Source organism: Pyrus communis, chromosome 15, assembly GCF_041283825.1.
Source record: "Pyrus communis isolate YQ-2024b chromosome 15, ASM4128382v1, whole genome shotgun sequence".
Taxonomy (NCBI): Eukaryota; Viridiplantae; Streptophyta; class Magnoliopsida; order Rosales; family Rosaceae; genus Pyrus; species Pyrus communis.
Window position 1 is genome coordinate 40,042,576 of NC_142579.1, and position 121,819 is coordinate 40,164,394.

A 121,819-nucleotide genomic window follows, 5' to 3' on the forward strand; every position below is an offset into this window, starting at 1 on the left:
ATCTCAACTTTGGCAGTGACATTTCTATTTATATTCACCAATATATCTTCTCTTCCTGTCATGTGGTTACTATAGCCACTGTCAACATACCAAATATCTTCACCTTGCTTCATAGCAGCTGCCATACAAACATAGAACATGGTTGGATTGTTCTCCATTTGACTGACATAGTTTGCCTGTTGAGTAGCTTTCTTGGACCTACAATCCTTGGCAAAATGCCCTGGCCTATCACAGTTATGACATCTTGGTTTCCCCTTGAACCAACACTCTCCAAAATGTAATTTGTCACAGTGTTTGCAAGGGTTATTGGCTCCATCAGAAGATCTAACAAATTTCTCTTGCTGGTGCACAGGTCTATTATCCCACTTCTTACCCTTTGTCTTCCAATTCTTTGTGGGTTTGAAGTTTTGATTAGCATTGTAATTGTTCTTCTTGTGGGCTATACTTAAACTAGCAAAAGCTTTCTCAGCACTGTTTTAAGAATGCCTCTCAATTCTCTGTTCATACCCTTTTAAAGTAGCACCTACATCTTGCACATCAACTATCTCCAAATCCCTAGTATTTTCAATCACTGCTACAATACTATCATAAGATTTAGGGAGGCTAATTTATAACTTCTGCACGATTCTTTGATTTCCAAGATCTTCACCATAACTTTTCATTTACGTAATAAGATCAAATAATCACACAAGATACACAGAGAACGTTTCATGCTCACTCATCCGAGTATATTCAAAATCACGCCTTAAACTTTGAAGTTTCACAGATCTCACCTATTTGACACCAATGAATTCTTGCTTCAATACATCCCAAGCCTGATTTGCCGTCTCTAGTATGGCGATCCTAGGGAAAATTTCATCTGACACAGCTCTTTGAATGATGCCGAGAGCCTTAGTATCTTTAACTATGGTTTCATTTAGGAGCTTAAGCTCAGTTGCAGTGAGCTCTTCCTCTCTCTTCGTCGAAGAACTGTAACCCTTCTCAACCATATCCCACAGATCGTGAGATCTGAATACGGTCTTCATCTTTATCTGCCAGAAATCAAAGTTTTCTCCATTGAAAACCGGTGCCCGAAGATTAGCACTACTCGATCTAGCCATATTAGACTTGTTATCGAGTAACCCATAAATTTTCAGAGTTTTCTTTGGTCGTAGCAACACCCAATTCTCCTCTGAGTTCCATCGCTATCAACCACGTCATAGTTTCACGCCCAGATCAAGATCGAACCTGGCTTTGAGGCCATATTAGTGTTTGATTTCTAGATTGAATTTCTTCAACGAAAATAATGAATGCAGAAATGTACAGAGAGAAGAAGATTAGAAAACCATGAAAGTTTCAAGGTTCATTGGATTCCATTCTCATCGAGCAAGGAATTCGGAGAGTGTATATTTTCTGTTAGAGAAGTGAACAACACACTCACTTTCTCACATCATTACAAATCAATCACAACCATCCATTCTTAAGCCATCATATAAGATGCTTACACATGTCATGAGTTATGACTCATTACAATCTAATCTAGATGCCATATGGAATATGATCCAAAGGCTCACATTACATCTTACAACTTGCATATAATAAAACCAATATAGCAAATACATTTATACACCAACACTCCCTTCTAAATGTTTTGCTGATTTCACTCCGAGTGCAGCTCATAAATATTCAAACGATCCTTAGGAAGAGCCTTGGTAAAAATGTCTGCCAATTGTTCCTCTGTTCAGTAGTTCAACTCAATGGTGCCATCCTGAATAGCATCCCTTATGAAGTGATATCTCCCATTGATATGCCTTGTTTTCTGATGGAACACTGGGTTCTTGGACATGGCTATGGCAAAAATGTTGTCACATAACAAAAGTATAACCTCCACTTGTTCCTCTCCAAAATCAGATAACACAAACCTCAACCACATTGCTTGTGCTGAGCTTCTGCGGCGCTTACAAATTTCGTACTCACTCCACCGTCCAACACACAGAAGACAAAACTTCTATTTTCCATCGCCTTCACAAAATTCGTCACGTTAAAATTTCCCGGAAAATCTTCACACGATTCCCGAGAAAATCCCCAAAACCAACCACACGGCTCTCTCGAGCAAGGCATCCAAATCTACACGACGGAGTTCATCGACTGAGTGCCCGAGCGACGTTCCTCCGGCCAAGAGACGCCCTGTCCATGCTGGTACTGCAACTTTGCCGAATTTCTCGTACTGTGAGCATTTCTGATTCGATTAATCAGTTTCATTGATTCGATTGTGATTCAAAAGTATCTATAGGTATGTGCTTCACCATGGTTTTTTTCTTTCTCAACCGGATGCTGTTCTTGTAGAAACCTTTGTGGTACCTCACCGAATGCTATATATTCAGTAAATTTGTAGCTAAACTCTGTCCAAAGAATCATATCGTCATGTAGATTTGATGCTAGGTCATGGTACTTTTAGACGCACAAAGACATTTCATGACCAAAGTGCATAGAAAAGTTATGGCCTACTCAAAAGCTCGAGCAGTTCAACAGTTAGTAAAGTTGAATTTCAACTTTGGTTTTGGGTTTGCAGGCGATAGATATTTAAAGCCATGCATCATTCCAGAACCAGAAGTGATGTCTATTCCCCGAACAAAAGACGACGAATGCCTAATATTAGCGAGTGATGGTTTATGGGACGTTATGTCAAATGAAGAAGTGTGTGACCTTGCTCGGAGACGAATACTCCTCTGGCACAAGAAGAATGGTGCTGATGGACTTCCGCTGGAAAGAGGCCAAGGAATTGATCCCGCTACCCAGGCAGCTGCGGAGTTTCTTTCGAACCGTGCGCTTCTCAAAGGAAGTAAGGACAACATAACTGTGATTGTGGTGGATCTGAAAGCTCAAAGGAAGTTTAAAAGCAAAACGTGATCAGTTCCTTCATCTCCCATTTGATCCGTAGCTGTATGATATAAAAACTTCCGTATGATCTGATATATCGTGTTGCCCGTATGTTTTTCACCCGGGCTTCATTGCTCAATCCGAACCGCACGCAGTCTGTATGTACCATGGAACATTTGCTATACACTGCCGAGCGCTGTGGCTCTGTAAATCTTGCCAGCTTTGTACTAGGAAAATGGTGGCAGTGTAATGCTTTTGACATTGTATTCATTATGCCTCCGAGTTCCAAAAAAATTGCTCAGCGAGGTATTTGCTTAATATATTTTTTCAATCTTAGTGCTTATGGAATTACTAAATCTGGAATTTGCTTGCCACTTGTAATGATTTTGCTTGAACAAAAATAGATTTTCACGAGTTAAATCTCAAAAGTTCACTTGTGGAAAACTTTGAATTTACTCGCCCGTAAAGCTCAAGTTTTCTCCCGACAAAAGTTGTATGTCCTTCACCTTTTTTATTTTGATTTTTTTTTTTTTTTTGAAGAGTTAAATCTCAAACATTCACTTGTGAGGAAAAAAAAAAGTGTAGATGAGCAAAGTTATGTTTTTTTTTCCATTCATTTCCCAATTTGATTTTTTCAAAGAGAAGGTAGTGCGAAAATCACTTTTTAAATAAAAATAGAAGCAGAAAGGAACATAATAACTTGATGTGATCGTAACATATATTAAAGAAAACTTGGTACTTTTATTATTTGTCTCTTTATTCTTTGTCTAGGCAAATTCAAGTAACATAAACTTTGGAAATCCAGTCTTCTTTCAAAACAGAAGCCAAACATGGAACCCTAGTATTTCCTGTATGCCAACTCCGTCACAACGTCAGCAAGGTTTTTCTCGCTCTGGATGCTCTGAACCCACTTGGCGTTAATCTGTACCCGCTCAATGCTCTGCTTCAAGGTTCTGGTTATCGCCGGGTTGGGGTGGGCTTTGAAGAACTCCTCTATTTCCTTAACCTTGTCAAACGAAGCAAACTGCAGAGGAAGGTACAAGGAAATGACAAGGCATTAGAAACATTGCTCATGTAATTTCAAATCTACGATACGCAACAAAAAATCTCGAGGATAAGAACGGAAGTTTCTAGAGTACGAAAAAACGAACCGGCGAAACAACTGCACTGACAAAGCGAGTAATTAGAAATCCAGACCCCCAGGTCTTCGAGATGTGCTCCCAGTTCTCCTGTGTTTCGGGACAATCCAAATAGCAAATGAATCATGGTAACAAAAGTGGGAAAAGAAAAATAAAATGCACGAATGTGTGCATTTTGTAGTATGCTGATTAAAAACCAGTGCTTGAGAGTTACCTTCAACCACGTCCAAGCTGTTTCCCGTCCTTTACTGCTAACAGCAAGTCCAAAGACAGCATCCTGACTGCGAACCTACGTAGACGGGTATTAAAGTCAGTATATCATCTAGCTTTAAGACACTCTAAATTATTGCTGGTTTGTAAAACTTCAACCTCCAATTAAGAGACAAAAAATCAAAATACCTCAGGAGTCAATATAAAGTTGAGAACTTCCAATGTAATATTGGGATCAGGACAAGATGCTAAAGAACCTACAGGCACATAAACATCGATTAGCACAACAATCCAACAGGCTAACATTTCAGGATTATTTTACTAATTACATATATTTACTTAGAATGCGCGTTTTCTCCTGGCTTAAATCACTCTCTCTGTAGAGTCTAAGAAGAGATTCATAGCTTGATCGGTTAGATACGCTTGCCCTTTGCATTACAGCCACATATACTGCCTGCAACAATAGTCCATGATGAACATCAATGAAGAAACGAAAAGGTTAAATATGTATGTGTAATTAATGATTTACATCAAAGCAACCTTTCTAATGTCAGGGGGAAGGAGGGGCGTGTTTCTGTCTTCTAAAAAGGCATGAAAACGCCTAGTTGCTTCATCTAATGTCAGGTCATGTCCAAACACAGCAAGCGCATTCAAAATATCTCCTCTCAACATTGCATCTAAATGGCTTTCACCGGGTTTGGGCTGCCAACCAAGCTTCCTGCAAAGAAATTCCAACATAAATAATAAAACTTGAACAAAATTAAAGAAAAAGAAAATAGCAAATCTTGCAGATACAGATAGTTTAATCTAGCTCCGCACTTCAGTTGTTTAAAAGAGAACAATCTTACTCAGCAGAATACTGGAAAAGGCCAATAAAGAATTGATTAATGTGATCCAGTAGTCCGGGTACAGCATCAGCCGCAATTCTTGCGAGCTTATAACTTACCTGTAAAAAGTGAGGACCAGAATCAGGCCAAGGTCACAAATGCAGTAACATAAGCGCAATGTATAAACACAATGCAGGGGTGATCGTTACAGTAATCAAATTTGACAGCACGATATAGTCAAGTTCCTCTCTGTAAGCGCTCAACAAGGTAAGCAATGAAGCAAAAGACTGCTTGCGAGCCATTGATAGGGCAAACGAATCATCCAAAATGCCTGTGAAAGCAAAAATATTAACGAAAGCTTTCACTATCAAAGAGATAAACAAGCACGTGTATGAAATGATGATTACCAAATCTGTCAGTTTCAGACAATTGTTTCTTTTCTATAGCGTTTTTAAGTGCAACTGCAAGTTCGTCCTCATATTTCACTCTGTAAAAACCAGTCTGATCCACATTCACTTTTATCCAACTGCATATTGCATTGTCCTTGTTGCCTCCACATCCAGCCTTTCCTACTGAGCAACCCAGAAATTCCTTTATGTCAAGAGTTTCAGACTTCGCTTGCAGTAGGAAATTCTTGCGTACATCATATGAGCCACAGGATAATGTGATCGGCACAATCCATTGCCCATCGCCTTGGGAACCGCTTGAGTAGAATTGTGTCTGCCACAGATTAATTTATTTATTAGATCATTGATTAGGTCATTGTTCATGCCATAGATAATCAAACAACTTTGAAAGAAGCAAACATAAGAAAACCTGATCAAACTCCAATTTCTGATCTTTGACTTTGACAGAAATAACGGGGTAACCTTTTTGCTGTGTCCATGAATTCATTAGCTTGTTTACAGGTTCACCAGATCCCTCCTCAAGGGCAGCCCACAAATCTTCTGTCTTTGCATTTGAGTAAGCATGTTTTTTTATATATGAAGCAAGTGACCGCTGGATGCATTAAAAAGTAGCAGGAAATTAACTCTGTAATCTTTTTATATCATAGAAAATAAGATAGTTGATCCTTCAACCCTCAAGCACACTCGCTGACAAATCAAAGGACCTACCTGGAAAACTTCAGCACCTAGATAGCTTTGTAGCATCCGAATAACAGAAGCACCTTTTCTATAACTTATCGCATCAAATATTTCATCAACCTCAGCAGCATGATTGATCTCCACCTGGCCAAAAGGAAAAACATTAAAGCATAATATACCAGAAATACATATTTATATATACTAATACCCTCCAATGAGTAACGCCTTGAAAACTATTGTGGCGATATTACTATTTAAAGCCTTCTATGCAGATGATCCAGATTTGATGCCAGGATACAGCAAACTTTAGGACAGAATTAAAATGAAACCCATGAAAGACCAAGTCCCCAAAGAAGTACCTCAATGGGGTGAGATTCTTCAAGCCCATCCAGCTTAAGACCATCAGTAAGTTCATCAAGAAACTGAGTCCATATTTTCCACTCTGGGAACAAGCTATCAGTAGCCAAATAGCTCACCTAATGACATTAAAATACTTATAAGTACAATGGCATGGAAAATAACAAGTATAACAATGACAAGAACTACGATGTGATACCCATGTTGCAAATCCCTCATTCAGCCATAAATGTGTCCACCATTCCATTGTTACAAGATTGCCAAACCACTGGTGTGCCAATTCATGTGCCACGACAGTCGCGACCTTTTACCAAAACCAAATAAAGTGATTAAACATATCATTGGGTGCAAAAATTATACATCCCTACCATATCAAACCAAGATAACTCGGAAAGCTAAGGTGACATTCAGGATGCGCATGTTACCCTTTGCTTGTTGACAGCTGCAGAATGTTGTTCATCAAAAAGCAAAGCTGTTTCTCGGTATGTAACTAAACCATAGTTCTCCATGGCACCAGCAGAGAAATCAGGTATTGCGACCATATCCAATTTGGGCAAAGGGTATGGCACAGCAAAGTAGCTGCAGAACTTGTTGTCAATGATTATATATTGAATAATGCACCATAAGTGCGGAAGGGGGAAATCTAGAGAAACTGCCAATTTTTGTTGATAACATGCATCAAGTGTATATGCCAATTTGAATATGAATGATCAGTAACTTTTGAACATACTCTTTGTACAATTCAAGTGTCTTGACAGCAACGTGCAAAGCAAATTTCCCTTGGTCTGCCTTACCAACTTGACAATATACCCGCACCTTGACCCCTGCAACGACATTAAAATGTGACATCATTAAGAAAAGGGTTGTACAGTTGTACTGACATACACATGTAAACTAGGGATATTGTATAGGAGTTTACCATCAGAAGTATGATCTTCAACATAATCAAACAATCCGACAACAACGGCCACCAAATATGTAGACATAATTGGTGTTTCCACATATGAAACTGTCTTCAGATGTCCGTTAACTTTTTCTTCTTCAGTCGGCATGTTGGAAAGGGCTACTAGTTCCGACGGAACACCATCAAGTGTAATCTTGAATGTAGCCTGCCAACCAAATAGCCAGTAAGCCATAAACTCTAGATTTGAAAATTTTTAACCAGAACGGGAAGATTGATTTCTCATCTATACTACCATCATAAACAACAGATCTCTTTTTTCCTAGTTTCAAAAATACATTCAGAACTACGCATATCCAGAATGATGTGAACAAAATCACTTGATAATGATGAAAATCAACATCTTAAGTCAACTGTGTGCGAGAGAGAGAGAGAGAGAGAGAGAGAGAGAGAGAGTAACCTTGCAAGCAGGTTCATCCCAACATGGAAAGCACCGCCTGGCATCAACCGGTTCAAACTGTGTAACTGCCATATTTTTCTTCTCACCGTTCTGCTCATATGTACTTCACAAAACAAATCAAATTTTAGACATATCTATACCATTGATATCTTATAATATCGAAAAAACAAACGACGATGGACTGCCTAAAAATTTTGGCATTCCAAAATTACCTTCTATAGAACCCCTTCATCTTGTCATTCAAAATTCCCTCAAACTCAATAGCCAAAACTCCATACCCAATCCGAAGCATCTCTCCAAACTCCAAAACCAAAATCCCATCCTCTTCGAACGTCTCAGCTTTCGAAGGCTTGAACACCTGCTCAAACGTTCATTTACTCATTCAGTAAATATCTGACCAGCCAAACAAGGCAGTAAAGTTGACAATTTTACAATCATTCTATGAATTGCAATCTGTTCACTTGCTCACAATTCACAAATCAGAAACAGAGCAGTAATTAAACCAAAATTAAAAATAATTAACGATTGATTAAGTTGCTTTAGATTTCCTAAACGAGTATTAATGAACAGATCAACCTAAAAACAATGAAATTTCATCAGCCAAACTCCTCAACTCTACTTTTTTGTAGTTCTACAATTTTTGAAAAGAAAATGCGCATCGATCAGAGATTACCTTGGACGAGCCTCCGTGAGTGAAAGAGACGGAACCGGCGTTGACGGTGAGCTCGGCGGCATTGAGGACGACGAATTTCGTATCGGCGACGATATCGAGGTCGATGGCGACGGAGCCGCCGAATTTGCAGGCGGCGAGGTCAGGCTTCAGCTTCACGTCGTAACGTTTCGGTACGGCGAATTTCGGAAGCCGGGGCTGGCCTTTGAACTGCTCCATAGCAAGCGACGACGAGTGTGATACTTGCGTGGGGTGAGGTTGTTTCCGAGTTCAGATTTCGAATGCGTGCGAGTGGGATTCATCAGTTCTCACGACTTTATAACGTGTAACGTACGGGTCTTTTCTGACAAATTTTACACGTGGACTTTTTTATTTTATTTTCTTGTGCATCGCCACCATCCACATTTCGAACAACGAGAAATCATATATTTAAATTATATATGGCAAAGATAATGCTAGCTAGGGACCAAAATTTTAAATTACAAAACGTGGATATTAATGACTAAAGTATTACTTAAATGCTTAATTAACGAGTTTATTTTCTATTAGTAACACATTATATAATTTGTAAATATGATATGAATAGATGGTCTCTTTAACATTTTATTTGAGAGAAATTTATCATGTATTTAAGTAAGTACTCCACGTGTCATAAAACATATAGGAGGACACTCAAAATATATCATTTCCATCACTTGTATTGTAACATGTGAAGCATTTGTTGAAAACCCAATATATTGAAAAATCTCTCCACATCTTGGTTGAGACTTCGTTTTTAATTTTTTTTAATTTTTTTACAATATGATCCACAATTAATTTTTTTAATTTTTTTACAATATGATCCACAATTAATTTTTTTAATTTTTTTACAATATGATCCACAATTAATTTAGGACGGATTACATTTTACACTTCTCAAATTTGAGACAATTTTTAAGGTGAGATATGATATTTTTAATTTTTTTTTTTACATAGCACTTCTAAAGTTTTGAAATGTATTAATTCACACTTTTTGCCTCTTTTAATACCTATCATACATTAAATTGATGAGTTTTTTTTTTTTTTGTTGGCTTTGTCATGGAAATACAGCTTACACGTTAGTTTATATAAGAATTTCAAGCCCACCACATCAAAAATTACATAAACAATTAACAATAAACTCGACCAAAATATAAATTGATACAATTTTAATACTGATGGAAAAAAAAAATTATGGCTCATTTTGAAATCACCTCCAACCTCGATATTGGTGGTGAATTGTTGTTAGCCCATTAAATTAAGTATGTTGAGGGGCATCTTGTTAATTCCTTTGTCTAAGGTATCAAACTGATAACATTGCTCTATATTTGGGAAACAAAAGGAACTCTAAGGAAATAGTGGGGGAATAATTACGTCCGGATTTAATTTCTGATATTCTTTTTTAGGATAGTCTTAATACTTAATTTGGTGCGGTACGCTCCTTTTCTTTTAGATCGGGTTGAAATTTCCGACAAATTTTTTATCGAAACTCTTTGTTAGCACTCTATCCCCTTTCTTTGGACGTGTTCTACCTAATTAATGAATACCGTACTTATTTTAGAGTAATGTTATTTATACCATGTTTTTATATCACATTTCTATACCATCTTAGGTGACATCTGATGTGGACAGCCACATCATTTGAAAAATTTGCAAAAGCCAAGGAAATGAAGGAGAAAGACTCCTCGTATACCACAATCATCATTTAATTAACTAGTTTTTTTTCTTAATTATTAGTTTATTAAATAATGAACTAAATTAAAAAAAATATGATTAATTCAAATGATGTGGTTGTCCACATCAAATACCACCTAAGTGGTATGAAAGTGTGGTACAAAAACATAGTATGAATAACATTACTAAAATAAAAAAGAAAAATTTGTTACTGACTTTAAAATTTTAATTGTGCACAAAACTTTTCATTATGTGGGGTACACAATTAAATTTGAAATTGGATAGTGTTATCCACATATCCATTTTATGACTGCAGCTCTGTTGTCCTCAAAATTTGTGTCTTTTGTGTGTCTCTTCTCTAATTCCTTAACACGTGTCTTTCAATTTTTCAACACTGTTAATTTCTATTATTTTGCATTAAAAAAGTAGAGTTGTCGAAAATCCTTTGGCCACCCAGCACAACACATATCATGCAATTAAAGAAGAGACATAGGGGGAGACACGAAATTTGGGGACAACAAACATGGACTTTGGTTAGTTTTCTGTTAGGGTTTTGTGTGATCAACCAGCAAACTGTTTGATAATTTGAAGGGTTTACACTTTTACAATCCCTCAGCAGTCACATTATAGAACAACAAATACGATCTTGATTTCCTTTTGACATTGCTGAACCGGTGACTGCTGTTACAATGTTAAGATGAAGGAAGCATTATTGAACAACGAAGATGCACTCGATTTTCCATCGGCATTGCCTCGTGTTAGAGCAGAGTTTTGATTGCTTCATTTCTTCTTGAATAGGAAATGAACAACCATCCATTCTTCTCCGTTGTTGTACCCGAAGAGTTCCGCAACGGAAATGAAGAATGTTCGCCAATATACCGTCCATTTCACGGCTGAATCCTTGCCGTAAGTTGACTCCATGATCGGTTTTATGGAAGCCATGTTCCGATCCATTCTTTTGAGCCACTCTTCACTGCAACGCAAAAGGGTTTTCATTTTTCGGTCATAGAGTCCTGTTTTTGGTTACAAAAGAGGTTAGAGATTTCGAACATAAGCACCTTGTTTGGGCGTAGTGCTTCCCGTTGACGAGCCAATGATTCACAAAGGAAACATCATCCTGCACAAAAATCATCACCAAGAACAATCCTTCCTTAATACAATAACGTTATGAAGCGTTCGTAGTAAGATCATCGACGAGGGAATGATTGAATTCACAGTTTTTAAGTTAAGGGATCACCTGGAAATAAAGTAGCAGATTTGCTGAGGGCATTGTACCCCCGCTGAAGAAGTACCTAGTAATCCAGTCATCTTCACTTTTATCCTACATCAGATTCAGGCATGAGAGTTATACATGTAACGCGGACGAGGTGCTATTAAGCAGAAAAAATATTCGTAAGGTTCACCTCAAAGTGGTAAGCAAATGCTTTATGGCAGAAATGATGAACAAACAGAAGGCCGTCGTCTTTCATCCACCCGGATATCTTCTTCAGAAGATCCTTATAGTTCTTCATATGCTGTCAACGCCAAAACCAATTCTTCAACCAAATACATGCCTACAAACATCATAATCTACTGCATCACACAGCACGGAAAAAGCTTTTACCTCAAACATTTCAATCGAAAATATTCGGTCAAAGGAAGCCTCCATTTCAAACGTGCTGATATCTCCGACGATGATCTCCACATTCTGCAGCTGAAGATTCCTACAAACAGGAAACAAAATAAACTAGCAGCACATAGTCTAGCAACTCAATCTGGTAAACAATTAATCATTTACGCGCACCGGCATTGTTCTTCTATAAAAGCTTTTTGTGTCGTTGAGTTGCAGATCCCGGTAACCTTGCAGTTGTTATATTTCTGCGCAATGTACAAAGACAAAGATCCCCAGCCACACCCAACGTCAAGAACAGTGTGACCATCTTTTATCTGTGACCTTTCACAGTAGAGCTCCAACGTTGCTTTCTCAGCATCCTCCAATGTGCTTGACTCATCATTGAAGTAGCAACAACTGCACTAACCCTTATCAATATCAGACAATCTCCCAAAATTAATGGAACTAAAATAGAAAGAAAAATGATAAGATGCGAGGATAGAACTGGTTACAAACTTTTAATCTAAGATATAATAATGCACACTAAACAAACAATAGACTATATGTGAAGCTCGGTTTGTGGTTTTTTTATTTTTTTTATTTTTATTGTGTGCTTACATCGGAAGGAATCGAACCCTGACCTATTCAAATCCTGACCTGTTGAACCCTGGCTCCAACCGTTGTATAATATGCATTGCCATTTAAGTGGTTTAGATCCAAATATTGTTTGTTTAAAAGAAAAAGAAAAATAAAAGTGGCTTGGATCGATCCGTTCAATTGTGTTGGATTCTTCAACGCACATCCCACTCTTAAATCCATCAATGTATGTTATACAATATTATGTAATGTACTTTTTTTATATATTTGTAACCAGTTTTATTTGTGCATATTTCCGACCATAAAAAACCCCTAAAATACCTATATTTTAGATTTTTCCCAAGCACCATCTTGAAAAAAGATGTGGGAACTTCATAGTGTTGAGCTTTTGGATCATCAGTCCTTATGGCTATGGGCATCTCCTTCAAAGCTGCATAAATTTTACCAAACTTTTACTTAATGACGTCATAATTTCCAAAATAACATCCAAAACAGCTAACAATTGGTACAAATTTGAGACTACAGAGCGGAGGAAGTGTTACGTTACATTGCACGAATTGAAGGAGGTCGGACAGCTGGAGCTCGGAGGAAGGCCTGTAACCGGACCGGAGACGGCTCGCCAAGAGCAGCCGTGTCAGCCGCCTCACGACGGCGTCCGGCAGCAGATTCCGCTCCAGCGAAGCCAGCGCGAACCGTACGGTAGCATCGTACGGTGCTTGCATTACTCTGTTCATTTCTCCACCGTCTAGCTCTGCTACTCGCTCGCTCACTGCATGTGATCTTGTCTCTGCTGCTACTGGATAAGACTAGGCGGGGGTTCTGACACGGTCGTCACCATTGTTGACTGTGGGCCTGAGCCATTGTTCCATGGGCCTGATGTAAGGAGTAGAAGTCCAACGTTTGAGCCCATTTGTGTTCACCATCACGGGCCCGAGTCCCGACCCATCGTTAGAGTCTTAAAAGCACAATGACGATTATAACCTCGTAAAGCTGGAACGACTCCAACCTACTCACTCCACCGTCCAACCCACAGAAGACAAAACTTTTATTTTCCATCGCCTTTACAAAATTCGTCACGTTAAATTTACCCGGAAAATCCCCAAAACCAACCACACGACTCTCTCGAGCAAGGCATCCAAATCTACACGACGGAGTTCATCGACTGAGTGCCCGAGCGACGTTCCTCCGGCCAAGAGACGCCCTGTCCATGCTGGTACTGCAACTTTGCTGAATTTCTCGTACTATGAGCATTTCTGATTCGATTAATCAGTTTCATTGATTCGATTGTGATTCAAAAGTATCTGTAGGATTTTAGAGAAGGGTTGAATTATTTACAAGTTTCCATGGTGGGTTTGGTTGGATATGGAGTAATTAGATTAACTTGTATGCAAAGATAGGATATGATGTCGCAGAAAACTGAGAGTAAGAAAGATTACAGTGGTGGGAACTCTAACAGTGGCCAATTGTTGCGTGACATTGAAGAAATAAGCAAAGCCCTTTACTTGCATAAATCCCCACCAAATGTTTTGCTTTCCCCTTCTGATGGAAGATCCAAATCTGCCGGGAAAACCCGTTTTTCGGATTCAAACCCGAGATTGGTTAGGGGAGATTTGTTGCACAAGGACAAGAAATCATCTTCGGTGTGGAATTGGAAGAGGCCCTTGAAGGCTCTCAGTCATATGGGGAATCGGAAATTTAGTTGTTGTTTTTACCTTCATGTGCATTCGGTTGAGGGGTTGCCTGTGAGTTTTAATAATCTTAGTGTATGTGTGCATTGGAAGAGGAAGGGTGAGGCGCTGCAGACTCGGTCTTCGAAGGTTGTGGAGGGCGTAGCTGAGTTTGATGAAACCTTGATGCATAGGTGTTCTGTGTATGGAAGTAGAAATGGCGCTAACCATTCAGTTAAGTATGAGGATAAGCTTTCGTTGATTTACGTTTCTTTGAGTGGGGCGCTAGGGCTTGACATTGGGAACCACTGGGTTGATCTTACGAGGCTGTTACCACTTACTTTTGAGGAGCTGGAGGGGGGGAAATGTTATGGTAAATGGACAACAAGCTTTAACCTTTCAGGCAAGGCTAGAGGGGCTAATCTAAATGTTAGTTTAGGATTTTCGGTGATGCAGCATAAGTTAGTTAGTGTGAGGGATAATCCAAATGTTCCTGAGCTTACGAACACGAGGCCAAGAGGGTCAAGTTCGTTGGATGGTGGAGCTACGATGCTTCAGCGAGTTGGGAGTGTGCCAAGTAATGTAACCCCCAGGCCTGCCTTCTCATCTCAGTCTCTTGATTTGAAGATTTGTCGCGAAGCATTGCTGAATGGAGGGTTGGAGCTCTCCAAGTCAATTAATTTCTTATGTCAGACACTTGATGAGACCAGGTTGAGTAGTGTAACAGAGTCAGATTGTGAACATGTGCCACCAATTGAACCTAAGACTGATATAGACTTTTCGTTTGCTAAAGGAATTGAAGAGTGTGAAGATGATGATACTGAATTTACCATTGTAGAAGTGGGGACAGAAATGTCTGAGAAGGAAGAGTTGCAATCTGATGAAGTTCCTGGTCATGCTAATGATGAGTCAGCAGTTGAAATCATTTATTTGGATGAGATCATTAACGATTATGATATGGACCTCGAGGAGAAGACTATGGTTATTCCAAAGGAAGTCCATGATAGTTATGTGGACCAGGTTGTGGTGGATGACAGCAAACATGAACAAGATAGCGTATGCATCAAGGGATCGGCCATGGATGAGGTGGAGTCTGCAACTCATATTCAATTGATTTCAGAATCAGTAGATTTGGATCATCCATTTTCTTCAGGAGAGTTTCTTGAGGAAAGAAACCACAAGGAGCTTAAGTCGACTTACAAAGCAAGTAAGACAGGTGAAAAATCATTTAGCTTGGATGATGTTACTGAATCCGTGTCAAGTGATTTCCTAAGCATCCTTGGAATGGATTGTAGCATGAGTTCTGATAGTGATGCCGAGTCTCCTAGAGAACGTCTTTTAAGAGAGTTTGAAAAAGAGTCTCTGGGTTCAGGAAACTTATTTTTTGATTTTGATTGGACGGAAGAGCAGCCCGAAATTGGATCCTGTGTTTCACCAGGTTCTGATTCTGGAGATTGTTATGAGAATTCTGATTTGTTGTTGATTATTGAAGCCGCTGAAGAAGAGCACAAGAAAGAAAGTGAGCTATTATGGAGAAGGAAGGCCAAAATTCTTGAAGGCTTGGAGACTGAAGCTTTGATGCGAGAATGGGGATTAAATGAAAAGGACTTTCGGAATTCTCCTCGTACCTTCTCTGGTGGATTTGGTAGTCCAATTGAGCTCCCCCTTGAAGAGCCACTCTTACCTCCACTCGGAGAAGGCTTTGGTTCTTATGTTCGGTTGAAGGGTGGAGGCATTTTGCAGTCTATGAATCCTTCACTTTTCAGAAATGCTAAAAATGGTGGGAACTTGGTCATTCAAATTTCTAATCCCGTTGTTATACCAGCAGTAATGGGTTATGATGTTATCGAGATAATGCAGCATCTGGCATTGGTTGGAGATATGCTGCATGAGTGGGTGAATAAACTAACACCTTTGGAAGATATTACGGGGAAGACAATACAACAAGTAGCTTGGGAGGCAGCAGCCCCAGCGCCAAACATAGTGGGGTCTGAAAGGTTGTGAGCACAACAAGTACATTTATTTCTGAACTATTGTGATTTGAAACATTTCTCTATTTGTTGGCTTACTTCTCGTTTTTGTTTCAGGTTTGAGCAGATTTTATATGGCGGGAGGCAGGATGAAGGATGTCCTTCTAGTTGGAGTTGTAATAACCTGAGTTCCGCCGAATTGGGAGGTAGGGAGATGGGGTCAGACTATGTATCTCTAGAATATCTTGCTCCTTTGGCTATGAGAAAAATTGAAGCTTTCTCACTGGAAGGGTTAAGAATCCAGTCCCGCATGTCAAGTGGAGAGGCACCTTCAAGTATATATGCTGAGTCTGGAGGTTTGCAACTGTGCGGTTTTGGAGATTGTGTTGATGATGCTAAGGGATTATTGGCTCTCTCTTTATCACTGGACGAATGGTTGAGGCTAGATGCTACAATCATTAATAATGAAGGTCACAGCAGAGATCGAATGACGAAAATCCTTGCTGCCCATCATGCCAAGTACACAGATTTGATCGATGGAAATTTGACACAAGATACGAACTGCAGTGATTTATCTGGCCGGAAGTGTGGACTTTTGGGGGACAACCTCACAATTGCTCTCATGGTGCAGCTTAGAGATCCCTTTCGAAACTATGAACCAGTGGGCGTTCCAATGCTTGCTCTAATTCAAGTGGAGAGAGCTTTAGCCAATTTAAAGCCAGAAGTGTCAAGTGTGCTGTTAAACGATAGCAAAGAGAACGAACTCGATGAGCCAGTGTTTGAGGAGTATGGCGACAAGATTAAAGGGGAGACCAATGAAGGAGATGAAGGATGGAACCCTCAGTTTAAAATCATCAACGTCCACCTGTCAGGAGTGGATACCGCACCAGGCAAGAGGCTGCTCTGGGGCACCACAACGCAACTGCAGTCTGGCTCCCGATGGTTGCTTGGCACTGGCATGGGTAAGACGACTAGTTTTCCACTTTCAAACTCGAAAGCCCTTGTAAGATCATCCACACTGGTTTCAGCAAAGAAGCATAGAGATTTTTTGTGGAGCATTTCCTCTCATTTCCAAGGAACGGAATATACCTGGAAAGATTCGATTGCTCCACACGTTCGAAACCCGAATGTTATATTTCCGAATGAAAGCATCAAACCACACGTAAACATGTAATATGTATATGTGCTTTCCTAGTACAGATTCTTTTGTTTGTAGAGTGAGAATAGAGATGTTAAGCGGGCCATTTTGCGTACAGGTTTTTATGTGATTGATAGATTCTCTTGTATTATACTTCAAATCTGAAACTTCTTGCTTTCGTTTCTTTGTTCATTGAATAAATGCTGCTGTTGATATTTTGATGAGTTTTTCTTTATACAAGCGATATTTTACTTTTAACTAATCTTAATTGAGAGCGGAATCCCAACTTAGGATTACGCCCCCGTGTGCCGTTGACTGTTGGTTTGGTTTGGAGAAACTTAAATGCTACGGAATGGAGCCTGTTTTGAGTGATTACAGGAAACATTTAATTGACATCTGCTTTCTTGATGTCCATGACACAACTCAGGACAGGATGTCTGCTATTTATTAAAAGAAAGACTATGGATATGATGTCTTTCACATTAAAAGAAAGACTATTGATATGATATCTTGATGTCTATGACACAATTCAGGACAAGATGTCTGCTCTTTATTAAAAGAAAAACTATTGATATGATGTCTTTCACATTAAAAGCTAACGCGTCAATACCAAAATGTGTTACATGTTACAGATACAAAATCCGTCAATTGAGAAAGGATGGATATTTTGCACAAGAAATTTATAGCCATAACTTTAGTACATATTGGCTCCATGAAACATATGGCAGTCTTTGTTCACTCCACTAGGTGAACAAACATTTGGGAAAAAAAAAAAAAAAAAAAAAAAAAACTTTTTGTGCCTAAAGTGTTATTGAATTACAAGTCCCATTACTTAAGGCGTTGTCAACCAAATAGACTGCATCTAACATCCTGAGAAGTCTCATCCCTTCAAAACTCTAAAAATGCCAAAAAATTAGAGGCCTGGATGGTTATGGACACCCTCATAAGTTGTAATTACAAACCTTGGATCCTCTCTGTCTCTTTCAACTCTCTTTTTCACAAGGCACCCTTCAACTGAACACTTGTAGTAATTCCTGCAATCAAATATACCATTATCAGATCAAATACGTCTAAACATCGCTAAAAGTTATATCTAAATCGCATATGTAGGTTAGACAAGTTAACCAGAGCAGTGTACTCGCCGTCTTACATGTGAGTTTGAATCCCTTCCAATAGATTAGGGTAGTTAAGATTATTGTTTGTAACTTCGTAAAAGGAAAGGAACACATTTGTACATGATTCGGTTAATTATACTTTTACTCTATTTGTTTTCTTCTACCTTGGATGAGGGCTGTTTTTCACCACCTTTTTACCATACTTCCTCCACTTGAACCCGTCATCCAATATTTCAACCTCTGATTTTGTTTTGAATGCAACTCTCTCTCTAGTTTCCTGCCTCTCCCGGCTGCTTCCACTCTCTCCTCCTAACACACACACACATAAAATAAATAAATAGTTAAAAAAAAAAAAAAAAAACAAGAAATACAATTGGAGCTAGAATGCATTAGAACAAATATATGTATGTGAGTGTGTGGATAATTGTTTATATGCTTACTGCTAGTAGACCCTCCAGGTTGGCTGCTCCCTGCACCAGACTCATCAGCTTCATTTGCTTGAAAACCCGAATTCTGGACAGATAACTCCGAAGCCACGGAACTCGGATCTCCATCGAGCCACTCGCCGATCATCAAGAATTCCGAAAACTCAAAATTCGAGTTGTCGGAAAAGTCATTAGTCTCAGGTGACTCTGCTGACCTGAAGTTGCCACCAGACATTTAGTTACCAAAAAGTATGACCAAACTGAACGTTGAGCATGACCTAAATATATGATCTCTCTCCCTGGTTCGAAAAGGAGGAGCAGGAGGTTTCATTGTGACCTTCCTTTGCAATGAAAGGAAGCTTCAAAGCTGATGCTAAGTAGGAGTGCCACATAGACAATGACAGATATTTATTAATTTGAAACCGAAAATTCGATGATGATTTGAAGTATTTTATTTGAACCGTATTTTTAATCATAATTTTTTTTTATTATTGTATATTTGACTAACGTTATAACTGTTTAAAAACACAAGACTATAGAACACTTCCGAAATATACTAAAAATAAAAAATACTTGAAATAAAATCCAGAAGAAAGATGCAGTGAGGACTGTATAGTGTGTGGAACATGCCAAAGGAGGACTTGGGGGAAGACTTCGTAACTTGAAGGGTCCCGTGTTTAGACCAATCCCAATCCTTCACACTTGAGAAAAATAAATAATAAATAAGAATAATCAATGAATAATATTAATACAAGTCAATTGTGATGGTGACTTGATGCATTCAGTGCACCACATACGAGATTATGAGACTAAGTCATCGAGCTAAGGTCATTAAGTACCATCCTTATGTTGGAGGGAGAGTTATTTTGTTTAGACGCTCGAATAAGGTACCTTACATAAGAAACTTATAGATAGAGAATATAGGTACTTTATGTGTGTGGTTGAATAATTACGTGGTCGAACAAATGCTTATGTATAAAGTAATTTTACTGCTACAAAGCATTTTTGATTATCTGAAAACTCAAAAGTACAAGGGTTATTTAATATTTCATGTTACATGTCCCACAACTATATAACCAATTAACACAACATATCATGCACATGAAAATGAGCTCAATGTTTGGCATGTTATGTTCCACTTGTTTCATTTAATTTCGCAGTCGTACTAAAATGTGAAAAGCGTTAACCCTGTCCTTACGTTGGCGTTGCACATACTGTTGCTTCTGTGATTTGAAGTGCACATGGGCTCCGTACAACCTAAAAAGAATGAAGCAAGAACTTGACCAGATGAAAAAGCTTGACCAAATGTACTGCTGTAATTGGTCCTGCCTTACCGATCGTTTCTCGGGACCGGAGGATATAATCTGTAGTGGATGCGGTTGAAATAAGAGGGTACTTTTTTGTCTAGATCCAGACGACCACATATTTTGGTCGTCCAAATTTAAAAATTTACCCCCTTACAAGGTATAAGTAAATTTCCTAAATCTTTCTTCTGTACATTAATGTATGGCGCACGTCGCACCTTATACAATATTTTAAGAGAGAAGTGTGAACTCGTCACATCTGACAATAATGTCAACAAGAATTATGGACCATTTAGTCTCAGTTCATCAAAATTTTGTTCAAAGTTGATGTTAGACAGACATAAAAAATTAGGCAGCCATTTAACGAAAGAATTAACCTAGGAAGTATGTGAGTAACTTCCAGAGGCAATGTCAAAGGGTCCACTGAATAACTGTCATATTATCATGATATCAATATCAAGTTGGGTAGCCAAGCAATAACTTTGAAAGATAAATTCTTTATCTTGTTTTATACAAATTAACCAAAACTTTTGATACCAATTTCTTTCTGAACAAAGTAAATGTTGAGATTTAGCGCAACCAATCACGAAATGAAAAATTAAAAACACGCAATCTTTCTTAGGAAAAAAAAGAAGATAATGATTGTAAAATGACTTTTTCAGAACGCTAATAGTAATTATCTAGCCAATCACTCAAGTCCAACAAACACAACCCTTTTTTTCGAGGAATCATCCTGCAACATCATAGACTGCGGACAGAAAGGTATACACTTCAGAGTTCCCGACAAAATTCGCCCTTCTCCTGTTCTCCAACAGTTTCTGCTATCGTTATGCTCTGCAGTGGGCATCTGCAACAAACTCGTGTGCGTGTGACATATTTGTGCTTCATCTTCGTGCTTCGAGGCGCTCTCCAAATTTCCAGTAGAACCTAGTCTGCTGCTCCGGACAAGCAATGAAAAACCATATCGAATAAGCCGCTTTATGGGAATCAAAGTAAGAAACGATTGTTTGTTAACGGGTAGGTACTAAGCATGTATGAATAAACTTATCTCCCTTGACTGTTACAGACAGTCCGATTTTAAGCTGGTCTTGCTGAAAGTGAGTTTGTTTTATAATCCACGGAGATCCGCTGATTCGGCTATCTTTAGGTAACTGTTTCTCTTTTAGAGCAGCTATAGCAGCTTTATTAACTTAGCAGGATTAATACATAGAGTAATAGATTTTTCATGGACAAACCGGTAGTGCAAGATACATATCAGGTCTGCCGAAACATATAGCAATTTGGAGAAACTGCATATTGGTAATCATTGATGCAGCATCATGGAAACTGAAAACGTACGAACAATTGGTTGTACCTGTTAGTGGCAGAGAAGCAAACACACCCCGTCTCTCGTTTCCACCATCTAACTCTACAAGCAACTGCGACTGTAGACGGTGAGTGAGTTCACTTTATCCACAAATGAACAATATACGATCGAGCGTGTGCCTCGTGTCTTGATGAGCATGAATCGGTTCGAGATTACCTGGTTTACCAGCCGCTCATTAACCCCTCCCCCTTCGTTGTCGCCCCGCTTTGTTGTCAAAGCATCCACCTGCCAATAATTGAGCGGAAAAACACATTAGAAAAGCTACAATTTGAGGGACACTACTTACATGAAAACTATGAAATATCAGACACCCCAGGAGGACAAGACACTCATGTTTACCTGTAAACCTTAAACCCTAAACCTTAAACCCTAAACCCTAAACCATAAGCCATGGCAATGTAATGAGTTCGCCAACATTTTTTCTAGAAACTAAATAAAATACCACAACTAACAAAGAAATCCAATATGAGACATCGATAATGTGAATGAAATTGACTCCCGCCTCATTAGTGACAGCTTTCGCTATGTTTTTCCACATCTTGGAGTCCCACAAGGCTATTTTTGAAGACATATTTCAATATGCCCTCAGATGCGGTGAAACAAAACAATATCTTTTTTAATTGGACGAACACTTGAAATTTTTTTTTTTTAATTCTAATTGTATAACGATACGTGAGAGTTTCGCTCTGTGTCCGACGGGCTGAAAAGTTCTCAAAAATATCATATTTTTGGTCCGTGGGTGTGTAAAAGGACTACCAAGCTCTATTCTATAAATTTTATTACAAAATTGCCCCTACAAGTTTACCCTTTCTAATCAAGCGACGTCGTTTGCAGAAGGGTTACATATGCAGTGGTTTCCTGCCGCCCCTTTCTGTGTGTGCTCAAACCGTGAGCGATGGTGCGCCTAAAGCACAAAGCGGGGCCGCTGCCTGCAGCCGCCGATAAGTCGGAAAACCGGCGTCGTTTAAACATGGAGAGGTCGGCTTACTTCTCCCGGAGAGAGGCTGCGAAGGTATTGAAGCTCGTCCTCCAAGGCGACGCCAAGAAGCGGTCCGTCGGCACCATCAAGTCGCTCGTTTACAGTCCCTCCGTCAGGAACAAGAAAGGCACTTTCGCTTTGGTTTGTCAAACCCTAAAATGTAAGTTTACAACTCTCACCGCATTCAGAAATGCAAAGTGAAGTTATTTTTTATTGGCTTACTTTCTGTTTGGCTGCCGATAAAATTTGATTTTCCTGCTTATTTCAGATCTTCAGATTATCCAAGAGGTCTTGAATGCTGCCGAAGTACTGAATAGCAAGTGGAAGGTATCAAAATGTCTTCTTTTTTATTCATAATAACAAGCAATTTGAACTCTCAGGCACTGAATTGCTTAATTCTGATGTTGCAGAAGCAAGATGAGTTGGTTTACATAGTCACCTACGACATCCTTTTCGGTCAGGTAATATTCGTTATGAACTCGAAACAGCATTTGATTTTCTGCCCCTAATTTTGTGATTGTGGTCAATTTTTGAGGTGAAATGTGAATTAAATTTTTATACAGGTGAGTTCATCCGCAATAGGTGATGCGGAGAAGTATCTCATGCGTCGCCAAGAAGCTCTGCAGTCCGCTCTGGCTCGGCTTTTGGTGAAGAAAAAAGTGAAGAAAGTTGAAGACTTGATAGCTCTTTATGAAATTCCCGGTGTGTGTGATTTTACATGTTTTTAGTTTCATACTGTTATTCCATCTCTTCAATTGTATACTACTATAGTGGAATTGGTAGAAACAGAATGCTTTGCAATGTTCATTTCATAGAATCTAAGGGAAATCTTAAACTGTTAGGATGCGGACTGATGTTACCTTCCGTTCTAACACCATTTTCGTGTTGCAGATATCTCAATACCTCGTCATGTTCGAGTAAATACTCTGAAAATGGATGTTGACACTGCCTTACTTGAATTAAAGAAGCAATTTCAGGTATTTCCTCAAACTTTGTAATTAATGTTTTGTAAGAATGTAATTAAGTTCAAGTGTATGTCGTGTAACACACGTTACAAAATTTAGAGGTAATCTTATGGTGGAATGGGTGAAACATCAGACTAGGCTATCTCTACTGAATTAAACATGTAAAGCCGCAACTTGGGTGTTTGGCAATTGCCGATAACCTAATATCAAGTGAATGCGTTGCAAAGACCAATTTTGAACATTGAGAAAAGAATGTGTTGTGTGTTTTGTTATGCGTTTGTCTTCTTTAGTTTCTTTGCCGTGTTACTGAGACAGTTTTTTTCTTACATAGGTTCAAAAGGATGACCTGGTTCCTCACTTGTTGGTTCTTCCACCGGGTAGTGATCTTCACGATCATCCTCTAATAAAGGATGGAAGTATTTTTATGCAAGTAAGAATTATCTAATATTGTTATTAGTACTTTAAGAATGATCTAATATTGTTATTAGTACTTTCCTCATAAAATTTCAACCAACCTTGACGTTGCCTTTATGTTCTGTTCTTATTTGTTGAAGGATGATGTGGAAAATTGTCTAAATCGTGAAGGATCCATTTATCTTTTATCTGCATGAGTTATGTTTTAACCATTTCTTTAACAGGGAAAGGCAAGCTCTATGGTGGCTGCAGCCCTTGCTCCGAAACCAGGGTGGGAGGTCGGTAAAGTTTGTACATCGCTAATTATTATGAACTTAAGTTGGGTTAATGTTTTGCGTCGGTTGTATTGAGTTTTGGTTTTAAGATTATACAACAGTTTGCGCCAATTAAATATGATTTCCTTTGAAGGTTCTTGATGCATGCTCGGCTCCTGGAAACAAAACTGTGCACCTTGCAGCTCTTATGAGAGGAGAGGGAAAAGTAATAGCATGTGAACTGAATGAAGACAGGGTTAAACGTTTAAAAGAGACTATCAGACTTTCTGGTGCTTCTAGTATCCTTCTGCCTTCATCTTTCCGATTACTTTCTGTTTGTTCTCTTTTCCTTGGAAGTAGTGGAACTACGGCAATCTAACGAGTAATCTGAAATATGATACATCATTATGTTTATGTTTATAACGTTTAGATTATGCCGGTCGCTGATCATATCTTGTGCTATTGTAGCGTTAACTTATTATAATAAGCCATTTGACTTAACCTGGGCTTAGATATTAAGGTTGTGCATGGAGATTTCTTAGACTTAAACCCTGAAGATCCTCAATTTTCCAAGGTTAGAAGACTTAACTTCCAGACCGTCGTTACTTTTCTTCTCCTGGTTGCGAACTCGCATTTTACAATGTTTCAAATACATTCCTTTCATGCTTACAACAAAATTCAATGTTACAGGTCCGGGCCATTCTTTTAGATCCTTCCTGCTCTGGATCTGGGACTGCTTCTGCAAGATTAGATCATTTGCTCCCATCTTCTGCTCCAGGTGCCTTTTAGATAGCTTCTTGTAATTGCTGAATTTTACCCAACTAGATATTTCTATCGGTATATCCAACCAACAAAAAAAAAAAAAAAAAAAAAAAAAATTTACGCTGTCGCAAGATGTGCGTAACTCTTATTCAATATGCAAGGAAGCTTATTTAACGTTCCCAGATCATTAGTCTGCTTGTGCAGAGTTACGAATTGATCGAACATCTATGTTCTTTTAAAATACGTAGGTCAGGGTGCCGATTTTGCCAGCACAGAAAGACTTAACAAGCTCGCTGCCTTTCAGAGAAAAGCTCTGGCTCATGCTTTATCTTGTAAGTTTGTTTCTACTATCAGTTGTTTACCTAAAAATGTGGGGAAAAAAAACGTTTTCTGAATCCCAAAATCGTAGCCAAAACTTGATCCTTTCCATCTGGTAGTCGCTTAGATACCGATATCTACTGCTTGCCTTGTTCATTTCGTTAATAATCCGATTTATTTCAATCATATGAATTGATGTGTACCGCTTTTGCCAGTTCCGGAAGTGGAGAGAGTTGTTTACAGCACATGCTCTGTCAACCAAGTTGAAAACGAAGATGTCGTTAAATCTGTGCTACCACTTGCTGCATCCAATGGTTTCCAACTGGAAACCCCCTTCCCGAAATGGCACCGCCGTGGTCTCCCCGTTATCGAGGGCGGTAAGTAGCATCCTTAAATCTTGACAAAATTTGACAAAATGTTCAGATATTGGCATCTCAATCACTGCCGTTATCTTGCCTTGCAGCCGAATGCTTGATTAGGACCGATCCGAAGGAGGACAAAGAAGGCTTCTTCATCGCTCTGTTTTCCAGGAGCTCCAGCACCCAACAAGAGGCGCCTAATGGAACCGGCAGAGACGCCACCGAAGCCTCGAAGAGGCAGAGAAATTATGCAGTGCCTTATCTCAATCTGTTTAAAACGTGGACACATGCGCAGCGGATGTGGCGTAATAATTCTAGCCACACTCACAGTCAATGTCATTGTTGCTAAAACATTAACTCCTTTTGTTTCAAAAGCTTTTCGTTTAAGCAACTTTTGCTACGATTCTGTTCTTCGTATGATGTCCAATGATTCGATTTTTCGCATAATTTGTTGTCCGATAATTCAATTGTTCGAGTTATTTGTTCCGCAATGCACACTTTTGGCGGATTTTGTGAAAGTCGCCAACAGAAATGGGAAGGATTAACAGAGATTGAAGTAGGCATTAATACATAATATGCTTCATTGATCTGAAAATACAAACATGCTTAGAACACCAAAACACATATAAAACACGTAAACACATTCAGAAAATACAACGAAGCCACAAAATCTATCCGCAAACCATTTTATAATCCGGGCACGATTATTCTCAGAACCCAAATCACAGAAACAGCTCTCTGCAGTCTCAACCAATCTTGACCTCGATTGTCTTGGGCTTCTTCGGCTCCGGTGGCGGCAGCTTCTCAACCGTCACGGTCAGAACCCCATCCTGGCAAACAGCTGAAATCGCATTTACATTCGCATTCTCCGGCAGCACAAACTTCCTCATGAACTTGCCGACCCTCCTCTCCATCCTCACGTACTTAGCCCCTTCCTTCTCCTCCTCCCGCTTCCTCTCGCCGCTGATCAGAAGTACATTGTCGTCTTCCACCTGGACCTTTATGTCTCCGGACTTCAACCCCGGCATGTCCACCACGAAGACGTAGGAGGTAGGGTACTCCTTGACGTCGGCTGGCGTGGCGGCCATCGCCTTGGCGTCGCGGACGTAGGTCCGGGTGGGGGCGTTGAATGACTTCTCGGCGTCGTCGGCGACGTCCATGATGTGCTGCAGTGTGGAGAAGAGTGGGGCATCAAAACCGGGGATTCTGATATCCATTCTTCGCTTCTTGGTGGGTGGAATTTTCGCTTTTCGGAGTTGATTAGCAGGCTTTTGTGAACCCTTGAGTAGGAACTTCTGGTCGCTGTGGGAGGAGGGCGGTGGATCCGTACTTATAGGAGGAGTTGAGAGGGGACGTGGGTTAGCGGGAAGGGAAAAAGGAAGGTTCTGGAGACACGTGGAATGCAGCAGGGGGTTCCAGGAGGTTCCGTTTAATTCTTCTATGAGCGTCTAGAACGGTTTGGAAGGTTTAAAACTTTTACTAGAGGCAGGGCTTCTTTAGTCATTCTCCAGATTTTTTGGGGAAATAAAAAGGACGATACATGGAAAATAGTACTAAATAATAAAGAGAATGGTTGGTGGTGCCACTCCAATATTTTATTTTGCTATCTAAAATTTTTATAAGTAGAAAAATTACACTTGTGAAGGTGTAAAATAAAAATTTTAAAATGCTAATAACAATTCTAATACATAGTAGACATTTAATCGCCACCCAAAGGTATTTTTCGTTTTTTTATGGTTAGAAACTTTAGTGATATTTTTCTAAGTTCAAATTATATAGATAAGAAGAAAAAATTTCTTCCCGTGGTGAGAGCTTTTCTCTCAAGTTGAGAGTTATTCTCATTTTTTGTGTGAGGCGTTCAAAAAAAAAAAAAAAAAAAACCCGATGACACCGGTCCTAGCTTCGCCCGGGAATCGGTTACCGTTTCCTTCTTACTTTCTTTCTCTTTTGTTTTCCTTGCTTCTACTGCTTTGTCTCCCAAATTTATACTTCGATCTATTTTATTCCTCTATATCCAGGGGCATTACTCTTCATGGCTCTTTCTTGCTCTGATCTATTTCCATGCATCCTACTAAGTAGACTTTCGGCGTATCCACCGACTCGGGTGTTTCCAACACCACCACTTTCTCTTTGTTGTATATCAGTTCCAGTAGTGTCGTTCGTGGGTTTCCAAGAGCTTCATACTGATAGTTGGCTTCTCTCGCTTAATTGTCGACTATCCCTAATTTATAGTTGTGCTCATGTAGCAAATCGGGGTTTATATGGCGTCTGTTGAGGCGGTGCTCAGCTGTGGACAAGGAATCAGATGGATTGATTGGCATTGGAATGGTGAAGAAAGTTGTGAAAAGTTGTTGAAGCTTCTGGTTTCAGATGGTTGATGTTAGGTTTGGGCTTAACTGTTTTTGGGCTCATTTTGTATTTTCTAGTGTTTTAGGCCTATTTTTGTTTGTTGATAAGTAGTCTTTGGGCCTTTGGTGTGATGTATGTTTTTTGTTGGTGTTTAATAAAATAAGCTTTTACCAATATATATATGGGGATAAGAAGTTGAGTGAACCTTCATAAATAGTGTAAAAATGATCACTCTAATTGTATTCACCATGACCAGTCCTTTAGTTAATTGTGAGCCAGCGAGGCAAGGCAACTCTAAATTAGGAAAGATTTATCAATGTACCTAAAAGGGTTTGAACACCACATGTTATTATACAAACTAATGTTATAATTTATAAGAACTGAAAAATAATGTGTAGCCGAAGAAAAATGGTGATAGAGATTTCTAAGTTTTATTTGACATAAAGAAGTAGCATATGTATAGTTTCACTAGTACTTGATTTGCAACGCTTAACCAGTACACTTAGGGGGCGTTTGTTGCGCTGGACTATCTCGGACTGGATTAGCTTCAAGGACTAAGCTGGACTGGCTTAGACTAGACTAAACTGGACTAACTTAGTGAATCGTTTGGTGCAGTATTGGACTAAGAAGCTGGATAATAACAAATTATAATATTATATTATTTAATATATAAATTATTAATATTTTATTATGATCTTATCTTTTTCTTCATTTTTTCCTACCATTTCCTCGTTAAAATGGATGAAGTTAGTACCGCCAAAAAATTCATCACCATCCCTGGACCGAGATCTTAGCGTTGAATGCTCGAATCTGTCATGGATTTGAAGAAGCCTGAACAGGCCGAGACTTCCAGGCCATTTTCCAACCACATTCGACCACATTTTGGCCTCGATTCAAGTAAAATCGTAATCTTGTCACTCCCAGCTTCAATTTGGTATATTTTGTATGAAAGTTGATTGTGAAATGGATCTGAAAGAGAGTCGGAAAGTTAATGATTGATCTAGGTGACCGGAGACGACGAGGAGTCTGTCGAGAATGGTCGTTGAGCATGACGAGGACGAGAAAGAGAAGATAGTCTTAGCTAGTCCCATGGTTATTGGGGGGTCTCGCTAAGACCTCTTAGTGAAGGGTTTTGTCCATGCTAGTCCCCTTTAGTCTCATTAATGTTAGTCCCAGCATGGAACAAACACAGTATTGGACTAATAGCTAGTCCAGTCCAGTCCAGTCCAACTTAGTGAGGGCAAACAAACGCCCCCTTATTTCACTAATATATAGTTTCACTCATGATACTCGTATTAAGAGCGCGAGACAGAACGCAACATTCATCATTCGCAAATAACACATGACCACAAAACCATGCACGTATATGACCACAAAATCATTATCAAACAGATATGCGATAATGAGAAGAAATGAAAGGGAGGGACGACAGACAGATGGATGTCGGGTTGGAGGCCGGGATCGACTACTTGTCGGACTGCCTCTCAGGGTGGGCAGTAGTTGTTTATCTATTTAATTCCTTGTTTTATTTTGTTTTGAAGCAATAAAATTGATTCAACTCCAGCTGTATAAACAATGGAACACCTATTTATTCCTTTTTTTTGGTGTTCATTTATTTTTATTTTTTATTTTTTTTTAATTTTGTTTTGAAGCGATAAAATTGATTCAAGTCTAGCTGTATAAATAATGAACACGACCAATACCGCAGATAATATGTATTACCTGTGGTAATATGTGGATCTATAATAAACACATTATGTGGATTTATAAAGTAATTTCAGTGTAATTTCAAATGTAAACACTGAAATTACATTATAGATCCACATATTAAACGACACGACACTAAGCATACAAGCTTTCCTTCCTTTATCTTATTTTTGTGAAAACCCAAAAGGCAAAAACCAAGTGAGGTAGACATGACCAAAGCATACGAAATTACAGACAGAAAACCAGAAGGAACGATGCGTGCATGAATGCATGCAGCTTTATTTACACACACGTACCACGGTACCATCACCACTAGTGAGCAATCACAAACTGATCGTGCAGACCATCAGAGCAAGCGGCTCCGCGGCTTTCCCTTCTTCTCCTTGCCCGCCTTGGCTTCCACCTTGCCCCTCTTGACCACCACCTTGGCGTCTTCCTTTCCATTCTTGACCACACCACCACCTTGGTCCAGATTTTGAGCATTAAAAAAAATAATAATAACGTAAGGGGCCCAGATTTCGATTCCCCACCCCCACTTTGTTTGCCCCACTACCCTGCCGTCTGTTCTTTTCTCCCAAGCTCTGCAAAATTGATAAATCCCTACCCCTTTGCCATTGCAATCTCTCTCTCTCTCTCTCTCTCTCTCTCTCTCTCTCTCTCTCTCTCTCTCTCATTGAAACTGGGCCGCACAATGACTTTGCGAAGATGACCTCCAGGAATCGGGTATGCTTCACTTTGCAAACCCTCAATCCACTTTTCGAATTTATTTCCCTAATTTTCTGTTCCCATTTTTAATTCCATCTACTTGCTTTTCTCCACCCACACTTTGTACTCCCCAGATTCTTCTCTGTTAGAGAAGCATCTCGGTTCTTTAACTCCCAAGACTGCCCTTCTCTTATGAACCCAATTTGTAATTGAGGTTTATGCTTGTAATTGAGGATTTTACTTGTTATTAGGAGAATTTGTTAGAGATGCCCAATCTGTGCTGAAGGAGCCCCATCCCAAAAAATGTACCAATCTATTTTTATTACTTTCAATTTTGGTTTTTGTTTAGTTGCTTTGATTATGTTAATAAATAACAAATTTGGTACATTTTTTGGGTTTAAAATTTTCAGGAGGTTGTTTAGTTTGTTTGTCAATGTGATTGATATGAAACATTACTTGTCTTTGTGGATTTGCAAATGGATACCAGTGAAGATTTTGGAAATGTTGCACAGGGAAATTTGTGTTGGCCACTCTTTGCTTTGTGTTGCCTAATCCTTACAAGTTCAGGGTAAATTGATGAATATCTATATTTTATATGATTGAATGAATATCTTATTGGATTGAGATGTATTGGATGTGTGTTTAATGCGTTATGTGATTGGTTTTTTTTTCTTTTCTTTTTCTTGCAGCTGCTACACCAAAACAAATTAGAGAGTTAATGAAGGTTGATGGGCTTACTAATGATGAAGTCAAAAGCCGTTTGCAGGTTTGTATGTGTGATTATCCATCTGTTTTGAATCATAATTTGGTTGATGTGATTAAAATTTTACACATACATGACAGCAATTGGAAGCCATTTTGCATGCTATTAGTGATGAATTTTTTTTACACATACATGTGATTATCCTCGTTAAATATTTTTTTTAAACATATGTTTACGTATTAAAAAAATGGTACATTTTGAGCTTTTGCAATGGGCATCAAAAAACTCAGGACCGGCCCTGCTCTTGGCCCTCTTGGGCTCTGCCGGAGCCAGCTTCTCCACCCTCACTGTCAGCATGCCGCCTTGAGTCACCACCGAAATGTCTCGAAATTTACATTCTCCGGTGGCACAAACTTCCTCATAAACTTCCCCACCCTCAAATACTTCATCCCACCCTCTCCTCTTTTTCTCGCCTTCTCTCCCCGCTCACCACCAAAACGTTGTCTTCTCCTCTAATTTCATTGGCTTTGATTCCGGGCATGTCTACCACAAACGCGTGCGAGTTTGGATACTCCACCACGTCCGCCGGAGTGGCCGCCATTGCCTTCGCGTCTTGGACATATGCCCGAGACGGGTTCTTGGCGTTTCGGGACTTTTCGGGCTCTTGATCGGCCAAGTCCAGCATGTCTTCCAAGATTGTGAAGAAATTGTTTCCCGCGTTTCTCAAATCCATTTTAACGCAAATTGTGTGAGATTAGCAGAGAATTTATTAGTGTGGAAAATGGAGGATCAGATTGATGTATTTATAGAGTGATTAAGGAATTACAGAGAACATGCAAGAGTTCTAGAGGCTGCAAAGCAAAACGAAACAAGAACATCCCATCGCAACCAGAAGAGCAGCAACTCAAAATTTATCAGTACAATCTTCGTATTCAAATTTCGTCATTGTCTTCGTCGTCTACGTAGAGTGAATCATCTGTTTCTTTCTGCTCCATGTATCCATACTTTCTAAGAAGCCATATGATTACCCGAATCACGTTACCAATGAACACGATCCCCATCAACGCCAGCCATATCAGCACAGAAACTTGTGTCACATAATACAGATAGCTACCCTTTCTCTTATTCGGTGTCATGATGATTAATCCGATAAAATAGGTACCCGTTAGTGCCGTTATTGCAATCCACATGATCACCATCTGAAGCCACATCAATCTCTTCCGCCTCATAGGCAATCCGCTCACCAGCAGTAGAATTATGCTCAATGATGCAAGGAAAGCAATGGTGTTGAAGATCATGAACTGTCCATAATTACGGGGCTCTGTATTTGCCATCACTGACTGCCCGGCTGTGTGCGGACGCTCCACGGCGGTGCCATTGGAGTATTCGAAATAGTCATCCTGCCATACACCGCCTGGCGGGGATAATGCAGCTTGAAACGCCACTGTCGCAATTAGGGAAGTCACAACCATTAACGAGCTTCGTTTCCTTCCCAACCAATCAATGTCCTTCTTCTTAACTATTTCCTTTATACTCATTCTCTTCGACATTAGCGGCTGCATTGAGATCGAGTTGGATACTCGAACTGAATCCATTTCCGGCTCGTACGCAACGGATCGTGACTTGTTGATTCCTGGAGCTGCAGCTTTCTGAAGGCACTGTTTGATTTCCAAATCTCTTAAATCTCTAGTGCTATGAGATAAGACGTCCAATGCAGTGAAACCATTCGCATTCTGGGCTTTTATATCTATCTTTGTATTAGTCAGCAAATATTTTATAACCTGCACAAAATTTCCACACTTTTCATTGAGAATGAAAAAATATGATATCTCAGTCTAAAAACGCATTGCAAAACACACAAGTTAATTTGCATGACTAACTTGGGATTTTACGACAGTACTCCGACCCAATCACGCATTACCAACCACAGCATGCACGAATGGATTGGGATGCTGCCGTAGCATTCCAATTCAGTCATGCATTTCCAAAAACAACACCGCATGATTGGCTTGGGATGCTACGGTAGCATCCCAATTCAGTCACGCAACGCCAAACACACAGCACTGCGTGATTAGCTTTAAATTCCATCATCGTAGCATTCCAGGTACAGGGAAGTTCTTCCTTACAATGTGAGTTAAATGGAATTGAAGTTTTTCTTCACTAATATTCATAGAATTCTTGAAATTTTGAAGTTTTCTTCTTTCAGATAAAAGTCTAATTATTCCCACTGAATTAACTAATTTTGATTTCAAAAGACAAAACTTTATTCCACAAAAATTAAGGAAATATTACCTCTAATTGTTTCTTGGCCACAGCAACATGTAAGACTGTGTTGCCATCGCCATCCCTCCAATTCACAAACTCATCACCTCTCCCAATACAATCCACCAAAACCTTCAACACCTCCAGCCTGTGATGCTTCACACACAAGTGCAGCCCACTCTCGCCTCCCTGAGTCAAAACCCGAGTCGCCGCCGGTATGACTCGGGCCAACTCAGCCACCACCGCAGCTCGCCCCTTGATCACACCCAGATGCAGGGGAGTGAACCCATCGCGATCCCAGACCAAACCCAGATCTGGGTTGACCAGCACCAGACTTTTCACTATCTCCACCGACCCTTTTGCCGCCGCCAGGTGAAGAGGCGAAGAGCCGCGGGAATCTAACTGGGCGGCTAGTTCGGGATTCCGACTCAGTAACTCTTTGGCGAAAGCAGAGTGACCCAGAAGCGAGGCGACGTGTAAGGGGGTGTCGGAGAGAGATGGGGCGGGCTTACTGAGGATTTGAGGGTCTTCTGTGAGGAGTTCGAGGAGGACGTCGACGGAGCCCCGCACGGCGGCTCGATGGAGCTCTTTCTGCATGACCTTCTCTCTCTGTTTTGCTTCTTCTTCTCTCTGTTCCTCTAACAAACTCAGCAACTTCATTTTTAATTTTTGTCTCGCTGATGCTTTGCGTGCGAAATACAAAACGGAGACGGAGGCGAGCAGAAGTTGACGGACGCCGTTAGTTTGGTGGTACCAAAGTGGAGAATAAGATCATGTCCGGATCTTCTTTGTTAAAATTTAGATGATCAATTAATCATGTCAGTTCATTATACATTATGTGATCAGTTTTCGTTAAATAGTATTTATATTCAATTTAAAATTTAAAATAATTTATAATCGTACGATGTACAATGAACAAACATAATTGATTAATCTCTAAATCCTTACAAAGAGGATCCGAGGATGACCCATGTCCCCAAAGAGGGGAGGTCAAACCGTCAAAATTAGTAGCCTAAAAAACGTTACCGTCCAAGTTTTTTTTGGTCGAGAATACCGTCCAAGTAAATATGAGATAATACTTGGATTCCGATCATTTATTTTTTGTTTTGATATTATATTATATTTAAATAATTTATATATATTAAATTCTAATTCTAATTCTGATTAACAACGAATTACTTTTGTTTAAATTTTCTTAATTTTTTTATAGACCTTTCTGCGCCTTCAAGTTGGACCAAGTGAGGCTGAGTAACATGAAACCACACGTGCGAGGGACAAGTAATGGTTTTCATCTAGAAACCTTATGGGAACCATTTGCTTTCTAATTTTCTATTTTCCTTACCGTCTAAACAATTTAGGAATCAACAATTGCATTTGAAAAAGGAAATAAAAAAAAAATCATAAGCTATAGTTCACATTTATCAAATTACTTTGTGAAATTTCGTAAAATCCGTGATACAAGTTTTTTTGTTTTAACAAACAATCTACACTAAAAAATTAAGAGAGTGGGTTGAGCTTAACAATAAACTATCAATAACGCAATTCAAATTCACATTTGATAAGAATTAAACATAAAATCTCTTTTACAAGTGAAGAAGAATTCACTGAACTGTATTTGGCAAACTTGTGATACAACTTGACAAAACAAGGGCCATGGATGTGATTGCCAACCCTAAACCGCTAAAGCTAGATGAAAACCCTACGCGTGAATGGTATTGAACTTTTCTCTCCTTCGTGAGAGATCTTCTATCCTCTCTGTGAGAGTTTGTTTTCACCTGCGTGTGAGGTGGTTGTTGTCACCCTGTGCTTTCTTTTCCTTTTCCAGTTGTTAGTTTCCTGCATTTTTCGCTAATTGTCTCTGATTTGTCTATCTCCCATCTTCCACCTCCATGGTTTTCTTCCTTCCTCTTCCTGCTCTTCCATTTTGGCTCCGGCTTTCCTCGAGCCATATATTTTCAGATTTGTAGCCACAACCTGTCAACGCGTTTTGACGCAATTCTACCGGGAAGTGCATAGAGCTTCGACTCGAATGTTCACACCACCACCTCCCATGGATTTCTCTTCAGTGGCTTTGTTGCCTTCGATGACCTTGCTGCTAGTGGGTCATCTCTCACTAGCTTCCTTTGGTTTGTGGTTGTGGTTCTGAGTTGTGTGGTGCTTTGTGGAGGATGTTGTAGTCATGTTTTCCATCACTTATGTGAAGTTGGTTGGCTAGATCTTTGTAGTTTGTTTGGAGATCAGGTTTTCGGGGATATCTCATAGATGCTTCAATGGCGGCGGTTCTTACAGGATTAAGGTTTGTTGTTTGGTTTGTGGGCTCAAAATCTTTGTCTGGGCTCTGTTTTGGGGGTCCATATCTTATTTTGTGCTTTTATTGTAATTGGACCATTCCTTTGTAATTATATTGTGTTGTTGATAATAATATTACCCTTCTTCCAAAAAAAGAAAAAAAGAGCGGTAACCCTACGTGCAATCAGAACCAAGATTATGCTTGGTACAATTCATATGATGTCAATCAACGGTAGCCTGTCATCCATTGAGAAAAAATATTGCATGTGAATGGTATGTGTAAATTCGCATGCAAGTAATTGAGTTGAACTTGGCTTCTTTGCTTAAATACCAAACATGAGCTGTTGACTCATGTCCACTTTCCAAGTAATTGAGTTGAACTTGTCTTCTCATTTTACTCGGACTCAAAATTAATTAATTAATTTTTTTTATCAATTCTCAAAACTAAAATTTAATTATAAGAATTCCACTATTTCTCTCTTTAATTTGTTGGCATAATTAAAATTAAAATTTGTCAATAAAAAAAGAGAGAGAGAGAGAAGAAATTAGTAGTGATTGTGAATATCCTTCCGGTCTTGACTTGATCATGGACGATGATTTTGAAAAGGGGATCATAACCTCTGGCCCAAGGAAGTTTTCATACAGTGAATTGGCTCACGCCACGAGTGTTTTTTCCAAGGAAGAAAAGCTAGGAGAGGGAGGGTTCGGTGGTGTTTACAAAGGCTTCATACAGGACTTGAACTCATTCGTTGTGGTTAAGAGGATATCGAGAGCGTCAAAACAAGGATTGAAGGAGTACGCGGCAGAAGTGAGGATCATTGGTCGACTTAGGCATCGGAATTTGGTTGAACTCATCGGTTGGTGCCACGAAAAAAAACTGCTACTTGTGTACGAGTTCATGTCCAATGGAAGCTTAGATTCTCATTTGTTCAAGGAAACAAGTTTCTTGAATTGGGAGGTAAGATACAAAATTGCTCAAGGCGTGGCAGCCGGGTTGCAATAGCTTCATCAAGAATGGGAGCAATGTGTGCTGCATAGGGACATTAAATCCAGCAACGTTATGTTGGATTCGAATTTCAACGCGAAACTTGGAGATTTTGGGTTAGCACGACTTGTAGACCATGGAAAGGAACCACAAACTACGGCTTTAGCTGGAACCATGGGATACATGGCTCCTGAATACATTATCTCCGGAAAGGCTAGCAAGGAGTCGGATGTGTATAGCTTCGGAATTGTTGCGTTGGAGATTGCGTGCGGGCGGAAACCTATTGATCATACTCGAGTTAACATGGTGAAGTGGGTTTGGGATCTCTATGGAGAAGATAAAGTTATTGAAGCAGCTGATCCAAAACTCGGTGGAGTTTTCGATAAGAAACAAGTAGAGTGCTTGATGATTGTAGGGCTATGGTGTGCTCATCCAGATTACAGTATGAGGCCTTCAATGCAACAAGTGATGCAAATGTTCACCTTCGAGGTTCCGTTGCCCATTCTCCCGTCAAAGATGCCGGTTGCCACCTATTTTCCTCTTCCAAGATCACTTTCAATGTTGTTCTCTGATATTAATGGTACTGGCTCCGAAGAAGGAGGACAAACTGAAGCGTCATGCCATGGATCTTACAACACTACTACTTCTTCCTCATACATACCTTAGTATTTGTATAACATATTTCACTGTAATATATTTTTGGGTCCTTGAGATATAGACCCTTGAAATTCCTATTTTTCCAATAAAAACTCATCTAAATTTAAACATTCAAATAAAATCCAAATTTCAAATAGACTGCCACTAGACAAATGTATAACCAACTATTACAATACACTTACAACTTATGCCACAAAATCCTAATTTGGTCAATAAATGTTATTACTCATCCTAATTATGATGAGCACTTAAATCCAGATGGATATTTTACCTTTCTTGTATCATATATATTAGCAATATATTTAAATTAATTTACCAAATTAAAAAAAAAAAAAAAAGACATATCTTGTACAGAAAAAAAAAATTTGTTTGAATCATGTAATTATCTACATACAAATTAATTTATCTACTTATAAAATATTATACTAATTTACTTGCATTTTGAATCATGTAATTACCTACATACAAATATTATACTAATTTACCTACATTTAAATCAATTTACGTACTTATAAAATATTATACTAATTAATTAGTTGGAGGCTAGTCAATGGACTTTATTCAAGAAAACAAAAAGAGATGAGTTTTAGTACAGAAAAATATAGTTTCAAAGGGTAATGTCAAATTTTTAATATATTTTTCTACTCTCTCACCACTTAAGCTACCCAGGTCCCTACTGTTTTTTATTTTCTTGTTATTTATTGATGGTTGTGGTTTTGCTTTTCCAAATAATGGTATTTTTTTTAATTAATTTGTATTGGCCAGTACAAATTAAAAGTGACTTTGCTGCCATTTCCCTTTTTTCTTTCTTTTTCTGAAAAAAAGAAAGAAACAGTTTCGCTAAAAATCTCTGTGAGTTTGTGTGAGAGTGTCCAAAGTCCAATATTGTAAAGCGTTTACTTTTGCAGCATTAGCTCCACTTTACCATTCATAAGCAAAAAACTCTACTGTCTGCAGATCGATGAAAAATTACTGAATACAAAAGGTCCCATGTGAGAAGGCTTTGTTGAGAACATCCTACATTAGAGATGAAGCTCTTGCGTTAAAAGATCTTGAGCCTCTAATCCACTTATTGCCAATTTATTTTATATCGGAAACACACGTTGCAAAAAAAACGTAAAAAAATTCTCACATAAAGTGATCGGTTAGAAAGTTGAGTCTTATAAGCTGCTTGAGAGCCTCAGGCTGACTATTTATGTTTTACAAACATGCATAGAAATGCAATACGTACAGTGTACGTACTCTCTCCCTCGCATACAGTGTCCCAAGCTGCTGCGGCTCCCTCAACACATTAACCCTGCCGGCCTCTCTCATGGCAGCGAGGTGAAGAGGGGGTTTCTTCCTTCAAGATCAATTGCGAGGCACATGTCACTACTGACTGTCAACCATCGTTTAACTATTTCAACATCGGCTTTTGCTGCTGCCAAGTGAAGAGGCAACGAACGTTGCGAATTCAACTCGCCTGTTTAATTTGGTCCATATTTCATATGTAATGAAATCAAAGTGTGGATTTGTCAAGATTATCGACTTTCCTAGAGCTTGAAGACATAGTTTGTGCTAAATTCTTCAACGGCAGAGAGTGATTCGGTCGTGAAGGATTCGTTGCAGTGGATGGCACCAGCTCTGGGGAGTCTCTGCATCAATGAAACACAAGTCTTTACAGGTTAATTAATACTTAAGCTATGACAACTGGATGCAATTAAGAACAAATCTCTTCATAATTAGTTTATGTTATCACCTGGAGATTTCGGAATGAAAATCTCATTTCGTAGAAGCACCTGTTAGTACACGATATGTTAAATACTTGCTATGAATGATACGACAATCCATAGCTATAGTTAGGGATGGTTTGGTATGAGATATCGAACCGAAACTAGTATTTCGAATCTCAAACCAAAATTTGTTGGGACAGGAATTTGAAGACCAATCCCAAACCAAATTTTTGAGAATTCCGAAATATTTTCGGGATTTCAGGACAAATCGGGAATCTCAAATTAAAATATGAAATTATGAATTATTCTTCAAATATATAATTCAAGAACATATTCATGAATTAGGAATGTCATTTCATTCATACTACAATTTAATCGAACACTAGCATGTCTGACTGTTTTTATCAGAGTCAAAATTCAAATTAATTAAACGCTTTTGGCAATCTGTTGAGAGACAAAAGAATCAAGCTTTCTGAAATCATCATTCATGATAACAGCAATAATAAAATCCAAATGAATATCAACAGAACATGAAAAATATGCAAGGTGTAGGGCATTCCAGGTTTCAGAGCATGAATTAGAAACTACTAGCATTAATTACAAAAGAATAATATATATGTATAAATATATATATATATATATAATAATAATTAATAATATATATTTTCGGTTTGGTTAGAGATTTTTGGGAATTTTTTTCACCCCTAGCTATAGTAAGAAAAATGACTTACATAAAACAAATTAATTGCCACAATATGTTTTATTGCATGATATTGTACTAATAAATCACGACACCAAGTGATAATGAACTTATTTCATGCAAATTACTCTTCAACACAACTTATATAACATGAGTACACCGTCACGTGTTGTTTCATACCAATAATGCAAAGAACATATGTCTTTATGTTATTAGCATGGGACGCCAAACGATAGTACACACGTGCTATGCAAGTCTTTCTCCTGCAAATCGATACACGAAGAGAAGCTCTACGTGTGGAGAGATCCTGCCATCCAGAACTCGGATGTAATGGGTCATGAGGGTGGTGTGAAAGGAAGTAAGTTCATTACATAAGGTAGTGGTGGGTCTTGACGTTAGGAGTTGGGGTAAGTGTAAAATATTATGTTTGGAGCCACATAGACGAGTGATCTAGATGCTGACCCCAAAATTTCCACCTACGTGTCGGCACTGATGGGCAACTGACTGTAGCATTGATGCCTACCACGATCCCACATATCAACCCATCATTGCATACGGATCAATGTCAAACCTATCCCAACATAAGCCTTGACACAAGTCCAAAACTGGAAGAAACTTTTAATTGTGATGGAAACATAAGTAGTAGTATACCACGTGTTTTAATAATAGTAGGAAATTTTATTTTTAAAGTTATTAACTTTTTAGCATACATATCCCATCATTTATATAATGATATGTGCTGTACAATTTCGTGTACAGATCATATTGAAAAATCTCTCAAAAATCGATTAATATCTTGGAAAGTTCTCGAAATGATAATCGACACGTGTCCGCTTTCTCGATCCGAAAAACCCTCGCTACACTCCATAAATCTTGTCCACTCTCAAGCCTTCGAGTCCCTCTCTCTCCCCTCAATCCTTTTGCTCAATCCACTTCGCTTTCTGTGTTACTCCTCACTCTCTCTCCCTCTTTCTAGATATTTGCAGCTGGGATTCCATCAATCGCCGCCGTCGATTCCGGAGGGATGAAGTCCTGAAGACGATGAAGATGAGCCCCCATGATCTTCTTCCTCTGCTGGTAAGAACCATCACTACCGATTGGGGTTTTTACATGAAGAAATGTTCGACCCATTTATGGTGATCCACGTGCGGTCCCTAATCTGGTTGCGCAAGAGGAAAAAGAACCCTAAAAATCCAGCAAAACCCACATCCCAATTAATCCCATAGCTCTCAAATCACGCTTTAAATTCTTCTTTTTCTTACTAACAGTTCATTTCTTAGCAAAAGTTAACTTGTAAAGTTACAAGATTGTATTTTTACTTCATTTCAAAATCTAAATTACTCTTTTCCTTTGCTGATTGTTATCGGATTTGAGTGTTTCTCGAAAATTTGTCGATATCTTTAGTTGGGTAGGGAAGGATTTGGAAATATTTAGTCGGAAGAGGGGTTTGGATTTTGTATCCTGATCGAATTTTGAAGGTGGCGAAGATGAGCTTGAGCGCGGCCGAGGACGATTCGGCTTCGGAAATTCACATCCCAGCTGATATAGATTGGCATATGCTGGACAAGTCCAAGTTTTTCTTTCTGGGTGCTGCTTTGTTTTCTGGTGTATCAGGTGCTCTGTATCCAATTGTAGTGTTAAAAACCCGTCAACAAGTGTCACCCACTCAGATTTCTTGCTTGAAGATGTCTTGTGCTATCATGCGCTACGAAGGTCCTAAGGGGTTTTACAGAGGTTTTGGGACCTCTCTGATGGGAACAATTCCGGCTCGAGCGCTTTACATGACGGCGCTTGAAGTTACCAAGAGCAATGTTGGGACTGTGACTGTTAGATTAGGATTTTCGGATACTACAGCTATGGCAATAGCGAATGCTGCTGCAGGGTTGAGCTCAGCCATGGCGGCCCAATTAGTTTGGACCCCGATCGATGTTGTGAGCCAGAGACTCATGGTTCAGGGCTGCACCAGCAGCACCAGACACATCCTCCCCAATGTGAGTTCTTATAAGTACAGAAATGGCCTTGATGCTTTTAGGAAAATTTTACATGCCGATGGATTGAGAGGATTGTACAGGGGATTTGGGATTGCGTCACTGACTTATGCACCTTCAAATGCGGTTTGGTGGGCTTCTTACTCTGTTGCACACAGACTAATTTGGGATGGTTACGGTTGCTATATGTGTAAGAAAGATGAGAGTGGCTCAGGCAACGGGTCTAATTTGCGGCCTGATTGCAAAGCAATGCTGGCAGTGCAGGCGTTCAGTGCAGGCATGGCAAGTGGGTTTTCTGCTCTGATTACCATGCCGCTGGATACTGTCAAGACGCGCTTGCAAGTTCTGGATGCAGAAGAAAACGGGCAAAGAAGACCGCTGACAATAATGCAGACGGTGAGAAATCTGGTGAGGGAAGGAGGGTTTGCTGCTTGTTACAGGGGGCTAGGGCCTAGGTGGGCTTCAGTGGCAATGTCTTCCACAACCATGGTTACTACCTATGAGTTTCTCAAAAGAATGTCTACCAAGAATCAATAGAGCTGCCATTTCAAATCCTTCTTGCCTTGATTAGGTTATATTGGCATGCCTACTGCCATATCTGGTAATGTAACTTTGTACGTAGTGTAGAAGGTTTCTTTCATTTGTTTTGCCCCTTTGTGCAAGTAGTTTCATTCCGCTCTAACGATATGGCATTAGTAGATTGGTAACACTGCGTGTCGGTCGTTGAGACTTGTTATAGTAAGTCCAATGTGAAGGGGATGAACAGCAGAATCGGAAAGAAGTGAAGTTTTCATTTATGATTAGGGCTAAGTTTTGGATTATATGCTTGCAATCATCTAGTGGTATCTCTTTGTCATGTTGATTGAAAAAATCTGTTGATGTAAGACACTTCTGGAACTACCTTAGTATTATTGTGGGTAAGCCCACTATCCAGAAATAACAAATGTAGGTGGAAATCTTGTGCAAAACTTGATGGGTGGAGTTGGTGGGTGGTTCGGCCGTAGCCCCTCTCATAAGTTAAAAAAGAGAATATTTTCGCTCACTGTCCTGATCATCTATAATACATACATGAACTTCAGGCTCAACGAACATTTATTATGTTGCGTGATGAGTGGTTTGGATTCGATTTGACTCGTCACATTGTCATTTCGCAAAGCTTTCTTAATGCTACGTGAATTTTCGGCTCAACAGACACTTCATTATGTAAGTAATTTGAATACAAGGGGATAGATATGTTTTGGTTTAAATGTCTGGCTGCCAGTTGGCCAAGCATGTTTAATGAAAATGTGTACTTCTAGCTTAATGAATGCTTTATTAGGTCGCGTGATGAATAATTTAAAAGAAAAATTAATGAAAAGGTTTTTAAAACTTTAAGTTTTAACGATAAAGACAAAATAAATGGTTAAGTAAATAGTATCGGGATTGATTTTTTTAGTATAAAAATATGATTTTTTTGTTAAAATTAACAGTACCAAAATATTTTCGTTAAAATTTCCTAATTTAAATGAGTGACAATATGAATTTTGTAATCAGCTTCATCAGATGAGTTCAACAAACTTGCAATAAAACAAAAACAAAAAAAGAGGAGGCGGTAACGGTGTGGAAAGGCCATGACAGCATATGCGTCCGGTGTGGAACAGCCTTTTTGTTTTTAAATGGAACCCAAACTCCAAAACGAGTTGCGAATCCGGTGCAATGCAAATAACCATGGACCATCAAATCTTGGACGTTTTCTCAAATTTCTATGGACCATCAGAGGACGGAGTGGGTCTCACGTGCTCTGTCCCTATATTCTCTTTCGTTTCTTTCCCTGTCTTATCCTCAATGTGACACCCTCCCTCACAGCTGAGTGTCTTGTCCTCAATGTGACATTTCAAATCTCTTCCATATTATCGGATTAAATAATTTAAATCTTTGAAATTTTAATCAATAGTAAAAAATTATTATAATTTTTAAAGGGTCAATACAAATGAGCCGTTGGAAAAAAATTTCAAAGGCCTGGATCATTTGATCCGGTGATCTTAGTGAAAAAGATCCATAGATAATTTCTTTCCTCTCTTTCCTGTGACAGTCTGGCCCTGAAATGTCTATTGAAAAGATTTATATAACACGGATATACTGATAATGAGACTCTTTGGGTCACGGGTTGATAATGTAATGTAATATGTAAGTTTTTTACATAAGTAAAGTACAAAAAATTACCTCAATTATTGATGTCACGACATTTTCATACCTCATTTTTAAAATTGACAATGTCATACCTCATCTTTAGAATTTGGTTCAATGTTATACCTTCAGTTACTTGACCGTTTACTTTTCAGTTAAATGATGACGTAGTTTGATCCAGATCCCATTTTCTATTAAAAAAATAAAATATTATTAAAAACTAAAAAAAAATTAATAATTTTTAAATATTAAAAGAAAAGTAAAAAATAATAATAATAAAATCCCACTTTCCTCCTCCTTCTTCCTCCTTCTTTGCGGATTCAGTTTTTTATTTTTTTCTTTTCCTTCTTCCTTCTTCTCCTCCTCCTCCTTTTGCAGATTCGGGTTTTTTTTTTTTTTTTTTTTTCTTCTTCTTCTTCTTCTTCCTCCTTCTTCCTCCTCCTCCTTCTTCCTCCTTCTTTTGCACATTCGGGATTTTTGTTTTTTTTCTTCTTCCTCCTTCTCCTTCTTCCTCCTCCTTCTTCTTCTGGGTTGCAGATTCGAGTTTTTTTTTTTTTTTTCTTCTTCTTCCTCTTCTTCCTCCTTGGGATGCAGATTCGGTTTTTTTTTTTTTTTTCTTCGTCTTCTTCCTCCTTGTTTTCTTCTTCTTCTTCTTCTTCTTCTTCTTCTTCTTCTTGTTGGGATGCAGATTCGGTTTTTTTTTTTTTTTTTTTCCCTTCTTCTTCCTCCTTTTTTTCTGGGTTGCAGGAAGGGGAATGGAAGGAAGAAGAAGATGAAAATGGGGGAGAAGAGAGAGAAGAGGGAGGTGGGGGAGGGTACAAACAGAAGATTTTGTTTTTTTTTTTTGAACTTTTCTTTATTATTTTAATATTTAAAAATTATTAAATGATTTTTTTTTAGTTTTTAATAATATTTATTAATTTTTAATAGAAAATGGGATCCGGATCAAGTAACGAAAGTATAATATTGGATCAAATTCTAATGATAAGGTATGACATTATCAATTTTAAAAGATCAAGTATAAAAATATTGTGATACGAATAGTTAAGATAATTTTTTGTACTTTAGCCTTTTTACATTTAATATTGCACTATTTGCTCGAGACACCAAAGTGATAATGTACATGCTTCATATCATCGTTAAGAGTAACAGTGTTTAATATAATACATATGACACACGAACTCAAGTCTGAACCGTTAGATCAACATAACTTTTTATAATCAGTGAATTTCCGAAGACATGGGGCCCCGCAACGAAAAAGGACCAAGTATTTAGCACATACGCTTTATTATTGTCTTTGAAATCAAACACCATTTTGGGCTTGGGCAGGGCCAATTCATTACCTATACAGAGACTGGACATTAAGCCCTGATTCAACAAAGCGCTTCTAACAGAAGCGCTTTCATTATACTTCGAAATTTTCACTTCATATCCCAAAGAGGCCTTTGATTCCAGTTCGACGCACAAGGGCAATGAAGAAAAAACAGATTCGCCTCTTTAACACCCCTCAACTAAGCGTTTTGCGCCTCTCAGAATCGAAGTTCAGAGACAAATAGGACACAATCTGATGAAAATCGAAATGTGAAATAGACACGCGAACTTTATAAACACTGGACTACATTCACGCAGACAGATAACAAGTCCCACACTCACAGGGAGGAAAACGTTTCCGACCCAAGTTTAAATATCCTAACTTCAATTGAAATAAATAGCAGACTTGCAACCTACACAACATATAAAGATCCGAGATAAAATTTCCTAAAGTTACAAGCTTGAGACCGAGAGAAAACCTGACCTAGATAATTAGCAGTCAACCACGAGAATTCGTATGCACAGAAAAACCATCAATGTTTGGCTCTCTTGTTGCTGCAAGATGGGCATTTGTACTGCTTAATATGCTCGGCTCTTGCTGGCGTGATCTTGACACACTTACCGTGGAACCACTTCTCGCAGATATCGCAGCAAATCCAAAACTCATCAGCTGCGTAGTTCTCTCCACAGGCCCCACACAGTGTCTCCCCATGCTCATCCTCATCCTCTTCTTCATCTTCCACACCTTCTTCCTCGTCCTCCTCCGCGTCCTTTGATTGCAATGCCTTTGAATGCCTGGGTTGAGGCTCAGAACCTCGCTGCATTTGCCAACCGAATATGAAATAAGTTACAAAGTAGCCACGTTGTTCAGAAACCAAAAACTAATGTATTCATCTTCCACTCTGATGTTGGAACGGCATCACAATATTTACAGAAATTTCAGAGTTAATTTTTCCATTGTAAATATGTTATGAATATACCAAAGTTTCAACATGGGCACAACTATAAAAATATAAGCAGAAACATCAAACAATCCAGAAACTAGCAATCAATCCTTTTCCAAACCTTAGAGTTTGACTTAGATCTGTTGCTGCCATGATTTGAATTTGATGACTTCTCCTTCACTTGTTTCTTGGCTGTCCCTGTCACAACCTCGAATATTGTTGGAAGTTCATTTATCATATTAAAAAGGCGTTTCCTGCAATGTACATACCAACATCGTATTGGTAAGTGAATTCAAGATCGCTAATATGACAAGGCTGCCACACAAAACTAGAAGAGGTCACAAGAAAATGAGATTTAGATTGTAGTCAGCACTCCAAACCACCACATGAAGGCAATGGTACATAAGTACAATCTCACAAAGGAAATACAAAATTCCTCTTTTCTGGCGATGCTCTTTATTAATAGGCCACGTAACCTTATGCATAAAAAATTTAAGTAAAAGAATCCAGAAAAGGTAACCGAAAAAAGAATCCAAAATCCAAACACCTTCAACTACATTCCTAATAAATATGTCAGAAGAAAATAACACAACTATCAACTATGGCACGATCACCTTCTACATCTTCCAAAAAGAACAGAATCAATCATTTAAAACAGCTGTGAACAGTCGTCAAGGAAGTAGGCCACAAAGTATCAAATGTACTACAGCTCAACCCAAAACTTAAGATTAGGCCATTGGAGTTTTCCTGAAAAGAAGAATTACACAGCAAACACACACATGGGCGTGTGCACATATATTGGAACATAAAAAGTTTTAAAACAGATAACGTAATGTCAGGACGGTGATTTTGCCCTGACTTGACTTCTTGGGAATAAAGAAAGAATTTCAAATGCCCATACGCAGGAACTTGGCCTGACCTAAAAACAAGTGATACGTCAACTCTGAACCCACAATTCGAATTCACTGAATCATACAGAATCAAACCACGCATTTATCATATGGTACAAAGAAGCATACCTATCAGCCTTATCAAATCCAAACCTAGCACCAAAATAAAATGCCACTGCAAGCAACCATGCGTCACTGTGGACAGCAACCAAGGATAACCAGTCCTTTTCTTGCATCCCATCTCTCGCAAAGTTGATACCAAGCGCTGGCTCCGGAAGCTCTGGGGGAACCTCCTCCGCAGGCAAATTAACCTCCCACTGCTCGCTTGGAAATCCATAAAGGCAAAGATTTTCCTTCTCTGTCATTAAAGATGTTTAAGGTAACGTTCAGGCTTTAGAATTAACCGCTACAGAAGCTTTCAACAGTTGTATTCTCATTTTTCATCAATTTTTTTAACAAAAGAACCCAAAACCCCCCACTTCAACCCATCTGCCTTGAGAAACATTGATTTTGTCCTTGAGGTGGGAATTCAAACTACTTCTGTCAATACCCGATCAAACCGCGACAATTCAATTCAACTTTTGAAAGTTGAATTAGACGTATAAACACAACTAAATTCATTGCTCTAATAATTTTCAAAAGAAAAAAGAATTTACTTTTTGAGTTTTTATAGACTCAATTGATACTGCATTATTGAAAAATAAAAAAAGAGCAACCCCACTCAACAAGGCTCCCCACTTTGCGAGCCAGCATCGGGAGAATGCAAATAAATTTACCAACAATAAAAAAACCGAAAACTGAATGCTAATAAAAGTGAAAATTCACTACCAGTACAAAATTCATGAAGTAAACTGTAAAGGGAAACAACTTAAGTTAAAAATTAGATTATTTAATGATTTATTTTCTTAAATTACTAAAAAATCCTCTCTTTCACACACGTGTCAAATACACCAGAAATTACTAAACAAAAACCCTAATTCAGTTCCTTCAGGAAAAAAAAGCCCATTCTGTCAAATAACCAAACAGCACCTGCACTAAAATTAAACAATTAAAAAAAAACAGAAATAAAATCAAGGAAAAAACGCTAACCAGGGTCACACTGCTGAAAAAAGTCTTCCACCTCTGCAACCACATAAAATAAGAAAATTTAATATTTCATCGAATTTCCATAGATTTTGAAGCAAGAGCACAGAGTTGAAGAAAAAAATTGGAGCGAAAAGGTTACCGGTGGTGAGAGCTTTAATCATGCCGGCCCTCCGCCCTTTGAAGTCTCTGAAGACCTCCTCCACCGTGCGCGGGTTGTACGGAGCACCGCCGTCCATGTCTTCACAATTGCAGAGAGGGGGAAAAAAAGAGGAGGGAAAGGTTGGGAAATATTTTGACCTCTGACTCTGAGTCTGAGAGGAGAGAGAGGAGGGAGGAGAGAGAGAGAGAGAGAGAGAGAGAGTGGGCGTGTGGGAGACAGAGAGAGATGGGACGGATTTGAATCGGAACGAAATGGATTAATAAAGCGAATTTGATAAAGGGGGAAGAGTCCGTGAGGCTGACGAACTAACAGGCCCAAAATATTTTCAAAAATAAAAATAAAAATAAAAAATCGAAATTTTCAGATTGTTGTGGGTCCCCGATAGACTCCGACTCGACAGGGCTTTTCGGCAAATTTGGTTTTGACAGATTTCAGGGAGTAAATTGTAATTTACATAAATCAAATTTATTCCTTGTCATGTAGAGTTTAAATCAAATTTATTCCTTGTCATGTAGAGTTTCAACTTAATTAAAGTGACAGTCTAACTTTATGACGTAATACCATGTTGTGAAAATTTTACACTTGACGAGTCTACAAATTTCGGAATCTCTTCCGTCAAATCCTACCAATCAATAAATTCGGACTATTAAAATTTGATCCAAATATTAAAATTATTATAACTTTTAAATGACCTCCTATTTTTAACCGTTTGATCAAATTTCAAGGATACAGATTTGTTGATTAATAAGATTTGGTGGAAAGGATCCGGAGATCCCTTTCCATCAATTTTGATCAAATAGAAATTGATTAATATTTCATAAATATTTCCGTAGCAATTTGAATTTATTTTATACAATTAGTATGAGCTATGACATATTGACATGAAAGCCGATGGGAAACCCATTTGCCTCCTTCCCCGACTGGAGAACAACATTGATTTTGATCAAGAAAATTTGGCTTCTGCTTCACTACGCAATTCGTCAGACAATCGATTCGTCCCTGATCTGAAAACAAAACAAAACGCGTGTTTGAGCTTCACGTCGAAGAGTTTACTTCTTCATGATTCCCATCATACTCATCAAAACCTAGTTACCAAATAAAAGATCCTTGAACCTGCATTACTGTTGTTTCACGATCAAGTAACCTCCATTCTTTCCCTACACACAGACAAATGTTCAACTAGCACCCTTCTGTACCTATCTGCATCAGGCGCATCTCTTACGCTTGTCATCAAATATCGTCTTACCCTCAACTGCCATCCCTTTTTCCTTGACCAAAACCGAAAAGCTCTCCAAACTGAAAATGTAATTGTTCCACAGAAAGTCTGCATTGCCATATTCACGTTGTCATCCTTGCAGTAACTCTTTATTATGCAACCGTGGAGGGGGTATCAAGCTCGCGACCATTCAAAAGCATGTCGCGAACAAGCTTTTCAACTTCCACCATGAATCAGAGCATTGTAAGTAAACAGATCAAGATCACAACCCTACTTCTCTATTTCATTCATACACTTGATCGCCTCATCTAACTCGCCTTTCTTACAATACCCCATCAATCAAAGTTGAATACGTTATTGGGTAGACAATCCTTACTTTCCCTCATCCGACTCAAAACTCGCCTCGCACTATCAAAATCACCTGTCTTACAAAACCCATGAATCATAGTATTGTAATTAATCACATTTGGCTCGCAGGTCATTTCATTAAACAGTTTCTGAGCATTCTTCATTTCACCCATTTTACAAAATCCATGAATCAGAGCATTGTAAGTAACTTGATTGGGCTCACATCCCTGCTTCTCCATTTCACTCATACACCTCATCGCCTCCTCCAACTTGCCCTTCTTACAATACCCATCAATCAAAGTTGTATAAGTTACCGTATTGGGCAAACAATCCTTGCTCTCCCTCATCCGACTCAAAACTCGCCTCGCCCTATCCAAATCACCCGTCTTACAGAAACCATGAATCAGAGCACTGTAAGTAACTTGATTGGGCTCACATCCCTGCTTCTCCATTTCACTCATGCACTTCATCGCCTCCTCCAACTCGCCTTTCTTACAATACCCGTCAATCAAAGTTGTATAAGTTACCGTATTGGGCAAACAATCCTTGCTCTCCCTCATCTGACTCAAAACTCGCCTCGCCCTATCCAAATCACCCGTCTTACAGAAACCATGAATCATGGTATTGTAAGTAACTTGATTGGGCTCACATCCCTGCTTCTCCATTTCACTCATGCACTTCATCGCCTCCTCCAACTCGCCTTTCTTACAATACCCGTCAATCAAAGTTGTATAAGTTACCGTATTGGGCAAACAATCCTTGCTCTCCCTCATCCGACTCAAAACTCGCCTCGCCCTATCCAAATCACCCGTCTTACAGAAAACATAAATTAAAGAACTGTAAGTAAATAGATCAGGCTCACAATCCTGCTTCTCCATTTCATTCATACACTTGATCGCCTCCTCCAACTCGCCTTTCTTACAATACCCATCAATCAAAATTGAATATGTTACTGTATTGGGCAAACAATCCTTTTTCTCCCTCATCTGACAAAACACTTTCCTTGCACTATCAAGATCACCTTTTTTACAAAATCCAAGAATCATGGTATTGTAAGTAATCACATCTGGCTCACAAATCATTTTATCAAACACTTTCCTTGCACTATCAAGATCACCCTTTTTACAAAATCTATGAATCAGAGCACTGTAAGTAACTTGATTGGGCTCACATCCCTGCTTCTCCATTTCATTCATACACTTGATCGCCTCCTCCAACTCGCCTTTCTTGCAATACCCGTCAATCAAAATTGAATATGTTACTGTATTGGGCAAACAATCCTTTTTCTCCCTCATCTGACAAAACACTTTCCTTGCACTATCAAGATCACCTTTTTTACAAAATCCAAGAATCATGGTATTGTAAGTAATCACATCTGGCTGACAAATCATTTTATCAAACACTTTCCTTGCACTATCAAGATCACCCTTTTTACAAAATCCATGAATCAGAGCACTGTAAGTAACTTGATTGGGCTCACATCCCTGCTTCTCCATTTCATTCATACACTTGATCGCCTCCTCCAACTCGCCTTTCTTGCAATACCCATCAATCAAAATTGTATATGTTACTGTATTGGGCAAACAATCCTTTTTCTCCCTCATCTGACCACAAACCTTCCTTGCGCTATCAAAATCACCCATCTTACAAAACCCACGAATCATGGTACTGTAAGTAATCACATCTGGCTCACAAATCATTTCATCAAACACCTTCTGGGCATTCTCCATTTCACCCATTTTGCAAAACCCATTAATCATTACGCTACAAGTCGAGACATCGGGCTTCACCATACCTTCCTTCACAATCTGATCATATATTTCCTTAGCTACACTCATCCTGTCAGCCCTAACCAGAGCACCCAAAATCGCATTGTACGAAAACAAGCATTTCCCGTTCTCGATCAACTTCGCCTTGTGAAACCAATCCATGGCGGCTCCGATATCCCCTCGTCCGCCATGAACTGCGATAAACCTGCTGACCAAGAAATCATTGAGTCTATTGGATTCTTGAAGGAGTGAGGCAGCGGTGGAGAAGAGAGAGTGGGAGAGGAGGAGGTCGGTGATGGCCACGTAGCAATGGTGAGTGTGGGAATAATTGTTGGGATTAGGGTTAGGGTTTGAAGCCCAGTTGAAGAAGAAGAGGGCACGGTGAGGGTTGGCCTGAGATTTGATCACGTGGATTACAAGGCTTGGTTTCAGGAGAGGCGAGAAACGGTTGAGAGCCGCTAAACCCAGATTAGAGCGGTCGGGTTTTTGTGGGTTTAGAATTTTCATAAGGGAGTTTATGCGGACTGCCGCATTGAAATCTGTAGTTGTGAGAGATGGGTTGATTAGGGCTCTGGCTGGTGTAGCCATTGATTTCCTCAAAGCCCTTCCTTCCACAGTAGAAGGTGACATTGTCGGTAACTCCCTCGCCCGAGCTCGTTTAGTATTTCTTCAAAAAGTACTTAAATTTTTTTTGAAATTGAAAATTAATTTCATCAAAAACGTTTTTGATTATTTTAAATAAATGTACTAAACCCATCCCAATGCTTTATAAATAATACCTAACGAAAAACCTGACGGTACGATATACGATGAACGGGAATCCTCATAAAGAGGATCCTCTTAGGTCAATTAGGAACCGAATCCCATCCAGATCCACCAAAACTGAGCCCACTAATCAATGAATTCAGACCGTTGAAATTTGATTCAACAGCTACAATTATTATAACTTTTAAGGAGCTCCCTATTTGTAGCTGTTTGATCAAATTTTAACGGTCCGAATTTATTGATTAGTGAGCCCAGTTTTAAAAGATCCGGAGGGGATCCAATTTCGTCAATTAGAACCTTCAACCTGCTTTAATGATTCGTACAACTGTAAAGTACCCTAATTTCTTTCCCCAAACGACGCAAATGTTCATCTCCCACATGTCATCAAATATCCTATCAGCTTCAACGGCCATCTCTTTTGCGCACAATTCCTGGACCAATCCCAAAATGCTATCCAAATCAAACACTAAGTGCAAAAGTAACACACTGTTTTAGCCAACTGACCTAACTCACGTTTGTCGCAACGTAACAAAAATGTGAATGACACCACACCAGACTTTTGACACCAACTTATCAACTAATGCGATTATAAATATACAAATTTTTAGCTTTCTTTGGATTCAAATGAGTGTTACTACGTATCTTACATTTTACGATGTTGGTGATCACATTCATAATTCATCAGTCAATAGCTGCAACGAGCAAACTTAGTACGATCAAATTGTTCTTGGGGGACAGAATCCGCTAGGCGGCCGGAGCATAGCGACGTGAACAGCTTTCGGAGCGATTCGAAGCAAATGGTTAGACCAGGCCATGAGGTGCAACTGAACTGTGTCCATCTGATCGAGCGCCGAGTGGAGTTTCTATTTAATTTCGGAGTGATCACAACAATGTATGAGCCCGGTGGAGCTGACATGTGAAGGCATCAAGCTCTTGCCTTCTAACCTAGATATCACAAGCTGGTATCCACTTGCATATGCTTCCTCATGAAGGATGCCGAGCCCCGATCGATCTGAGGCTGAGCCTTTCACTACCGAGTGTATGCAATTCAAGCCCTGCATTTATTTTTTTAGCATAAAATTGTAACGTTCATGTGCATTAAACAGTGTTCGTATGTTATATGTGTTCGTGTGACAGAATTCGCGACAATGTCTAACCTCTTCAGTTCGTTTAATGTCCAATCCAAACCACGCATCGTCTGGTTCAGGTATCATTTCAATCAGCATTTCTGCAACTCCAGGCATAAACCAAAGTCTTATACCTTGCGCTATTTGGACCGTCCTTGTGTGGTTTTGTTGCTGCTTATTCGAAATCATTTCCTTTCCTAATAAATTATTTTTGTCCTTCAACAATAAGAAAATGAAAATTAATCGAACCGATTAATAACGGGTTGCTAGCTAGAAATTCAGCATGAGTGAAAGAGAGACTGATATTATACCGACTACAGGATCTGTTCTGTTTGGATGTTAACAAAAATTAGCGGAGCTCCTAAAGCAACTGCTGCAGTAAACCAAGCCATGCAACGGTCTGTTGTGGCCTCGGTGCATTACTCACCCGGCAGCTGCATGAACAGAATGGAGCTAACGATCGTGCACCGTTGATCGGGCAAGTAGCTGTCGACTTTCATCTTCCAGTCATACTTAACTCCCCTTTTGTTGTGTCCCCTGTATTCCACGTTCACCAAACTCCTGCTCATTTCTGCAAAATCACATAAACATCAATGAACGAAAGGTCAAGTCACCGGGTAAAAAATTTCGTAACTCATGAATGAATGTACCATCCTTATTTGAACAGTGTGACCTGTTATGTTATCAGATTGTGAATCAGAACAGTAAATTATGAGGAATTAAAACAGTATATGCAGATCTGATTCATAGTATGACGGTGTGTTTTATGTGATTGAATCATAATCGTTGATTACGTGGAATGAAAATAAAATATGCGATCTTAATCAGCAGTAAAACAATACAACACATCAGATATCTTATAAGAGGTTACAGCACCAACATAGACTAGAATCTGGCGAAGAAAAATGTACCTTGCAGCTCAGGGCATTGATCCGAGGTCAAGTCGTCCAAAACTGCAACATGTCTATCATCTCTAGCCGCTTTGATCGTATACTTTTTCTGAAGCATCGAAGGCCTCTCAGCCACGCGCGTTCGGAGCTTGAGAGTGCTTTCACCCCTCCTCACCTTCACCAAATGACCTCTACATTGCTGAACCTAGCAAGCTGCGACGTAAGCTCAGCCTTGGCTTTCATAGGCACGAAAAACTCGTCACCAATATTGTCACTGCTCTCGGAATTATAAACTCCTTCAAAGATGTCTCTGGGCAATGGCATGCTCGTCCCACTCTTCCGACTCCTCTTGCTTCACTTGCTTGACGCAACCCAGTGTCGTTGCAACACCGGCCATAATATTCCTCTTCAAAGTGCAGAAGCCGCTTCCCATTATCTTATCGAATGAATTTCGATGAAGACATAGTTCATGGAGATCTTAGGAATCTCCATCTATGTTCGAACACTCCAACGTTAATTTTCGGATCCTCCGCCCTAGTCACATTGAGGCACATTGTCATCCTTCTGGGGGAGTATTTATGTTAAAATATAGCGATGATGTCTAGAAAGCCGGCTGGCCGTTTTAGATAGGATTTTATGTAAAAAAAAAAATTCATTAGGAACCATAAATTACGAGCAAAACAAAAATTGGTATAATTAATCCATCATTAAAGTCAAACATCTGCAAATGTATGGTGATTTCCTGTTTCAAAATTGGATGGACTACTCTCAAGTACAAAATTGGGTGGCAACATCCCAACTAGGTCATTCGTAAGCACCTCTCAGAAAAAGAAAAAAAAAAACATTGAACTCTCTATATTTTGGTCTCACCTGACTCCACGTTGATCCAAAACTAAGGAAGAAGATATGTACTTTATTCACACTATGGTACAAGTTCGGTTATTTTTTTTTCAAGCCTAGAGATTTCAGCTTCAGCGTGAACCCTTGTGTTTGCATCGTCTGAATCTAAACTCGGTCTCAACCTCAAAATCTGCCTGTTGATGCTTCGAATCTGCGTGTGTGATAAAAAAAATTGAAAGGGTAAGGAAGATAAAACACAAAAAGAAAAAATAGTTCTATGAAGGACTTTATAGAGGAGGACAGACCTTTCTTGAGGGCCATCTATTTAATCCGCTTCGGCGGCATATCCTTTTCACAACAGTTGGGCAAACCTTCAATCTCCTAGCAGCTTTTTCGATCGGAAGATGGAAGTAATCGCGAAGATCGTCCAATGTCATGCTTGCTGTTCTCTCCCTCTGCACTACTTCCACAGCATTGCACAAAGAAAAGTGTTAATAAAATGTACTTATTATCTTATTTTAGCTAAATGTAGGGTTTAGGGTTTAGGATTGAAAGAATGGTTAACAACAACCTGTGCTGCAAGAGAAATCCTCTCGTTCTCATCCTCGGCCGCATGTGGTTGATCATCAGCGGGTTGTTGTTGTTCCACTTCACCGACTCTTCCTGAAATTGACCAAAAAAAAAAAAAAAAAAAAAATTTCAAGTAACCAATATATGAACATTAAATGTTCCAAATGATAGAAGTTCACGAGGAAAACCAAACACACGAACCTGAATTTGGAGGAGATGGTGGGAAGGTGAAGTCACCGGTGTTTTGAATGTCATCCCACTCGAGTCCAATGCAGAGGGCCTCGTAAAAGACTGCCATTGGATCTTGCTGCAGAATGTAGCCCTCTAGCTTTCTCTCTAGGCAGTACTGCATCAGAAATTGCTTCACCTCCTCTATGCTTTTCTTGCAAAAACTAATTTCCGAACCCAAAAAAATATTTAGTCTTCTCGTTAAACGAATCAAACACTTCGAATTGAGAGGGTCGAAAAAACTTACTCAAACATTTGATACTGATGATTGACGGAAGAATTCACATCGAAACTGTAAAGAATTGCATGACTGATCAAACCGAACCTTCCATGAATGTCAAGTTTCATGACATGGTTGCCTTTGCACACAAGTTGAAAATAAAAAATCAATACCCTAATCACCACTTAAACCGCATAGTACCCACTAAACCAATACTAATTTACAAGAAAAATGAACGTAAAACTTACCATTTAAGTGTATGATTTCCCTAAGCAATTGGCAACAACTGCAATTAAATGGAACTGGTGTCGCAGGCCAAACCGAAAGCGGCCTCGGATCACCTAAACCCTTATTCTGCTCATTGTTGTCCCCTCTGGGAGGACTAGAGCCGCTCGATTCTCCTATAAACTGCGAGGGACCGGCTTGCAAATCAAAGTTTCCTACGCCTTTACTACACTGATAGAGAAAATCCCATGTCGCTTGATCCAACAAAGGGTCGCTCAAATCTTCGATTCCTTCATCAAACAGAGGAATTGGTTTAGTAGGGCAAGCGAGTCCCTCATCGTCCAATGGCGGTAACGGTAAGCTCTCATCGAGGATCGGGTGTTCAGAATCGTACAGAAAGTTCATAATATTGGAACACGAGCCGTTATCGTACGGGTCATGGTACGGTACAACAGCCCTGGGATCTGCCATGCATAAAAAATATTATATCTATCTACGAAAAAACTACACAATTCTCTGAAATTTCAAAGTGAAAAATTTCTTCGGATTCTTTTTTCTTCGTTTATTTTTGTTTGACTTTTGCAAGTTTCGTAAACTCAAACCGAATTGGAGGGTCTCGAGCACCAAATTTTTGATGCTCGAGAGAAATTGAAACAGGTTTTTTTGTTCTTAATTGGAAGTGAAAGTTTTGAGAGGGAGCAAAGAAATAGAGGACCAAGGCGCGAGTGACAGTTAATTACCGTTTGGACAAGAATCGGTTGGGATTTTTGAAAGGTGTTGAGGATGCGATCCGGTGCAATGCGTTCATTTGTAACGATCATATTCCTTCGTTCTAAAGGGGTTTCCAGTGCAAGTGTGCAACCCGTGAGATCACACGGTTACCATTTTGTGATGATTTTTTTATTATTTATTTTTTATTTTATTAATATTTGACTTTTTTGTTGTCGTTGAAACTAATATTTTACCCTAATTACTCTTTCAGTGGGTAAGAGAGTCTGCAATGTAGAATTAAAGGATAGATGATAATACACATCTGAGTGTGTTTGTTAAAGTAGTGCGTCCGTCCCGTATGAATCCGAGTTTGTATTTTCTTATTACGTATATCACGAGGAATTTAATTATATTTTCTAAGAAGATAAAAAATCGATGAATAAAATTGACATTCTCTTAATCAATGGGAAAAAGAAATTTAGATGTTGAATTCAATATTAGAAGATAAATATCACTAACACTAGAACAAAAACTAATTAATTATTAACTTTGACAAAGAAATGTTTGATATGAGATTTCTTCGTTCCAATTAAAAAAATAATAAATTAAGGGCTTCGATTTACATTCTGGTCAATGAATTTCGAAATAGATCTAGATGTTTTTTAATTTATTAATAGAAAAATTTGACAAAAATAACAAATGATACAATAAAAAGTTAAGTTGAGAACCAAAATGCAAAATTTTGGAGAATATATGAACAAACTTAAAGGATGTATTTAATTGAGAATTTGAGAGATTTTAATTGATTTATAAATCTATAGATTTTTATATGGTTTAACTGATTTGTACAGATTCCATGTAAAATTTTGATTCAATTCCCTCGAACTTTCATAAGAAAAAATGAGATTTATAAATGCTTAAAACACACTGCAAATTTCTTCAATTCATTACAAAATTAAAATTCCTCAGAATCTCAATTAAATACAGCCCCGTCACAAAGAATCTCACTGCTGACTCCTCATCCTCCTCCTCTCTCCGCCGCTCCATTTGCCTCCGCCCATAGCCTCTCTCTTCTCCGCCGGCTTTCCTCTCTCCAATCGCACCCTCCAAAGCCATCGCCACCAATATCCGCATCGGTCTCAGCGGCAAGTCCCAGACCCGCTCTGTAAATTTCTCGTCGGTGATGGCGTCGGCTTACAAGCCCGAAGAAGCCAGAGTCCCGCCTGCTCTTCCCCTGCCCACTCCTCCCGTCACCAAGGCAAGCTGTCTCTTTAATCTCTCTGTGTGTATATGGTGATTTTGTTGTGAATTTTTAGAGTTTTGAGGTTGAATTTGAATTGGTTTTCTTGTGCAGTTTAAGATTGCGCTGTGCCAATTGTCGGTGACGCCGGATAAGGAGAGGAACATTTCCCACGCTCGGAAAGCCATCGAGGACGCCGCCGCAAAGGGTGCCCAGCTTGTTGTCCTCCCTGTGAGTTTTGCAGTTTTACTCAGTCTGTTTGTTTATTTGGACATTCAGATTGGTATGCTGATTAAGCTTGCTGCTTCAAGTTAAATGTGGATTATTACTTATTAGGCTCCTATTGTTTGTTAAGTGTAGCAATATATGTTCGGAAATTTGGAAACTGTATTTTTCAGCTGATCGAATATTAGATACCCATAAGAATAGTGTAAGTAACTGAAAGGTTAGTGCTTTATTGGGTTTGTTCACTTTTACCCGCTAAGGATAGATTTACCATCAAACTGGTGGAGGGTGGGCGGGCGTCTGGTTGAGGGGTTTGTATTAGAACAATTTTATGTTGTATAAGACCAGATGGCCATAATCTCAATTTTAAGAAATGTTAAGATTTTTGGCTTTAAGTTGTGTTTGATGCTCTGTGTGTCAGGAAATTTGGAATGGTCCATATTCAAATGACAGCTTTCCGGTTTATGCCGAGGACATTGATGCGGGTGGCGATGCATCTCCTTCAACAGCCATGCTGTCTGAAGTTGCACAACGTCTGAAGATCACCATTGTTGGTGGATCTATAGCGGAGCGTTCTGGGGATCGGTTGTACAATACTTCCTGTGTCTTTGACACTGACGGAAAGCTGTTAGCTAAACACAGGAAGGTAAGGCTTTAAGCTTTAACATGAAGGGGGCACTTACAATATTAAGTTAAAGTCTTGTTATGCAAGATATCTTTTTTGGTATGGTTATATGTCTATATGAAAGACTGTTCTTTCCATTTGATTTAGAAATGTAGAGACTTGATCTTTTGACCATATAATGATTACCTTTCAAGGGAAATTATGTGTCTTCGTCTTAGTTTCTTACTGACTGTTTTAGTAACAAAGATCATGGCATATGGTCATAGATAAACCTATTTGATATCGACATCCCGGGGAAGATTACCTTCATTGAATCAAAGACTCTCACAGCAGGGCAGACTCCTACCATTGTGGATACAGGTTTGATGCATTATTTGCAGTAGTTTTGTTCATTGGCTCTCTTTTACACAAACACTTATTCCTTTGGTGAAAGAAGTTATTTCATTCATTCTCATAAACAATAATAATCACTAGTGAATGTCCAATATAACACTTCAGGCCCCATGCCGGCTCCCCGTCTCTGAGCACACAGTCAGAGGAAAATGCACTTCAGGCCCCTTGCCGGCTCCCCGTCTCTGAGCAGACAGTCAGAGGAAAACACACTCCAGGCCCTATGCCAACACCAAACCGTCGCCCGGGACGGACCGGATCTATCCCTACGTCCCGTAGCGGAAAGGACCACTAGGTAAGTACAAAACCAGTGAACATACATATATTGAAAATCAACTTCATAGTATAAAGTCATCCATCATCTATACTATAAAGAGGTGTTCTAAACATGTTCTAAATATCATATCGTCATCCATCAGATATGCTATAAGAACATGGGTTATAGGAAAAATAGTAATAATTCAAACTAGCCTCAGTAAGCATGTTATCTCGTAAAACGTTCATAAAACATAATCATCAAATCATGCTTTTCATGTATGCATTTCTACTATCAAAACATGCATTTTTAGAAGGGGTCCACTCACAGTACTTCGCCGTCGAAAAGCCACGCCACTTGCGAAGACGGAAACGCCACAATTAAACGCCCCTAAGCACAAAAAGGGTACATTTCGTCAAACTCTACTCAAACGATTGAATTTGGGAAAACGGACATCGGAAACGGGTTCAGGACGTCGAAATTAGCCTAGGAGGGGTCCCGCACGAAAACCCAAAAAGTCAACGGTCAAGTCAACGTTGACCGTTGACCGGTCAAAGTCAACGTCAACGCTGACCGTTGACCCAGTCAACGGGTCAGGGTCAACGGGTCACGGGTCACGGGTCAATGGGTTTGGATCCGGATTGGGTTAAAGGGTTTGGACTTGGGTTGGATCCGGGTTTGGGCCTAAAGGGTTTGGGTTAGGGTAAAAACAGAAATGGGTTTAGGTTTTAGGTGGATTGGGTTTGGGCTTAAACCTCACGGCCCAATGGCCCAATTAAAAGGGTAAATGGGTTTGGGCTGCAACCAAGGCCCTAAGGCCGTTGGGTTTGGTGGTCGCCGGATTCCAAGGAGAGGGAAGGCCGGACTTCGGCCGGAGATTTCCCAAGCTCCGTTGGAGCTCAAAACTCAACCAAAACATGACATTCAATATACCAAATTGAAGCCCCGAAGGTAAGGAATCGAAATATACCCTTGGTTCCCGTCATTGTGGTCGGAGTTGGCCGGAAAACAGCCTGGAAGCCACGGGTGTCCGCCGGAACTGGGTAAGATTCAAATGAAAATAACTTCTTCAATACTCAATGAAATTGGGTGAAACAAAAAGGAAAGTTGTAGTACTCAGCGAGACGAAGAGATTGATACCTCGCACGCCGGCCAACTCGCCGTGGTTTGGCCGGAAATTGCCTCGAAAGGGGCGGTGCTCGCCGGAAAACTGGGAAATGCCTCCGAGGTGGTTTTCTTCGTGGTTTGACGTCCAAAGCACAACCACGGGGTTAGAAAAGAGTTATAGGTGTGGGCATGGGTGTGTGTGTGTGTGTGTTCTTGTCGGAGGAAGGAGCACCGAGAGGAGGAGAAAGGAGAGAGAGCACGGGAAGAGAGAGTGAGGGAGAAGAGAGAGACTTTTCAGTAACAAAAAATAAAGGAAAAGGAAAAAGGGAAGAGACCGGGGAACAAAAACAGGGGTGGGCCCCTTGGGCTCACCAATTAAGGCTAGAAAAACAATTTTAAAAGGAAAGGTATCCCCCAAACTTAGTGAAAATACAAAAAAATACCTATTTTCCTACGTAAATCCCGGGACGGGTTATTACACATTAGGTTTCAGGAACTAGCAATGATTTATGCAGCAAGAGGTTAGCCTCTTTTTTTTCTTTCCATGGACGTGAAATTTGTTTCCCCTTTCTGGGCATTGGTAAACTGATAAAGTTACGGGCTTTTCTTTCTGTAGTCAGCTCACCTAATCCTTTGAGATTTGATAACTTCAAATTCATGAAATCTGCTACTGGAGTCTTCTTCTTTACAGTTCAACTAATCTGGTTTTTGTTTAAAAGGAAATGGAATTATTTCTCCTTTGTTTAATCCTTTCCGAGTGAAGGACTTCTATTGTTGGAAATACCAAATGATAACAGTAATAAGTTGTTGACGTCAGGTGCTCACTTGATATGCTATCCTGGGGCTTTTAACATGACTACTGGACCGTTGCACTGGGAATTATTGCAGAGGGCAAGGTATTAGTTACATTATTCCCTAATTCATATTTCTTTAGAATAATGTTTCTGCGATATGTTAAATCGATTTCTATGTAGTGATTCTTACTGAGATTTTCCTTGCTATATCTTGTACAGGGCTACAGATAACCAGGTGCGGTAACATATGTCCTATATAGATGCACATCACGGTTTACATTTGTTAATAAACTTGGAGTTGGTACAATGATAAACAGGACTTTGTGATAGATTACATGACAAGAACCACAGTCAAGTCACTACTTTATGACGATTATGCCTTGATGGTCCTCATGTATTAACTCTAACGATTTCCCATGGGTGATTTTCTGTGGGTTGTCAGCTATATGTAGCAACTTGTTCCCCTGCTCGAGATGCTGGAGCCGGTTATGTGGCATGGGGCCACTCCACCCTTGTTGGACCAGTAAGTGGATACGTAATTTTAGCTTCATGATGCATGCTTACATTTGATCTTCCCTAGAGCCATACACCAGAAATTTGATGCATGCTACATTGTATCTTTAGCTTCATGATGCATGCTTACTTCCCCCTTTCTACTTTTTAGTAATAGAACAAGTGTCTGGGTCTGCATTTCCATGCTTGTTTAAGTTTGTTAGATGGCAAGTTATTTGTAGGTGAATCTGTTTATGAATCTGACTAAAAGAATTAAATGTGGTAGTTTGGAGAAGTAATGGCAACGACAGAACATGAAGAGTCAATAATCATAGCAGAGATTGATTATTCAGTGATTGAGCTTAGAAGGTGATGTGGTTTCCAACCTACACTCTTCCTTTTCATATGCAAGAGTATTTATGGAATACCGATGAAATAGTTTCGTTACTTTACAAATAAAGTAGTTAAAATAAGTTTGTTTTGAATTATTCAGGACAAACCTCCCCTTACTGAAGCAAAGACGAGGCGATCTTTACCGGTTGGTAGATGTTGAGAGGTTAAATTCTCAATGATTACGTACGGGTAGAAGATTCCTATTGTGCCTCAAGGAAGGAGAGTGTCAAAGACCGCATTTCTTAATAGAAAGAATGCGTCTGTTTCTATAAATAATGAGAGCTTGTTATTACTTATCGAAAACTCGAATTATTGTGTCTGTATCTAGTAACAAGGGGAAGCGAACCCTCAACAACGCACCATGTAAACTCGAATTATAATCCTTCTCCAAGACATTGGGGAGTTGAGAACCAGTTTGTTAAAACAGTTGGCCCGTCCCGTCTGAATTCGAGTTTGTATTTCATTTTTATGTATAACATGAGTAATTTAGAATATTATATTGTCAAATAAGTGATCGGTTAATAAGATCGACATTTTTTTAATCAATGGGAGAAGGAAGTTTTAGATCTTGAATTCAAAATTTTGCATCGGTCTCTCTCCTCCGCCGACTTACCTCTCTCCAATCGCACCATCCAAAGCCATCACCACCAACATCAACATCGGTCGCAGCGCAAGTCCCGGACCCGCTCTGCAAATTTCTTGTCGGTGATGGCGTCGGCTTACAAGCCCGAAGAAGCCAGGGTCCCGCCTGCTCTTCCCCTGCCCACTCCTCCCGTCACCAAGGCAAGCTGTTTCTTTAATCTCTGTCTGTATCTGGTCATTTTGTTGTGAATTTTTGGAGTTTTGATGTTGAATTTGAATTGGGTTTTTTGTGCAGTTCAAGATTGCGCTGTGCCAATTGTCGGTGACGCCGGATAAGGAGAGGAACATTGCCCATTCTCGGAAAGCCATCGAGGACGCCGCTGCAAAGGGTGCCCAACTTGTTCTCCTCCCTGTGAGTTTTACTCATTCTGTTTGTTTTTCGGAAATTTGGAAACTGTAATTTTCAGCTGATCGAGTTTTAGATGCCCATAAGAATAGTGTAAGTAACTGAAAGGTTGGTGCCTTGTTGGGTTTGTAACTGGGAGGAGACTATCAGAACAATTTTATGTTGTATAAGACCAGATGGCTAATAAACTCAACTTTTAATAAATGTTGAGATTTTTTGGCTTTAAGTTGTGTTTGATGCTTTGTGTCTCAGGAAATTTGGAATGGTCCGTATTCAAATGACAGTTTTCCTGTTTATGCCGAGGACATTGGTGCGGGTGGCGATGCATCTCCTTCAACAGCCATGCTGTCTGAAGTTGCTCAACGTCTTAAGATCACCATTGTTGGTGGATCTATAGTGGAGCGTTCTGGGGATCAGTTGTACAATACTTCCTGTGTCTTTGGCACCAATGGAAAGCTGTTAGCTAAACACAGGAAGGTAATGCTCTAAGCTTTACATGAAGGCGGCACTTGTAATATCAAGTTCAATTCTTGTTATATACGAAATTAACTCTGTGTGGTTATATGTCTATAGGAAAATTTGCTCTTTCCATTTTAGAAGAGACTTGATGTTTTGAACATATAATGAGCACTTTTCAAGGGAAATTATGTGTCTTGGTCTTTGTTTCTTACTGACCGTTTTAGTAACAAAGAACATGGCATATGGTCACAGATGCAGCTATTTGATATTGACATCCCGGGGAAGATTACCTTCACTGAATCAAAGACTCACAGCAGGGCAGACTCCTACCATTGTGGATACAGGTTTTATTCATTCTTTGCAGTAGTTTTGTTCATTGGTTCGTCTTTTATACAAACACTTATTCCTTTGGTGGAAGAACTTCTTTCACTCATTCTTGATGGGATAGTAACCATCAATCGGGTTTTGCAGAAGTTGGGCGTATTGGCATAGGTATCTGTTATGACATTAATTTTGAGGAAATAGCAATGATTTATGGAGCAAGAGGTTGGCCGTTTCTTTTTCTTTCCATGGAAGTGAAATTAGTTTCCACTTTCTGGGCGTTGCTAAACTAATAAAATTAGGGGCTTTTCTTTAGGTAGTCAGCACACCTAAACCTTTGAGATTTAATAAATTCAAACTCATGAAATCTGCCACTGGATTCTTCTTTGCAGTTCAACTAATCAGCTTTTTATTAAAAAGGAAATGGAACTATTTCTCCTTTGTTTAATCCTTTCCTAGTGAAGGACTTCTGATGTTGGAAATACCGAATGATAACAGTAATAAGTTGTTTACATAAGGTGCTCACTTGATATGCTATCCTGGGGCTTTTAACATGACTACTGGACCATTGCACTGGGAACTATTGCAGAGGGCAAGGTATTAGTTACATATTCCCTAATTCATATTCCTTTAGAATAATTTATCTGTGATATGTTAAATCAGTTTGTAGTTTTTTATGTAGTCATTCTCAATGAGATTCGCCTTGCTATATATCTTGTGCAGGGCTACAGATAACCAGGTGCGGTAACATATGTCCTATATGAGATGCATATCACGGTTTACGTTTGCTAATAAACTTGGAGTTAGTACAATGACAGAAACAGAACTTTGTGATAGATTACATAACAAGAATCACAGTCAAGTCCCTACTTTATGACGATTATGCCTTGATGCTCCATATTAACTCTAACGATTTCCCATGGGTGATTTTCTGTGGGTTGTCAGCTATATGTAGCAACTTGTTCCCCTGCTCGAGATGCTGGAGCCGGTTATGTGGCATGGGGCCACTCCACCCTTGTTGGACCAGTAAGTGGATACGTACTTTTAGCTTTATGATGCATGCTTACATTTGATCTTCGCTAGAGCCATACACTGGAAATTTCATCCATACTACATTGTATTTTTAGCTTCATGATGCATGCTTACTTACACCTTTCTACTTTTTAGTAATAGAACAAGTGTCTGGGTCTGCATTTTCGTCCTTGTTTAAGTTTTTTGGATGCCAAGTTATTTGTAGGTGAATCTTTTTATGAATCTGACTAAAAAAATTAAATGTGGTAGTTTGGAGAAGTACTGGCGACGACGGAACATGAAGAGGCAATAATCATAGCAGAGATTGATTATTCAATTATTGAGCTTAGAAGGTGATGTGTTTCCAACCTATAGTCTTCTTTTTCTTATGCAAGAATGTTTATAGAATACCGGTGAGGATAGTCTTCGTTACTTTACAGTTAAAGTAGTTAAAATAAGTTTGTTTTGAATTATTCAGGACAAACCTCCCCTTACTGAAGCAAAGACGAGGCGATCTTTACCAGTTGGTAGATATTGAGAGGTTAAATTCTCAATGATTACGGACGGGTAGAAGATTCGTATTGTGCCTCAAGGAAAGTGTCAAAGACAAATTGCATTTCTTAGTAGAAATAATGAGAGCTTGTGACTATTAATCGAAAACTCGAATTATTGTGTCTGTATCTAGTAACAAGGGGAAGCGAACTCTTAACAACGCACGATGTAAACTTGAACCAGAACGGAGCTTATGAAATCTCAGTTTGATAAGGCTATAATCCTTCTCCAAGATATTTGAGGAGTTGAGAACCAGAGTTGGAAAACTCATGAAGATATCTGTGGGCTTAATGCTTAGTACTACAAGGCCGATTCGCTCTATGTCCAATGTTGGTCCGACGGATTTCTTCCAACATTGTAAAGAACGATGAAGTACCGTCCCTTCTCGCAATTATACTATAGCATTTACTGTATAAAAATGGTTTATTCTTTCTGCCATCCGTCAAACCGGCAAAGAAGAATTTTCAGGTTGAAGGCTTTAAACTGTTGTTTTCTTTGTGTTCGGTTGAAGGGCAGGAGAGTTGTGACCTTCAGCGACATTGTAAATTGGGATGTCCGGTGAGAATATTGGGAGCAGGAGGACTGTAGGACCTCTACAAAAGTATTGGGCCCTGGAATTGAATGGCCAGGGACAATTTACAAAAGGCCATAAAAAACAATAGGGCCATGAAAATGGAGGGGAATGAGGTGTTCAACTCCGCACGTGAAGATGGAGAGCCCAGGAAAGCGACTTCTTTGATTTCTTTTGTAGGAAATATTTATGCCGATGAGGGTTCTGATGTAAAGCGGTTTTTATTGGAAACACGTTATAATTTTTGTTAAGAGTTCAAGTACTTTTTGTAAAACAATTCGGAGTGTTTATTATTTGTGGTTGCTTTAACTATTGGAAGGGCTAAAAATGCTTGTAGCTTCCTTTCAGCGAGAAACTTAAAAGTGCGTTTTAGAGAAGCAACTGTCAAATGCCTCTTTAAAAAGTATTTGGATCTTTACTAGAAATTTGTCTAATAAAAAACCTTATAGCAAGGGGTTAGTAGATCCATCCTTAGTTTGCGCTCAATCACACTTTTTACCAAGCAATATAAAAGTGTTGGTTGACAAATTACTTTTAACTTTTACAGAAGCAGTCTCAAACACATCTTTATACGAAATAGATACATCAAAGTAATGGTGTACTAAATCCTACACCGTGTCAACATGTGTTTTAATTTTTTCATGTGAGGTTGTATAATTGGTTTGGAACATTTGTCATCCTTCCTACGTCCCCGATTCATCTAAAGTCCTAGAAAACAGCCAGGCTATACAAAGAGCACGTGGGTACTGCATCAGCCCTAGTCATCACTCATCCACTCTCTCTCTCCTCAGCCAGACATAAATCTGAGGGAGAATAGAGAAAGAGATAAAGAAACTTGGCTGGTCAGGAAACTCGGAGAGGAAGACAAAACGAAACCCCAGGCAGCAGCAAGGACAGTAAAATATGCTGCCACTGCAAGCTTTGTTGGGAAGGGAGAAAAAACAAAGAGCAAAGTTTCTCCCTCTGTTCATTATTCACTTCCTCTTCGGGATCTCCCCTCAACTGCTGCACATCTCTTTCACAATATCAGTGCATGTTTGGCGTGATCGGGATAAAGCTACTTCCAATTTACCCAAATTATCTCACCCATACTTGTCCAAATTAATAATAAAGTCGCTTCGTCCTTTTTCATGGAAGCACTTTCAAGCAATCGATAATATTGAGTGGAATCGAACTCGTGAAGTGTAAGTGCACTTAAAGACGAGAAGTGCTTTTGTCTCCATATGTAACCACAATTGATCTGCAACGCGTTTCAATACAAAGGCATAACCCTACAATGTAAGATTAATTGTATTATTATTGTAGCGTTAAATCGACGGTTCACTCTTAGAGATTGATAAACTTAACCAAAACTTATTGAACTCTCCCCCCATTAGATAATAATTCGCACTGAAATGAAACTTCAACGACCGACTTCGACAATTGCCTACCTAGACGAACACAAAACACTTCACTCCTTACTTTTGGATTGATGTTAGATTTAGCACATCTGACCAGATCGATAAAGGGCATCTCATCGATCCTATGACGACCAGAGATGGACACACACGCGCGTGCGCGCGCGCGCGCACACACACATATATATATATATATATATATATATTCTTGCCCACATCGAAATTAAAATCAAGGTTGTCATAACACTGTTCATTTACCCTACAAACATGAGGTATTATGAGGGATGTGCCCATGCTTTCTCACGTGGTTCTACGTCTCCAAAGATGCATGTTTGGGTCCCAAAACCCTAATAATGCTTACTGGCAACTTGTATATTACGCTTGCAATTCCTCTATTGTCGCAGGCTCACAGCAGACAAAAGCTGGATTCAGAAGCTGCATTACCTGCCTGTCACCTCCTGTGTGTACTATATAGCTAGCCCTGATACTCTTTTTTTACTACAGTTGATAACATACGTATCAATATGTTAGGTGCTAGCTTGGCTGAGTTGCGCACGCACGAGCTGATCTAAATCACCGGTGCATGCCTAATTCATAGTTCATTAACAATCAATATTAGCTCATACACACATGCACGACTACTCTATTATTTTCAATCTGCAAGGAAACAAACTCTTAAAACAAACGTGTATCCACAATCTCATTACTTAAACTCGTAATGTACACCTAATTAATACTTAACGCTATCCTTTCCAAACCAAAGTAAACCCGATGCAATTCAATCCTAGTCACCAAACGACGAACCAAAGATTAGGGTAAAATGTTTATCTACGTCTATCTGTTAGACAAAGTCAAAATGCAATTTCACTCACCGTGCTTTGAGGAGTTTAGTTCTGTTTGGAGTTCTATCTTATTAGCCTTCCTTGTTTATAGGATGTAATTTTCAAATATGTGTCAACTGTTGCTTTTTTTATTTGAATTATTTGAATTTCGAATCTCCTTGTAAATAGGGCCTTCAAACCCTCTGATGTAATCATGAAGCAAGTATAAATACAAGCATCCCATAGGTAAATGGGTATGCAATCATCTTGAAAAAACCTGAGTTCTTAAGTTTTACATGGTTTCTAGAGCTATTTTTGTCTTACGACAAGATCCTCTCGCCTGTCATCTTTTCCATCAACGCTTCCATGGCTAAAAATAATGTCCCCTCCATTAACCCCAACCCCCAAAACTACACCTTCCAGCCCTTCTCCACTGTCATGAACATCAAACTCGATAGAACCAACTACCCACTATGGTTGGCTCAAATGCTTCCTATTCTGAAAAGTAGGGATCTAATAGGTTATGTCGATGGCACAATGTTGTGTCCCCCAAAGCATGTTGCTGGCTCCACCAATGTGAATCCTGCGTACTCAACCTGGGTTCAACAGGTTCAATAACTTCATCGTTTCATAATAAGAATACAGACTATGGTTTGTCCCAAAGCATTTGAGAGTGGCACCCATCAAAGATAGACCCAAGAGCCTAGACACGTGGCGAGGACAATGGCTTGGGTCAAATAAATTTCACTACACCAGCGTGCATGACGTATGCGTGTGAAGAAAGCCAAGGACAAAGTGCCCCGTGTTCGCACGTGTAGAAGAGCGTGTCGTACTGGACAGAGCGAGAGCAATTACATGGTCCCCACACACACCCAATGAGTAGGATCCGATCAGGTCCACACGAGTTATGCGTGATGCTCAAATCTGACCGTCCATTATTCGTGACCGTGTAAATCTGCGTTGGAAAACTGGAACTTCAGTGGCCCCACCAATGGTATCACAGTCCGTACTGCGCTGATTTTAACGCTGCGTTTTGCTCCCCCTCCTAAATAAGGAAAAGAAACAGTAAAACAAGATCAGAAGAAGGTGAAAACAAATGAATGACAAATCTTTTTCTAGGTGCCCAACATGCTTGCAAACAAAACATACTGTTTGGTTGCTGCGTTCATGTTGTAAAACAGCAAATTTGGGACTCTATTCTGGGTAAACTTTTGCCCTAATGCGTAGTATGCAACGTAAGTTTGACAATAAAATATTACTCAAGACTATTAATTACATTATATGTGTTACATACCGCGTATTATTTAATAAATTGCATCCGCATTCGCAACCAAATCCACATGAACCATTGAGAATGTTAATTAATTTGAATTATTCACCTATATGTCCAACGATTATATTTTGAATAATTTCAAGAAGATTTAATTGCATAACTTCCGATTTTATCTTTAATCTAAACTAGTTTTTTATATGAAATACTTGATGAACAGATGGATATTAAAATAAAAAATGTGAACTTTAGTCCACAGGTTTATAACTCAACTGACCTGATTAGGTGGGCGGGACTCCTTAGATCGATTGAATATTATCTTGAATTCTAATTATAATCTGGGAAAGGATTTCAGATTTGATTTTATATATGTATATTTTTCTCAGCTTAATGCATTGGTTCGAGTCGTTTGACCAAAGCTTCAAATATAGGGCCTACGTATTTGATCTCTATATCATTTTGCATTATTATCTAGTATTATTTATTTTCTTACAAGTAAGAAGTCTTAAGTTCGACATCTGTAGATGACAAGTTCAATTTATAAATTATTATAGATGACATACTGTATCTTAGCCCAAATCTCCCACCCTATACTATAAAGACTCATTTGGAAGTGCTTTTAAAATGACTGAAAGCGCTTTTAGCGAAAAAAAAAAAATATAGATTCTAAAAGCAAAGTGCTTCTTGCAAGAAGCATGAAACACAAGTTATATGCTTCTTGTATGAAGCACTTTTTAAGGTTTCATTTGTATTTTTACTAAAAATTGTTTCCAAAAACATTTTCTCAAAAAACATTTTCAGTATAAATATATAATCTTTAGAAGATCCATGACAATCAGATCGTGAAAGTACATAAGATCATTATCTAATTGTTGGGTGGAAGCCACCTTACATGTATCTTATTATAAACACTAACCCAAATGGCTGGGATACTGGTTGAAATCCGATTAAGAGACCAAATCAAAGGCCTTTCTGTGTCACACCACTTTATATCATACGGTTAGGGTGCATAAAGGGCCATGGATGTTGCAGGCATCATAGCATATGTCCTTGGATGGATGAACATGAACAAACAAAAATGGCTAAAACATGTGATTCTGGCTAGGGTTTCGGGGGCAGATCATTGGTTCCCATGTAATATAATTGGCGGGGTTTGTTGGATCTTGATATGTAAGTCCAAAGCCATCCTTTTCATCTTAATTAATGGTTTTGTTTGTTTTATCAACTAGGAAGGAACAAATATAAGTCGTACTCTTGATCGCCTAGTTCATATAATTAATGTGGACATGGTTATTTGCTATCGATCATTGTCAATGGTTCTGGGTAGGGTTTAATCAATTAAATGCACTCAAGTGTCTTCCAATTCCAATATCAGTAATTTTTTAGTGTGACCATCGACCCATCATGTCACGCTCAACTCACTTTATAAGTTATAACACATATATAAACGTGTGTTTTTCTATACCTATATTTCGGTCAATCTTTAATATTATAGGTGCATAAAATATGAATCATTCACCCATCCTATAACATATAAATTAGTAACACGATGACAACGTAACCTCATAAAATGGAATCAGTTTGAAGTTTCAGTAAAAGTCAACACGTTGAGTTTTTGAACTTCATTAAGGCTCCTCCAGAGAGCCGTTTTCACCGTGATTAGAAGCTCCCCGATTGAATTTCCATGATTAAGTTTAAAGGCCAATTTTACAGGCCACAGGCTCCTTCGACAAATCAACCGCGCGGTTAAAGGCTAATTTCCATGATTACATTTTATTTCCGGTAATAGAGCTTTACCTCTTTCAAATTCAAAATATCATAATTAAATAAAAAAACCAAAATGGGGCCCCTCAACTCTTATAAGAATCACTTGAAGGAAAAAAAAAAAATGATTCTGTAATTCTTTAGTTATTTCCACAAGCATCTTTTGTTGGTAAATCCATCTGTTTCTCTTTGTTTTCTTATTAACCTCTCTCTACATGCAAACGTTGACGGTTATATAATTTAAAGTACCATATTTGGTAAGCAATTTAATTAACATTTTGGTTCTACCTAAACAGTGTAATATAATGGTTTAGGGGTTTTGTTAGTACCTTTGTTTAGATTAAAAAGAATCCATAAAAACACGACTAGAAAAAATGTTATCCCAATCGTTTGAATGTTTTTTGGTCATTGTACTTGCTATATAGGAGATTAATCACGCTTATTTGTTGTGCGATTATTCTTTTCAGATTAAGAGTTTGGTCACTGAAAAAGATGTACTCAGTTGGCACTGTGTTATAATCGTGTTACAATCATGTTTCTCGAATCAATAAATTATCGACATTGCTTTTTTTCAAAAAATGTCACACCTACCTTTGAAAATAACTTGAACTTCCACCAAATAGATAATAGATAAAATAATTCAATGACTAAATTAAGTATTTTAAAAAGAAACAAACCCACCAAAATATAAGGTGCAAACAAATTTAAAAAAAGAAAAGAAAAAGGAAAGATCATATTTTGTAATTGAATTATCTCCCTTTCATCTTATTGGTATATCGTGACTGTTACCTAAAAATTAATCAATTATGCCAGCTCAATCCGAAACCTAAAATATATACCGTACACCTTCCTCTTTTTTTTTTTTTCTTTTTTTTTTAATATAATTAATAAAAAAAAAACCTTTTTATAAAACATTCTCACGAAATTCCAAAACTTGATTACTATCTCAACCGCTGATGAAATTAATAGTTTTAAATGGAATATTACCAACAAAAATATTGGATTATATTCATCTACCAAACATGATCACAATAATAAAAATGTAAATTGTCCTCGTTTCAATTAAACTAGTCTCTTTGCATGCACTCACGTATGTGTGAGAGATATTTTTACATCACAGGCGCTACACTTCCCCTAAAAGTGTATTGTGTTAGTTTTTTCCCATCGTGTCACACTATATTTTTAATGTATTGTGCAAAGAAAAACTTTATCATACATTTCAATTAAATAATTCAATTAACTTAGCTTATTTATTCACTCTCAATCACCTAGAGGAATTTCAATGTCTGATTTCGAAACATGTACTTCATGTGTCCTAAAATAAGAAAGACATAAAAAAATATATCATTTTCTACACTTGTATTATGACATATAAAGTACCGTTTAAATACTTGATATTTAAAAAAATAAAATAAAATAAAATTTCCAATCATCTGCCCTTGTAGGCCCGAGCTTCAAAAAAGCGTTTTAACTTTTATTTATTTATTTAAAAACATAGGGATGAGAAAACGAAATGCCACACTGATATTATAAATTAAAAATATTTCTCTTTACTTATAAGTAATAGTTTTTAATTCGACCCTCCCTGTTGTACTTTAAATTCTCATCCTTTTTAGTTTTAGTGTAAAAATATAATTATACTATTAATAAAAGATTTGCATCAATCCACATATTACCTACGAACAAAAATTTTACCTCATTTTAGAAAAAATGAAGTTTTAACGAAACACTTTCAGTATTATTTATTTTTAACAAAAAATCATATTTTTATCTTTTTTTGGTACTATTCATTACACCTCTATTTGTCATTTTTCATTAAAACTAAATTTTTTATTTTTTTTATTTTACTTTTTGTTAGTTTTTCTTAGAAAAAATGTAAAAAATAAAAATCTTTACCTCACAACAAGACGTGGGCCCGCCATTTATTACTAGGGTTTACAGCAATTGTCGTTTACAAACGCTTTGTCTGCTTGTCCTCCTCCAAACACGATCAACGGCTTCAAATTATAACTGGAAGGTTGAGCCATCAAAGGGTCAGACCGCCATTTCCTAGTCAAAGGAAGGGGTAATTTAGTCACATCAAAAGGCAAATTTCAAGCCACGTCATCCGATGCCAATCTGGCATTGGCTCCAGTTGGGGTGGACATGCACGCGCGTCGAGCTTTATATACCCCTCGTCTCTCTTCCCCTGTTCCTCACTCCATCTCCAAGGCGTGCCACTTCGCTCTCATTGCCTCTCTCTCTCTCTCTCTCTCTCTCACAGATTGAGTCGTCGAATTACCAATTAGGTCGCTCAGCTCAAACATTGTCCATCCTCTCTCTACCTTATTTTCAATTCCACTGCAGCTTTTGATTCTCTCTCAGCCAACACAAAAAAGTCACAAAAGCTACACTTCTGTAGCTAAAAACCTCAAATTATACATTTTTCTAGCCTATTTCTCAATAAACAAAAATGTCAAGGTGGGAAAATAAGCTGAGGGAAGACAGATACAGGCACGAAAAGAAAAATCCTTCTTTCTCATCCTCTCTTCTCGACAAAATTTACCGTTCGATTGACGAGGGATCGCCGAAGAACCGCGAGGACTCGATGTTTTACAACGAAACAATGCCGAAGAAGCAGAGCAAAAGCGGGGCGAAAAGCGGCAGAGTAGTGGAAGAAGAAGAGATGGCCAGCCTCCGCCGAGCTTGTTTGATCGAGAAATGGATGGAGATGAAGGTCGGCCAGAAGGTTGGTGGTCAAAGAAGACAGCATTTGGGTGATTTGGACCGAAAATTAGACCGTGATCACCAACGTGATCTCGATGCTATGTTTTTCAGCTCCACCTCTAGCTCCTCTGACTCGAGCTCCGGTGGGTTCTCCTCCTCGGATGCGGAGTCCATGTTCGGGTCTAAGTCGAGGTCCTCGTGTTTCGCACCACCACGGCCGAAGCCGGTTCGCACCAGCGTTTCCACCCGGTCGGTCAAATCAGAGGAAAAAACAGAGAGAAAACACAGAACTCTGTTTTATGAACAGAGAGAAGTGCACTTGTTCGATGACTATCACTACAGTTGTGCATCGGATCCGACTCCGAAGCTCGATGAAGGTATAATTAAGTCGAAATCGAGGGCATTGAAGATTTACAGCAACCTAAAGAAGGTGAAACAGCCGCTTTCGCCAGGCGGCCGCGTTGCGAATTTCCTCAATTCTATCTTCACTGCAGGGCAGACCAAGAAAACAAAGAGCACTTCATCAATTGGAGGGTATGAGGAAGCGGTTGCGGAGAGGAAACTGAAATCATGGCAAGACTCGACATGTTCTTCAGCCTCTTCGTTTTCGAGATCATGTTTGAGTAAGAACTCACCATCTACGAGAGAAAAACTGCGAAATGGGGTTAAAAGATCGGTTCATTTCTGCCCGGTGAGTGTGATCGTTGACGAAGATTGCAGGCCTTGTGGACACAAATGCTTGTACGAAGGGGAGGATAAAACCCTAATGCCGGTCACTGTTCCGACCGGATGGAAAATTGGTCGATCGCCAGCGAGAAAAGCCGAGGAGGAGCTTAAGCTTCAAGTGTTGGAGAAAAGCAGAAGAGTTGAGGAAGCGGCCAGAGAGATTTTGAGAGACTGCCGTCGGAACCAAGTAAAGAATGAATTAGTGAGCAGAGAATGTCGTGACGGTGATGAAGGTGATGACGATGATGCTGCTAGTTGTTCGAGTTCGGATCTTTTCGAGCTTGATCACCTTTCGGTGATCGGGAAAGAAAGGTACCTTGAAGAGCTTCCGGTGTACGAAACCACACACGTTCGTACAAATCGCGCCATTGCTAATGGCTTAATAATGTAGTTAACAATGTAGGGGTTTTTTTTTTTTTTTTTTTTTTTTTTTTTTTTTATCTCTTCCAAGTTTCATTACAGCAAATACAAGTATAGAACTAGATTTGTTCTTGGTTTTCTCTCTTTGTTTTACTAATTAATCGAATTGGTTTTACGAGGGGAAACAAAAACGTGACTCTTCATGAAACATGACTAGACGATATTCTAAGTAACTCTAATTTATGGGGTAGATGATTGACCTCGAGTAAAAAAAAAACAAACACATTGTCTTTACTAACTGACCTAACCCACTTCTAAACGATTGATTCTAATTCGACTTGGCAAATTTTAATGAGTGGTGCCTCTTGCACCTTATTTGTTTTTGTGTTGGGAAAAAGAAAGCTTGAAAGATTAAGAAGGTGGCAATCTGGGGGATGTAAAAAAGAGAAAAAGTGAGGGAACAGAGAGTTTGATTTTTCTGAAAAGAAAGAGAGGTGGGAATGGGGATTCGTTACCTTATGGATCATGATCAAACACTCAGATGGAGACTGACAGAGAGCTTGATAGGAACGGGAAAAAAAGGTGGTGGAAGAAAGAAAAAGAGCAAGAGAAAATTGAAAAGATTCTATGATGCTGATCACAAGCAAGCGACCAAAGCAAGAAACTGAGAAATGATATGAAATGAATAGTTCTGCTCTCTTGGTCATTTGGTGATCAATGATATATAGTTATTCACCGTTGAATTTGACATCAATAGTTGAGTTTAAAATAGTAAAATTACGTACATATATTCTCTACAATTGATATCTAACCTAATTGTCATATATTATTCAATCACTAAGTGATCGCGGGAAGAACATTTATGATGAAATGAGATGAAATTTATGAAGAAAAAAGATGGGGGTGTGATGGCAAAGGCAAAGGCAGATCTTCACCCATGGGAATAGAGAAAGTGAGTCCTAAAGCATTTGCTTTTGCTTCTTCTTTCTCTCTTTCTCTGGAATTGGATTTTTGTAAATATATTTTGGATTTTGGGGAAATTGGCACCCTTGTTACTTGAACGTTGCGTTAGCATCCCCATCTCATCATCCCCTACTCGGGTCTTTGGGTTCATGGATTCTCCATCTCTTCAAATTTCCAACTGTTCTTTTTCACTTTCCTAACTAAACACGTACGTGAACTGTGGTTACATAATACATTTATACATGAATATTGCTAGAGAGATCAAATTTTTAAACGATGTATCACCAATAGGAAATAAGCATGTTAATCAGTACTTAAGTAATAATTCAATCACTAACATCTACATCATTTGGTTTAAAATTTTGATCTCCCTAGCATTACCTTTCATACATATATGCTTTGCAAGTGCAGCCGCTAAGTGGCAATCATCAATATGTACGTATAATTATATATTTTTTGTTTATTATATGTCACAATATATTGTGAAGAAGTGCCATGCCAATGCATGTAGCTATATTTTTGTTATTATATCAAGTAGTGAAAAAAGGACAAGAGGACGAGTTGTAGGACTGATGATTTGCTGTGGCGACTAAGAAATTAACTGATCGAGCACGATCAAATTGAAAGATGCTTAATAATTGCTTATTATTAATATACAAGATTAGTGGTACGTGATGAGCATGCAGATTCAACTCTGGGTCTCAAAGTCTTGATGCCAAGAATCGAAATGTCTCTCTCTAAGTCAAAATTAGCATCATCATATGATTAACTAACTTAAAAACAAGGCTGACTAAACTTTATTCATTGAAATTTTCTATTTAAATATCTTTTCTAGAAAAATTCTTCCAATTTGAAGACCATATTCATTCATATAAAAATTGACTGTCAACACTTGTTATCATAATCATTTTGTTAGACAAATATAAATGTCTAAAGGGTCTCGAACTTCAAGATGATATTTAAATAATGATAAAGAGAATGAATGATTCGATTATTCTTATTGTATGTAGAAATAATGCCGCATTAACTTTTAGGGAATGATTAGACTTTCCACATTTTCGGAAATAAGGAAAGTATTGTCCTTCAAGGAGTCAGATACAGAACTTCAAGGCTCCAAGGGTTGAAATGTATCAGTAAATTATTAAGCAATTTGATTAACAATGTTAATGAATGAATTCAATTTCGGTTATTTTAGGGTAATTTCCATACGGTGGGTGAGGTGGTGGGGAGTTGCCGGCAATAATTAAAAGAATAATGTGGGTGGTGTGTGGAGGAAGAAGGAGAGTAATCGTTTACCACTTTTGGACCATCCTCAGTTTCTAGCTTCTAGGTTTTACAAATCACTAATCATGTTCATAATTAATAACTCCAAATACAATGTTTTTAAATCAATTTGAACTTAGTATCTCCATCAACAAAATAAAAATATAGGCATCTTTGGATGAAAATTGATGATGTGTACAAACAATATTTTAAAATCAACAACTATCGTCCTCTAGATTTGAGCTCGGGATTTTCTCAAACATAGTACAAACTGAGTAGTGTAAATCAAACGACGATGTTCAAATACGAACTATGTGTTGAATAATTATGCAAGTTGTTGTGTTATCCTTTTTTTTAGATTTTAATATGCACCTTTCTTCTTCACCAACAAAAATGGATCTCAGTAGTAGTTGTATTGCTCAATTCAAAAACTGTGCTTCCTTGATTCTTTTGCTGCTTTCTGCATAATTTTTATGGCATCTTAAGTTGCAGATGAAGTTCATTAGTCAAATCAAGCCTGCAAAACTCTACCCTATAAATATACACAGTAATTTAACTTTCTCAAGTTAAATAAAGTTGTCAACCATGGGAAAACAGGAATCAAGTTCCACCTTCCATTTACAAATACGTACGTTGAACTTTATCAGACGTTCTATATCATAAATACATTTTTCCTACTGTTGCTGTATCCCTACTTGTGTAGTTTAACTTGTATCCAACATGCATGCTTTCTTTTTCTTCTAATCAAACTGTGAAATATATTGAACAAACCAGCGTGGAAGTGGGGAAAAGGGCGAGGACCGCCAGACTGACAGGATGAGCCCTGCGCCCTGAGGGAGGGCCAGCTCCTCTCAACAAGATTACGATCGTTGAATGGTCCACAGTCTCCTCCTCCTCGGTCTTCACTAGATTAGGTTCCACCACTTTTATTTTTTGGCTATTCGGGTGGTGAAAGAGTAAAAGACAAGTCACAAAAGCTAATGAGTGATTGTCGATCCCGAGGTGAAAATTCCACAATCTTAATTGTTTGTTAGCACCACCGTCCTCTCCTTTCTCCTACAAAAGTCATGATCTGTGCGTTGAAGTTCTCGCAGGACCACTTACTTGTAATAACAGTAGTTAGGGTTTTCAAGATTCATATTCCTCTCTATCCATCCCCATACACTTGCATACATTTAAACATAGAGCAATGACAACCTAATTACCTATTCATTAATTGGACACTTCAGCGATTCAAATTGTCGAAGAGTATTGCTACCGTCAATTTGAGCAGTACAATGTTAGCTCAAATATTGATATATAATTGCAAGATAGATTGCACTCGGGTCAATCAAAACCTAAATTCTCAATGAAACATAAATCTTACAATAATCAATGTATGATGAGATATTGTTGCGTCTAAAAAGCGACCGACGCTAGCACAACTCTTTATCTTGAATCAATTTCTCTATCTTCACGCTACTTTTGTGGTAATATTGTAATTTTTTTGTGCTTCAAGTCCATAGCTACTACTAGAAGGATCCACATAATTTATAGTAGTTAATTACGCCCAGACTGTAATTCTTGGCATCCCTTCTCATATTCATAGACTTTATCGCCTCATCAACATAAGCTGTATAAAAACAAATAATTGACATCACAAAATCCGCCCAGATTGTTTTATTGCATGAACTAAACAACAAACGTTGGGACACCTTATAAACACCATTAAACCATTATTAAGCTTCCCCTCCTTGCATCTTCTCACTAATTAATCGTAATTAGCATATAGGAAAATAGAATAGCATGAACTATTTCAAGAAGAAGGGTTCCATATTTGGGTCTCCACAGTCGGCGAAAACCAATTCAAGTAGCGCAAAGCAAGTAGTGCCTACTAACATCGTCACCGCCACCTCAACTGGATGTTGCCAAGGGACGAATGGCTGCTCAAGTTCGGAGTCAGTTAACGTTGTTCCTATGAACCACCATCCAATGATCTCTAAATTAGAGCAGCAGGTATATGCTTGTTTTTTTTTGTTTTGTTTGCGGAACAGGTATATATGCTTGTTTGGATCACAACCTAGCTCTCTTAGCTATGAATTTTTTCAAGAGTGTCACTAATAGGAATAAACACTAATAGGAATAAGCACGTTTATCAACGTTTAAGTAATAAACCAATCATCAACTTTCATGTCCTCTTTATCTTCAAATTTAATTTTCCTAGTATTTACCCATTTGTCAAATGTGTTAATTTGGTTCAACTAGGTTAGTTTGGACCCCTCTCTTAATATAGCATCTAGCTAGTTTGGGAGATGCATGCATCATAAGGTCGATCACGAATCCCAATACAGAAATACTCATCTATTTCAATTTTCTCACGTCTATATATACAAGATTTTGTTTTGATACGTCCGATGGTCAATCCCACCCAATATTCGTGTATCATATGTTTCTTTGGTCCTGCATAAAAGCTATTTGATAAGTGGCTGTTACACTAAATAAATAATAAGACGTAATATTGTGACTGTTAAATTGAAGAAAATTCACAATTAATATCAAACATGCCTATCTTTATGTTCAACAAAAAGAAAAGAAAGAAAAAACCCCATCTTTATAACTTTTCCAGTGATGAATTCTAAATGAATGTTTTCGTCACTACATATTCAAATTTTCTTAGTGTGATGAACGTAGACGAGCTTTTTGGTGTTCAACAATATAAAGTTGGAGAAAACAATTCGATTTTAACAAACATGTAGTTGTAGTATATGTATTTTGTAACAAACTACGAAATTATGAAAACCAAATACTCATTTTTGTTGAATTGAATTGTCATATTTTGGGCTTTGGCTGCAATTAAGGTGGCAGAGCTGGAAAAGAGAGTCCTAAATGAGAGAGAGCTTCAAATTATGCATAAGAAGAGGATGGAAAGGACACAAGATTATCTTGGGCACTGCCTACAGGTAGCCCAAGATAATGGATTCTTGAACCTCATTCACAACTCCAAAGACATTGGCCCACAACCATGCCCGCCCTCCTCCAAAGTTGTCACTCCAAATGCCATCCCGCAATTTCCAGCAACTCAACCACACCATTCTTCTGATCTAGCAGCTGTTATTGATCAAGCCCAGCTAAATGGATGGTACATCCATCCAGGAGAGGTAGGTCTTCTGTGACCCAAATTTAAAATTGGGTAAATTATATTTTCATACCTCAGGTTTGAGGTTTTTTTCAATTCCTTACAACATCTTCAAAACATTTCACTTTCATACCTTAAGTACTATTTTATTTCAAAATAATACATCTGTTACATTTTCCATTCATTGATCTGTTAAATGTTGACGTGGCTGCCACACATATGTCACGTGGCTGCCAAATGTCTGCATTAATTTTTTTTTTTTTTAAACATGAATTAAAAAAAAAAAAAAAAAAACTTGCAAACGCAAAAACCCACCCCACCCCCGCAACCACTCTTCTCCCTCCCAAGCATCCCAACCACCTCCCTCTCCTCCACTCTCTTCACCTCCCCTCCCATCCAAAAACCCATCACATCCCACCCAAAACCTGAATTTTCTCACCTAAAAAAAAAAAAAAAAATTGAAACACACAGCGACCCCCAGTCTGCAAGAAGAAGAAGAAGAAGAGGGAGGAAGAAAGAAAAAAAATTGAAACTATCCCTCCCCCTCCCAACTGACCCATATCTGCAACAACAACAAGAAGGAGAAGAAGAGGAAGAGGGAGGGAGGAAGGGGGAAAGAAAAAAAAAAAATTGCACCCCCCTCCCCCAACCCAACGACCCTCCCGACCCCCCAGGGCAAAGATGATTTCTGGGATTTTTTTTCCTCCTTCTCCTTCTTGTTGTTGCAGGTTTAGGGATATTGGGATGCTTGGGAGGGAGAAGAGGTGGGTTTCCCCTTTTTTGAAGTTTTTTTTTTTTTTTTTTTTATAAATATTTTTTGCCATGTGGCAGACATTTGGCAGCCACATGGCATATATGTGGCAGCCATGTCAGCACTTAATCGATCAATGGATGGAAAATGTAACGGAGGTATTATTTTGAAATAAAATAGTACTTAAGGTATGAAAGTGAAATGTTTTGAAGATGTTGTAAGGAATTGAAATAAACCTCAAACCTAAGGTATGAAAATTGTAATTTACCCTTTAAAATTTGTACATTATGTTTCGTATGGTTTAGCATGCTATTTTGTCAGACTGTCAACAAAAATTGTTAATCAAGTAAAATTAGTATATGAATGTGTAATTTTGATGTACAGTCTTGATCAATGTAACTTGCCAAATTTCCTAAAACCCTATGGTAACGTATCTATTCATGTATGGTGAAAATTGGATTAGATTGAGATTGAAGAAAAAATAGGGCAGGGGAGTACGGCTCACATATACAAAGGAACATGGCATGGACTTGAAGTGGCAGTGAAATGCATGTACCCTGATTTCTTTGAAACGAACGACAATGGTGTCGCATTTTTCGCTCAAGAGCTTGACACCTTATGTAGGCAGCGACATCCATACATACTTCAGCTAATGGGTGCATGCCTCGATCCTCCTAACTATGCTTGGGTGGTGACGGAGTTCATGAGTACAACACTAAAGGAGTGGCTTCACGGCCCTGGAAATAGGCGAAAAGAGAGGATGATACCACTTCCTCCGCTCAAAGAGAGGGTCGCTAGGGCATTGGAGATTGCTCTAGCCATGCAGTATCTTCATGGACAAAAGCCTATGGTGATTCATCGTGATCTCAAGCCTAGCAACATATTTTTGGACGATGCTATGCATGTACGAGTTGCGGATTTTGGTCATGCTCGGTTCCTGAGTGATGAAGAGAAGGCACTCACTGGCGAAACAGGCGAGGATTTGTGTGTTAAATGATTGATTTATTCATATGTATATGTGTTAACTAAGTGATTTATGTCTTAATTTGTTCGTTAATTACCTTTAATTATTTGCAGGAACTTATGTGTACATGGCACCCGAGGTCATCCAATGCGAGCCTTATAACGAAAAATGTGACGTATACAGTTTTGGGATTTTATTGAATGAGCTTATAACTGGAGATTATCCTTACATTGAGAAAGATTACGGTCCCATTAAGGTAAGAAACAACCCACCTTGTTTCAAGGAAATAAAAAGATATAATAAAGTTGTATGGAGGAATTTTCTAGTGATTTATGACGCTAAATTTGCAATGCATTAACAATGAGATATCGCTTATGTGTGATTAATGCTGGTTAAATTTTTAACTAAAACATGACATGAACAATAAGTAAATGAAAATAATAATAATCGAATTAATCATGTGGAAAATAATACTAATCAACTAGTGATTTTTCATTGTAGATTGCGATGGAAGTTGTGGAGGACAACCTAAGGCCAAAACTGGCTGATGATCATGATGGGCAACTTGGGGAGCTAATTGACCTAATTTGCCTTTCATGGGATGCAGATGCGTCAGTGAGACCATCCTTTGCCGCCATTACAAGTAGTTTGAAGGCTCTTCAAAACAGATTGTTTTATTGAAGTTTGACAACCATATGCTTATGTTAATGTTAATCTAATCAGTTTGGACGTTCATTTAAGCAATTAGGATATTATTACTTCAATCAAATATCTCATAAAGTCAAAGTTGTTGGGTTGCATACGTACGTAAGCAATGAGTTTAGGTTAACAAACTATAAAGTAATTAAATAAAAGATGATTAAGCAAGACCAGCTCTATAGAATCGGTCGATGTACAGTGCAAAACGCCCTACATTCTCCAAAGAGAGAGAGGACCATTACCTCCAGGAGACCCTGGTCGATCAAGTAGTTGAATAAATATATGATTAGTTTATGAATAAATAAACTCACATAAGATCGATGTAATCAAGTTCGTATTGCATTTGTCTTTAACTTTGCAATCAACCCTTAAAAGATAAAGTTGACGCGCACCAAAGCGACGCTTCAATTGCAAATCATGCCTCACACGTCGTTATTAATCACACAAAACAAAACGATAAAGGTAAAAAGCTTGCATGTCGTTTCACTCCCTTCCTTTTAAAATAGGAAAAGACTTGGCTGCTGAATAATTCAGAACCATATCCTGCTTAAAATCAAAATTTAAATACGTGTTTAGTTAGGATTAGATGCAAGCAGGACCTTATGTTGAATTTTCAGCAACCAAGTCCAGTTCTTTAAAATATGGGCCTTTTGTCTTGTAGTTGCATGGATTGATCAAGGCTTTATTATCCTACCAACCTTTTATATTATGATAATGTTAAGAGGTTAAAATTGCAAATTAAATTATATATCATCAATAAAAAATAATCATATTAATCAACAGTTAAATAAGAATTCAATCATCTCATTTAGTTTATAAATTTAGCGTATAAATTTGACTTTTCCATCATTACCCCTTTATATTATTATTCGAAATGCAATAATACAAGTCCCAAGATATCAAAACCATGACCAATTGCATAGCTAGGAGATATTTTTGGCCATTTCACTTTTGGTGCCTCGAGCCATGTCGTCCACTCGTCTTTCTACGTACAAACCTTTATGCACGTGCTCACGTGCTTGCAAAATGTATTTTTTAAATCACGACGTGTTATGCACGACTTATACATTTTAAATATATTTATTCATGTAAATTGATAAAAGAAAAATCAAATATTTGAAGTAAATGAATCATTTTAGATCATACTAGAAGAAACCCCTCATAAACCAATTAAAGCAGCTGAATTCACATAATAAAATCGGTCTTTATAGAATTTACATTAAGAATAGAGAAAATAATATTTAATAAACAATTGATTGAACATATTATTGCTAGCCCATTGTGAGGCTAAACTCACACACTCCTCCTTAATGTAGATAATAACTTTTGTTAAAAAAAAAAAAACAACCATTTGACAATTAATTTAATCACATTATTATCCACATGTGAAAGACTTTTTTTATAACCGGTATTACACGCCTCTTAAGATGTTTTGAACGTGTTTAAAAATAAAGAAATTGAATCACATTATTGCTATTCCATTGTAAGGTACTAATTATAAAAAAAAATAAAATAAAATTGCACCAAAAAATTAATTATTAAAAAAAATTGTTAAAATTACAAAATTACCCTTGTATTATTTTATGCATTCTCTTTTGTTTCTTTTGATTTGTATTGGATGAGGGGCATTTTGGCCATATTATTTTTTGTCGAAGCCGAGACCCCAAAGTGGGGCTCTGGCTTTATATATAAGATAAATATTTTTGCATACTCAAAACACAAGATGTTACAACTTTGGTAAATTTATTTTTAAAGGCAAATTACATTATTAAATTTAGTATTATTGCGGTTCAGGCCATACAATAGTATGTTCTATACTTTCTTGATAATGACAAAAAACAACATCAAATTTATGAAATACTTATCTTATTCAAGATCTCATAATCGTTCGCTCTTAATGGCACGTAGACTAATGTCATACAAACAGTGTACAACGACAACTTTAATAGAAAATGTTAACCTTCTAGATATAGCGAGAGATGAATAAATAATCTAAGTTGCATCAAACTAACGTACGTGCAAGAAATTCGAGCATTGAGTACCATGTAAAGCAAGTGGCCAATATGGTAGTATTTTTTCAAGAAATGGAAACAACATAAAAGAAAAAAAAAAATAAACAAATAGAGAACATTGTTGAAACATTCCATTTCAACTTATATTGAAATTTTTTGTAATAAAATTTCACACCGGATGAATTATGCGTGATAATTAATAAGTTGCTAATAATACCTGTGTTGTTGGATGTGTTTGATCCGTACTGATCCCTCACGTGTGAGACCCAATGATATATTTTTTTTTGTCAAACATATGTTTATTCAGTGGGAAAAAAAAAAAAAAGAAGAGTATATGTTTATTGTTGGGCCAAAGGTGGGCGAAAATAGCACCAGGACTACTACTATGAAGAATTAATACGAACTGTACCTCTCACCCAACATCAATGATCTTTCCAGATACTTGGGCCCACTGTATTAATTTTGATGGACCTTCTCATCGGATTTGGATCCTCTTATGAGCTAATAGAGAGAATTCTTCTGACCAATCATCATGGACCGTTAAATTTTTATCTAACAACTACAAATAAGAAGCCCCTTTAAAGTTATAATTAGACGTTTAGTGCCCATACACTATAATTATGGTGAGAGCAAAAATGCTCCCCCACCTGTAAAGCCTTATTATAATTAACTCATAAACCCTACTTGTTCTTCATCCAAATTCCAGTTTTACCCTTGCTGACTTCATGTTCGTTACATCACATTACCATAATAATACAATGTCTTTATCAAACTTTTTCTTTGTTTTTCTGGGGGGTCAATTTCACCAAACTATTTCGTTCATTACATCACATCATCGTCCATTCAACCACCATCCTCCTTTTTTTGATACCGACGACATTATGAGATGAAAATATGAAAACGTAAATCTAGACATAATAATAGACGTGGTTAATTACTCAATCTACAAATTTTTTGTCACGATGTTTCATAGTGGTTTATGAGAGTATGATAGTTATATATAAAAAAATAAATATTTTGAGTTTAATTTTTGTAACACTACTGTTATATTAGTGTAAGTTTAATATATTAGTACCACACTAATAAGTTTGATATATTAAACTCATGATTTAATTAATTAGTATCACACTCAAATTTTCTAATCTCAGTAATTTCCATATAAATTCAATGTCTCCAAGCAGCCCACTTATTTTTTCCAACCTGCTGTGGAAGATCTAAGATCATTCTTTTATATCTTAATTTTCTGACATGTTTATTTATATCCAAGGAGCCCACGTGGTAAACAATATTAATATGCATTCCTAGGAACTTGCATTTCCTAAACATTTGAACCCTCTCTCAACAGAAGAAGAAGATTCCTAATCTCTTTACCTTTTTATGTTATATTATTTTAATAATTATAGTTAAATCATGTTAATATTTTATATTAAATTTTTTATAAAAATAATAAAATAAAAAGTAATGTGGGAGAAGAAGGTGGAAAGAGACGAGAATAGGACGATACCTCCTCCCTCTCAACCTTCTGTCTTATCAATCTGTCCCTCTCTGACTTGTCTGCACACCTTCTCTTCCTCCTTTGCTCCTTCACTTTCACATTATTTATTTTATCACATACTATTGCAACTGCAAACCAATCTCTAATAAAATCACCATTATTCTTCTCCTTCTCAAGTATTTAAAGCATCAGTCGCCGAAGTTTCAAACACCCTACAACCCAAGTTCAAATTTCGATTTCTTCTTTTGGATTTGAATTTTTTGTTTTCAATCTAGTTAACCACTTGCTTTGCACTACTGAATCAAAGAACTTGCTGGAATGATCTTCCATTTTTTTCCTTGGTGGGGTGCTGTCTCTGCTCTGTGAATAGCTCTGGTGTGGTGAGTCTGATTATTTACATATTTAGGTGAATAAGAAGAGTGTTTCTTACTGTTTTAGACACCTTGTACCGTTTGATTTGATCTTTTTGGCGCCAAGGTAACTTCTTTTCCAGTTACGTTAACAGAAGTAGATTACTTGTTGTAAAGTTTCAATCTTTGGTTAAAACGATGGAGATTGGATATATCTGCCAAAAGGGTTTGAAAAGTCAGAATTTTTAAATGTGATTTTGTTTCTGGTGTACCATGGTTTCTTTATTTGGGGGTTTAGTGAAAGCTTTTTGTGATGTTTAATGTTGTAGAGTTCGATCAGAACTAGTTTGTTATGGTGTTGTTAGAAAGCCATTTATATAGATATTCAATATTTAATTAGGAAAATAAAGATTTGATTAATCCTGAAAGAAAAGAGGGAACTCGGGATTAATCTACCAAAAGGGTACGGAAAAATCGCATTTTTGAATGTCATTCCGATTTTGGTGTTTTGTTTAGTTGGGGTTTACTGCAAGATTTTTGTGATGTTTGATGTGGTAGGGTTTCAATGAAGGCCATAGAGAGAGAAAAGCTTTTGAAAGGCGGGGAAGTAAGCATGTCGGAGAAGCTTTCTTCCAATGGAGGTGAAGTTGTAGTGGAAGTTCGAAGCGAAGAGATCAATGCAGCAAAAGGATCTCCCTCAAAAGGCTCAGAATATTCAGCTCCCAAGCAAAGCAAAGTGGGCTCACCCGCCAAAGCATCGGCTGAGTCCAGCAGTGGATTCTCTCAGTCAGTCCCAGTGAGCTCCCCTTCACCTGAATTTTGGAGAGCCAGTCCTGGTAAGCCTCCCAAGATTCCCACCCGCAATGAGAGTCTTGCTAGGAGAAAGTCACTAAATAGGTCAATTAACTCGAAACCCAAGTCAAGATTTGGTGAACCCTCAGTAGGCATTGATCACAATCTGTTTGAAGAAGATCAAGTTGGTGCAAATTCCCCTTATAGGGGTTCATTCAATAGGCCTTCCCCAAATGATAAATCAGGTATCAGGAGTGTTTCAATCTCCGGGAGTGGGAGGATACCGCCGTCTCCAGGCAGGATCAAAGAGAAGGAGGATGAAGAGATTTACAAGAAGGTTAAATTGAGTAGAGATAACCATAGGAAAGTGAAAATGACAACTAAGGTCTTGCTTGAGTGGGTTACTTTTCTGGTACTTCTGGCTTGTTTAGTGTCTAGCTTGACTATCGAGAAATTAAAGAATGATATGTGTTGGGGGGGCTTGGAAATTTGGAAGTGGTGTGTGCTTGTGATGGTGATATTCTGTGGAATGTTGGTTACAAACTGGTTTATGCATTTCATAGTTTTTCTGATTGAGAGGAATTTTTTGCTGAGGAAGAAGGTTTTGTATTTTGTTCATGGCATGAAAAAGAGCGTTCAGGTTTCGATTTGGTTGGCTCTGGTTCTTCTCACATGGCTATTGGTGTTCAATCGGGGGGTCGAGCGATCAAAGACTTCCACCAAGATTTTGAATTATGTCACATGGACTCTTGTTTCCATTCTTGTTGGGGCATTTTTGTGGTTGTTAAAAACTTTGTTCCTTAAGATTTTAGCATCTAGTTTCCATGTGAACACCTTTTTTGATAGAATCCAAGAATCAATCTTCCATCAGTATGTTCTTCAGACACTTTCAGGGCCAGCACTTATAGAGGAGGCTGAGAGGGTTGGGAAATGTCCGAGCACTGGGCAAGTGAGTTTCAGGACGACAAAGAAGGCTAAGGCTGGGAAGGAGAAAGAGGTGATTGATATGGGAAAGCTTCAGAAGATGAAGCAAGAGAAGGTTTCAGCTTGGACCATGAAGGTATTGGTGGACGCAGTTTCGAGTTCAGGGCTGTCCACCATCTCCCATGCATTGGATGAGATGGAAGCGGGAGGAGCTGAACAGACGGATAGGGAGATTACTAATGAGATGGAAGCAACCGCCGCTGCCTATTACATTTTTCATAATGTCGCACAACCGGATTCCAAGTGAGAAAAACCACCTTATTGTTTAGTTGTTATTTGTGATATAGGTGCCTTTTCATGTGTTTCTTACACATCTTACATCTGAGTAGGTACATTGAGGAGGAGGACCTCATGAGGTTCATGATTAAAGAAGAGGTGGAACTTGTGTTTCCGCTGTTTGACGCAGACGAGACTGGACATATTGACCGAAAATCTCTAACGGATTGGGTGGTAAGACCTTTTATTTTCATGTCTCTGGACTTCCCACTTGTACTTATTGATTCTGTAGTCATGGAGTGTTATTCCTTGATCATACACATACATGCCTTATTTTAAAATCATGCATGTCTTACAATCTAAAAACTTATGGTGGGGGATGGAGAAAGGGAATTTGTAACCTGAGTCTGTTTCTATATACATTGTTTCCCTTCACCATTACTCATTAGCGTCTGCACTTGGAATCCATTTTTGTTTAATGTTGAACCGCAAGGTAGATAAGAAAACAGCAGCAGTCCTCAGTCATGTACAGAATTGAGCTGTTGGTGGTCTGCCTTAGAAAGTTCTTTCGGATAAAGAGGTGAAGTATTTTTGGCCTTCCGGCTTTTGCAGGTGAAGGTCTACAATGGTCGCAAAGCATTAGCTCATGCTTTAAACGACACCAAAACAGCTGTAAGGCAATTGAACAAACTTGTGACTGGCATCCTGGTTGTTATCACCATTGTAGTGTGGCTTTTATTGATGGAAATTGCAACCACGAAAGTGCTTGTTCTCCTCTCGTCACAGCTCGTAGTTGCAGCTTTTATGTTTGGAAACACTTGCAAGACTATATTTGAAGCTATAATTTTTGTATTTGTAATGCATCCATTTGATGTTGGTGACCGCTGTGTTGTTGATGGTGTTCCGGTAACTTTCTCAACTCTTGTTTCATTACATTCGGTTTCCTTAATCAAATTTCTAATGCCTGGCAACCTGACAGTTGATGGTTGAGGAGATGAACATCTTAAATACAGTCTTCTTGAAACTCAATATGGAGAAGGTATACTATCCGAATTCAGTTTTGTCCACAAAAGCCATCAGCAATTACTACAGAAGTCCAAACATGCAAGACATCGTCGAATTCCACATTGCTTTTTCGACAACAGTGGAGAGGATAGGCATGCTGAAAGAGAGAATAAAACAGTGAGTTAATCAAATCTTTTGTTGGTTTATGTACGGGCTAGCACAGGTCTAGAAACATATATGTTAGTTTCCTGTCAAATAAACTGATATGTTACGCTACTAGAATAATCACAATTGTTATGTTGTGCAAACCGCACATTCACGCATGATTTCACTTGAGTAAAATGTTTTAATTAACAGTCTAGCATCAATTTCTACTGCTCCTTTATATTTACTCCTTTGCAATTTCATTTTGCTTGTTCAGTCATTTGGAGAGTAACTCGCAGCATTGGCATTCTGACCACAATCTGGTAGTGGTTGAATTCGAAAATCTCAATAAATTAAAGATGGCCCTGTATGTCACTCACACAATGAACTTTCAAGAGTTCGGAGAAAAGAATAAGCGGAGAACTGAACTAGTCATCGAATTGAAGAAAATGTTGGAAGAGCTCCAAATCAAGTACAATCTGCTGCCCCAAGAAGTTCGTCTCACTCAAACTTAAATCAGATGCAGCTATTGCCAGTAAATGAAGTTCTTGCGGGGTAAAAGGAAGACCTTTTGATGGTTTTGTTCTTTTTCCCGGTAGGATTTTTTACCAAGTACGTTAGTTTCAGTAGCTAGTTCAGATTACTGCTGTGGACTAGCAAGGAATTTGGCATGAAATGTTGTTTAGTTTTTGTTTCCTATTTTCTGCACTTCGTTTGGTGGTGACTAGTGACTTTAGAAATCTGCATGTTGTTTTAAGAAGGTTAGTGATTTTTGTACGCAATTTTCTCTTCCGCGTGTCCATCTAACGATGTGAATTATTCAAACCTACCTCACAAAACGATGACACTTTATGTATTTTGATCCCACTTGATCTCACGGTTTTCCTTATTCATTGAGTGCCATTTGAATTCAAAATGAGCACATACAAGGCATGAAAATCCAAAATGTAAACCATGTGATTTGCCAAGTGCCATGCATGCTTTCACACATGAAATCCTGAATTCAAGTTTGAAAATGAATCGGTTTCTAGCAGATCAAATCTAGGGGACAGCCTTATCCTCCAATCCCAGGCAGAGATTGACCCACATAGGAATACTCAGATGTGGCACATCAGCTTTTCAAATCTCTAATTTCCACCCACCATTTCATTTGCCTCCATTTTCCCATCCAATATCTAACGCTATCAATCCCAACTCTTCAAAAATAACACCACAAACATTTTGTACCAAGCAAAATTTAGCCCACGAAATGGCTTCTGCTTCAATGGCCATGCCACTAATGTCTTCCATCCAAAACAGATTAACCCAAAACGTAGAAGCACTTTTCAAATCAGTCCCATTGAAGTCATCAAAGAAAGCTGCTTTTGTGAAGCCAAAGCCCAAGGGCACGTTCAAGGTGGAGGCCTCTTTGAAAGAAAAGGTGGCGACGGGCCTAGCAGCTGCGGCATTGACAGCCTCCATGGTGATTCCTGAGGTGGCTGAGGCTGCAGGGACTTCTGGGCTTACGCCGTCTTTGAACAACTTCTTGCTCAGCATTGCTGCTGGTGGAGTTGTGCTTGTAGTGATCATAGGTGTTGTTGCTGGGGTTTCCAACTTCGACCCAGTTAAGAGAGCCTAAGAAACCAAAGATGAAACTTTTTCCTAAATGAAGTCTTATGTCTTTTTCCTGTTATTTGTATATTGTTCTTGGTTAATTCTACATACTATGCAACTCTGGATGATTATATGAAATGTGTTTTTTCCAGTGATTTGGTTTTCATTGTTTGTAACAATTATAACAGAAAATACACAAAAACAGAATTGGACAGCGAAAATGACGCTATACAGTGTTACGGCTTATTGTCTATTAGTATCAATCCTTTTCAATTCATATTAATTTCCCTAGCTTCAAACACTTTCCAATAAATCTTAGGATGGAATGAGGGAGTGCCTCAGTTTTCTTCATTCATAAAAAGATAAAAACAAGCTTACCAAAGAGAAAATCTCACTTTTGAAACCTTATGAACAACCCAATGAAGCTAACATAATTATCCAGTGTAAAACCAAATGCTGCAAACAATTGTTGATTTTTCTTTTTATATTGTTTTTTTTTTCTTTTTTTTGGATAAAATTAATAACTGTAAAAACTCCCATTCTTCTTCACTTCTTTTTTTGGCCGTACAGCAATTCCCCCAACCAATTTCTTGAGACCTCAGTTAATGCGGTAACCCACCCCATGTCCATGAATAAATCTAGCATCTTCCTCAGTGTAGACATGAGTTTCATTCAGCAACCTAATAAAAATGGCATTTTCAAAGAAATTAATTGGAATCGAGCAATAATATTAATATCGGGAGCTGTTATTCACATTCTAAAAATTATGCTCCTTATATAGTGATAATAATTACTTAAAAAGAGTGCATGATAACTATTTTGGAGTACTAATTACAGCTCCCGTAATGTTTAGATGTCATATAGTATGATTGTAAAAAGGAAGTGATCTTACGATAAGGAAACGGTTTTGTTCATGGTAGCAGAGGAGATGAACAGAGCACCATTCAGATAGTTTAGCTCCCCATCAATTCTTTCTTCAATTCTTCTGTCCATTTTTTCAGCATTGATAGAGAACGGTTCATCGGAGGCCTGATTAGCATATGTTAGACATTAATTATTACTGTTAATACCAATGCATTTCTGTCAAATTAATTAAGCTAATAGTGTGTGGTTAATTAACATACCATAACCCATCCCCATGTATCTGCAAAAGATGGTATATGAGCTGCATATGGCACCACATCTGCACAAACATTGAAAACAATTCACAAAAAAGAAATGAATTAGAACAACAACGACATTAATATCGAGTCAAAGTAGTAACAATATCAATATTATCAACGACGTATCAATATCTGCATTATAAAGAAAGTGCACTCAAACGCACTGGAGAAAACCCTATATATATATATATATATTTGTGGGAGACTTACACTTGAAGACCTGTTTAATTGTGTTGTATATAGAGGTGAAGACCTCTTTGTGGGTAAAAATGCCTGCTGGACCAGCCTGCATATAAAATGTAATTACTATGTTTATTTCCTGCAAAATGCTAAAAAGAAACAGGCATATATTGCCATAGCAAACATAATTTACCTGGGTCACAAAAATTCCACCATGATTAAGCTTAGGTTTAAGAATTTTCTCATAGAAGGATTTTGTGTAGAGTTGATAGCAAGGTCCTCCTTCAACTGGGTCTGCTAAATCTCCCACTATGATATCGAATTTTTCGCAACTCTTCTCCAATTCAGTCCTTTAATAATGACATTATGCGTAAGAGGTTAGGATGACTATTTCCGAGTGTTGATAATAGTTTACAGAAGGAGCTAATTATACACTTACTTGGCATCATTAATCACAAGGTTCAGCTTATGGTGAGAAAATGCCTCCTGATTCAGTGTCAAATGCCTGCGGCAGAAATCAACCACCTCCTGCAACATATAGGTAGCTCAAATTGTTGTATTTATTTTCCGTCTTTTACCTTAAACTTGGTTTATGTTTACCAAAATCACACAACTTTTACCATATTATGCTTAGTTACCTGATCGATATCACACATGGTAACTTTGTCCAGCAATTTGTGCTTGAGTGCTTCCCTTGCAGCTGACCCTTCCCCACCTCCCATTATGAATACATTTTTAGGCCTGCACTTTTTAAAATTTAATTAATTAGTTGAAGATGGATGCAATAAGAGTAAAATCATTCAACAAAAGAAAAAAATCTAAATATTCTAAAAACATGCTGAAGTACCAGCTAGCAATAAGAGCACCTATATAATTACATGGTGAACAAGTAATTAAATGAATGTTAATATGGAGGAGGACTAACTTTGGGTGACATAAGAGTGCTGGATGTATCAAGCACTCATGATATATAAATTCATCCACTTCTGCACTTTGCATCTTGCCATCAATCACCAACACCTGTATATAAATATAAACACAATATCAGCATCAACTTCCCGTTAGTATTATCAAAAAGGAAAGAATGTTCAAAATGAGGATCGAACTTAAGACATTTTCTAACACTTAAAAAGAGAAAAATCATAAACCTTCCCGAAACGCCTTGTGTCCAATAAAGCTATCTCCTGATACTCGCTAGTCCCTTTATGCAGCACACTGCAGAGATAGACCAGCATAGACTTAATGAGAAAACCCTAATGAAAGAAGAAGAAAGATACGACTCGGAGATGCATATTAACTAACTAACAAGTTATGAAGAAGGAGCAGGCTAGAGATTAATCGTTCGAAACCTTAGCAACAAAAGAAGAAAGATGTGAAAATTTACGAACCCGTTGACATTGAGAGCAAATGACCATTTGAGGTCGTCGTCGATGGTTTCTTCGTACCAGGAACTATCTCTATCTCTCTCTACGTGGTTGCTACCGTTAAGTAGTACTACGGCTTTAGGATCAAATTTTTCACTGAACTTGCAGAAACCATTACCATTTGTATGGAAAAACTCAACTGCCTCACCCATTTTTGAAAATTAGAGCAAAAACCAAGACAAGAATATTAGGGTTTGGAATAGGACTTAGAGGAAATGAGAGGGTTTGCACTTGCAGTACAGGATGACAGAAAGGGAAGGGGGTTAGCTGCTTTATATAGTGGCACAGTAAACTTTATAAACTATAAAGGCACCCAAATAAATAAACAAACAAACAAACAAATAAAAGATCAAATCTATGCACTGGTAAATGGTAATTGGTAAACCAGGAGAATCTGTAGATTATGACGAGCACGGGTAATGATTTTGTCACTAGCTAGCAATATCACGAACTTTATGTTGCACTTCCCACAAACAAAATTAGCATGTAATCCATGCCTTCAATATAAAAATTTTCTTCTTCTTTTTTTTTTTTTTCGAAAAAAAATATAAAAATCTGAATTCTGTTGTAAGGATTTTGTCCAAGCATTTCTATTTTGATTTTTTTGGTCGAAATCCAAGCATTTCTATTCGTTATTGTGAAATGGTCTCAAATAGTGTGTTAATAAATTACAATAGTGTTATAACAGGCTAATCACATTGAATTAAGAGTTAGCTTCAAATTCAGATAAATAGGATCAAGAGTGGGATTAGGAGGTGGATTGAGCAAGTTCTAGGAAAAAACATAGTGATGCGAACAGTACACCTAGTAATTTGCAGTCATTATAAAACGTGCTGGATACCAAAGTTGGTGTCCCTCCCATGAAACGAAACGCACGCGTAGGAGCGCAGTTGGCACGGCCAAGTGTACAAAAGTTACACGTGGCGAGATCGTATGGGACAAAAGCACAAACGTAGGACCCACTTGGGATTATGACCTTTTGCAAAACGTTCTAACATACGTTTCTTTGCGCACCCAAAAATATGTTATGAGAGTGCATCCGATGGGTTGGTGAGTTATCCATTTGCTTGTTTGCTTCTGATTACTTGCCCACAAATATGAAATTGGCCTGCGTAGTGGGGTGTGAGCATGTCCCACTAAGCAAAAGCTTGAGAGGGATTTCATGGAGTAGATGGCCCCCATATCCATGTTTGGCATGAGTAAATTTTCTATGTATGCGAAGACCAATGCGATAACATTATTGTACTCAAATTGTAATACACAGACACAGACACAAACACAGATATATATATTCGTTTTTTTATTAATATGCTCTAGAAGTACTAGATGTCAATGTAATTTTGCCGTTCATCAATTTATATTATAATAAATATGGTAATGTCACGTGATAGTGTTTTGGATACATCACATTTCCTACTTGAAGATAACCTGTGGTCCTGCATTTGCTAATGTGGGAGAGATAGATGAGGGGAGGCGTCTTCAATTGAGCGTGGGGTGACTCCACTAAGCTATTTTTGTGGAATACCCACTATTTGACACTTGGTTTTCATTAGCTTCTTCCTCATCATCTCATCGATCCCATGTTTCTTTTTCTTCTTTAATTTGTTTATTCTTGTGTGTGCATTATTTGATGTCTTTCATGCCATGCCTCAAATGACCATATCACCCATTTGCCTTCGTACTATACCAAAAGGCTAAAAACCTTTCACTACTGTACGTATTTGCAAGCAGGAGTTCCCATTTTGAAATTGAGAGAACTAGTAGGGTAACTTGAAACATGTAAAATTGCAGGAGATACTCAAAGAGAACTGCAGTGTTTTAGATCTTAATTTATACGTTAACGTTTCATGTCTTTATACCTGCACTTGAAGAAAGATCGCTATAGATTCCTCTCTACAAAAGCCGTGATAAACAAGCTCATAAGATTAAATATGAACAGGTGTGGATCAGTTCTTCTTTGGCTTATAAAATTTATGTTGAGATATTCATCACACCACCTTATTCCAACCCTTAAAAAAAATTCTAAACCATTAGGGTGACTCAAATTGCATATTCACTTTTAATATTTTGGTGACGTTTTTCCTTAGAAGCTGAAGCCACCGTGATCTTACATGTCTCTCTCCATTGGGGGTTCTTGAAACAATGCCTTGACTTGAAGCCCTATCTGATTGCTTTCATGGAGGGAAGGGAGAGGAAGGAAGGATGGATAGAAAAAAGAGCTTGTCACTTGGGACAAAAATCACTAAATATATTGCCTTTATTATTATAGGAACTAGATAGTGTGGTTACACCATATTTTAATTCCTACCCTAATCAAGCTTTGTTAATTTCGCCAGGATTAAGATTACAAAAGTAAACGAAGTATCATTTCTCTAGACTAACCAGTAAATGATTTAGCAGTACTTCTCTTTTTAATGTTAAAAAATGTCGCATGTTTGAACGAAAATAAATTGTAATTTTTTTAGCATGAAGGGGCACAATGGTCATTTTCATACACAGAGTAGGCAAAGGATCCCAAAAGGAAGTGTGGGTGTTGTTGGGTCGAAAGTTGAAACCTCTTAATGGGGAGACAAGGGTACCAAAAGATATTTTGGCATCAAACCCACCACCATAAGGCGTTGTGGTCTTTGTTCATTGTAAGGGCGGCTCACAATCATATAGATTTAGATTTAGGGTTTAGTCAATGGCCTTACCTTTCATAGTCTAATAGGTACATTACTGGTTCCCACGCCAAGTCAAACCTTTTCTGTATTTCAATATATTTCCATGGAAAAGGGTCAATTTTAAAGTTTATATTCAGAGGATGATAATATATATGTTATAACTCTGTGTGTGTGTTTATCTTCAAGCAATATACTAGTTACTGCGCATTCTCGCTTAAACATTGAGTATTTAAATTTACTGACCTTATGTAGAATATGGTCATACATGACCTTATTGAAGAGATATTAAACCTGTTAGCTGCCGGCAACTATTTCACATAGATTTTCGTGGGAACCATCCTACACTGCCGTGCATCGTTTCTGATAAACACATGGAGTTTCAAAAGCACTTTAGGTTATGGAATAATGTTATATACAAATTGAAAATTCATCTTTTTTCCTCGAATAATTTGACTTGTTATGTTATTTCGAGACAAACGATATGAGATTATGACCGTTAATATGACAAAAAACTTCTCTATGATCACTCGTTTCATTGATTACATATAAACACTTCAATATTTTCAAAACAAACGATATGAGATTATGCATTCGGACTTTGCAATGAGAATATCTTGAACTTCATTTGAAGAAACCTTAGAAGATAATGAGCAATGACACACAATTGGTATTAATCTACAAATCCACCAAAAGAAACATTAAATTACACACACACTAAGAACATATGTTAGAAAATAAAGGTGAGCCAATAATGTGTATCATGACTCTTCTTGGCCAGCAGTAACATTTGAGTGATGAGGCGTGCTTGGTGCTTCCCACCATATATTACCAGAATATCAATCTATCTGTCTCTGCATGATAAGGTTCTTTCCCCCAATTTGGATTTCCACAAAAACAAAATGGGATTGAGGACAAAACCCACTGTCAATTTTCAATCTTTTATCACTTTCGGGCAGATGTGGGTTTTGTGCTTGCTTTGGTGCTCCAAAAACTTACAAACCTTTCTGCCCACGATGTTGCTGTCGTAAAAAGTGAGATGCTCTCGAGTGGCATGCCGTCAAATTGTCTTGCACACGTTCTATTAGGGTTTCCTAGTTGCTGCAACTGGAAGCTGACCTGTCAATGATGTCAATCTGATAAGGTTATTTTTCTTCCTTCAAAGACTCTAATAGGGGAGCTTATGACCTAGTCAAATTGATAATCTTGCCTCAAAATTGAAATCGACTTCTAGCAACAAAATTTACTTCGGAAATTTAAAGTCTAGGCACTTTGCGAGACCGAACTAGCCTCGGCTCAAACTTTGGGAGGCAGAGTGTTTGTCTGCTGTTTGGGTGCCCTTCCCATCCCCTCCTATTTTGTGCAGTCACGGTTAAACTACGTCAACATTTTAGATTGATTTTTTTATAGAGATAATAAGACAAAAAACAATAGGAATATAAAATGTTAATGTGGTTTAATCGTGACCGTACAAAATATGAGAGAATGGAAAAGGCAACCAAACATGAGGGCAGACAATCTGCCTCCCAAACTTTGAGCAGCATGAGACCCACTTAACAGTTAGAAGCCTAGCATCTAGCTCCTGAACACTAAAACAAAACAAAAACAAAAAAAAATTGGTTGGCTAACCCTTACCCAACACATTAGATATGCTCTACATGGATTGCGAAAATTCTACTATGTTCTAATGTATTTTATACATCGAGATTTTTAGACGTTAAATCTTCATATGGACAAAAGTGAAAACCTAGTGTATACGCCACCATGAAACATGCTACAAAATCTCAGTGGAGCAATGTGTAATAATCGTACATCATACAATACAGATGCTTTGTCAGTTGAGAGAGTATAATTGCTAAAGAGAACACAAGAGTTAGTGAAGAGGGACCAAAACTCAAATTGGCTTCCATGATACGGACGGAAGCCTGCATAAAATTTCAGTGCAAGAAAAAAAATGGTAAAAAGTGATCGATCAGGGCATGCATAAAAGGAAAATTCGTGACCTCCCCTCATGCCTGGCTGCTCAATTAATTAATATCTTTGCCTTTATGCTTATTGTCTAATTCCTACCTAAAATAATATAATAAACTTGTAATTAAGCTAATCTAATTGACCGGCCGTATGAAAACAACACATGCATGATTGTATTTAACTGGTAAAACCTAAACCCATGTCCATCAGTTATGTGAAATTCACTATCGACATGAGTGAGTTACATTAATTGCCAACAATCTGCAAAGATTTGTGTATCATTGATACACAAACTCCCCAGAGTTGGTGCCCTCCACCGCAGGGAGCCCAAGTCAGAACCTCTCCCCACCGTCGAAGAAATTATCACAACCTTAAATGCTCGAGAAGATGCAGTGGTGAAGGGTACGTATTCCTCACGACTCCTTGAAGAAATATGAAAGCAATCAGTATCAAGGGTTCAGAGTAGGTTACATACTAACATCTCACATCTCACAAGCTTCACCAAAATGTTGCATACTAACATCTCCCAACCCCTAAACTCCACGCAAGCTCAATCCCAAAAAGATACCCCAAATTTCGACATTCAAAATCCCAGCGCACCCTAGATTTACACAAATCTCAGCGCATAGAAAGCACCAAAGGAGTTCCTAGAACACCGTAACCGAAACGAAATCTACAGTTAACAGAGACGCAATTCACCAGCATTTATCACTCATTTAAAAACAAAAATAATGTGAACAAAACTGAAATACGCAAATCCGAGGAGTTGATCAAACAACAAAATAGTAATTTTCCTCTACTGATTTCAACAAAACCCTGTTTGCTAACATAATACTACATAACAACGTCTTGGAAAAACAGACCGCAACAACTAAACTCCGTTTAAGCTACTGCAACTGGAACTGGCTCTATGTCGATTGCTGCAGGTGGAACTGGAAGGTACTGTTCTTCCTTGGGGGTGTGGATGGTCACCAAATCAGGCAATGGAGTCATTGGTCCCTGCTTGCCCTTAGGATCCCAGTCGAGCATGATCTTCACCTTAATACCAAGCACACCCTGTTGCAGTTGCAAGAGCAAAGACACACAATTAACTTTACATATTGAAAAGAAAAAGAAACAAAATCACGGGATCACTTCACTTGCAACAAAACAAGTTCAGGTGAAGAACCTAACCTGTCTAAGAAGAACGTGCCTCACAGCGGCATCAATGTACTCATTGACGGGCTGACCAGAGGAAATCATGTAGCCATCCTTAAACTTCATGGACTTGGCACGCGCTGCCCTGAGCTTTCCACTCACAATAACCTATGTGAAAGATCAGATTTTCAGAAGCCATTCTAACACCCCGACAACAATGGCTTCAATAATTGTCCGAAAGGAAAATAGTGTACTAAGGCATACCTCACATCCCTTTGCACCACTCTCCATGACAAATCTCAACACACCATAACAAGCCCTATAAAAACACAATATCTCAGCACACACGTACAGTCGAATACATACATACATACATATATATATAAGTGAAAACTGGTTCAAGCACTCTAAAAAGATGCAGGATAATATTCCAAACTCCAAGCACCTTAGCAGTAGCACAAGAAGGCTGAAAAACTCCAACAAAGGTTTTCTTTGAGCATTGTGATTAAATCATCTCCAAGGATCATGGGGCAACGAGATACGGGTATAAAGTACAAAAAAAAAAAAAAAAAAAAAAACCAATGCTCATGCATCATGTAATGTGTGGTGAAACGTCATTCAGAACCATTCAATGATTAAAAAATTTCCAACTAATAATTAAAGCCAGGAAAGAACAAGTATTTATCAATCCTAAGCTAAAAAGCATATATGGAATGAGCAATTTACTAACATAAATTACATAAATTTTGGATCAAGATACATAAAATTGAAAAACGATTTGAACCTGCGAACAGCAAGACCTCCGAGGAGCTTGTAACGAAGAGACTCAGCCTGAGCAATGGCACAGAGTCCTCTGTTGTTCACCTTCTCAGCATAGAGCTCGACGCTGTTCTCCGGGAACTTGAACCGCTTCTGAACAATAGATGTCAGCTCCCTAATCCTTCTTCCCTTCTCGCCTAATCCACATACACATACATACATAAATATATACTTATATAAACAAAAACATAATGATCAAAATAATCTCATTTTAAATCGATTAACAAACAGAATTACAGATAAAGAGTGAGATTTACCAAGGACGTTCTGAGTGCGAGTGGCTCGGATGATGATCTCGGTGCGGACAGGGGTGACCCTAACTTCGACGCCGGAGTAGCCGTCCTCCGCCAGCTCTCTGGTTAGAACCTCGTTCAGCTCGGCGAAGAAAACTCCGTCGGCCACAAACTATCAAATCACAGAACACAATACGATTGATTGGTTGTATAATCATTTGAGATTTGATTGGCTGCGAAATCGAAAATTAAGGTTTGGTGGAGTTCTAGGGTTAGGGTTTACCTTTCGCTTCTTGCTCATCTGGGTAGCTGCCGCCATGTTGTTGCAGGAAATCGGAGGAGATCAGAGAAACACTGAGCTTCGGCGCCTTCCGCGTTTGCTTGCAAAACCCTAATTTGCTTCAGTAGAGGGTTTGCTGGAACTATTTTGTTTGGTATATAAAGAGGGGAGGGAGGAGGGTGATCTGACGGTCCATTCCGAGATCATGCACTTAGACGGATGAGATTTAATTTGAAACTAATAAATGTCGGGTCGGGGGTTTCTGCCTTGTTATCAAAAAGGGAAGCCCGTTATCTCTTGTTTTTTTTGGTGGTAAAATAGGTGAGCTAATTTCGATTAAAAAAAAAAAGGTGAGCTAAAAGCCCAACAAATAGCCGCTTGAGTTTCGCTAGCAGTCGATATTCCCCGTGAAGAGGGTTTTTCTTCGACTCTTTGAGTCCAACATCCAAAACTTCCGACCTTCTAGTGTAACATAAAAAGTGCAATAAAAAAAACTCGAGTTTCAATGTGCAAATCAATGCGGTCTCATTGGCTAGAGTACATGTGCTTCATTAGTGCACCCAAAGCCGAATTCGCCTTGTCATAGTTTAGATTGATTTAAAATTACATATCGTCTGTATCAAAAAGAAAAACGCGAGTTTCATTTTGTCACCTGGAAAACAAATCAACGAGGTGCTACCTCGATTTCATTTCTTTTATTTCTTCAAAGAAAACTATTGCGTCACCTACTGAATTGCCTACACTATTAAAGATGCTCTAATCACCTAAGGCACATAGGTGGTGCATTCTATTCTAACCTGTTTATCATATTAGTACAGACACTAACTGCATAAATATCCTTGTCATCGTTGAATTAGAGGGCAAGTTGCTTTACTGCAAGTCGTTTCTTGTTTCTGTTTACCGAATGGCGAACACTGACCGCGATGGCACGATCAAATGCTAGAAGTCTGAATGGTACAAGCAAACTAGGCTCGAATGAGTTATGGGAGTCCGGCAGAGGGGGCATTCGGGCTTTTCGTTGCACCATTCCATGATGCAGCTCCTGCAAATAGAGCATGTTAATAAACCACAGAAAGTGAGAGAATAATGAAAATGCAAACCTGACAGTACCAGCAAAATACGTGACCGCAAGGTGTGGCTGTTGGGTATTGGCGATTACTCAAACAGAGTGTGCATTTGCTGGTCCCGCTGGCCTGAGACTAGAAGGAGGAAACAAAATCGAGTAAATTAGCACGTGTTTTCCAGCTCTTGAACCAAATTAGCACGTGTTTTCAAGTATTCGCATAAGCAAGTATTCATATACTTATAACTTTGTATTTTGTTTATGTTCTCCGCTTATCTTATACAAGAACACAGCTGGCAACCAAAGGGACAAATAAGAATTCAACCACCGTCAAAGGAGAAAAAGTTTTCGAATGTATACCTCTGCAGTAGAAGATTCAGAGACCCAACTCCCCTTGGTAGCATCCGCAGATATCAAATTACCTTCCTCATTTAACACAGGCAAATCTCGACCTATAAACCCATAAATCAAGGTTACATATTACAGTAGCAGCTACAAAGATACTCAATGACATTTCTAACAAACATTGGCTGCAAGGCAGACAATGTTTGAAGTTAATCTTGTTGCTTTTTATTGGGCTCAGCTTAATTACTCTGACAGTCTGACCTAAGATAAGCGATATTACTCTCATAGGCTGAATCAAGACCATATCTATAAGGTAAAAATATTACTAACATACCGACCTGCAGAAGTTTGGTGTGTACCAAAAGTCTGCTGAGCTGAACTTGCAATAGAGGATAAATTGCTGCGCCTCAGTCCTTCAGCAGCTATGATACAAAGCTGAATCAATAGAAATACGCCTAAAATTTGGTATCTGCATGGGAGCCAATCATATGAGTCTGAATTTTATGGATAAAGTATTGCTATACAACTAATAATTCTCAGTCTATTGGAACTTTTATAAAAATTAAAATCAGACGAGTGCCGATCCTTTAATCATCAATCTGAAAACTATGAACGCCACAATGCTAAGATATGCTCAATCTGTGAGTGTGATATATATAGCTCATAGAAGAAGCAAGTGCAGATGAGAAAACTTGCTGATACTAGCAGGAAGGAGTAATCAACAAATGATAACCCTTCCATGCATACTTCTTATAGTGCGACTAAAGCATAGTCCATTAGGATATGAAATCCATACCGAGGCCTTTGGTTAGATGGTTTTCCAATGAACACATAACGAATGCCCGCTGCTCGTTTTGATATATGATAGAAGAGGCCTGCAGAGAATCAATGATAGCAAGAAATCAATTTCTTCCGCAATTTCATTATTAGAATTTACACTTGTAACACAACAATACATGAACCTCTAAAAGCAGGAATCACCTTCAAAGTAAAAGAACATGAGGTTGGCACGAATAACCAATTGCAAAAATTCTCCAGCTATAGGAAGCACCTGGAGGGACCAGCATCACAGAGATGTTAACTACAAAAGGCATTCAATCCAGGTTATCTGATCACCAATCGAAGGCCGCACAGAAAATTGAAAAAAAAGATAACATAAATTCGACCCAGCAATCAAGTTATAAACAAACATAAGAGGTGGATAAGTATACCGTAGGCCATCTCCGAGCTAACGAAATCCATAACCCGTTGAACTTCTCTTTTAATCTTCTCAAAGCTGAAACAGATGGACCAGATGTAGAGCCAGTTGAATTATGAATAGTGGAAGAAGATTGAGCATCATTGCTTAGTGAAGCACTGACGCCATAGAGCTCTTCGGAATCAGCTAGGGCTATGCCACGGTTAGCAGCTCTAGAGCTGTGTACAGTGCATTAAAAAACAGACATGAGCACGCTCACAGCTTGCCAAAACTAACACTAAAATAACATAAGTAGATGAGTCAAAAAGTGGGAGGGGAGTTGGAACCTAATTCGTTCAGCAATGTAAGGAAGGGCTGTCTGGTAGACAATGAAAAGCGCACGCCTTGCTGGCGTTGGAGGCAGTCCATAAGGTCCGGCAACCTGAAAACACAAGTATCAAGCATCAACTACACAAGTACCAAAGCAAAGCGCTTATAGCTCAAACGATTAATAACATTTATACTTGCAACCGAGGTCTTAAAATCACCTACAACAAATAAAACAAGGAGCTTGTAGCTCAATCGGTTAAGAGCGTTTATCCGATCTCATGTTTGAATCAAATACACAAGTAAAACAGGAATTTCATATGTGAGATTATCAGAAGCAAAATGGGTAAACCTGAGTGATGTCACAGTACTCTTCCCCGAGAGTTTGCTGGCCGGACCCTGTTGTCAAAACGTAATAAAGCACTTGCCCAAGAAGCTTTGTCTGCCAAAACCAAAAGAAAAGAGAGTGATGAACTCCAATCTCCACGGATGGAGCTAGTTGTAAATATCCCAATTCCCAGGAATTAAAGTTCAAAACTTGGAATTGAACCCAACCTCGTTCTGGTAAGCTACAGAAACTCTCGTACCTAAAACACACAAACGCGCCGAAGGTAAGTACTAATTAGCTCAATTAAACCTTAATTGCAATCGTAATCTGCAAATTAACAAACCCAAGAGGTGGCGGACGGCGTCTCGGCAAGCGTCGTAGACGAAGGAGGCGTACTGGTCGTCCTTTTCGGCTGCTCTCATGATCTCCGGCTGAGCCGCAAGTGGGAACTGCCGTGCCACGCCCTGGTCGCTGCTGCTGCTGGGACCCGGTTCTCCTCCGCTCGGGCCGGCTTGCTGCCCCGATCCGATTGCCTCGTTCCAACCCATATGCTATCAGTGTCAGTTGTTGCAACTCCAATTCAAAATTCGGAAGATTTGAAAAACTGAGAATTGAATATGAAGAATGGAAGAGAGAAACAGAAACGACTGGAGATGTCTGGTTGCTCGAGGAGAACGAAGAAACCGGAAGAAGATAAATCCAAGTGACGTCGTATTGACGTAAAATAAGTAGCAGAAGTTGGGGAATTTAAAAAAAAAAAAAAAAAAAAAAAAAATTGAAAAAACGCCGTTGCCGGGGATCGAACCCGGGTCACCCGCGTGACAGGCGGGAATACTTACCACTATACTACAACGACTTGGTTGTTGATTGAATCATGAAACTAACTTCTTATTTCAACACGAGTCTGGAATACTAACCCACTCTCACACACACCACTCAATTTAATTTGATAATTTTATCTACTCATGGACCATCAGGTGCTTTAATAAGCATATGTCAAATTTGTGAAATTTTTTATTAAGTCGAAGTTATTTTCATTCATTCTAATGAGAAAAATTAAAAGTAAATGTGATAAATTAACAAATATTTAAGCACGTGTTAAAATATTACAACGACTCATAATCAAATTGAAAATTGATTAAGCAAATTGAAAGAATGTGATTAGTGAGGAGGCATTTGCTTAATTCTTTTCTAAATTCGAGTACAGCCATTGTCTTATAATAAAACTCATGCAGATAACAAACCTTTGGTAGGAAAACAAGCGGAGCCTTATCTCCAACGAAACAAAACTCCAAATAGCACTGACGACATTAACCAGAAAAACTGCTTCCCTGCATGCTAATACCTTACGCCAATGGCTATGTCATCTTCCACCTCTACAATATATACTGCCCAGAAAAGCTTTCATATTACTAATCCAACTCCAAAGATTGGCTGTGCATTTTCGAATTCCATAAGGTTTGCGTCTAAACCGCGCGGGTTTTGCATTATTAGGAGCTCCGGCGATGCATCGGCAGAGACTGTTACGACCGAAGCCAATACAGGAAGCTCCATTGAAGTTCCGACAGAACCGCCTTCTCTGATTTCTGCTCTCAACGTCGAACGGGCCCTTCGTGGCATACGTACGTAATGTCGATCTTGATTGCTTTCTTTTTATATAGAAGACGATAGTTTAAACTACTCTAGTATACCGCAAAGGGCGAGAGTATCCAACCTGCCGAACACACATATGCGTCCCGATTCATATTTGAATTTAAGTCTTTCAGATTTCCCATTAAACTTGATTAACTCACAAGAAATGGTTTGTATTCCAGCAATTACAGATGTTGATCACTATGGCAGGCTTGGACTTCAAAGAGGATGCTCCTATGATGAGGTCCCAACTTTTATTCTCGCCGTTTTTTTTCACAATTAGTTTGACATATTCCTCCATATAGTATAAGTGTCAGTCGAATCTAAGACAAGTCGACCTTTTGTCGTTGAGACCGTCATTTAACAAATTGAGTTTCTCTTAATTTTAAGCAGGTTTCAGTTGCATACAAAGCCAAGCTTGACAAGCTAATGAGCCAGGAGTTAGAAGAAGAGGAGCTAAACAAGAATTTGGAACCTTTAAAAGTACGTTTTAAGTACCCTTTTGTTCTCGTAGTTCAAATGATTTTTACTTAAAGTTATACTGTCTGAAAAGTGTGCTTCTGAAAAATATTTTTGGACATCTGAAAACGCTTTTAACCAATTTAAAAACTTTTCCAAATAGGCCCTTCGATGAATATATTGTCATTATACTTTCCCATAACACCATTTGCTGATTAAAATTGTACATCATCCATAGGAGTCGTACACAATCTTGTCATCGGGGGATGAACGAAGATTTTACGACTGGAGCCTGGCCAGGAGCGCAAACCCGGACGGGTACATTTGGCCTTATGAGGTTGAGAAAACCAGACCGGCCGAAGGAACTCCGCCGCCAGTGGGGGTACTTACTAATCTTTGTCCGTAGTTTTGTAATTATTTTTTTCGGTTTAATAATTAGGTTCAAGGTTTTCATTTTTATTGTTGATCTCGGAGAGGACCGAGCCGGTTGAAATCAGGTTAAACCATTTTAATTTCTTCCCAAGGATAGTCGGGAAGAGTTCGTCATGAGGTCCCTTGCAGCCATGGATTTTAATTCTTAAGGGTATCGGTTCAAGTTTCCGTGCAAGTCAAGTGCGTTAAGGACTTGCATGAAATGGAGACACCAAGGTTGCAACGTCGAATAATTGTTTTGAGACACTGCAACCAGGACGTTCCCGTTTCATGTCCTCTTGTCTAGCTTTGGTTGTCCATGAATAACTGAGAAAACCGTCGAAATAATCTCTGCGACCACTTGTTATTGCAGGAACCAGAGGATCCAGGGCCGACGAGGTTGGTGGGGTACTTCATATTGGGATGGTTGATATTGTCCATCGTATTATCCATCGCCCTTAACCGATCGAGCCCTTAATCGACCGAATAAGTTTGTTGGAAACTCGCATTACATGTCAAATATTTTTCTTTGCAGCTTCTTAATTTTGCAATAGTTGGTAAGTATTGCTGCGTTGGACTGTTGGGTTGCAATTGCATCTTCCTGGGGAAGAAAAGCAAGATATCTGACCTGAAAACAGAAAAACACTTCGTATTAGTAAAATTCGGAAAGTAACCAGTTTACTACGGGTAACGCATTACCTTTAGCATCGGAATCTGGCATGTACAATCCCTTTACGTACAAATTGGTCTTTACCACGCCGAGAAACCGACGCTAAAACATGAAATTCATACCATCATTATACAAAATATGCAGTGTAATCTTCAGTTTTTAAGATTGTACGTGCACTGAATTAGACACGAAAACTCTAAACAGTGTATTATAATCTTTTTACTAATGCAAAGTGGAGTGCAAGAAGCTGGCGAATCAAATTTTGCAGCTCCGAAACGTGGAAGATTTGTGGAGTCAGTTTTTTTTCTTTTTCTCCCCCTCGTTTTATGGCTTCTGTTTCTGCACCTTTTTTCCTCTGCAAGAGAACATACCTTCACTGGCTTTAACATGTCTGCGAAGGTAAGTTTCGGGACGAACGAAAAGCATAAAGCCCGATGATTACATCAACAATTGCTGCTATTCTTAAAACTTTTGAATGCTAGCCTCTCCCTCTATGACCAAGCTGGAATAAGTGAAGAGGTGGGTTAGCAGATATTTAAAAGTAGTTACTGTCCAAAAGCCGAGTCAATCAGATCTGTTTCAATAAAACCAACAGAGAATCGGCATTAGATCAAGCATCCTGCACAAGTCCGAGATTACTGTGCGCTAAATATGTTGCTTTCAACAAGTGTAGGCAGGTTTTATCAAGAAATAAACGGAGCTAATAACAAAACATTAATACAATCTAACTGAAACGACAAAAGTACCATATAGAACATCAAAGTTTAGAAATGCGATTTCATCTACACAATTTACCTCACAAACCAGTCCTGATTAGTGTTTTCTTTTCTGTCTAGAATACTGATAACCTTCTCCACAATCTTCATCTGACCCACTAACCATCTTCCACCTGTCATGACTCCGCTCATCAACATTACTCTTTCCACTGAGCTTAGAATGTCTAGAACTGTGACTGCTCTCTTTCTCCAACTTCTTATCACTGGAACCACTTTGATCGATACCAGATCCTGCATGGCTGCGATATTTCTGATTCTGCCTTTTGGATTCATGCTCGATCCTGTTTCTGTTATTGTCTTTGGTATATCGACGATGACTCTGACTGGAATCATTGCCACACTGCTCTCTTCGATCCTTATGCTTTCTGGAGCTTCTATGGTGATGCTTCTGTCTCTCTTCACTGTGGCAACTGGAGCTACTTGGCACATCGTCTAATTCTGAACTTGATCCTTCCGTGCGATGATACTGCTTCTGATCTCGACCATCAACCACCAAACGGGAACTCTTCTGCTGACCATCAACTGCAAGCCTGTCTTCATCTGTGTGATTATGATGCCGATATTGCCTCTGGGACCCTTTAGTAGAGCCATCCTCAGAGTAACTTATGCTCATTTCCCTGTTTATATGATATCTGTGGTCATGTAATTTTTCCATCCCATTATAGTAATGTCTCTCGTTTAAATCACGGTCTTCGTCATCTTCACCATCATGAGATTGTTCTCTGAAGCAGGACAAAACCACTCGTTAGTCATTAAAAATCAGGTATATTAACAAACTATAATCAAAACCAATAATATTATTTCAGATGCAAGATAGCATAACCAGAGATGCATATACCTTTGCCCTTATTTACACACATAGATCAAATAAAATGTTCATAAGTTCCTCCTACTGATTATTGATAATAAAAGACTCACCTCCTCAAATTCTCATTTGAAACTTTTCTTCTCTTTACCCAACCATGAAGATCCATGGATTCTGAACGACTTAAATGGCAGTCTTCACCAGTCACTGGAAGAGGAGCAACACCTCCCATCCTCATATATCCACTGCAAGATGGTTTGGTGTAAAAATCAATATAATGCAATTATGAAGAATACTTCATATGATTGAGGACCAATAATAATGAATATCTTCCGTACAGCAATCAGCTAAAGATGAAACTGAACCTACCCAAAGGAAGGGAACGAGTTATACATAGATGGCATGTATGCAGGAACTGCATAAGGAGCAGGAGGGACCATATTTGTGCCAAAAGCCGTCATCGCATGATTTCCATATGGATTTCCAAAAGGCATGGCATGAGGTGAGGAAGCCCCATTCCAGTATGGTGGTACATAACCTGGCATAGCTCCTGGAAAGATTGCATTTCCTAAAATCCACAAATTGGTGAGCATCACAGGCAAGAGTTCATGCAATTACAAATGAATGCGTACAACTCCTATTTCATACCTGCATGAAGCATAGGATGTGGGCTTGAAGCAACTGGACAGTCTCTGATGAAATGGTCTGGCGAACCACACCTGTAACAGGTACGTTCCCCCTGATTCCATAAAGACAAGTATACATTCAAAAAAACGCACCCAAAATTATAAATAATTAAGTCACGCAACCAAAAAGTGCTCAAACAATGATTAACAGTTTGTTCCAACAATAAAAATGAGAATTTTCACGTCTACTTTCACAATGAATACCTTTCTGTGCTTTCCAGTCTCTGAGAAGCTCTTGTCACCACCTGGTGAATAGCATGATTGTCAAAAAAGGTTATACATGCCAAAACAACAATCGAATAAGGTTCCAGCAATGTCACAAGGACCAAGTTAGATACTACCTTCTGTAGAAACCCAAGGTGGCCTCTTTTTTGTGATTGCAGGTTTAACATCTTTTTGGAAAGGAGGGTTAAAAGCAGATTCTGCGAATAAATGATTAGAACCTGTCCCTGTTTCAGGAGAATGAGGCGCCTCTGCCTCTCTTTGTAAAATATTACCACCCCGAGACACATCTTTGGCCTGAATTCCAGATTCTCCATCTGTTTTTACATTAATAACTTGTTAAACACAAGAGTGGGGTTAAAGTATGTCAGAATAAACATATGTGAAACTCCTACCTGGAGCATACTGGCAACAATCATTATCTGGAGCAGTGATTAAATTTTGGGATTCTAGGAAATGCTCAATTGCTTGCCTCAGAGAAACATTTGGCAGCAAATCTTCTACTCTGCATTTGGTCAAAAGACACATGGGACATCTGGTCTTCTCTCGCAACACTTGAGAAATACCTGAACACAAAATGTGCATAAGCTATCACACTCAGGTTACAGCCCAGAATCACTAATACCTAACACAACATCTCTCATGAAAACTATCCAACGGTAAACTATCAGACCATAGACTTACATTTCTCACAAAAACTGTGCTGGCAGCATGGTATCATTACGGCCTCCTTGAAAAATGCGTTGCATAGAGAGCATTTCAGTTCTGATGACAAATTAGCATGCGGTGTATCCAGGGCATTCGCACTGCCCACCCTTCATTTACAAGAGAGAAAACAAGTCAGATCATTGAGACCGAAGAACCAGACAAACAATAAGATGATACAACAAATGCATCTCTTACCTTTCCACATTCATGTCTTCTTCTTCAGGCTTTGATTTTGTCGGCAATATGATTTGTTCAACTCCACTATGCGCATGAACTATATAAAATAATTCAGAGTGGTAAGCATAGGCCTAACCCATGAAAAGACAAATACACGTAACAAACATAGGCCTAACCCATGAAAAGACAAATACACGTAACAAACATAGGCCTAACCCGTGAAGCTTTGTAATCGAAGCACATACCTCCTGGAATAGCATCACTAATGCCACTTGCTTCAAGTTTCAAGCATCGTCTCATAGCGGGCTCCGAATATCTAAATACAAATTGAAATCATGTACAGCATAAATACCAAATATTTACCAAATGTTTGGTATATGCAATTCCAGAGTCTTAAAATAAACAATCATACACCACTAGGGAATCACTAATAAAAGAAACAATCAAACCTTTTGATGCCGTTATCGGTATTTGGTTGATAATCATAGATGAAGTTATCCTTGTCCGTATCCAAATCAGAACTGAAAAGGGTTTCTTTAGGAATGGGATACAAGTCAACCCCAAAGTCATCAAAGTCAACAGTCTCAGCATTCTGCGAAACACCAAAGACACAAGAAAAAATTAAATAGATAATCAACCAAAGAGCTTCAAATGTGACTAAGAAATATCCACAACTGCAACTTGAAATGCGAGTGCGAAGTTTAAGATACAAACCGGTGCAGCGGGTGATTTAGCATCCACAGAGTCCTTGCTATGAAGATTCTGACATGAATTGAAGTGAGGCCTGTCACAAATCATAAGAATAAATTCAAATTCCGAAACAATAAACAAACTTTGATCGCCAATTAATATGCATGCCAACTGAAAACGTGCACCGAATATATAAAACTATAAATCAAACGGATAGGTATCTTACTGGTTCACATGTACTGATCCTGCAGGAACTCTCTTAATTACCACGCTAGAACCGCAAGGAATTTGAATGCTCTCGTCGTTGTACTCTGTAATCAATCCGAAACCGAAAGGCGTTTCAAAACGTAGCTAACAATATACATAAACCCTAATTCCAATTCCATGCAACCAACCACCAAAATCGTAATTCTAACGTGTTTCTGAATCAAACGGACACAAAAGGAAAAGGATTTATGGCTAACTGTAACGTCTCAATTGGTTTTCCTCCCGTTTTCTGGGCAACCAAACAGAAAAATAAAATTGAAAGCGACAAAGGCTATTGACAAAGGGAAAGGGAGGGAGAGAGTTGACCTTGACCGGTTACGGCGTCAGAGAAGACGAGTTCGGAGTCTTGGCAGAGGTTGAGGTTCTTGTGGCGAATTATCTTGGATTTGAGATCGCGAACGGAGATGGAGGCGCGGCCGTCGATGGCGACGGATTCAAAGTTGACGGAGCTTCTGAATTTGAACTGGACCGCCATGGCAGAGCGGAGGAGCCGAATCGGTGGGAGTCAAAAACTTCTGATCATCAAGTTGTCAGGTGGAGAGAGCGAGAGAGAGAGGAGAGAGAGAACGGGGACGTGACGGAACGAGGTTATATACGGGATTTTCTAAGAAATTTCCGTTTTCTTGGTGCGAAGGTTATGATTTGGACTATAATTTGTTTAATAAAAAGCCCAAAACAAAAGTTAAACTAAGAAACAAGTTCAAGTCCAAATCAAATTTGGATTTCAACTTTTAAACATGATTTAACTTCTTCTGAGAAAGTTCCTTATAAAGAGTTAAATAGCAAAATACCCAAAATTTGGCGAAACTCTCGTAATACCCAAAATGCTCCTCCTTTTTTACAACTTTAAAAAATAACAAATTAAAATTAAATAGCAAATTAGTAAAAATAATCAAATGAAAACAACCACATAGAAGAGTTACTAACATTAAAAAAAATCATAAACTGTAAATTAAGGTTTTTAAAAAATTAAAATGCCTAAAAAATAAAGATTAAATTGAAAAAAAAATTTGTCAGCTGTTATCTCGTGTGACAAAAAGCTAATAGTAACGTAGTGCATGATTATTAATTTATTTCCACTAAATGCAAATAAAATTAGGAACTTTAACGAAAAGCTTCTGGTACTGTTCACTTTAACGAAAAACCACATTTTTACACTAAAAAGTCAATCCTAATACTATTCACTTTATCTTTTATTTTATCATTATTGTTAAAACTCAAAGTTTTCAAGTCATTTGCATTAGTTTTCTTTATAAAATTCTCACTCATTACTGAGTTGGGCTTGAAATTTCAGCCTTTGTCTGACGGGCCTCGGTCATTAGAAAGCCCGCTTATGCTTAGAAGGCCTACAATTTTAAACGGCGAGCCCACGATATTTTCAATAAGAAGCCCAAAACCAATTTACCAAATTTGATCCAGTTAATTTCTCACCCTTTTCTCCAGATTGAAGATACAAGCAACAGTCCATTTTTCTTGTACAAATATTTATTTTTATTATTCAACTTGATAAACATGTTTGTATACATAATTTCTCTTATTTAGCAGAGTCATCAACTTTGTTTATTGGTATCGTCAACGTATACGCAAAAATTAGTGTATTTTTTAATAAATACGTATACATGTATGTTATGATTGACATGAAACCAATCAAGATTTTGTGAGAACCATAGGGCCAAAGAAGAAAAACAACCTTTGGCCACATGGACAAAGGACTGGACGTCAAACAGTTAGCTCAACTGCTCAAACCTTAGAACGCATCGTAATTTGCAACTGTTTACGTTTTCTTTCATGATGGCATCATGAAGAACAGTAATGCTACCAATTACCAAACAATAGGTCCTATGAAGACCATTTTAATTAACACCGTCCTAAATTGCGACTGTTTACGTTTTCTTTCAGGATGGCATCATGAAGAACAGTAATGCTACCAATTACCAAACAATAGGCCCTGTGAGGACCATTTTAATTAACAGCGTCCTAATTTGCAACTGTTTACGTTTTGTTTCATGATGGCATCATGAAGAACAGTAATGCTACCAATTACCAAACAATAGGCCCTGTGAGGACCATTTTAATTAACACCCCCCTAAGAGTAGATAGAGTTGTAAGATTATATTTCTGTTTGACTGTCATCACGGATAGGATGAACTTCTTCTAACTTGAAAGGGTTGGATAATCGTTGTTTATCATTAGTTGTCATCTTTCTTGGAAAGATAAACAACATGTTCAATCTTACACCATCCCTTGTCTCTACTTCGAGAGATTTTTCAAAGTAACCGGAACACGGGATGGTACATCACGTGCTACATTACAAATGGTGGGATATGTATGTTAAAAAATTAATAACTTAAATATTAAAAAAATTTATCACTTATATAAAAACACGTGGTGTATCACTTCCGATCAGAATGAAAATTTTATCGTCTACTTCCTCTTGTCTCTTTCATTCGGGGAAAAGAAAACTCAATAGTTTGTCTTCCATACTTCCACCCAGCAGTCTGTCTTTCTTGCATCCCTTTTTTATTTCAGTTTTCCTTTAACTAGAGTTAGGCACCACCAAATTCCTCTTTTTGTTTGATAAAACAGCCTGCAACACCTTGTGTTCAATGGAGTATACCATTCAAAACCAAATTCGTACTATTAATTACCTTGTTCAAAAAAACATCAGAAAAAACAATCCAAAGAACAGATCCAGAAGGGAAAGACCTGTGAAAAGGTTGAAATAAAATTTTAATTCTTCGGCGACGGTGTGAAATTTGAGGCAGATTGCTTCTCCTTGTTCATAGGGAAAAAAAGACAAGGAGATAGAGATGGAAGACGACGGGGACGAGTTGGCCCCCGGAGAAGACGTGTGACGTGAATTTTTTTTTTTGTTTTTTTTTTTCCTTCAATTAGTTCGCTAATTATTGTTTAGATAAAACAAGAAAGTTTTTATTTTTATTTTTATTTTATAATTCTATCTACCCTAAGATTAATTAATCGAATGATATTAACCAAAACGGTACTCACAGGATCTCATTCATACGTCCTTAGGTGAGCAATAATGTCATGCATAATCTCTCATAAACCAAACAAATTATAAAATATTATTATTATATTTTATGTCCAAGGAGGCAGGGAAGTGCCAAGGAGATGTGAAACAAGATCTATTTGTATTGGAATGAGGATCCTCTGTAGATTTTCTTTGTGAGGATCTCGATGATCCTTAAATCGTGTTCGTTCATTATATATCGTGCGGTTATAAATTATTTTAAATATTTTTATTTAAAATTAAATATAAATAGTATCTGATGAAAACTAATCGCATAATATACAATGAACGAACAAGATTTGAGGATTCCTGAAATCCTCACAAATAGAATCCGAAGAGAATCCTCATCCTTTGTATCGGACAAATTCATCATTATGTAACATTTTAATTTAATAATACAATGGTATGTGAAAAAAAAAAAAAAATTAAAACACTTAACATGTATAATTAAACTGAAACATCAGTGTAAATATAACCTCATTCCATACAAATCACTTTTACGTGAGACATAACATTGTCATTATCATATCTACCTTTCCATTTCCCTGGTGCATGAATACGTCTACCTCCCTGGGAAGTTAGGTACGTGCGTGGTAATTTCATTTCGTCAAATACTTCAATCACTTTTTTGATTTTTTAAAGACTCATGACCCCATGATTTGATTACTTTCAGAGTACCATAGGATACTTGATGTCTTGAACCACGTGATACAGACACAATCAGTAAATATGTCCACGTTTTCATGTCCTTTCTTTGGTGAGGACAACATGGTGATTGGTGAGGATATTATTAATTATTCGTCCTTTTTTCTTACGTGGTGTTTATAGAGAATTTTTTAATTATGACGGAAACGGATGATACATCAAGTGTTTTTATATAAGTAGTTAAAAATTTAAAATTTTAAGTTATTAACATTTTAACACATATATTCTACCATTTATATAAAAACACGTGATGTACCACCTCGTGTAACGAACACATTAAAAAATCTCTCATGTTTCAGCCGTCCATGTCCAAATTCAATGATCAATTGCAACAACGTTCAGTTGATAACAAAACTAGACCGAATCACGTGATTAAAATTTTAGAGGTTAAAGAGTGGTGTTCATGTCAATAATCAAACACTATATTGATCATATATAATTCTAGCAAAGACGAGACTTAAGTACCTCCATTTGTATTAGCGAGTCGAGACGATACAGATTAATACTTTTATTAAAAAGTTATATTGTTAGTTGTTAATTGAAATCTAATGATAACATCATGTTATAATACAATTAAAAATAAAAGTAGGAAGCCTGAAGGTGAATATAACGATAATGTTCACTAAAAATAATTTTCTATATTATTACAAGACGTTCGTATAACGATCAACATTATTAGTTGAATACATTGACGATCGCCATATAACTTTATTAAAGCAAATAGTCTTTTCCATAAGTTGATACGCAAGTTTATGAGGACCCTTGGTTTTATTTTATTTTATTGCCATTGAGTGCCCTTGATTAGAACATGGTCAAATAAATTTATGAGGACCCTTGATTTTATTTTATGTATACTTCTGTTGCTGTATGAAAATGATGTTTGCGACTCTGCAGCCTGCTTTAACAGTCTTTCTGGAAGCTTAATTTGGTTGGATGTTGAAGGGAAAAAAGGTTCTACTTCTACCTCATTGACTTGGCTGTAATTAAAAGTTAGAAGAACTATATATAAATGTTCATGTGTGCGCGCGCGTGTTACTGAAAGTGGGCATTCAGTGAGGGGTCGATTTAAGGTGTAAGCTAATCAGTCATCATCATGCTTGCGGAAAATAAATTTTTTTCTTTTTTCAAATGAAGAAATATTATGTGAGATTAGTTATTCGTCAATGGTCGTAAGCAAGTCACCTACCCTCTTCTAAAAGGGTGAGGGCCATTACACTAAAGAAAAAATCCCGCTCGTTCCTCCTCCACCATATTTATTGATAATTAAAGAAAGAAAATAAAAAAGATACAAGCGGGGGCTATGCCAAGACCCGCAAAAACAAAAACAATCAACAAAAATGCTTGCAGAAGTTATAACTACAAATTAAATTGATATTTTAAGGACAAATTGAAGTTGCAAGGAAGTTGATATTATAATTAACTACAAATTAAATTTGTTCAAAAAACTACAAATTATATTGGCATGTGGTCATTTTCTTTTCTTTATTTTGATATTACATGCATGAAAGACAGAGAGAGAAAAGCTAATTAACCGCTGACTGTATCCTGAATGACTTTGAATGATATTGGTATATAATTTGACAAAATTCAATGAATGCAGTACATGCATTGATTTCATCAACAAAATTGGTGTAAAGCTAAAACTGGGTTAATTTCAACATGCTCCATTATATTCCTCCATAGTTTCAACACCAACATCATGATAAAGAAGTACAAAAATGTCAAATATGGATAGAGCAAGGAACTTGTAGTTGGAGCGTTTACATCTACACCCAAAACCTTTATTCGATCCACTCCCCCAATATTGATGTATCTTAGAAAGAATTTATCATTTATAACCGAAATTTAATTCCTATATTAAAACATGTTAGTTTTTATAAAAACTATCATTTATAGTCAAAATCTCCCGTCAATTTATCGAAGTACCCTCAAAATTGAAAACCAAACGCCAAAGAGATTTTCTTTATGTTCTTTCTTCTTTGGTCTTTTTCATTTTAATGGTTTAATTATTTTCATATCCCAAATCGAATTGGAAAAGGTAGAAAGAGGAGCATGATGAAATTAAACATTTTATGAAAAGGTATTTATTCTGATGGATATTAAGTTAATCAAATTATCAATTTCATTTCTTAATTTACAAGCCTACAAATATGATGATGAAAAATTCACATAACAACAAGTTTTAAATATTCTTGTGTGATAAGTAATTGGTATTTCTCAGAAATTTTTTTATGTATTTCTGCATATTTTTTAAGAGTATTTTGTAAGTATTCATTTTGATGGAAATTGCGATCGTATGCTCTCATGCATTCTGCACATGAGCTCTGAGACAGAGGGCACCCTAATTAGACATTTAATTGAGTAATAAAAATTGAGCATAATATGCACAACCAGTGAAACAATTTAATGTGAATATGTGAAAGACAAAAAGAAAAATAGGGAGATGGAGCAAATCACCCCAGAAAAGTGCATTGGAAGATGAGAATATTTAGGATCGATTTTATGGTGTACATGATGAGAATCATATATATGACTATTCAAATTCAAAGTATAAGCAAGTTGATGATGATGCTGCTTCTAAATCCCAGTATGGCAGAATGATACTGGATAACAATGATGCTTGATTAGGTTTTGGTTTAAGGGTGTAATTAAGTTTTGATTTTGAGGCTAATTGAGTCTATTTAAGGGAATTGTTGGCTATATTTGAATTGTTTTATAAAAACTGGTTTGTGGCTAAATTTTAGCTACTAATAATAAATACTCTTTGATAGATGGGGATCTTGACAAAAATATTGGTCAAAGAGTAAACCTAACAAACTTTTTTGTGGCGTAAAAGATCTTCTCTCTTCGAAACGGGAAGCACTGGATATACATGAATAATGGAACTGAAGTGTGCATATCTTGGGGTTTAGCGTGTAGCCAATTTTGATATTGCAAACCCAGATTTTTTTTTTCCCCAGTTGAGTAAGGCACTTTATTTCTTAATTAATTGGGGTCATGCCAATTGGAACTTCATATTATTCAAATCCATAAGAAATTAGTTCACGTAATTAATATGCATAAAAAGTTGCAGTTTCAGTTTCCATCACTAACAACTTTTCAGTAGATCTTTAAAAGTTTTAGGGAAGATTGGTTACTCTCACCACCAGCGCCATCACATATCCACAATTTTGAACCGAAATGACTTACACATGAAACCAAACTGCCAGTTGCCACTGATATAGATTTACGTAAGAATTTACCGTGCACCAGCAAGGATTACTAATAGCGAAACTACAACCTTGGTGAGCGACACACAAGGTAGAGGGACCCTTCGAACTGAGCTAACCACTTAACTCCTTAAATTTGGCCTAAATAATAATCAAACTATATGTTTTGAACAAATATAGAAGTAGTGAGAAATTGAAGCTTGCAATTAAAAATGGTTGGAATGCAAACATCATGCGGATGATGAGCAAACTTTATGTTCAGTTTTCAGTTTGTATGCACGTATATGTGTTGCCTTGTACTCGTCTCTTCCGAGCACGTGTCTCCTTGGTTCTTTATTTCAAGATCGTGAAAGCACTATATATGCAGTTATAAATTAAGTGAAATCTGCTCGAAAATGATTTTAATTTTTAAACAAATGAAGTACCTAGGGAAAACGCATATATATAGCTGTTTATGATGAAGTGTGTAGGACTATTCTTTTAATTTTATACACAGATCCTGTTTTCTGCTGCTTAAACTAATATTGCCAAAAAGTTGGAGACAAACCATATAATTGAGAAGATTCTAGAATATATTATTCTGGTAAATATGTCATGTGAGAAGATATGCTAGCAACCTTGTCATTTAAATATTTTTCATTCTACAATTTTTGTTTTCTTTCTGATCTTTCATTGTTGCACGATGATCCAAACTGTTTGTACATAAAGTTAGAAAACTTATAACGATCAATCAGTTACAAACCAACTAAATTTGAAATTTTTTAGAGCATCTCCAAAGAAGATGTCAAAAGTCTTATGTGAACTGTTATGACAAAAAGGGTAGTTATGATCCAAAATCTTACATGAATTGACATTCTCCACTTTGCTGCCAAATTTGAAGGCAATGTAGAAATTATTATTATTATTTTGTTTTATTTTAATGCGAGCCAATATATTTCCTTATTTTTCTTCACTTATTAATTATTTTTATCATTGAATTATGACCATTTGATTAGCCACCTTAACAGTTATTCAATAAATAAAATATTTTTCAATGAACATTGAAATTCTAACAATTATTTTAATTATTTTATAAAAATGTTTGTTAAATTATGATCTAAAAAATAAACAATTCCAATCATTATGAACTATATGTTGCAATTTACAAGATCAAAAGAAAAATGAGCGAAAAGATTCGGTGACAATAAATAAAATCTTTCTCAATTAAACATTGAAATTCTCAAGTTATTTATAGTTTTTTATAAAATTGATTTTAAATTATGACCTAAAAAAACCAATTTCAAACATAATGAAATATATATTGCAAGATCAAATGAAAAATAAGAACGAAAAGATCTGGTAACTGGTGAGTAACATCACCCTTGTCCCTATAACTGAGGATGGGACTGGTACTGTCACATTCAAGATTGCCCCATAAAACCTAAATCTTATTTATTTATAATAAAAAACACGTATATTCAAAGTTGAAGTGATAGCCAGTGGTTTGAACCTACCTCTCATCGATGAGACAAACTCATCCTGGTCTCCCAGCCAGCTGCGCTATGTCAAAAGGAAATGACAAGGCTGCTAATCTTGTGTAACAATGCAATATTAGTCTCCTTATGTATAGGTTTTCCAAAATCTCCATTATTTTGTAGGTCATGAAATCGATGGGTTTGGACTTACAAAGGGGTTAGCGACATGACTAAACCTTAGAAGAACTTATAAAGTAAGAATACAATGTTATAGTAGTGTCTTATGTCACTGAAATAAAAATATGTGTAAACTTTGATCTACATATCCTTATTTCATAGGCACATACAAAAAATCATCTGATTACGTTTTCAGATTGTGTAAGTTATTCTCGACTTCTAAGCATGATTAAAAATAGTGCTATACCCTTCTTTTGCCTTCTAGGTATGATTAGAACGATTCATTACATCCGTTAATCAAAATTAGATATTAACCCGTGGATAGATGCTTCTTTACCTACCTCAAAATATCATCATTTAATTAGATATCAAACCGTGGGAAAAAGTGAACCAAACCCATTGTAGCTACCAGCAATTCAAATCTCAAAAATTTGCGAGAAAGTAACTTTGAAATCTAGCTACCGTCTTGAAGGAAAGCTATCATCTAAAGACGAAAAAAATAATTCTTAGAAGACAAATTAGTAACGCTCATGCATATGCCCCGCACATTTGGCACAGACGAAGGAGACTTTAGGAAATTTTGTTAGGACCAATTTTCTTACATCATCAAATAAAATAATGTCAAAGGTATTTGTTTTTTTGTTTTTTGGATCACAGGCATTGTGTCATGCTCCTCTGTTTCCTAATTATCAATGTCCTACTCGGAAATCGAAATATACATATACTTTGATGGTGGAACCCTTGTGAATTTAGTAACATCATGGATCGAAAAAGCCTACGCATGTTTGGGGAATCATATTTATTTGTGGCTTGACAATTTGACATGTTGGTGAAAAACTGCACCATGTCAATTTAATGATTATGAAATGACC

At 38.0% G+C, this 121,819-nt stretch overlaps 21 protein-coding genes, 3 long non-coding RNA genes, 1 other non-coding gene and 4 pseudogenes across 31 annotated transcripts; 13 read left to right on the top strand and 16 right to left on the bottom strand.

Annotated features, from left to right (window-relative positions):
• Positions 1–1,900: 1,900 nt before the first annotated feature.
• LOC148691004 (uncharacterized) lies at positions 1,901–3,195 on the top strand. The gene is made up of 2 exons (XR_015956549.1): positions 1,901–2,208; positions 2,552–3,195. It is a non-coding gene; the product is annotated as an uncharacterized LOC148691004 (long non-coding RNA).
• Positions 3,196–3,580: 385 nt separating this feature from the next.
• On the bottom strand, positions 3,581–8,820 carry LOC137729399 (aminopeptidase M1). The gene is made up of 19 exons (XM_068468346.2): positions 8,512–8,820; positions 8,051–8,196; positions 7,839–7,941; positions 7,397–7,586; positions 7,208–7,301; positions 6,903–7,056; positions 6,677–6,781; positions 6,480–6,596; positions 6,151–6,264; positions 5,852–6,034; positions 5,443–5,755; positions 5,245–5,366; positions 5,057–5,154; positions 4,749–4,926; positions 4,548–4,662; positions 4,398–4,465; positions 4,213–4,287; positions 4,011–4,088; positions 3,581–3,883 (listed from the first exon to the last, which is right to left on the bottom strand). Exons 1-19 carry the CDS (start codon positions 8,725–8,727, stop codon positions 3,698–3,700), a joined length of 2,655 nt encoding a protein of 884 aa, XP_068324447.2. The 5' UTR covers positions 8,728–8,820; the 3' UTR covers positions 3,581–3,697.
• A 1,887-nt stretch (positions 8,821–10,707) lies between these two features.
• LOC137712745 (S-adenosyl-L-methionine-dependent methyltransferases superfamily protein) lies at positions 10,708–13,189 on the bottom strand. Its single transcript, XM_068451898.2, has 8 exons — positions 12,936–13,189; positions 12,710–12,818; positions 11,984–12,208; positions 11,804–11,903; positions 11,604–11,714; positions 11,438–11,521; positions 11,259–11,317; positions 10,708–11,173 (listed from the first exon to the last, which is right to left on the bottom strand). The coding sequence occupies exons 1-8, from the start codon at positions 13,120–13,122 to the stop codon at positions 10,981–10,983; spliced, it is 1,068 nt and encodes a 355-aa protein (XP_068307999.2). The 5' UTR covers positions 13,123–13,189; the 3' UTR covers positions 10,708–10,980.
• A 228-nt stretch (positions 13,190–13,417) lies between these two features.
• Positions 13,418–17,378, top strand: LOC137717955 (protein PLASTID MOVEMENT IMPAIRED 1-RELATED 2-like). The gene is made up of 2 exons (XM_068457472.2): positions 13,418–16,052; positions 16,143–17,378. Exons 1-2 carry the CDS (start codon positions 13,789–13,791, stop codon positions 17,197–17,199), a joined length of 3,321 nt encoding a protein of 1,106 aa, XP_068313573.2. The 5' UTR covers positions 13,418–13,788; the 3' UTR covers positions 17,200–17,378.
• A 288-nt stretch (positions 17,379–17,666) lies between these two features.
• WRKY50 (WRKY DNA-binding protein 50) lies at positions 17,667–19,050 on the bottom strand. The gene is made up of 3 exons (XM_068457493.2): positions 18,719–19,050; positions 18,443–18,587; positions 17,667–18,197 (listed from the first exon to the last, which is right to left on the bottom strand). The coding sequence occupies exons 1-3, from the start codon at positions 18,936–18,938 to the stop codon at positions 18,077–18,079; spliced, it is 486 nt and encodes a 161-aa protein (XP_068313594.2). The 5' UTR covers positions 18,939–19,050; the 3' UTR covers positions 17,667–18,076.
• Positions 19,051–22,204: 3,154 nt separating this feature from the next.
• On the top strand, positions 22,205–25,871 carry LOC137735171 (S-adenosyl-L-methionine-dependent methyltransferases superfamily protein). The gene is made up of 13 exons (XM_068474570.2): positions 22,205–22,512; positions 22,621–22,679; positions 22,763–22,813; positions 22,916–23,054; positions 23,244–23,329; positions 23,649–23,747; positions 23,956–24,009; positions 24,140–24,284; positions 24,498–24,559; positions 24,676–24,763; positions 24,996–25,079; positions 25,281–25,442; positions 25,529–25,871. Exons 1-13 carry the CDS (start codon positions 22,269–22,271, stop codon positions 25,771–25,773), a joined length of 1,518 nt encoding a protein of 505 aa, XP_068330671.2. The 5' UTR covers positions 22,205–22,268; the 3' UTR covers positions 25,774–25,871.
• A 110-nt stretch (positions 25,872–25,981) lies between these two features.
• On the bottom strand, positions 25,982–26,780 carry LOC137735182 (17.1 kDa class II heat shock protein). Its single transcript, XM_068474580.2, has one exon. It carries the CDS (start codon positions 26,639–26,641, stop codon positions 26,171–26,173), a length of 471 nt encoding a protein of 156 aa, XP_068330681.2. The 5' UTR covers positions 26,642–26,780; the 3' UTR covers positions 25,982–26,170.
• A 3,221-nt stretch (positions 26,781–30,001) lies between these two features.
• On the top strand, positions 30,002–35,665 carry LOC148691005 (uncharacterized). Its single transcript, XR_015956944.1, has 4 exons — positions 30,002–30,490; positions 30,596–30,753; positions 30,875–30,951; positions 34,361–35,665. It is a non-coding gene; the product is annotated as an uncharacterized LOC148691005 (long non-coding RNA).
• On the bottom strand, positions 31,073–31,622 carry LOC137709603 (17.1 kDa class II heat shock protein-like; annotated as a pseudogene).
• LOC137747272 (ankyrin repeat-containing protein BDA1-like) lies at positions 31,654–33,883 on the bottom strand. Its single transcript, XM_068487353.2, has 2 exons — positions 33,181–33,883; positions 31,654–32,669 (listed from the first exon to the last, which is right to left on the bottom strand). Exons 1-2 carry the CDS (start codon positions 33,808–33,810, stop codon positions 31,821–31,823), a joined length of 1,479 nt encoding a protein of 492 aa, XP_068343454.2. The 5' UTR covers positions 33,811–33,883; the 3' UTR covers positions 31,654–31,820.
• A 312-nt stretch (positions 35,666–35,977) lies between the features above and the next one.
• LOC137709494 (L-type lectin-domain containing receptor kinase IX.1-like) lies at positions 35,978–37,090 on the top strand (annotated as a pseudogene).
• A 3,284-nt stretch (positions 37,091–40,374) lies between these two features.
• Positions 40,375–42,449, top strand: LOC137739046 (uncharacterized). The gene has a single exon (XM_068478525.2). The coding sequence runs from the start codon at positions 40,981–40,983 to the stop codon at positions 42,016–42,018; it is 1,038 nt and encodes a 345-aa protein (XP_068334626.1). The 5' UTR covers positions 40,375–40,980; the 3' UTR covers positions 42,019–42,449.
• Positions 42,450–45,215: 2,766 nt separating this feature from the next.
• LOC137739056 (PHD finger protein ALFIN-LIKE 4) lies at positions 45,216–48,304 on the bottom strand. Its single transcript, XM_068478537.2, has 5 exons — positions 48,018–48,304; positions 47,882–47,914; positions 46,922–47,150; positions 46,024–46,156; positions 45,216–45,776 (listed from the first exon to the last, which is right to left on the bottom strand). Exons 1-5 carry the CDS (start codon positions 48,112–48,114, stop codon positions 45,492–45,494), a joined length of 777 nt encoding a protein of 258 aa, XP_068334638.1. The 5' UTR covers positions 48,115–48,304; the 3' UTR covers positions 45,216–45,491.
• Positions 48,305–48,824: 520 nt separating this feature from the next.
• Positions 48,825–52,030, bottom strand: LOC137710278 (uncharacterized). Of its 2 annotated transcripts, none has more exons than XM_088686316.1 (2): positions 49,152–52,030; positions 48,825–49,042 (listed from the first exon to the last, which is right to left on the bottom strand). In XM_088686316.1, exon 1 carries the CDS (start codon positions 51,999–52,001, stop codon positions 49,590–49,592), a length of 2,412 nt encoding a protein of 803 aa, XP_088542442.1. In that variant the 5' UTR covers positions 52,002–52,030; the 3' UTR covers positions 48,825–49,042; positions 49,152–49,589. The 2 variants fall into 2 exon arrangements, with proteins under 2 accessions (XP_088542442.1, XP_088542441.1); XM_088686315.1 differs by having other exon boundaries at positions 49,132–52,030.
• Positions 52,031–52,852: 822 nt separating this feature from the next.
• LOC148691006 (uncharacterized) lies at positions 52,853–54,586 on the bottom strand (annotated as a pseudogene).
• An 840-nt stretch (positions 54,587–55,426) lies between these two features.
• Positions 55,427–56,707, bottom strand: LOC148691007 (uncharacterized). Its single transcript, XM_088685066.1, has 5 exons — positions 56,260–56,707; positions 56,039–56,150; positions 55,765–55,955; positions 55,565–55,656; positions 55,427–55,453 (listed from the first exon to the last, which is right to left on the bottom strand). The coding sequence occupies exons 1-5, from the start codon at positions 56,705–56,707 to the stop codon at positions 55,427–55,429; spliced, it is 870 nt and encodes a 289-aa protein (XP_088541192.1).
• Positions 56,708–57,994: 1,287 nt separating this feature from the next.
• LOC137739693 (omega-amidase, chloroplastic) lies at positions 57,995–63,011 on the top strand. The gene is made up of 11 exons (XM_088686317.1): positions 57,995–58,205; positions 58,302–58,418; positions 58,834–59,058; positions 59,304–59,397; positions 60,966–60,991; positions 61,266–61,311; positions 61,608–61,686; positions 61,804–61,819; positions 62,027–62,107; positions 62,363–62,445; positions 62,570–63,011. The coding sequence occupies exons 1-11, from the start codon at positions 58,131–58,133 to the stop codon at positions 62,646–62,648; spliced, it is 921 nt and encodes a 306-aa protein (XP_088542443.1). The 5' UTR covers positions 57,995–58,130; the 3' UTR covers positions 62,649–63,011.
• On the bottom strand, positions 59,625–61,080 carry LOC148691008 (uncharacterized). Its single transcript, XR_015956946.1, has 3 exons — positions 60,824–61,080; positions 60,654–60,722; positions 59,625–60,073 (listed from the first exon to the last, which is right to left on the bottom strand). It is a non-coding gene; the product is annotated as an uncharacterized LOC148691008 (long non-coding RNA).
• Positions 63,012–63,117: 106 nt separating the features above from the next.
• On the top strand, positions 63,118–66,021 carry LOC137739703 (omega-amidase, chloroplastic-like; annotated as a pseudogene). Its single transcript, XR_015956945.1, has 10 exons — positions 63,118–63,252; positions 63,347–63,463; positions 63,710–63,934; positions 64,169–64,260; positions 64,388–64,462; positions 64,756–64,834; positions 64,961–64,976; positions 65,183–65,263; positions 65,519–65,601; positions 65,727–66,021. The product of XR_015956945.1 is annotated as an omega-amidase, chloroplastic-like (transcript).
• A 7,820-nt stretch (positions 66,022–73,841) lies between these two features.
• Positions 73,842–75,499, top strand: LOC137728835 (protein BIG GRAIN 1-like D). The gene has a single exon (XM_068467614.2). It carries the CDS (start codon positions 74,076–74,078, stop codon positions 75,444–75,446), a length of 1,371 nt encoding a protein of 456 aa, XP_068323715.2. The 5' UTR covers positions 73,842–74,075; the 3' UTR covers positions 75,447–75,499.
• Positions 75,500–79,426: 3,927 nt separating this feature from the next.
• Positions 79,427–83,152, top strand: LOC137708837 (serine/threonine-protein kinase STY13-like). The gene is made up of 5 exons (XM_088685067.1): positions 79,427–79,636; positions 80,479–80,778; positions 81,971–82,481; positions 82,585–82,727; positions 82,973–83,152. The coding sequence occupies exons 1-5, from the start codon at positions 79,427–79,429 to the stop codon at positions 83,150–83,152; spliced, it is 1,344 nt and encodes a 447-aa protein (XP_088541193.1).
• Positions 83,153–86,706: 3,554 nt separating this feature from the next.
• On the top strand, positions 86,707–90,963 carry LOC137718515 (mechanosensitive ion channel protein 10). Its single transcript, XM_068458073.2, is given in 7 exon segments — positions 86,707–87,057; positions 87,586–89,046; positions 89,133–89,253; positions 89,632–89,925; positions 89,999–90,201; positions 90,446–90,680; positions 90,682–90,963. Coding segments are annotated over 6 exon segments (2,337 nt in total). The 5' UTR covers positions 86,707–87,057; positions 87,586–87,592; the 3' UTR covers positions 90,712–90,963.
• A 309-nt stretch (positions 90,964–91,272) lies between these two features.
• On the top strand, positions 91,273–91,910 carry LOC137718537 (uncharacterized). Its single transcript, XM_088686452.1, has one exon. It carries the CDS (start codon positions 91,418–91,420, stop codon positions 91,784–91,786), a length of 369 nt encoding a protein of 122 aa, XP_088542578.1. The 5' UTR covers positions 91,273–91,417; the 3' UTR covers positions 91,787–91,910.
• Positions 91,911–92,076: 166 nt separating this feature from the next.
• LOC137718525 (thermospermine synthase ACL5) lies at positions 92,077–94,789 on the bottom strand. Its single transcript, XM_068458082.2, has 10 exons — positions 94,493–94,789; positions 94,253–94,319; positions 94,030–94,124; positions 93,743–93,845; positions 93,544–93,632; positions 93,298–93,454; positions 93,135–93,210; positions 92,886–92,944; positions 92,654–92,790; positions 92,077–92,441 (listed from the first exon to the last, which is right to left on the bottom strand). The coding sequence occupies exons 1-10, from the start codon at positions 94,678–94,680 to the stop codon at positions 92,360–92,362; spliced, it is 1,053 nt and encodes a 350-aa protein (XP_068314183.2). The 5' UTR covers positions 94,681–94,789; the 3' UTR covers positions 92,077–92,359.
• Positions 94,790–99,853: 5,064 nt separating this feature from the next.
• LOC137733581 (small ribosomal subunit protein uS3x) lies at positions 99,854–101,833 on the bottom strand. The gene is made up of 6 exons (XM_068472721.2): positions 101,632–101,833; positions 101,373–101,520; positions 101,081–101,252; positions 100,561–100,615; positions 100,333–100,464; positions 99,854–100,215 (listed from the first exon to the last, which is right to left on the bottom strand). The coding sequence occupies exons 1-6, from the start codon at positions 101,665–101,667 to the stop codon at positions 100,042–100,044; spliced, it is 717 nt and encodes a 238-aa protein (XP_068328822.1). The 5' UTR covers positions 101,668–101,833; the 3' UTR covers positions 99,854–100,041.
• Positions 101,834–102,161: 328 nt separating this feature from the next.
• Positions 102,162–105,589, bottom strand: PEX10 (peroxin 10). 2 transcript variants are annotated; one of them, XM_068486646.2, is made up of 11 exons: positions 105,212–105,589; positions 105,096–105,127; positions 104,893–104,982; positions 104,561–104,655; positions 104,248–104,452; positions 104,018–104,087; positions 103,833–103,911; positions 103,375–103,505; positions 103,052–103,143; positions 102,739–102,827; positions 102,162–102,670 (listed from the first exon to the last, which is right to left on the bottom strand). In XM_068486646.2, the coding sequence occupies exons 1-11, from the start codon at positions 105,414–105,416 to the stop codon at positions 102,568–102,570; spliced, it is 1,191 nt and encodes a 396-aa protein (XP_068342747.2). In that variant the 5' UTR covers positions 105,417–105,589; the 3' UTR covers positions 102,162–102,567. The 2 variants fall into 2 exon arrangements, with proteins under 2 accessions (XP_068342747.2, XP_068342754.2); XM_068486653.2 differs by having other exon boundaries at positions 103,396–103,505; positions 105,212–105,563.
• A 63-nt stretch (positions 105,590–105,652) lies between these two features.
• On the bottom strand, positions 105,653–105,724 carry TRNAD-GUC (transfer RNA aspartic acid (anticodon GUC)). The gene has a single exon. It is a non-coding gene; the product is annotated as a tRNA-Asp (tRNA).
• Positions 105,725–106,113: 389 nt separating this feature from the next.
• On the top strand, positions 106,114–108,083 carry NDHU (Chaperone DnaJ-domain superfamily protein). The gene is made up of 5 exons (XM_068457531.2): positions 106,114–106,490; positions 106,683–106,744; positions 106,894–106,983; positions 107,198–107,341; positions 107,744–108,083. The coding sequence occupies exons 1-5, from the start codon at positions 106,223–106,225 to the stop codon at positions 107,846–107,848; spliced, it is 669 nt and encodes a 222-aa protein (XP_068313632.2). The 5' UTR covers positions 106,114–106,222; the 3' UTR covers positions 107,849–108,083.
• Positions 107,704–113,111, bottom strand: LOC137717993 (uncharacterized). 4 transcript variants are annotated; one of them, XR_015957016.1, is made up of 16 exons: positions 112,678–113,111; positions 112,331–112,415; positions 112,129–112,198; positions 111,864–112,006; positions 111,660–111,730; positions 111,433–111,511; positions 111,214–111,344; positions 110,925–111,095; positions 110,649–110,846; positions 110,512–110,552; positions 110,270–110,360; positions 109,991–110,189; positions 109,735–109,866; positions 108,836–109,538; positions 108,412–108,614; positions 107,704–107,998 (listed from the first exon to the last, which is right to left on the bottom strand). XR_015957016.1 is itself a non-coding variant. In XM_068457524.2 (15 exons), exons 1-14 carry the CDS (start codon positions 112,844–112,846, stop codon positions 108,854–108,856), a joined length of 2,265 nt encoding a protein of 754 aa, XP_068313625.2. In that variant the 5' UTR covers positions 112,847–113,111; the 3' UTR covers positions 107,704–108,614; positions 108,836–108,853. The 4 variants fall into 4 exon arrangements, 3 of the variants coding, with proteins under 3 accessions (XP_068313625.2, XP_088542527.1, XP_088542526.1); XM_068457524.2 differs by having other exon boundaries at positions 107,704–108,614; XM_088686401.1 differs by having other exon boundaries at positions 107,704–108,614; positions 110,015–110,189; positions 112,678–112,987.
• Positions 113,112–121,819: the final 8,708 nt, after the last annotated feature.

Bases quoted from the DNA above. Each gene is read 5' to 3' on its own strand.
- LOC137729399 (XM_068468346.2), bottom strand. From the start codon at position 8,727: ATGGAGCAGTTCAAAGGCCAGCCCCGGCTTCCGAAATTCGCCGTACCG. The intron at 4,663-4,748 runs GTTGCTTTGATG...CTATTGTTGCAG, and splicing joins TTCCCCCTGACATTAGAAAG to GCAGTATATGTGGCTGTAAT. The intron at 4,466-4,547 runs GTAAATATATGT...ATGTGCCTGTAG, and splicing joins GGAGAAAACGCGCATTCTAA to GTTCTTTAGCATCTTGTCCT.
- LOC137712745 (XM_068451898.2), bottom strand. From the start codon at position 13,122: ATGAACAGAGTAATGCAAGCACCGTACGATGCTACCGTACGGTTCGCG. The intron at 11,904-11,983 runs GTGCGCGTAAAT...TCCTGTTTGTAG, and splicing joins TTTATAGAAGAACAATGCCG to GAATCTTCAGCTGCAGAATG. The intron at 11,715-11,803 runs GTAAAAGCTTTT...TGGCGTTGACAG, and splicing joins TTTCGATTGAAATGTTTGAG to CATATGAAGAACTATAAGGA.
- LOC137717955 (XM_068457472.2), top strand. From the start codon at position 13,789: ATGATGTCGCAGAAAACTGAGAGTAAGAAAGATTACAGTGGTGGGAAC. The intron at 16,053-16,142 runs GTTGTGAGCACA...TTTTTGTTTCAG, and splicing joins AACATAGTGGGGTCTGAAAG to GTTTGAGCAGATTTTATATG.
- WRKY50 (XM_068457493.2), bottom strand. From the start codon at position 18,938: ATGTCTGGTGGCAACTTCAGGTCAGCAGAGTCACCTGAGACTAATGAC. The intron at 18,588-18,718 runs GTAAGCATATAA...TGTGTGTGTTAG, and splicing joins ACCTGGAGGGTCTACTAGCA to GAGGAGAGAGTGGAAGCAGC. The intron at 18,198-18,442 runs GTAGAAGAAAAC...ATTTGATTGCAG, and splicing joins AAAAACAGCCCTCATCCAAG to GAATTACTACAAGTGTTCAG.
- LOC137735171 (XM_068474570.2), top strand. From the start codon at position 22,269: ATGGTGCGCCTAAAGCACAAAGCGGGGCCGCTGCCTGCAGCCGCCGAT. The intron at 22,680-22,762 runs GTATCAAAATGT...CTGATGTTGCAG, and splicing joins TACTGAATAGCAAGTGGAAG to AAGCAAGATGAGTTGGTTTA. The intron at 22,814-22,915 runs GTAATATTCGTT...ATTTTTATACAG, and splicing joins ACGACATCCTTTTCGGTCAG to GTGAGTTCATCCGCAATAGG.
- LOC137735182 (XM_068474580.2), bottom strand. From the start codon at position 26,641: ATGGATATCAGAATCCCCGGTTTTGATGCCCCACTCTTCTCCACACTG.
- LOC137747272 (XM_068487353.2), bottom strand. From the start codon at position 33,810: ATGAAGTTGCTGAGTTTGTTAGAGGAACAGAGAGAAGAAGAAGCAAAA. The intron at 32,670-33,180 runs GTAATATTTCCT...AATTTTGTGCAG, and splicing joins TGGCCAAGAAACAATTAGAG to GTTATAAAATATTTGCTGAC.
- LOC137739046 (XM_068478525.2), top strand. From the start codon at position 40,981: ATGAGCTTGAGCGCGGCCGAGGACGATTCGGCTTCGGAAATTCACATC.
- LOC137739056 (XM_068478537.2), bottom strand. From the start codon at position 48,114: ATGGACGGCGGTGCTCCGTACAACCCGCGCACGGTGGAGGAGGTCTTC. The intron at 47,151-47,881 runs GTTAGCGTTTTT...CTTTAATGACAG, and splicing joins TTTTCAGCAGTGTGACCCTG to AGAAGGAAAATCTTTGCCTT. The intron at 45,777-46,023 runs GTTTGGAAAAGG...TGGCAAATGCAG, and splicing joins GATCTAAGTCAAACTCTAAG to CGAGGTTCTGAGCCTCAACC.
- LOC137710278 (XM_088686316.1), bottom strand. From the start codon at position 52,001: ATGTCACCTTCTACTGTGGAAGGAAGGGCTTTGAGGAAATCAATGGCT.
- LOC148691007 (XM_088685066.1), bottom strand. From the start codon at position 56,707: ATGGCAGATCCCAGGGCTGTTGTACCGTACCATGACCCGTACGATAAC. The intron at 56,151-56,259 runs GTAAGTTTTACG...TTGTGTGCAAAG, and splicing joins GGAAATCATACACTTAAATG to GCAACCATGTCATGAAACTT. The intron at 55,956-56,038 runs GTAAGTTTTTTC...TTCGGAAATTAG, and splicing joins CATCAGTATCAAATGTTTGA to TTTTTGCAAGAAAAGCATAG.
- LOC137739693 (XM_088686317.1), top strand. From the start codon at position 58,131: ATGGCGTCGGCTTACAAGCCCGAAGAAGCCAGAGTCCCGCCTGCTCTT. The intron at 61,312-61,607 runs GTTAGCCTCTTT...TGTTGACGTCAG, and splicing joins AATGATTTATGCAGCAAGAG to GTGCTCACTTGATATGCTAT. The intron at 62,108-62,362 runs GTAAGTGGATAC...TAAATGTGGTAG, and splicing joins ACTCCACCCTTGTTGGACCA to TTTGGAGAAGTAATGGCAAC.
- LOC137728835 (XM_068467614.2), top strand. From the start codon at position 74,076: ATGTCAAGGTGGGAAAATAAGCTGAGGGAAGACAGATACAGGCACGAA.
- LOC137708837 (XM_088685067.1), top strand. From the start codon at position 79,427: ATGAACTATTTCAAGAAGAAGGGTTCCATATTTGGGTCTCCACAGTCG. The intron at 80,779-81,970 runs GTAGGTCTTCTG...AAATTGGATTAG, and splicing joins GGTACATCCATCCAGGAGAG to ATTGAGATTGAAGAAAAAAT. The intron at 82,482-82,584 runs GCGAGGATTTGT...AATTATTTGCAG, and splicing joins GGCACTCACTGGCGAAACAG to GAACTTATGTGTACATGGCA.
- LOC137718537 (XM_088686452.1), top strand. From the start codon at position 91,418: ATGGCTTCTGCTTCAATGGCCATGCCACTAATGTCTTCCATCCAAAAC.
- LOC137718525 (XM_068458082.2), bottom strand. From the start codon at position 94,680: ATGGGTGAGGCAGTTGAGTTTTTCCATACAAATGGTAATGGTTTCTGC. The intron at 93,846-94,029 runs GTTAGTCCTCCT...TAAAAAGTGCAG, and splicing joins GCACTCTTATGTCACCCAAA to GCCTAAAAATGTATTCATAA. The intron at 93,455-93,543 runs GTAAGTGTATAA...TCATTATTAAAG, and splicing joins CTTGTGATTAATGATGCCAA to GACTGAATTGGAGAAGAGTT.
- LOC137733581 (XM_068472721.2), bottom strand. From the start codon at position 101,667: ATGGCGGCAGCTACCCAGATGAGCAAGAAGCGAAAG. The intron at 101,253-101,372 runs GTAAATCTCACT...TATGTGGATTAG, and splicing joins TCGCACTCAGAACGTCCTTG to GCGAGAAGGGAAGAAGGATT. The intron at 100,465-100,560 runs GTATGCCTTAGT...TCTTTCACATAG, and splicing joins GTGGTGCAAAGGGATGTGAG to GTTATTGTGAGTGGAAAGCT.
- PEX10 (XM_068486646.2), bottom strand. From the start codon at position 105,416: ATGGGTTGGAACGAGGCAATCGGATCGGGGCAGCAAGCCGGCCCGAGC. The intron at 105,128-105,211 runs GTTTGTTAATTT...TGTGTGTTTTAG, and splicing joins CGCCGTCCGCCACCTCTTGG to GTACGAGAGTTTCTGTAGCT. The intron at 104,983-105,095 runs GTTGGGTTCAAT...TGGTTTTGGCAG, and splicing joins CTGTAGCTTACCAGAACGAG to ACAAAGCTTCTTGGGCAAGT.
- NDHU (XM_068457531.2), top strand. From the start codon at position 106,223: ATGGCTATGTCATCTTCCACCTCTACAATATATACTGCCCAGAAAAGC. The intron at 106,491-106,682 runs GTACGTAATGTC...TTTGTATTCCAG, and splicing joins ACGGGCCCTTCGTGGCATAC to CAATTACAGATGTTGATCAC. The intron at 107,342-107,743 runs GTACTTACTAAT...TTGTTATTGCAG, and splicing joins GAACTCCGCCGCCAGTGGGG to GAACCAGAGGATCCAGGGCC.
- LOC137717993 (XM_068457524.2), bottom strand. From the start codon at position 112,846: ATGGCGGTCCAGTTCAAATTCAGAAGCTCCGTCAACTTTGAATCCGTC. The intron at 111,345-111,432 runs GTAAGAGATGCA...TTGTAAATGAAG, and splicing joins GAAGACATGAATGTGGAAAG to GGTGGGCAGTGCGAATGCCC. The intron at 110,847-110,924 runs GTAGGAGTTTCA...ATGTAAAAACAG, and splicing joins TTGTTGCCAGTATGCTCCAG to ATGGAGAATCTGGAATTCAG.